Here is a 144,179-nt window from a genome sequence, read left to right on the forward strand (position 1 = left end):
AGCAGTAGATAAGGATACAACTCATTAGCAAATTATTTTACAGAACCTACAACCGAATTTACCGGAAATTAAGCCATTGTATCTTCCTCTCGAACATCGAGGACACATCGAATTTAAATATGAACATGTAAACTTTTATGCTTGGCTAATGCCTAAGTAATTCGCTAGACAGGCACCCCGATTCGAAGTTTACAAAGTCCTTCTGACAATCCAATTCACGACAATATCAGACAGGTGAAAATTAGTTTTGATGAGTCATGGAAACGTGAAGCAATTATAAAACAGTAAACAATTTCTGTTAAAATATTGGAAACTGAACATGTAGCCACCCTAATGAGAGCAGTCACTCTAATCTGTGCACTAATCCAGCCACCACATTTCCGAGAATTCTTCCGGTAAATTTCTTCTGAGTTTAGGTTCCTTGTCACAGTAACAAGGTGCCATAGCTTTACTAACCTACGTTACCTGGTTCTCAGTTTGCATTACTATACATGGCATAGGTAAACAATGATCCTGAAGCCAGGGAAATCAATTTGATCAATCCTTTCCAATCTAGGAACTCCCTGTGCAATAATTAGTTGTTGAGAAAGTTGTAGATGTAATAGAATGGATAAATTGGTTATATTTATATATTTATACTGTATACTAACTCTCGTTGAAAATAAGGAAATAATCAAACGTTGTACGCATGTACAAATACTGAACTCGTCAGTGCGTACATATATACCTTTTACAGAAAATCTTGGAGAAGAACGTTTAACACCTTAAATTTGCTCTTTTGTATCTTAGTGTCAGATCACTCCTAATACTTCTATGTTGTAGAAAACACACTCAAGTACTGTAAATATTCCTGGGAAGACAACCTCAAATAGTGTTGTCCATTCGACTTAGTATACTGTAGTGTAGTGGGATTTAGAGTACATTCAGACTTACCTCGCCTTCTCAGGCGAAACTGGCCTCCTTACCCATTTTTGCTCAAGTGGAAATGCGTTATTACGTTCTTGCAACGCTTGTGTTCTGAAAAAAAAAGGAATATTTCAAACAAAGTGATAACTAATGATTCAGAGAACTATATTTGGAACTCCATACTGTTAACCATAAATGTTGCAGATATTTTCAGCAATATCTACCATACCAGATTTCGATCACTTTGAGAATTCTAGCCAGCACTGTGTGACAAATATGCCATTAGCGAATACACAGCCATAAGATAGATACAAGGAAATGTATACTGTGCCCTAAAGGGATTAGGATTAGGTAAGCATGATCAAACTACAGGGTCACGCCGGGTTTGAATTAAGTTAATTGGATAACATCACAACCACAGAGAGAAAGTACTTGTTAGATTAATCATCCTCGAACAAATTTTATTCACAAAGGACAAATACAAAAACAGATTCTAAATCATACCACAATTCAGTGTGAAATAACTGCAGAATCTTAAATTCCAGCAGTAATGATCATATCACTTCTAATTGTACTGAATTATGTCGTACTGTTCCCTGATAAGAAACATACCTTCCATTTACTATGCTTTCCTAAGCTTGACATAGCCGGATAAACGTAGAAATAAATATAACACTGGAATGTCAGGTTTCTTATTATAATTTGTTCATTTGCATCACGATCCTGTAACAATCAATACGGAGAAGGAGTTATTGTATCATTCCTGACGTAAGTAACGTTAAGTATTTTTTTTATATATGGTCACATATTCTATCATTCTTGTGAGCTCAGTTTACAACAACAGAGCTTCTCATACCTTCAAAAATGTGAAAAATCTCTTTCAAATTTCCGATACTTAAAGATTTGCCTTCCATACACAATACTGTTATATGCGGCCATGTATAGAAAACATAAAATCGCCATTTTGTCACGAACACGTGCTCGCCATTCACACCTGTCATCCTTCTCGCCGATCAATGAAATGTAACCTTGACTCGGTGAGTGTAAAATATATGTACTGCTAAATGTTTTGTCACGCATTCATTCAACCTTTAATAATATCATAACCAATAGATGTGGTGTGGTTACTCACGGATTTTAAATTGAAACAGAGTTAATATATTCACGAAGATAGATAGATAGATAGATAGATAGATAGATAGATAGATAGATAGATAGATAGATAGATAGATAGATAGATAGATAGATAGATAGATAGATAAGAAATGGGTGAGCTCTGTGTTCGCAGAGCTCCACACGTAGGTCTATGAAGACCCTTTGTGCCCCTTAAACGGGTTTGCCTAGTCCAGCCCTAGTGCTCCTATAAAGGATACCAGTGTCCGGATATTGGCATTCCTGATGTCTTCCAGGCTCACAAAATGTGATCCAAGGTATCGATGTCTAGTGCTTGCAAGAGCCTCGCACTGACATAACACATGCGCGGAGGTCTCCTCCTCCTTACCGCATTTTCTACACATCGGATCCTGGGTGATTTTCATGGTGTGTAGGTGTCTATGTAAGGTATTGTGGCCTGTTAACAGTCCAACTATCATTCTCATTCTGGTCCTATTCAAATTCCTTAGGACCTTTTTATAACTTTGGCTAGGCCCTTTGATAAGTTCACGTGCCTGCCTTGCTATGGTTAACCTCTTCCAAATATCTAAGTGAGACTGGTTTGTCCACTGGGGTATTACCAGTCTCACGCTTCGGAGTGACACTCCCAGGAAGGGCTCTGGTGCTGTGAAAGAACCTTTTGAGCCTTGTTTCGCTAGTTTGTCAGCTTCTTCATTTCGACTGATACCTGTGTGCCCAGGGACCCATAATACGGTAACTAAGCTAAATTCACACAGCTGATCTAACATCCTTTGGCATTCCCATACCAGTTTTGATGTTGTTTTAACTGCACATAGTCCTTTTAGCGCTGCCTGGCTATCACTACAAATAGTGATGCGTCTTCTGTGTCCAGGCATAATCCATATATATGCAGCACAGGCTAGTATTGCGTATACTTCAGCCTGGAAAACAGTAGCATATTTACCCATAGGAAGGGAGAGCCTTGTCTTAGGCCCCCGGACCCGGGCGCCTGTCCCCTTCTCCGTCCGGGAGCCATCTGTGTGCCATGTACATTCCCCGGACTTAAGATGGGCCCTATATTCACGAAATAAAATATTCAATCGTCCGACTACGTGCTCACACTTAGTACTTGCCTAATTACTTACACATGCAATTGTTGATGGGCGCCAGCTACAAATAAATGCAATGTAATGTAAAGTAGAATGATAATCTTGAATATCTCTAGGGTGTGAGGTAATAAGCTTACGATGACAGCATAACATAGTTTCTTGGAAAACGACATTGAAGCTTGGTTTCCCAAATAATGTGAGGTTATCTGATCTACCATTGAAATAAAACAATTAACTGTATTTGATACTAAACAAAATAAATTCTCTATATTTATAAATTAAATGGCGAGGTTTGCTGCGGTAATTCGGATGATAATATAAAATATTCTGACATTACATCTGAAAGAACCTCTACGCATTAAATTTGAAATCCTCTTGACAGGACATTTAAAAGCTGTACAAGAAATTTATCCCTCACTATTTCACTTGACAGTACCTCCAACGCTTTGAGTGCTTTTGCGACGTATTCCTTTGAATTGGTATCAAACTTAATTGTGTGATGTATCCTTTCAGTTTCAAAATCGAGATAACATGGCTTGAAATTATATTCACACTTCCCAGTAAGCTTTACAATAATTCACTAATAAATGTTAGTCTTCATTACGACGACTCATTGTTCGGCTGTCACCGAACTGACACAAGACTTCGACCGAACACATACACGAAAACACACTCCTTTAATCCATTTGGTCACTGACGATTATGTATCCATATCACTGCTCTTTCTTCAACTGACTGACTGACCAACTGTGGCCTCACTCTCCATACGACTATCTCACTATTCACCATACGTCTCCTTCCAATTAACTCCAATTGACTATCTGCTATAGGAAACATCCCTTTATATAGACATTAGTTGTCACATGGTATTACAGCCACGTTTGGGATAAAGAGTACATGATGTCATTCCCACCCAACTCCCAAGCGTTACATAATGTGTTGAATCAGCCTGAGGAAAGGTAGAAACTCCCAAAATCATCTCATAGTCTAAATGCTTTCAATGAAAGCGTGATAACCCGACAATTACTGTAACAGTATTACACCATATTTTGTAATGTCTTAAAAGTTGAATAATATATATCCATATCTCATATAGGCAGCATCTCTCACTCTACAAAAGTTTAATGCTAACATACACATATACCAGGTGGCTCACGGACGCCGTGCTTTCTACTTATAAATGTCCCGCATGCATAAGTTATGTGTGGGGTGTCCACAAACTGATTTTAACAGGGAAACTACTGCCAGCGGGCAGGTTACGTCAGAATATGAAGAGATAAGAAACAGAGTCACACTCGCAGCACGTTACTCAGCGCTGCCGGTCGAATGCATCCCTTGCATTCGTAAACATCGATTCGACCGCATAGTTCTAAGCTGGTGTATGGTACAGCCGCACAATATTTGCTGTCTGCATATCGGCAATGGCTAATGTGATCAGCAGCGGTGAATACATAGACATTATTTGAAGCTGGACAACCTGGTCGGAATGCAACAGAAGTTCCAAACAGACGTACGCCTTCTACACACATATTTAGCCGAACAGTATTCGTTTTTGTTCCATGCAATCACCTCTTTCATCGAGTTGAATGTCTACACGTGTCTAAATTAATAAGTTGGCGTGTCTACAAACAGCAGCGGCGGTTAGGGGGTGGGGTGAGGAGGGACAGTCGCTCCCACCCGCACTTTGTAGAGTAAATATGATATTTATTCCATTTTAGCCATCTGGAACTAGAATTATTTTTAAAAGGCTATTTGTACAAGCCTTGTTGTCTTATATGCTAAATCTTTCCTTTATTGTATAGCGCTACGGCAAGTAGTGGAGACGTTGCATGTGCTGTGAGGAAGGGTAGTAGGAGTACAATTTTTTCCCGAGGCCACGGAGTTATAATTCATCCGCTTGCCGCTCGCATTCGTCAGTCTGGCAGTCTCTTTATTGTCTGTTAGTTTATTAGTGTGTATTCAAATACTAAATGATTATTAATTGCATAATCATGCCGTACATCTATGTAATTGTACAGGGCGATCTGGCCGTGCGGTTACGGGCGCAGGAGTTGTGAGCTTGCACTCGGGAGATAGTGGTTTCGAATCCCATTGTCGACACCACTGAAGATGGTTTTCCATGGTATCCCATTTCCATACCAGGCAAACGCTGAGGCTGTACCTTAATTAAGGCCACGGTTACTTACCGTACTTACTGTACCGTACTGAAGGAATGTATGTTTGAATGATATTTACCCACTTCTAGAGTGTGATGTATTTAAGGTTCATTTTTATTTACACACGCGCATAGGAAAATAAACTCAAGGAAAATTGTTCTGATGGACCGCGTATCAATACGTGGCTGGAAGGCGTGACCAGTCTTAAGGGAATAATGGATAGGAAGACCATTGTCACATTCGCCGTTTTTCCAGAACAGGGACGATATGATTTAGGCCTATACCAACACATTCACAAGTCTCTTCTAAGTAGCAAAGCTTTTTCTTTGATGCACTTGTAGGTGTCCTAACCTCATGTGCTACCAAGTGACTTGTAGAACTCCTACCTGGTTCATTGTTTTGTTTCTTTGCGAATTGATTGTCATAAAACTTACGTCTACCGGTACAAAATGCCTTCTTACCGGGCATTATTATAGACCAACAAACACACACAGGCTAAACGGATCTGAATAACGACGAGATGTTTACAAATAGAGAATTTCATGCACGCTACTGGCTTCTGTTTACAACCTAGTACGTTGCAGCTGGCAGGTCTAGGAGCAACCAATTCTTACCTAGGGCAACCAATCGGTAAAATACAACTTGCCGCTTAAAAATATATTTACTGGTGGAAAAGTTATGACGCTTTCAAATCTTTGACAATTATAGGGGCGTGCTTAGTCAGCACAACACTTATAAAAGCAAAATTTAGGACAAAATATGCTTGCTAACATATGCAAACTATATATCGATGGCTTACTTCTAAAACCTCGCATCTCCCAATGCACTTCCTCTCCATTTTCATCCTTAAGACTGGTCACGCCCTGCAGCCACATACGGATGTACAGTCCATCAGAACTATTTTCGTAGAGTACATTTTCCGATGGTAACGTTTAAAGGAAAATTAACCTTAAATACGTTAAACTGTAGGAGAGCTTACATTCGCCATGAAAACAACATCCCTAAAATACTGTATGGTAAGGTCCATTTTCCTGTACACGTTTGCACAGGAAAATGAACACTACGAAAAAGGTTCTGATGGATTGCATATAAATATGTGGCTGGGAGGCGTGACCATTGTTAAGGATTGTAACGGGTAGGAAGAACATTGTAACATACGAGGTTTTAGAAGTAAGCTGACGATATATATTCTGAAAGAGAGAACTCCAAAGAATAATAATAGACGGAAATTAAATATTCATTTTTGAAAATAATTTACATACACGTGCCGCGTAGTTACATAAATCAGGTTCAAATACAATATGAGCTGAACCAGCGCTTTTCCACGTGTCTCCGGTTACATCCGGTGTCGATGACTACGAGGTGAATATCTCTGTCGCCATGAAGGATGTGACCATCACGTCATAAGAAAACCTACCCTGACCCAACTATTCTTTCCTAACCTCACAGTCCTACCTAACAACGCAGACTACTTGGAGGAGCCCATCAGTCAGGTGAGTGACCAGTCCACCAAAAATTGCCAACCACTGGCCCAGTGAGCATTCGCCGATTTCCCCTCAGTAATGGGCTGTTTACTCGAAAGTGAACTGCGAGTGTTCCTTCCTTCTACACGGTAACTGTGAAGGCCCTTCAGGAACTCTGAAAAGTGGTGGCAAAAGGGGCTCTGGTTAAGACGCAGCAGGTCGTTATGCTACTTAGGTTCCAAAATGGGTAAAATATAAATATGTAAATAAATTCAATGTTAATTTTAATCTTATAACAGTTGTATATTATTATTAGAAGTAATTTCACATACTGTATATGAGTTGACTATGTTTGTAAGATATTATAAGTAGAATTTTGTAAACAATATAAATTTATTAAGGAAGATGTGTGTGTTTAATAGAACAAATTATTAGCGTAAATTGTATAATATTGTATTGTAGGAAAATTTTCTTCGTCTCTTGTTAATTTAAAATTTAGTGCTTGATAATAATGTATTTTAGTGTACCATTTGCCACCGAGGTAGACACCTCATTTGCAAATAAAGAGATTTTGATTTGATTTGATTTGATTTGATTTGATTTGATTTGATTTGATTTGATTTGATTTGATTTGATTTGATTTGATTTGATTTGATTTGATTTGATTTGATTTGATTTGATTTGATTTGATTTGATTTGATTTGATTTGATTTGATTTGATTTGATTTGATTTGATTTGATTTGATTTGATTTGATTTGATTTGATTTGATTTGATTTGATTTGATTTGATTTGATTTGATTTGATTTGATTTGATTTGATTTGGTTTGATTTGATTTGATTTGATTTGATTTGATTTGATTTGATTTGATTTGATTTGATTTGATTTGATTTGATTTGATTTGATTTGATTTGATTTGATTTGATTTGATTTGATTTGATTTGATTTGATTTGATTTGATTTGATTTGATTTGATTTGATTTGATTTGATTTGATTTGATTTGATTTGATTTGATTTGATTTGATTTTGTGGTTCATTGCGAGGTGAAGAGTGGGTGAAATGGGAAGTTGTAAGATGATATAGAGGGCGCCCCTAACGGTTACTAGTAGGGGACGCAGAGTGCAGGACCATCGGACTTAGACCACGATGGCGAATATCTGTTACAGACCACGCACACGTCGTAATATAACAGTCCTCACCTAACCTCAAAGGCATCCAGTCGTTCTATCTCGACGACAGACTGTCGACAATCTGCCGCTCCTGTGGCTTATAGTAGATACCTGGGGAATACAAAGCGCAGCGCCATCGACACAAGTACAAGGTGGCGGACATATGATATCTGACTTCTATCTCTGTCACTTTGACGTCTGTCACAGGCCAAGTGCATTTAAGCTCGCAGTTTAAATATTTGGTAGTTGTTAGGCCCGCGTGCAGAAGCCATCGAACTCTTGAGATCACCGCTAGACTGAAGATCGAGCGCGAGATTTCTTTAGAAGGAAAGCTTAGACGTTTCTAGAATATGATGGCGTTGTTGTTGTTGTTTTTTACCATTTGAAAACCAAGTTCACGTGTGTAATGGTAGTTTCAACGCGCATTTTGAATGTGCTTGAATGCTCAGACCACGCATTATAGAGAGAGGGAGAGACAGTTTGTGCAAGTGTTTTGACAAGTAGAAGCTTGTCATTGCACGTGCTTTTGATAGCTGTCTTCGAACTGAGACAACTATGTTTACGGGTGGGAAAAGATCGCGGGGTTTGGAGCATTCGACACACCGAGCTCTCGCTGTCTTGACATGCAGTGATCATGTGGACAGCCATGAAAGTGTCCTAGCCAAAGCTGACCTCATGTGTGAATCTCTTAGGCGGTTGGAACACAGTCATGGTATCCGATGACTGGAACACTCAATTTATGATCTAAACTGAACACTTGAGCTTATAGGTTTTGAACTCTAGAGATTTCTAGTAGGCTACAGTAGTTTTTTTATAACAGAGATCGCAGCCTTGGTTTTAGAACACGCAAGAATTAAACCCCGTATCTAACTGATGGAATCTGAGCTTTTTCTCTTTGACTCCCGACCAAGCTCGGCGTCTTTTAGTATCCTATCCTAATGGGTAGGTTGGGTAAGCTGTCACTGCACATAGTGTCAGAACTGAATCCAACATTAAGACAAAATTGAGAATCGAGTGTTGGAACTTGCCTTTTTGAAGGGACTTAAAATAATTTTTTGTGGTATTTACCTGCTATATTTACCACACTCTTGAGACATTTAGCTTGAACATAATCTTTTAACTTACCAGATAAGAAAATGAGAAATCGTAGAAAATTATTTAGAGGATAGCTAGTTGAATATTATTTTGTATGGTAATTGGTAGCCTGGTTTAGCGATTTTTGCCTTGATTAAGAACGATCGCTAGCATTTACCTGTTTTGGAAACGATGAACAATGGAAAACTATATTAAAGACTGCTGACAGGTAAATACATAAGACAAGAGGGATGTACAGCTTGGAAATTAATACATTTAGGAATGTTTGTGGAAGTAAGCAGTGATTGAAAGAACTCACCACGAAACTGAATTTAACGAAGAAGTCGGGTAAGGATAAAATGATGGGAAGCATAATTGCAAGTCATGTGAATGTTTGGCAAAAATATAACGGTACGTTAAGGCGGACACATGTTCCGGAAAATACATCCCGAGAATAATTAATTAACAACGGCAATGTGTACGTGAAATTTCACAGATGCTAGAGTGTGCCGAATCGCATTCCCGGCCGGTTCGGGGGTAGCACTCGAGTCTGATTAACTCGTCTGTCTCGGGGACTGGGTAGTTGTGTTTGCCCCAACACTCTCCTCCTTACACACACATAAGAGACCACACTATCAGCCACCACAGATATACGATGTAGTGATTACATTCCTCGATGTAGGAGACAGGATGGCATCCGGCCGTAAAACAGGGCTAAATACACCAGTGCGACATTGTTCGAACCCGTGAACCCAAAGGTGTGGGAAAAGCAGTATAAGAAGAAGAAGAAGGCAATATGTACCTAAGATGACAAAGTCATTTACAAAAATCGAGCGAGTTGGCTGTGCGGTTAGGGGCGCGCAGCTATGAGCTTGCATTCGGGAGATAGCGGGTTCGAAACCCCACTGTTGGCAGCTCTCAAGATAATTTTCGTGGTTTCGCAATTTTACACCAGGAAAATGCTGCGGCTGTGCATTAATTAAAGGCATGGTCGCTTCCTTCCAAGTCCTAGCCCCTTCCAATCCCATTGTCGCCGTAAGACTTAACTGTGTCGGCAAGACGTAAAGCACCTTGTAAATAATTACGAAAAGGTACGAGATTTGAAGACTAGAAAAGCAGCCGGAATTTATAAGATTTCTGGGTTTGGGTATTATGTGAATACTGCTTGCATCAGATGGGCTGAGTGGCACAGCCGGTTAAGGCTCTAGCTTTCTGAGCCCAAGGTGGCGGTTGAATCTTGGCGCAATCCGGTAATATATGAAGGTGCTCAAATATGTCAGCTTCGCACAGTGGTCCATTTTTGCAATCTAGTGCGACGAAGTTATTTCATACCGTAAAACACAAAAATGCTTCAAATACATCGTCCCTGTTCTGCCAAAAGGGCGAATGTTACAATGCTCTTCCTACCAATTATTTCCCTTAAGACTGGTCACGCCTGCCAGCCACATATTGATATGCGGTCCACCAGAATAAATTCCGTTGAGTTCATTTTCCTATGAGAAAATGTAAAGGAAAATGAACCTTACTGTACCATACTGAAGGAATGTATGTTTGCATGACATTTACCCACTCCTAGAGTGTGATGTATTTAAGGTGGACAGTTACGAATACTGAGAACCATTTATGAAAGATACACATAAACTCAGCAGTTTCTTTACAGTAATTCTCCACTGCAAGCACTTCATTGTCATAACCACAGGAAATAGTGCGTAATATGACAGGCAACCTCTTTAGTAACTCTTCCCGACACGGTCAGTCACCTCCGTGGAGAAATAACAAAATGTACCTGAGGGTAGCAAGCTCCGGCAGACAAAACCATATCAAATATATTCTATGGATTACGTACTTTTTGGTGGAAAAATAAAGTCTCACAGAAACACATAGGAAAATGTGTAGCAGCCTTGTATATACCACATATAGTTTAAAATCACGCACATTTTACTGCCCTGTCTCATATGAGTCTAATCACACTTAAATGGTATGTATTCAAAAATGTACATTTACATAAAGAGAAAGTATATAATTTCCGTTAAACAATACATTATAAGAAATCCAAATTCGAATCTTATTACACCGAATGAGAACCGCTCACTTCCACCACATTCAGTTGACCGATAAACACGTGTACTTACGGCTGTGGGAAAACACGAACTTTCGGCAGAAGTCCAACATCAACCCCGTAGTAGTTTATATATCTTACGCCATACGTTAGTTCTTTCTCATACATGTTCTATGTAGGAATATAATTAAATAATCGAATCAAATACAAATGCGATTCTGTAGGACTTTTAAAAGCTCATAAAATGAAGAATACGTAAATGTATGCAGTTCCTAAACATTTCATTGACTGATTTTTGTTATTTATTGTGTAAATGAATTATGGCGCGCAAAACAGCAAAACTGGACCACTGTGCCCCGTGTTAGTAGATTTACCGGCACGTAAAAGAACTTCCGATGGACTACATTACGATATTACGGCCTCTCTGTAAAAATTAAATTATGTTAGTTGGTCGAAGAACCAATAACATTATTATGGCCGTTTGCATTAAGGAACTATATTAAACGAATGGGGAGCCTCCGTGGCTCAGACGGCAGCGCGTTGGCCTCTCACCGCTGTATACCGTGGTTCAAATCCCGGTCCCTCCATGTGAGGTTTGTGCTGGACAAAACAGAGGTGAGACAGGTTTTCCTCCGGGTACTCCGGTTTTCCCTGTCATCTTTCATTCCAGCAACACTCTCCATTGTCATTTCATAGCATTTATTAGTCATTAATATCACCTTGGGAGTGGTGAATCCATTGTAATAATAGCCTATATCTGTTTCATTCATTCCATCCCTGACCCGGTCAATGACTGGAAAGCAGGTTGTAGGTTTCCATCTTCATTAAACGAATGGAGGGCTTCTATCTAGTCGCTTAAGGTCGCACTAACACAACGAAACTTTTCGGTGACTATTGACTAGAATTAGAAAGGCGTTAACTGAGGCAGAGCAACAGAATTTGCTGGTGTGAAAATTGCGAAACACGGAAAAACATTTTCGGGGCTACCGAAGGTGAGATTTGAACCCTCCACCTCAAAGCTAGATGATTGTAACCGCATGGTCAACTCGCCCGGTAGAAAGGGTTATAAACGCAAGGTTTCCTTATCTTGCCCTGTTTTATTTTTCACCCTTTTTAGTGCCGACTTACAAATCAGATTTCGTTCAAACCACTTCATAATCACTATCAGATGTAATAAGAATAATCTGTGAAATCTTCAACGAAATTGGTCGAGTAGTTATTGAGTTTATTAATTTCAATTATGCCAACATCCAATTTTACACATATAAGATGAGTAAAGAACTGGAATCACAAATCAGACTGTTTCTGATGATGTTCTTCTATATAGAGTCATAAATAAGTTAAGGGACTGTGAGCGACTGCAAAGAGACTTTGAAAAGTTTGTGAAATTGATAGCAGAAAATGGTATTTAAAAATTTAAAGGTGTTACAGACGTGAAAATTGGTGGTTTCCCATTTTCACACCAGGCAAATGCTGGGACTGTACCTTCATTAAGGCCACGGCCGCTTCCTTCCCACTCCCTTCTCACATTTCTGTCAGTACAGGGAATCGAACATTAGCCCCCGAGGACGGCAGCTAGTAATATTAACCTTTACGCTACGGAGGTAGACATATACCAAATTCATGTCTGTACTGTTTATACCCCAATGCTGTACGAATCTGATCTCATACATCCATTGATTTGAATGCATATGCTTCTGCAAATTATCCGGAGAAATGCATTTGTTTTCTGTGTGTTCCATTACATTCAACATCAAAATATTGCTCCATATGTTAGCACGAAATAAAATGAAATGCAATTTTGGAATTCAAATTTGCCTTCAGAACATTTTTGAGTACAATTTTATAACGATATTACTTATCTAAAGTACAGTATTGAAATCAATTTCAGAAACTTATCACAGTTGAAATTATAATTTCACATCCGAAATGAAGCTTCTACTTCATTCTTCTGCACCGGGATGATAGACTACCATTATTAATTGTGTCCGAACTGTTTCGTCTAGTATTTGATGATGATACAAACTTTCAGGAATGATTGACAAGTGCACATGTTCCAATTTGAGACAGGTAACACGATCTGGAAACGCCTCACTCTTGGAGTGAAAGCCATTTTCTTTCGGGATGTCTATGAACGCGGGGTTAATATACCTGAAGAATCTTTATGTGGCAATTCAATACCTTAGTTCACATGCACACGCTACGAATACATTTAAAACAGTTGTTCAAATTGGCATACTCCAGCTTCGATGCAGAGACGACAACGTCGGTTTAACTTTTGGTGTGTCTGGTCGAACAACACCTGCGTCATTTTAACGATGTTACAAGCAGAGAAGATCTTTCCCAGGAGCTCGTCTTCAGTCGGTGTCTCGTAGATACTCTTCACATGACCCTTTAAGAAGAAGTCACGAGCGGTGGGATCAGCCGAACGAGCTGCTCACGCAGGACCATCTCTTCTTGTATGGGGACGTCTGATCTACATGAGTTGGATTTAGAATGTTTATTTCCTACTGAAAATGATTAATTATCTGCTGGTAACTATGATACAAAGTACTGTAGCGTTATTTAAGTTCATTCATCAGGCATCGCGATTCCGGTTAATACGATCATCATCCATCCTCAGTCAGCAACCAAAGTTACATTGTAGACTCTACACCATTAACGAAACCATTAACCAGTTTTTTATATTTATACATGAAAATTTTCATCTACCACTTAATCATTACTCTCTACAGGTTGAAGTAACAACAGGGCTTCCGTAAGGCAGTTGACTCGATGGTCGTAAAGAGAGACACTATCCCAGATTTCATGACAAAATTATATAAGGGTTTGTGGCTGATATTTTCATTTCCATAAGCCTTGCATTTACTGAATTACAGTACTAAATTCAGTATAGCAAAATAATATATTTTGAGCTACTGATGTCCTAGATTCAACACTTCTAGTAAACATTTTATACATTTGATTTGCATATGGTTTCTCTGTTTGCCATTTCCTGTTGTGTAGAAAACGTATGGCTTTTATTTTTCAAACAACTCATTAAATAATGTATTGACATTAGTATTATTAGAACTAGCAACTAATAATATACACCATCCATCACGTACTTGATATTATTCAGTCTACAAATTTGTATATTTAGTAGGGATGTGTCCTCGATACTTTCGATACCTCAGTACTCACGATATTTACATGGAATCGTCATCGAACGATGTTTCAGAAAATTCTCTCGATACTTTTTTGATACGTCAGTGATAATTCTGCAATTTTTATTTTATATTAAAATCGCAAAATATTACTTCTGCAAGTAGAATATCTTAAATTGTTCTCAATGACTACGTAAACAGTAGAGATGAAGACGGATTCACGGTCAGAAAGACCCTTCCTTCAGTTTCTGCTTATTCATTGCAGACCCACATTCCTAATTACCTCACTGCAAGGCAAGCAAGAACCTGAGTATTAATAAAAGTTGTGTTGAATTTTCTAGGAAGTGTTTCTTTGTGATTTTACAACAATAGAGAAATTACCTTCGTTGCGTTGTGGAAAAAATGAAACATCTCCTAAAATAAATGTTTGACAGATCAACTTATAATTAGAGCTTTCTGGTGAAGGTACGTCAATTGATTTTATTATCCAATCAAAAAGCGATCTATTTTGGTATATTCTTAAGTCTCGTGTTTTAATGCCAGCTCTGTGATATGAGGGGGGGGGGGGGGCATCATATGCGAAGTTGTGACACTTGCACGGAGTGACACTTGCACGGAGATGGAATGTGTTGACACTTGCACGGAAAGACAAAAATTCCTGGAAATTACTAAGCATGACTATTTCAAACAGTGACACTTGCACGGAGGCCCAAGGAGGGTTGGAAAACCAGAAACAGGGGAGGGGAATGTCCACCCGGTAAGTGGAATTCATTGCTACAGTTGATACGTGTGTAACAAGTAGTGTTCTGTGTTGAACTGGTGATAATTTCTCTGCAGCTATGGAGTTCACTGAGACCGCCTTTATTGATTTACGACGGACATCAGTATTTTGTGGACTATACGAATAAATATTAAATGACTTATTGGCGGTGCGTATATTTCAAGAAAAGTATAAGTGAAGGAAGAATAACAACGAAAGATAATACAGTTTTAGGCGAGACAAGTCATGTTTGCATTCCGGACGACGCGGCGAATGAAGTTAAAAAAATTGTAGTAAATGCAAAAAAAAAAAAATGTGCAAGGGAAACAGACAGTATGATTTCAACAGTTTACACCGGAGACGTAGGTCAGCTCTTCAACACAGGCTATGACATGTGACATCGCTGCCATCACATAGAAGTGCCAAACAGTCATTACATCACATCCGACGGAAGAGAATGGGACCTACAAAAGACCCGGTCGATTCTGGAGGTGTAATAATACAGGAAAGACACAGCAATGAACGATGGTGGAAAATTCCTACTTGAAGACGACAACAGGAGGATTAAAGACAGGATATTAGTGTTTGCCAGCGAGAAAGGAAAATCTGCTTTATCAAGTTGCTCTTCCTTCTTTGTCGACGAGACCTTCAAAAGTTCAAGCAAGCAGTTTGGGCTGTTATTTAACATCCACGCCGATCTTGGAAGTTCTTGGGAAGAAACCAACACGATACCAGCTGTCTACGCGCTGTTACCAAACACGAAACGGGAAACGTTATGCTCGTTCCTTCGAAGCTGTTAAAAACAACGTACCAGGATGGGACCCTGTGACACCCTGTAAAACGATGTTTCCTCAAGCTGAGATATTTGATTGCAACTATCATTTTAATCAATGTCTATGGAGGACAATACTAGATTGTGGCCTTGTTACTGCGTACAGGGAAAATGAAGAAATTAGACTTCATATTAGAATGTGTTCAGCACTAGCGCACATTTCCCTAGAAATGATTGATGATGGTTGGCTATGTATTCAGGAGAGCTCGCCTGAAAATCAGAATCTACAGGTGTTTTACGATAATGTCATCGATCAATGGCTGGATAACGATCACATGCCAAGGAGTTTGTGGAAGGCGGCATCGGACCAATAACGTTTCTGAAGGCTGGAACCAAAGAATAAACAGTTTAATTTCGAGAGCGCACCCGAATGTATATTCGCTGATCAAGACTCTTCGAGATGACGCAGAGTACTACGGTCACCAATTTGACAGGATAGTTTTGAATATCGATGGGAAGAGAAGAAAGAAATGAGCAGTGAAGATCGTTGAGAGTAGTTCAAAGGTCTTAAAAATACTTGAAGTTGATGGCAAACTAAGATCATTCCTAGTTTGTGTTGTTTACGCTCAGAAACTGCAGTGAAACTACCCTGGAATATTACAGGATTTGTAAATCATGTAAATATATAAATATACTGAATCGTAATTAATAAAGAGAAAACGTGACAATGGAACATCACTGCATAACCATGCAAACATCTTGAATCAGCACTTAAAAAATAAAAAAACTTGACGAACTTGCATAAAGTAAAAAAAATATATCTATGGGGAACGCAAAGAAACTACCTCCTCGTGGTGTTCCCTGGCAACGGCGCTAAGTCGGCTAAATGTCTCTTACAATGTATAAAATTAACCAGAAAAACAAATCCCATGGCGCAACAGCCTGTGAAGGGCCTTGGTCTACCAAGTGACCCCTGCTCAGCCCGAAGGCCTGCAGATTACGAGGTGACGTGTGGTCATCACGACGAATCCTCACGGTAGTTATTCTTGGCTCTCTACACCAGCGCTGCTATCTCGCCATCAGATAGCTCCTCAATTCTAATCTAACCACCTCGAACCAGCCCACAGATTCAGGTAAAAATTCCTGACCTGCCCGGGAATCGAACCCGGGGCTTCCGGGTAAGAGGCAGGCACGCTACTCCTACACCATGGGGCCGGCATTTATAAAATTAACAGTTACTTATAAATTGCATCTAAATTCACTACCGTGATTACCAGAGATAGGATTTTTGATGACATCTAATCTTTTAATTGATTCTAAATAGACATGGCTAACTTGAATAGAAATCCTTATCATAGTTCCCATATTGTAGAAATGCTAATTACCGAGCAAGTGGCCGTGCGGTTAGGGTCGCGCAGCCGTGAGCTTGCATTCGGGAGATACTGGGTTCGAACCCCATTGTCGGCAGCCCTGAAGGTGGTTTTCCGTGTTTTCCCATTTTCACACCAGGCAAATGCTGGGGCTCTACCTTAATGAAGGCCACGGCCGCTACCTTCCCAATCTCCCACCCTTCCGTCACCGAAAACCTTCGATATGTTAGTGCGACGTTAAACAAATAGCAAAAAAATGCTAATTTAATAGGTTATCTTTGTCTTTTTTTGCCATTTTGTATTATTAGGTCATTTTATAAATATGTTAGTCATTATGCGGTCATTTTATGGAATTTATTGTCCGGCTCCATGGCTAAATGGTTAACGTGCTGGCCTCTGGTCACAGGGGTCCCGGGTTCGATTCCCGGCATGGTCGCGAAGTTTAACCATAATGGGTTCTGGGATCGTTCCGCTGGCACGGGGGCTGGGTGTACGACCCGCAGGTCGCCTACAAGAGTCAAATCAAAAAGACCTGCACCTGGCGAGCCGAAGAATTTTTTATACTTTTTGAGTCATTTTCTTACATGTTGAAGGCCATTATTTATGTGCATCGTCAAAGTACCTATCAAATCAGATTAGGTAACCAAAATTTATGTTAGTATGACCATCCTACTTCTGACTCATCTCATCAGGTAGAATGAAAGCTCCGTGCAAGTGTCACTCCGTGCAAGTGTCACCATCCTACTTCTGACTCATCAAGTAGAGTGAGAGGCTCCGTGCAAATGTTACTCCGTGCAAGTGTCACTCCGTGCAAGTGTTCCAACCCCTGTACGCCAACGAAATTAGCCATGCACATAACCCTTATCTTTCTACAACTGATATGGACTCACCTTCATAACGAGTACACGCCGTATTTTACTCTGTAACTGGGCCTCAAATACCTCGTCCAAAATATTTATTGAAAATCACATACTTTGTACGGACTTCAGCTCTATCCATCTTCAGTATCTGCTGTCAACTGACTACCTTCTTTCCCGCTGACGTTACACGATACTTTTTTTATTTGCTGCGCATGCTCCCGTAACATTTGGAACATTCCCGATGTATTTCCTCTCAATTATTTCCCCTCTATTCTAGCGTATAAAAACCAGGACTTTCTCCGTATTAATTGAGATGGACTTTAGCCTGTGTGGATGGTGGAACATTAAACGTCGTCTCCGTCATTAGGGCCCTGTGCACGTGAGTGCCTTTTCTGTGCCAGCACCGCAAACATCGAGATCAGGTACGAAAAACTTTTGAATTCTTTCCTGTAAAATTTTAGCTTAAGAAGGAACAACCTTCCTTTTTTGGAAATTCAAATCTGGAGCATGGCATTTATTAACCAAATATATACCTTCTTTCAATCTACGTATTGATTCTAGTCACGAACTTTAGTGTAATTCTCTCTCGAGCTGTGCGTGTTCCATATCTGTGCTTCGCGAGTCCTAACATGCCTAAACGTGAATAGTGCTTCGTATTCATGTTTATAATGGTGTGTATTAGAATGAGACTATCTTGGAACAGCTTCCTTGCATAATTGTGATTTCGGCCCGGTTGATGATCTTACTTAATATGAACTCATACTGTCACTGACTGGCAACTGATGCAGTTCCGACTTATGTTTGGACTTCACTTCGGAGGACTTTCTATTGTATCCTAAGCTTGTAATTATGTAATTTTTTGTATTTCTTGTTACTCTTAACTTCTCAATAGGTAGGCATATTTTCCTTTTTCCTGCTCTTTCCGTCCCTTTCCTGCTTCTTTCTTCCTTATCTACTTTCTTTCTTTCTTTCTTGTAGGTTTTATCCTATATCATGTTCCGTATTTTCAGGTTAAGGGTTGGGAAAGTACCATATTTGTATAGTTTCTTGGTATTTTGTGAAAATTTGAAAAGAATTTCATTTGTTTTAATACATTTGTCTACAAAATTTATTATCCTGTTCTCTTGTTTTTTAGTCTTCACCTATCACGTTCCCAACTTGACTTGGCCCTCTCTGTTGTTCTATGGCCATATGCACGATTTCCACTGCACTGGGCAAGAATGAAATCTATCGTGGTACTTCGAAATTACCATTATTTCTACGCCCTCTATTTATCCATCTGACATAACTGGATGGTGTGAATTCTAGCTCATCTTGAAATTTCTCGGTGGTATGAATCATGGGGATCTTGCCTTATTATTATTATTATTATTATTATTATTATTATTATTATTATTATTATTATTACCACTACACCCTCCCCCCGACCACTCAAAAACTGATTATTAATTCTTCAGTTGCTACCTCTACGTGACAGAAGACTGTGTGTTTCGTTTTGTGGTACCTTACCGTCTGTATTCTATTCCGTTCAATGTGAGTGAAGTGTGGAACTATTTTCAAATAAACCTCCTTGTCATGATCACGCTATTTGTCGCTTTTCTTAAAAAAGAGTTTTTCGCATGGTGGAAAATCTCACATCACTAGTAACTTAAAATACATGTCACATCAGTGCACAAAATTGCTTTTCCAGAACATCTTAACAAAAAATACTGCGGAAGTGGAAATTTAACTTCTGCAGAAGTAATAGTAGATGAACCTGTGTTTCTTCTTTCGCGGTCATCGACGACATCGACATCATCACCACCACAATCCTCTCAGCAGTCTCAACCCAAACTTCAATCATTTATTGACAAGAAATCTATATTTAAACAAAGTGATAGTCGGGCAAAGAAATTACCATAAAAATCGCTACAATGGTATGCAACAATAACCAACCATTCAGCATTGTTGAGGATGAAGGATTTAAGGAGTTGATTAAGTATCTTGAACCTAGATATGCTATGCCTTCTTGTAAGCAAATATCTAATCAAATAATTCCAGAACTTTTCGGATAAATGTAAAGAAGGGTAAGAAAAGAGCTCCAAAGCGGGAGCAGCGTAGCTGTTACGACGTATGTGGACGTCCACAGCCTGCAGCGATCAATTTTCACCGTTCATTTTCTGGACCTGGACTATAATCTTAAACATATAAGCATTGAAGGGATACCATTTGAAGAAATGAGCCACACTGGTGAAAATATAGCTTATTTCTTAAAGAAAACTTCAGAAACTTCAGAAATTGATAAATTAACGATCGTGATTCATGAAAACGTCGCAATGTAGTAAATGCTATGAAGTTAGGAAACATTACCCACATGTCGTGTTTAGCTCACATATTCCAACATGTTTTTAAGAATGACTTTTCACTTGTAAAATTATTGGAAGTCTCATTCCGTCATGCAGGAACTAGTTCGTATTTTCAAACACTCCTCAAAATCCACTAGGATTCTCAAAGCACCACAGAAGCATCTTTCCTTACTACAACACAGCTTGATTCAGGATGGACATACGCAATATAATTCAACCCTACATATACTAAGAAGACTTCGGCAGCAAAAGAGGGCCAATAGTTTTGGCGTCCTCTGATCTCTCCCTGCCAGTGAATCTTACAGTATAGCAGTGGTATCTTGTTAATATACTGAGTGACATATTAAATATTTTCGATCAAGCAACACTCGTTGTAAGTTCACCTTCAGTATCAGTGTCCGAAGTGATACCCATTGTGAATAGTGTTATTTGTGAATTGGAAAAGCCGTTACACAGTAGATCAGGAACTGCGACTCTTTGACAGTCATTGCTGGATGAAATGAACGTGAGGTATAAATCCATTGAAGAAAATTAAATATGTTCCATTAACACGCTGTTGGGTCCCTGCTTAACAGGACGAGTTTTCACAGCCCAGTGCTCTCAGTTGTGCTAAAGATCAACTGGTAGACCTTGATAACCAAAAGGAATGTTCTGCATCCAAAGATGATGAGGTAAAATTTATTTTTATTATTTTTATAAGATTTTCGGATACCTATGTAGGGATATTCGTGTAATACTGACATACTCGTAAAAATCGATCCGTTCACAAATATATCTTTATTGTATTTTACATATCACCTACTGAAAATCCCGAGAAATTGCCAGTAATGTGGTACCTTTAAAGTATTATTATGCAACCAAATAATCGTGTGTCAGATTCACTGTCAGTTAACAGTTCCCATCAAGAAAACACTGCATAGGCCTATCTCAAAGGCGATTTGTTACCTCCTCTTTCTAGAGCACTGGATTACTGGAAAACAAATTTAAAAATTTCATAACAAAAAAATAGCCGCTAAACATTTGTGAATCCCACGAGCAACCTGAAAGACTATGTGGCAGAGAAGGACTCATATGTGACAGAGAAAGAAGTAGACGTGACCACGAAAGAACGAGAATGAACAAAAACTTATAAAAGTGGACTGTTTCAAAACGCATTTTGTTTTTAATTGTCTAACGTGCAGTTGAAAAATAAGTACCTTGATAGTTTTAAATTTTATCTCATTAAATATGTGCACGGGATTAATTTCATTGTCATTACACAGTTCTCCCAACATTCAATTTTGTATTGGAAGTAGAAGTACCTAGGTAGAAATGACAGTTTCGAACATCGAAGTATCGTGTATGTTGGAAGATACCGCGTATCAGCATCGAGTGTCGAGTATCGAGAAAACTGGTATCGACCCATCCATAATATTTACACATCATTTTACTTCCAATACCAGTACAAGGAGGTAAAACGTGGCAGATGAACCCCGTAAGTTCAGGGACATTCAAATGAATTTGATATCTGATTGTAGAGGAATTTAGTTAGTTAGGCAAATAATAACTGAGTGTTTTAAAATCTATAAGTGTGATTTTAGTGTGGTACTTTATGACGATGGCAATGGAAATATTGACGAGCAGAGCTAATACATTATTATTTTTAATTATTCCTAAAATGTTACCGGTGTAAGACATAACAGTTACAATCCATCACCATTCTTCTCTACATACGTGATAGTGGTTATTTTTGCACACTGTTCTGTCCACTGATGTTGATAATCGAGAGGGGAGGTATCAGATAAATAAGTGAAATATTTTAATGTCCTCAAATCTTGAGAAATGCATGATTATGTGCAAATTGAAATATTTAGACGGTTGATTTATGCTCGAAGGTGTCACGCTCAATAGCAGAGACTCAAACTCTAGCTCTCTTGGTGGAATGCAAGTAACGATACCGTTGATGTATGATTATCACAGTATTGGTTTAAATTAGGCAGTGCTGACAATCAAACACTGAACGTCTCATTATGAAGATAATGATATTTTGCCAATAATTAAAATTTTGGCTTCCCAAACTAATCCTTGAATTTAAAGTTGAATATAAAATGCAAAAATTACATTTGGAAACTTACCCATTTCCTCCGAATGTTTCCACGTGACTAGACCAATGGAGACCCTCGGGAATTTCCGGGATTTTATGAGAAGGCCGTGATGGGCTGAAATTACAATTATGCAGTGAGCAATATTTGTCGGAGGACTGTGATTACTGCCAATATTACCTCTTTTTTGACAAGGTACACCTGGATAAGGTACAATTAAATGCCATGAAAGCAGAGAAGTTTTTCTGCATATACACGTACACTTTTTATAATTTTTAGTTTCTTCAGCCTGAGGAAAAACATTTTGAATAAATATATTTATAAACTGTCTGAAAAAGGAAACATATTTTAACATAAATATACCTGAAATTGAAACAAAGAACGTTCTTGCAAAATTATGTTACCAAATGTATTCATTTATAGGTACTTTATAAATTTGCTGAATTTATTCAAAATTAGTTTTGGCAGACTGAAGAACCTAACAGTTATAAATGAACTCAGTAGAAACTGAAGGGATAATTTTTCATATCGTCGGCTTACTTCTAAAACCTCCTATGCTACAATGATCTTCCTACCCATTACAATCCTTAACAATGGTCACGCCTCCCAGCCACATATTTACATGCATTCCATCAGAACCTTGTTCGTAGTGTTCATTTTCCTGTGCTTCCGTGTAGAGAAAAATGGACCTTACCATACCGTATTGTAGGGATGTTGTTTTCATGGCGAATTTGAACACTCCTACAGTTTAATATATTTAAGGTTCGTTTTCCTTTACACACCAGCATAGGAAAATGGACACAACAAAAACTGTTCTGATGGATTGTACATCCATACGTGGCTGGGAGGCGTGACCATTCTTAAGGAAGAAAATGGATAGGAAGTGCTTTGGGAGATACGAGGTTTTAGAAGTAAGCCATCTATATTATCATTAATTCATTTCGTTGGTTCCCCATATCGGCCAAAATATTATGGACACTTATGAATAGGGAACTTATTATTGATAGTTCCATCATCACTGTAGCTTCAGACAGCTAATCTGACGGTGATAAAATGCTGAAATATTTTCCTGTCCTCATTTTAGTTCAAAATAAATTGCAAACCACAGATGGGATATAGAGCTAAACTTAATTACAAATATAATATAATTTCGTGTGGCTATTACTAGCCGAGTGCAGCCCTTGTAAGGCAGACCCTCCGACAAGGGTGGGCGGCATCTGCCATGTGTAGGTAACTGCGTGTTATTGTGGTGGAGGGTAGTGTTGTGTGTGGTGTGTGAGTTGTAGGGATGTTGGGGACAGCACAAACACCCAGCCCCCGGGCCATTGGAATTAACCAATTAAGATTAAAATCCCCGACCCGGCCGGGAATCGAACCCGGGACCCTCTGAACCGAAGGCCAGTACGCTGACCATTCAGCCAACGAGTCGGACATTACAAACAATGTCACCAAATACAAAGTGGAACCATGGCATCAACTCAATCTTCAGAATGCACATCCCATATACATTCTTTGTTGTTGGCGAAAACTGTGAGTTTTTTTTTTTGTTAAACGTTGCTTCCAGCTCCCGAATGTCCGGCTTCATGGCTATATGGTTAGCGTGCTGGCCTTTGGTCCAGAGGGTCCCGAGTTCGATTCCCAGCCGGGTCGGGAATTTTAACCTTCATTGGTTAATTCCAATGGCTCGGGGGCTGTGTGTGTGTGTGTCGTCTTCAGCATTAGAATTCATTATAGGTATGGCCCCATTCTCATAGACGTGCAGGTCGCCTATGCGGCGTCAACTCCAAAGACCTGCACTCGGCCTCTTCGGAGGCCACACGCCATTTATTTTAGCTCCCAAATACTCACCCCATACCGATTGTAAATATTCTGAGTTAAACAACGAATAAACTTTGGTTACTGTACTAAATCTCGGCTATCTGTTGCAAGAATTGGCTTTTATACTACGCCCAAAATCTCAGGAGCAGTATAAATAAAAACTAGTTTTGTAAAAAAATAATAATAATGACGATAATAATAACATTGATAATAACACCATGTAGCATCGGTTACCGATAGCAATTCATTTCCTAGATACAATTCAAACGTAGCAGTTTCAATTTCCCAATATCCCTATTAGAGCACGCCAATTATGCCATTACTTTTCTTTGCTAGTTGCTTAACGTCGCACCGACACAGGTAGGTCTTATGGCGACGATGGGACAGGAAAGGCCTAGGAATAGGAAGGAAGCGGCAGTGGCCTTAATTAAGGTACAACCCCAGCATTTTCCTGGTGTGTAAATGGGAAACCACGGAAAACCATCTTCCGGGCTGCCGACAGTGGGGTTCGAACCCACTATCTCCCGGATGCGAGCTCACAGCTGCGCGCTCCTACTCGCAAGGCCAACTCGCCCGGTATTATGCCATTACTACGGTCAATATTTGAGCATCAGAACTAGGGGCTATGCGCAGGTGAATAAGAAATGCGATTTTACATTTTATCTTTCCCTAAACTGATTCCTTAACTGCCAAGTTGAACAACGTGGATTTGATGCTCTTCAAATTCTACAACATTTAACCTAGTTCAGAAGATAGGACATAGTTACAAGAAATCTGCTCAGTTACTCATACTCCACTATCTTCAGCAGTGCATATCGTCGCTGCCGGGACAAAACCTCCTATGTGAAATATTTTAGCTTAGAACTTTCGCCGGTAACGTTCTGTCATCTAAGGTGCAATATTGTGTGAATTTTGTCAAGGCATTCTCTCTCTTCATAATGTATATGCTGCGGGTCAGTATATCTCCAAAACTATTATCGCATAGGAGATTTTGTCCCGACAACGGCGATATGTGTAAACTGACTTCAAACGTGAACAGTTAGCGCATAGCTGTTATGAAAGTTGAATGTTACACAAACGCATTTTCCTTTTAAATATCTAATGTAAATTTTTAAAATAAGCACACTGACGGTTTTAAATGTTGTCTCATTAAATATGTGCACTTAATCAATTTCATTGGCATTACACAGTTCTCCGAACATTCTATTTTGTATTGAAACTAGAATTAGAAATGACTGTATCGAGTATCGAAATATCGGGTATAGTGGAATATATATTGTTTCGGTATCGAGTATCCAGAAAAACTGGAATCGATCCATCCCTAATATTCATACATCATTTTACTTTTAATACCAGTATTCGTTCAAATAAAATCAGGTTTCTGGAATCTAGCTCTTCAGCAAGTTGCTGTTATCGTTCTTAATGCTGTTGTCCATGCGTCGTCATCATTGTCGTCCTTAAAATAACTGGTGATAACATAGACCTTAACTATGTGTTTTTTGTGTTTCTGGAAATGTTCTGATAAATATCCATGGCTATGTTGCTAAAAGACTTTTGCAATTTTCTGCCCATCGGCTTTTAATAACATAGTGTTGCATAATTTGTCAGGAGTGAACGTGAGAATTTATGTGAAAATAAGAGAAGAACCTCCGTGTCTCAAGCGGCGGCTCAACGGCCTCTAACCAATGATTTTCCTGGTTCATATCCCGGTCACTAAAAGTCAGATTTGTGTTGGACTAAGCAGAGGCGGCCAGGTTTTCCTCCGGGCACTCCGACTTTCCCTGTCACATTTCATTTCAGCAACACTCTCCAATATAATTTCATGTTACCTGTCAGCCATTAATCATTGCCCCAAGGGACTACTATCACCGGACTGTACGTAACGAACATCGGTCAGACAGCATCTTTCTAGAATAACTATTGCCCTGTGAGTAGTCAATGTGCTCTACATCAAGATGCCTTCGATATGAAACGAAGTGAATGCTTCTAAAATATTCGTACGTGGTTTTGCATTCGTTACGGCGGATGTTCTCCTCGCTCTACTTCTATTAACTTGGAGTGTTGGCTAAGCAAGCTTCCGAACTTGAAGCGCTTTAAATTTTGTGTAAGATCCGTCGGACACGAATGGGAGGGGATTTCGGATGATTATAGTCTGGTTACGTAATTGGGTTAGAAGTTGTTAAGTTTTACGCTGAACTATGTCCATTTTATGCAGCGGGTCTGTACATTTCGAAAATATTTAGGAGCCACTTCCTAATCATGAAACAGCATTGCGTTTCTGTACAGCCTTACTATCATGAGATTGTTGTGTTTTAAATAGGGGTAATAAAGGCATTTTTCGTCTAGTGACAGGGACTTTAATTTCCGTTAAGGGTGACTGCGATTCTGGTTAATCGTCCAATCTGTAAAATGAACTTTGAACACATTGGTCACGCTTACAAGTCGCAGTGATCATGCGAAAGGATCACATAAGGCTCTAAAACTTGCTATTCCATCTTCTCTGCTCAATGCTTTTTAGTTAATTATTCGACACTGGATACTGTATTTTACGTCTAACCTTCTTCCATAAACCCTATTAATAGTGATAGCACCGCATCTAATTCCATTTTGTTCACCAAGTAGTTTCAAAGGAGTCCCTCGCTTGTTATATGTGAGTGGGACTCGGTTACACCCGTAGGTCAGACGCTTGTTTAAGTCATTCCCAGTGTGCTCCGTGAAAATTCTATGAAGCAGGATACTGCCATTACTTACACATGGTCCCAGTGAGGATCTCTTGTCTAACGTAATTGGGCAAAGGGCCATATTTTGAATCATGGCACAATGTGGATTCCCATTAAGAAAGAAGCAGGAATTGCATACAGTAACTAGACCTTTAAGAATCTTGTCAACTGGCATGAAACCATTCATTGCTAATGTGTTAGGATTGTTGTAAGAAAGATTGAATTATTGTCAGTTGTTCATTCCTGCTGGTTAAAGGGCTGTTTACGGGTTCTAGGACTATATAATCCATGTCATTTGATCAGAGTTGTGGTAGCACTCCCATGAGACATTTCAAATATAATCCTTTCACATTTCCAACAATTCGTTAAATGTTATTTCAAGCCATGGTACTCGTGGCAAGGATTTCATTTCGAGACAGGTAAGAATTGTTAAAATTTTAATTCGTGCAGATTGGAAGAAGCACGTTTAGTGGTGAAGACCACGAACAAGCCAAGGATATTGAATACCTCTTATTGGGTTGTATTTCTGTAACATTGTGGAGACGGACATCGAGGTCGATTTCATATTTAGATTTAATGAGGAAACATGAGTTATATTTTATCCCACGCACAGCCATTTAATAGGGAAATGTAATTGCTATTTGGTCATGGGGGGTGGTGAACTTAACGGTGTCGAGTGCATTGTTTGGATGTGATTGGAATAATGCACTGATGTTTTATTTTAAATTGTTTGTTTTGGGGGGTGTCCAGGAGAGGCTTCGTTTGTGTTCAGTTGAAAACAAGAGGGGAGTCCAAGTATAGTTCTCTACATTTAATTTATTAAATGTACTTGGGCGATTTTCATTTCATCAAATTCTTGTCCGAAGTGTTTGTGGTTGTTGACATTCGCCAGTCAATGCACAGACTGTTCGTTCATTGTGGTAGCGGGTCGTAACCGTAGATATAATTGATGCCAACTCTAGATTTTTAGTGGCCGGGCTGAGTGGCTCAGACGGTTGAGGTGCTGGTCTTCTGACCCCAACTTGGCAGGTTCGATCCTGGCTCAGTCCGGTGGTATTTGAAGGTGCTCAAATACGTCAGCCTCGTGTCGGTAGATTTACCGGCACGTAAAAGAACTCCCGCGGGACTAAATTCCGGCACCTCGGTGTCTCCGAAAATCGTAAAAGTAGTTAGTGGGACGTAAAGCAAATAACATTATTATTATTAGATTTTTAGTGAGGTGCATCCCAGAGCTTAACTCTCTTCGTTATGAAGCGACATGGACGTCGGTGCTGTGGATTAGTCCAAGTATTACCGGAGTAGTTGCACATAGTTTGGATGGATTCATGCGTTAGGGTTTTGATGTAGGATGAAAATAGTTTCATAAGAAATTCGGTTAGGGCTTACCCATCATAATATTTTATTTATAACGTATTCGTTTCGTTGTTTACATTTAAAAGTGGGAAGCAGTGACGTATCAAAGTCAGTACTTGTTAGTCATGCACATTAGTATTCCTTTACAGTAACTGAAAGAAAATTACGACGGCTTCGTACAATTATGACCAGTTCAACGAGAAATATTATTATTTATATATAAATATTCAAGAAAGGTCAGAGTCGTGTAACAGGTTAACTTAGAAGAAGATTGTCAGATTTCTAGGGTATCGAACTCTTCGATATAAGACAGTTTTGTTTAATTACTAGATAATAAATTCTAATAATTTAATTGTTTTATCGATTTTAAAAAGTTCGCATTTTGGAAAACCGAAGTAATTAACGTGAAGCTCATTCTGGAAGTTTTAGATACTTGCTTGTGGGGAAGTAACTTAGCAAAGAAACGTTGAGGAGGACTGTTAAATTTAAAGGAACTCCACAAAGTTCTATTCTTAATCATCCTAATGTATAAGAATGGTTTTCCAGTAAAGTAGCCCTTCATGTTGTTAATTGAACACCTCCTGAATTAATACAGCGCGTTAATAATTTTCTATGTGTTTAATACTTTAACTTCATTCATTTAAATTTCAGGAGCCATCCCAGGATTACTTAATTGTTGTCATGTTTTGGAAAACATTACATATCGTTCAGATTATTCAGTAATAACGTAATTTCAATTAACCTACCTCAGAATGTAATGCCTTGTATTTAGGAAACCCTGTGCACCTTACGATTTACCAGCAAGTAATTAAGATCCTGTAAGTGACCCTGCAGAAGATTTCTCATATTTATGCTATCATAATGTGGAAGGTAAAGCATGGTTCAACAATAAATACGTAGTCAAAGGTTTTCAGTATGCAATTATATATCTATACTAAAAAATTGTCTCAGTTACCATTCATAAGTACTCTCAATTACTTCAACCAAATGTGAACCAAATATGTTCCGTTCTCACTTCCGGTTCACTTCAATAAAGCCAACAGCCAGCGTTCCAGTACGGGAATAATATATCGATGGCTTACTTCTAAAACCTCGTATCTCCTAATGCACTTCATATCCATTTTCTTCCTTAAGACAGGTCACGCCTCCCAGGCACATATGAATGTACAGTCCATCAGAACAATTTTCGTTGGGTTCATTTTCCTATGGGAGCGTGTAAAGAACAATGAACCTTAAATACTTTAAACTGTAGGAGTGCATAAATTCGCCATGAAAACATCCCTAAAATACTGTGTTATAAGGTCCATTTTCCTGTACATGTTAGCGTAGGAAAATGTACACTACGAAAAATGTTCGGATGGATTGCATATAAATATGTGGCTGGGAGGCGTGACTAGTCTTAAGGAACATAATGGGTAGGAAGAACATTGTAACATACGAGGTTTTAGAAGTAAGCCTACGATATATCCTCATTCTTCTTCTGAATATTATATGTCTTCGGCTTCTTCTTAGTGTTATTATAAGGTCCATGGTGTGGTTTCCTCTTATCGTGTCCTAATTCGTGAATCATGGGCAACAGTTGCGAGACAAATGATCTAGGAATGACTATCAGGGTACCGCTTGCTGTGGAATGGGAGTGGGTATTACGAACATATTTTGAGTCGTGGCCCTCGTCGTGCTCAAGTGAAAACGACCGTACCACACACAGGAATATCCTAAACGTGTAGAGGAGAAATTAACATTTGGGTAACGTGTAAGTAAGTTAACATCATAATTAACAGAAAAACGGTGCTCAGAATATGTCAAACAGGCAATGTAACTAGGGAATTAATGGAGTCCATATTTCACTTGACATACCATGGAATCTTATAAATGAACTTGATGAACCAATGTGGAATTCGATGGGGTGATATTCGTATTAATGAGACTTATGACACGAATGTAATTAATGGACGATCTACCAAGTGGTCGTCTGTTACAAGAGCTCCGTATTATCTTAGTTATAAAATCGTTAATACTTATTCAAATGCAGATGATTTATGCGTGCATGATGCACTTAGTTAAATAAATATTCGTGTTTATAAGTAGTAACTTCAATTAGTGATATTTCATTGGATTTTACATTGCTGGAGGCAAATAAGATGGGCACGCTTCTGGCCAACCGATGAGAGACAAAGAAAAAATTAAAATATACTGCCATGGGGAACTCACCTTCTAATCATTACAGAATCAGATAATGATTCACCTACTCTGATTCTCTGAGTTCAGTTTTCCAGAATTCAAGCCAACTGTTCAGTGACTCAGTTGTCCCATTTTTGTCAGTAGTATTCCATGATCTACCCTATGAGATGCTTGAATAGGACAAATGTTAACAGTCCAGCAGGCAAATGCTGCGCCTGTAACTTAATTAAGGCCCCGGTCACTTCTCTCACTTTCCTCTCCCATCGTCACCGTAAGACCAATCTGCGTTGGTGCGACGCAAATCAGAGTGTACAAAAATAATTTCGCCAAAATGACTAATACAGTCAGAGAGAATGCTTTCCAACAGCTTACAAACAACACATCAATCTGACTGGCCTGTACTTATCGGTATTATGTCTTTCTTGGCTCTTTGTTTAACCTCTCAGTAACACAGGTAACGTTTTCAGCGTCACAAGGATGGGAAAGTGGTAGTATTGGGATGGTAGCGAGCAGCCGTGTCCTTAACTGAGGTAAAGCCACAGCATTCGTCTGGTGTAAAAATGGGGAACCGCGGAAAACCATCTTCAGTGCTGCCCCGTTATGTTTTTCACTCCTCCCTTTTCAAACAGGGACTATCTTAAAAACTCCGCATTCATTTGATATGCCTAGGACATGCAAATATTAAGCAAATAAGTACTTCATAATATGATCTCCACCCCTACCCATTGATTTGATGTATCCGCAGAAAACTTATCATTTCCAAATGAATTTCTAATTCCCTATTTTTGTCGAACTCCAAATATATTTCTTATTATAGGCAAATTTCAATACTTCATTAGCATTAGTCATTTTTGTTATATCCAACGATTTTTACATTCTGCTGAGTGAATACTTTTGCTGTCTCTATATCTTCACGTATACACTCCCTTTACACACGCCTTGTTCATGAATGATTCCTAAAATATCCCTTTTGGTACCTGTTCCTGCCTTTAAGTACATATACATACGCTTCCGTTTTTCCAAAAAAGTCATAGACCGTCTATTATGCTTGCCGTCATATACGTATAATTAGCTGATGTCCTAGTAAGTTCCTTCCATTCTTAGTTACTTCCACAAACTTTATTGTTCCTTTCCAACGTGCTTCTCCTCCTGAGTATCTTAGGTGATTAGAAGTGAGGTTGCAACATTCACCAAGAGTGATTTATCTCAGTTATAATTGCTGCGTTGCATGGGGTGAAATTATTTAATGAAGGGATATATACCACATATATCCAAGTTCGTTGAAAACATTTGAGAGAAACTCTATAAATATTTTGGGGAGATCGGTGCCAGCCGTAAATTAATATCGATGTCGATTATTTAGTTATTTATTTATACATTGATTGATTGATTGATTGATTGATTGATTGATTGATTGATTGATTGATTGATTGATTGATTGATTGATTGATTGATTGATTGATTGATTGATTGATTGATTGATTGATTGATTGATTGATTGATTGATTGATTTAAAACGTTCAGACCATTAAGACAATTCTGTAAGATTAGGAAACTTTGACAATAAGGGAAGACTTGCTGATAGAGAAGTGAGAGGTACAGTGTGGCGGTTAATGGGTATCTACAAGGATAAAGGGCGAGGAGATAAAAATGACGAGAATCTTGGTTTGTTTTGTGGTGAAACATTGTAAGGAGCACATCCGTTGAAAGAACTGTAGGAATACGGTTTCACTTGGAAAAAAATATCCACCCTGGTAGTGAATCTACTGTAAAGCTGAAGTATAAATTGCTGGAGAATATTATACTAGCGTCGAATTACTAAACACAGGGAACCACAACGAGATAGGCACCTAAATAATTTTGTATTATAAAATTGTATGGCCAAAGAAGTACAGTACGCGAGTCTTTTCAAAACATAACTACCAATCAATACAATTTCAACCACAAGTGTGTTTTCTTACCTTGTCCTTGTTGGCCAGCAAGTGCAATTGACCTATATTCTCAGAACGAAAACATTCACGCAGATTCTACCTAAACTTCTTTGGTTATCGCAACCGACGTTTGAGATCAGTAGCTTCTAGCAATTCAAAATTGGGAACTTCTACGTCTTCTACATTTTACAAGAACATGCCGGGTGTTAGAGGAGTCAAATCCATGGGATCTTGGGACACATCATTCAGTGGATGAGAATTGATGATTCGCTCTCAGTCACGCAAGATAGTTTGTATCTCATAATAATCTACGGAAGAATGGCCGAACACTCTTCACACTACGTTCTGGACAACAGCAACTAAGTGCTCCTACCAAACTCACTACCATGGTGCAGGTGCTGGAATGAACTTCCGTTGTGAAATCTATATATATAAAATAAGAGTTTTGTCTGTACATTGCTCAGAATTTGAAAAGAATGCTATTTTTGTATCGGTCATGTTCACAATAACAAGAAAATGCATTTTTTACATTTCCGTAATTTCTGTCTGTCTGTCTGTCTGTCTGTCTGTCTGTCTGTATGTATGTACACGCATCACGAGAAAACGGTTGAAGAGAATTTGATGAAAATCGGAATGTAAAGTCGGGTGATGAACCGCTACAATCTAGGCTATAACTTATTTTAATCACGCTGAGTGAAATGGTAGTTTAGGGGAAGCCTGAAATTTAATTCTCAAATATTTATGTTATTATTGGTCGTGTCTTAATGAAAATCGGTAGACAAACATGTGAAATAAGTCGCTACAATATAGGCTATACACGCTGAGAAACATGGTAGTTTAGGGGTAGGCCTAAAATTTAATTGTCAAATATTTATTGTATTAGTGGTCGTATCTTCACGAAAATTGGTGTGCGAAGTCGGGGAATAGGTCGCTATAATCTAGGCTATCAATAATGTTATTCACATTGAGTGAAATGGTAGTTTAGGGGAAGGCCTGAAATGTAATCTATATATATAAAATAAGAGTTTTGTCTGTACATTGCTCAGAATTTGAAAAGAATGCTATTTTTATATCGGTCATGTTCACAGTAACAAGAAAATGCATTTTTTACTTTTCCGTAATTTCTGTCTGTCTTTCTGTCTGTCTGTCTGTCTGTCTGTACACGCATCACGAGAAAACGGCTGATGAGAATTTAATGAAAATCGGAATGTACAGTCGCATGTTGAACCGCTACTATCTAGGCTATAAATTATTTTAATCGCGCTGAGCGAAATAGTAGCTTAGGGAAGGCCTGAAATTTAATTCTCAAATATTTATGTTATTAGTGGTCGTGTCTTAATGAAAATCGGTAGACAAAGATGGGAAATAAGTCGCCACAATATAGGCTATACACGCTGAGAATAATGGTAGTTTAGGGGAAGGCCTAAAATTTAATTGTCAAATATTTATTGTATTAGTGGTCTTATCTTCACGAAAATTAGTATGCAAAGTCGGGGAATAGGTCACTATAATCTAGGCTATCAATAATGTTATTCACACTGAGTGAAATGGTAGTTTAGGGGAAGGCCTGAAATATAATCTGTATACAGAGTGAAGCGAAATTCGCGCACTCGGGCGTCGCAGTGCGACTCCCTACATGCCAGCAATAAAAAATGTCTTTCACAAAAGTTCGTCCTGCGAGTATATCAGGCAGCGAAAGGACGTTGAATAGTGGCAATCTGGCAACACTGTAACCACATGTACGGTAAGTACCTCTGTCAGCATCATATGTCCCTGCTGAGCAGTTGGTGAATTGGATAGGGTTTTGGGTTGGCATGCAGGTGGTAGAGGGTTCGATCCTGGGTTAAGGCGCAATTTTTTGTTTACTAATTTCCATCGGACATTACATACTGTAATACAGTAAAACACCGTACCTTAGGTCTCATGTATCCTACATTTACAACATTTTGTAACGCTGAACACAACAAATACCTTGCTAGGCCTACTGGTAACGTAAGCCCTTACGAAATACAATGGACTTGAACGAGGCAAGAATAACAGTGGCTACTAATCTATGAGATCGTTGGAGGACGGTAGAAAGAAAACAGGTTTCGCATTTAGTATATGAATTTGTGCGAATAAATTCACGCCCACGACGTGGAAAGGACGTCTTTCAAAGCTGACCAAGGGAAACGATTGTTCGTCCATTTGTAGGATCGTAGTATGTAAGTGCAAAGGGTTTCTAGAGGACCCGCTGCAATGGCTGTTGACGATTAAGTTGCCAGATACCATACCACCTGGACTACATTTATGAAATTAAAAAAATACGCTTCAACCCAGGATCGACCCCTCGACCTCCTGAATGCTAACCCAGAACTGTAACCACTGCACCAACTGTACAGCACAAAGAATACGTGCTGACAGAGGTACTTACCCTACATGTGGTTACAGTGTTGCCAGATTGCCACTCTTCAACGCCCTTTTTCTGCCGGATATACTCGAAGGACGAACTTTTGTGAGAGACATTTTTTTATTGCTGGCATGTGAGCAGTCGCGCTGCGACGCCTGAGTGCGCGAATTTCGCTTCACCCTGTATATAAATTAAGAGTTTTGTCTGTACATTGCTTATAATTTGAAAATAATGATATTTCTGTATCGGTCATGTTCACAATAGCAAGAAAATGCATTTTTTACTTTTCCGTGATTTCTGTCTGTCTGTCTGTCTGTCTGTACACGCATCACGAGAAAACGGCTGAAGAGAATTTAATGAAAATCGGAATGTGAAGTCGGGTGATTAACCGCTACAATCTAGGCTATAAATTATTTTGATCACGCTGAGTGAAATGATAGTTCAGGGGAAGGCCTGAAATTTAATTCTCAAATATTTATGTTATTAGTGGTCGTGCCTTAATGAAAATCAGTAGACAAACATTGGAAATAAGTCGCTACAATATAGGCTATACACGCTGAGAAAAATGGTAGTTTAGGGGAAGGCCTAAAATTTAATTGTCAAACATTTATTGTATTCGTGGTCGTATCTTCTCAAAAATTGGTATGCAAAGTCTGGGAATAGGTCACTATAATCTAGGCTATCAATAATGTAATTCACACTGAGTGAAATGGTAGTTTAGGGGAAAGCCTGAAATGTAATCTACATATAAAATAAGTGTTTTGCCTGTACATTGCTCAGAATTTGAAATGAATGGTATTTCTGTATCTGTCATGTCTACAGTAACAAGGAAATGCATTTTTTTACTTTCCCGTAATTTCTGTCTGTCCATCTATATGTATGTGTGTACACGCATCAAGAGGAAACGGCTGAAGAGAATTTAATGAAAATCGTCATGTAATGTCGGGTGATGATCCACTACAATCTAGGCTATAAATTATTTTATTCACGCTGAGTGAAATGGTAGTTTAGGGGAAGGCCTGAAATGTAATTCTCAAATAAGTTATTTATGTCATTAGTAGTCGTATAGATAAATCTATATATATCAATCTCACAGCTGCGCGCCCCTAACCACACGGCCAACTCGCCTGGTCGTACCGACTGAAACAGCCTGCCTGTATATTGGCGGGAAGTAGTATGCCATTCCTCTGGTTCATACATTTTCTGATATATCTGGTTTGTAACACATTTTTTCATCATAGTATTCGAGCTATTCAATCCCTACTCGGAGGCACTGATTGGAATGAGTAGTGTGCATGTTTAACGGAATAATGACAGAGGAGTGTTCACGGCAATCTGCGACCTGGTTATTCCAGCTCTGGAACTTCGGACTCTTAGATCGGCACCGTAGTACTGTTCGTTGAAAGTGAGAAAGTTTGCGGTGTTTCATTTGATCGAGTATTTTATATGATAACATTGCTTTCAATCGCTACATTCCTACTGACGTTTTTGTAATGACCTATGTTGGATTAAGTTAGGAAAACCACCAAGTCAGTCTTTCTGAGAATCCCGTAGCGAAGCACGGGTACATCAGCTAGTCATCAATAAAGCTAGAGTACGTTGTCGCTGCAATTGTGGCAGCCAACAGCTCATGTCTTGGAATTGTTGTCTTTATGTTGGGCTTACTGAGCGTTGACACCGTAGTCTTAGCAGTCGCAAGTTGGACCCTGACATCCCTTTCGTGTTCCACACGTAGAAATTCTAATGCTGCGTAAGATGTTCGACAAACAGTTGAGAAGATACGCAAAGTTCTTGCGGCTCACTCAGTATAAACTGGTAACCTACGAGGGATCCTAATTTGTACGACATCTGGTACACACTACAACCAACATATCCTTGGAACTGCGGAGTGTCTTCCAGAAAAACGGTGTGATGTTTGGTCAAGTGCGGTCGTCTCCCTGCGAGACGGTCTCGGAATTCACATATCGTCGGCTTACTTCTAAAATCTCGTATGTTACAATGTTCTTCCAACCCATTGTATTCCTTAAGACTGGTCACGCCTCCCAGCCATATATTTATATGCAATCAACCAGAAACTTTTTCGTAGTGTTCATTTTCCTATGTTGACGTGTAAAGGAAAATGGACCTTACCACACCGTATCCTAGGGATGTTGTTTTCATGGCTAATTTAAGCACTCCTACAGTTTAATGTATTTAAGGTTCATTTTCCTTCACACATCACCATAGGAAAATTAACACAACGAAAATTGTTCTGATAGACTGCACATCCATATGAGGCTGAGAGGCGTGACCAGTCTTAAGGAAGAAAATGGATAGGAAGTTCTTTGGGAGATACGAGGTTTTAGAAGTAAGCCATCCATATAGTACTTCTGTTAGCCAACAGATGACACTAATTTCAAGCCATGCTGGATACCGATGCTTTATCTTTCGTAGCAAAAGCCTTTGGCAAACAGATAACAATATGCAGGCTATTATTTGACTGCAGAAGTGGAAGTACTTTCATGTTGACATGGAGGATGCCATGAGCAAAATGGCAGCCAACTATGTTGACGATCCAGAAAATGAGTGCTTGATTTTTTATGATTCGTTTGTTAGTACGGATGATGACAGTGATTATTGTGTGGGTTCGTATGAAAATGAAGATGGTGAAAGCAGTGGGAGTGATACCGGCGAACAGGATGTCCCGCAAGTTATGGAAATCCCCTCAATGCAAGTGATAGTAATCATGTTCCTACAGACAGGGTAAACATGCCTAATGTTAGCCATGAAGGGGTAAGTGTGAATTGGACTGATGTACAACCGGATGAAAGTGACTTTCCAGGTAAAAGAGTGTTACAAAGACTTTGATCATAATACAGGAAGAAAGAAACTGACATAAGGAAAAGGCAGAAAGCGCATTTGTCATGTGTGTGCAAAATCGGGAAATGTCATATTTTAAAAATAATTTTCTATTTTAGTAAATAACAGGAATAATTTAAAACTGGTTCTTGAAATATAAACACAAAACTGTGAACTTTTCATTTATGATGTCTCTGACACACATTTAACTTGGTAATATGCTTTTTCTATACCAGAATAATCAATATTTATTTTATAACTTTTTAATAATATATTTTTATCTTTATTTCAAACTAGTGACTCTGAATGATTCATCACTATCAAAATAACAGAGAACAGTCTTTCAGCTTTCGATTGATGTGTGATAAGTTATATTTCATGATTGCAGTCCGCTTACAGATATCAAATTCCTTTAGTGTGTGCATTATGCCAATTTACTGCAGCACTCGACAGGTAAACCTGCAGCAGTTCTAGGGTTGAACTCTGACAATATCTCAGTATCAAATTCTATATATAAGATAATACCCATTTTCCGAATGTTTTCGAAAAAAAAATTGGGTACCAACCTGACACTACATACAACACGCGTAAGATCAAAATTCCTATGAACTGCACTCAGCATGGGTTTCATAGTAACCCTATCCGTATATGAAGAAGAAAGACTTTCCTTATGTATCCGCAGTATGTCTAGACGGATCCCAGAGAAGCCCTAACATATTTACAGGTTGAACTTACCTCCCACACTCTTGGTTCCAATCGTCATTCATTCATAACTGCAGTAGCTAGTTTGGGTTGATGGGTCCCAAGGCCTGTTATGCATCGTTCAAGCTAGACGCACAGTTATCAACACAGAGATTGTGAGGAGCTCCTCGACTAACGAAATCGGCTATTACAACATTCCTTCTTTGCAGAGGGATAAGGTGGTCTCAATGTGAAGATTTAAACGGCTTTCTAACAGAAAAGGGCTGCAAAACACACGAAATACAGAGTGACAGTGACTGTAGATCTTTGTGACCCCTTCCTCCGTTATCCATAAAAATGGGAGGAAGTTGCAGTCACTTGTATATAAACTGATTTGGAGGAAGGTTTTTCTGATGTCCCCATCAACGGCTATTTCCTTGAGACGAAATCAAGTAAGAACAGCAAGTATATTTTCAATAACATTTGGACCCTTATCTAAACACTGATTGATGCTTGAGGTCTTCCCATTCCGAGCAGAGACATCGAAGTGTGGAAGTAGAAGTGTAATGCTATTAATCTTCATAACATATTGTGGGGAATGTAATGCCCAGGCAAATTCATATCTTGCTGAGGCACTTCCTCTATAACTCCTTACTACATAAATGCACTCGTCTAAAACTGTTGATAAGCACCAAACAGCCCCTCGGCTTTCAATTTTCTCACTCTGGAGTCCGTCCTTTTCAGATCTAGGTAGTAGTTTTCAGGCAGGGTTGGGTGACCTGCACTGCAGAGTAAATGTAATTTATAGCACCCTTCCTCTCTGATAGGGGCTGCCTGGCCGAGACGATAAATGCGTGCTCGGTTCGCCCGGAAGGGCGAGGGTTCGAATTCCCGTCAGAAAGTCGTAAAATTTAATAAACGAGATTTCCACTTCCGTAGGTGCACACGGCCGTGCGGTTCACTCAGCCTACACCAAAAATGAGTACCAGGTTAATTTCTGGGGGCAAAAGCGTAGAGCTAACCATTCTACCCCATCACGTGCCGAGGTTACTAATGGTGGAAGCCTTTACCTTCCACTCTTCCAAGGGCCTTCATGGCTTGTGCGTAGATGATTTCGCTTTTTCCTCTCTGATGGTCACTGTATCCATGAAATGGCTGAACTGAGGCTTGAAGTTCTATTTTTTTTTAATTTCAGCGAGGTCTGAGATTCCAAAGGTGTCTGGTGTCCGCAGATCTGGTAACACAGCGTCCTTAATGAATATCCTCGCCACAACCACGGCAAGGTTACCTTAGTTACTTTTAGAACCCTGTCCTGTTCGAATTCTTCCAATTAATGTCCACCCAAGTTTGATCTCAGTCGCCACCAGCCCACATGTGAGCATTCACCTACCTCCAGTCAGAATTTGACCAACAACATCAGCTCCAATTAGTATTTCTATTGGCCCTGCATATTTAAAATCTCTCAGACTGATATCTAGCTTCGCAAGGTCATCACTCCGTGGTCCTGGTTTGACAGGAGAAAATTTTCCACATATTCTACTCTGGTATAATGCTCTTGAAATGGCATCCATGCTTGTTTTCTATATCGGAGAGATGAACGCTGAAAAAAATCCGGGAAATCCTCCAAAAGAATGTGGATGTTGGATTATTTCTTCGGCATTTGGTTGCTATTCAATGTCTGCTACTGTGCTAGGAAGAACATATGAATGTTGAGAAGCAGTGTCAATCAATCCCCGAGCAGGACGATTATTGTTTTAACTTATTATATTGACTACAAGCGCCTGCACCTACACATTGCTATTGTTTGATTGACTTGCAAGAGCTTTATGAAATTGTGGTTTAGATCCTGTAGAACTGTTATGAATGTTCGTTTTTACCTCCTTAGAGCCATCAGTCACCTGAGGTAGTGTATCACTAACAATAACAATATGCGACTTGCCACAAACTATGCATTTTGGCCTATTTTTGCACATTTTATCACGATGTCCTTGTCGAAGACAACAAGAACAAGCCCTCTTGCTGTCAAGGACGTGATGCCTCTCGGCGAGAGAGATGCCTGAGCGTTAATACAACCCTGATCAACAGAAGATGCATCTAGATCCTGCCTTTGCAGTGTTAATTAACCAAGAATTTTGCATAATATATACAGGCTGTTTTAATTCCATTTTTCCCATGTAATTATTTGAGGGGATTGACAAACCAAACATAGAGAAAGCCAGAGTCATTTTCTGTTCTACTTCATCTTCTGCCCTTATGAACTGAATAAGATTCTCCAGAAAATCTGTCAATTACGATGCGAGTTTATTTGCTCTCTGCTACCTCTTTCTCATACTTTCAAAACATTATTTGGCAGACGCGACTATAATAAAGGCAAAAGTACGGGGCCATATTTTTCTGACGTAAAACCTAACGTGTAAGGATTTCTAAGTTGACTTTGTAATTAATCACACTTAATGATAAGGACATGTTTATGGTGGAGATTGCATTCTTCAAGATGGTTTTCAATAGTTCGCTAATGTAGAATTCAGTTAGCAAATTTTCGCTTCCAAATCGTTCTTTTAGGGCCTTTATTACCTCTGGATACATTTCAACTGCACCAGGGTAACTCTCAGCATGTTCCGTAGCAAGAGAGTTTAATAAAATGTGGCCTTGACAAGTTACTGAAATTATCACTGGCGGTCCATATTACGGTAGCTATTTTCCTACTCAAACTGTGATCAAAACGGTAACTAATTCCCCGTTGAATTTCTTAAGTTTCTGCTGAGGGAGTCTGTAAGTGCAACTTGAAGCATTTATAGGGATGAATTCCCAAACGATTGATTGGAATGAGTCGACCAAAACTCACCTTCAAATACTGTAAATTATTGACATTACGTTTCAACCTAAAATACGTGAGGACATATTTTGCCACGTCATCCATCTTCAAGTCAAGCTCTTTCTCGGGCAAGGTATTATCATGGAGCATATGGATGGCCTAGATCAATACCTCGTATTTCACAAAGTTCTTCCTATCCATTATTTCCTTTAAGACTGGTTACCCCTCCCAGCCACACACGGATATGCAGTCCACCAGAACAATGTTCGTTGTGTTCTTTTTTCCTATGCCGATGTGTGAAAGAAAATGAACCTTACCGTACCGTACTATAGGAAAGTATGTTTACGTGACGTATTTATTAACTCCTAGAGTATATGTTTTGTAAAGTTAATTTTCCTATGCTGAGGGATTTTTTAACTCTGTTGCTACGGAACAAGCTGAGAGTTACCCTGGTGCAGTTGAAATGTATCCAGAAGTAATAAACCCAACGAACCATGTTCTGATGGACTGCATCATACCCAAATGTGGCTGGAAGGCGTGACCAGTCTTAAGGGAAATAATGAATATGAAGAACTTTGTGAGATACGAGGTATTCATTCTAGGCCATCGATATAGTCGTATGTAATTGCGTCCTTAATTTCCAACATTTGGATGCGTATTGCATGCACATCCATATACGTACATATTTGCTCACATTCGTATTATCTCCACCATCCAATAAAACTTCGATCTCCCACTGGATTTTGCTGAACGCCCATCGGAAAATTCCACGAGGTTTTTTCTTCCAATAACTGAATTGACGTCTACAACACTCCAGTAATAACCTGCTTTCTGGGTTCAGAATAAAACTACCTTTGCTAATCAAATCCTGTCCGCAACGCCCTATGTTGAGAAATGAAAAAAATCACGATATACAAAAATTCAATATGACGGATAATTTTATTCATCAACAAAGCCTATCAATATGAAAACAATTTACGAACTATGGAACCATTAAAACATACAAAGAGAAAAAAGCGTGTCCAAATTACATACAGTTATAATAAACAACGTCTGGAACAAGCTTCGTTCCTGTCATCAGATTGATCAACTAAACTCACAATTAAGTAAGAAACCCGATAATGTTTAAACAGGACATTAAACAGTTCTTAGAGCTAGGCATAATGTTTAGTAGTAATAAAAATGGCGTTTGGCCCTCGGAGTGGTCCGGTAGATGTTTTTTTCTTAGTAGACGCCCTAAACGCGGCCTATATGTCTCTGCGGATGGGGCGCTACCTAAGATGATTTCTAGTAATGACGACGGCACATACACTCCCAGCTCCAGAGAGAGACGATTTAACCAGTTAAGGTTTAAATCCCTGATCTGGCCTGGGTAATCGAAGCTGGACCCCACTGGACCAAAGGCCAGAACGCTGATCATTTAGGCACGGAGTCGGATATGTTAGTACCAATAGGCAATTTTAAGAATTTTTTAAGTAAATGTACATACATACATACATACATACATACATACATACATACATACATACATACATACATACATACATACATACATACATACATACAATATCATTATAGACTGTTATGCCTTTCAGCGTTCAGTCTGCAAGCCTCTTTGAATTTACTAAACGTCGCCACAATCCTCGATTTGCAACTAGGGTGTGGCCTCATTTAGTTCTATACCCCTTATCTTTAAATCGTTAGAAACCGAGTCTAACCATCGTCGTTTTGGTCTCCCTCTACTTCTTTTACCCTCCATAGCAGAGTCCATTATTCTCCTAGGTAACCTATCTTCCTCCATTCGCCTCACATGACACCACCACCGAAGCCGATTTATGCGTACAGCTTCATCCATCGAGTTCATTCCTAAATTAGCCTTTATCTCCTCATTCCGAGTACCCTCCTGCCATTGTTCCCGCCTGTTTGTACCAGCAATCATTCTTGCTACTTTCACGTCTGTTACTTCTAGCTTATGAATAAGGTATAATGAGTCCACCCGGCTTTCGCTCCTGTAAAGCATAGTTGGTCTGAAAACAGACCGATGTAAAGATAGTTTCGTCTGGGAGCTGACTTCCTTCTTACAGAATACCGCTGATCGCAACTGCGAGCTCACTGCATTAGCATTACGGCACCTTGATTCAATCTCACTTATTATATTACCGTCCTGGGAGAACACACAACCTAAATACTTGAAAGTATCGACCTTTTCTAGCTTTGCATCATCAGTCTGACATTCAATTCTGTTGAATGTCTTACCTACTGACATCAATTTAGTCTTCGAGAGGCTAATTTTCATACCACACTCATTGCATCTATTTTTAAGTTCCAAGGTATTAGACTGCAGCCTTTCGGCACAGTCTGCCATTAACACCAAGTCGTTATCATAGGCCAAACTGCTTACTACATTTCCACCTAACTGAATCCCTCCCTGCCATTTTATACCTTTCAGCAGATGATCCATGTAAACTACGAATAGCAAAGGTGAAGGATTACAACATTGTCTAACCCCTGTAAGTACTCTGAACCGAAAAATCATTTTACCATCAACTCTCACTGAAGCCCAATTGTCAACATAAATGCTTTTGATTGATTTTAATAATCTACCTTTAATTCCATAGTCCCCCAGTATAGTGAACATCTTTTCCCTCGGTACCCTGTCATATGCTTTTTCTAGATCTTACGAAACATAACCACAACTGCCTATTCCTCTCGTAGCATTTTTCAATCACCCGGCGCATGCTGAAAATCTGATCCTGACAGCATCTCTGTGGTCTGAAACCACACTGAGTTTCATCCAACTTCTTTTCAACGACTGATCTCACCCTCCCTTCCAAGATGATGGTGAATACTTTGCCAGGTATTCTAATCAATGAGATACCTCGATAGTTGTTGCAATCCTTCCTGTTCCCTTCCTTATAGATTGGTGCAATTACTGCTTTTGCCCAATCTGAAGGTACCTTACCAACACTCCACGATCATTTTACTACTCTATGAAGCCATTTCATCCCTGCTTTCCCACTATACTTCACCATTTTAGGTCTAATTTCATCTATTCCTGCTGCCTGATTAAAAGGGCGTTTATTTACCATCCTTTCCACTCCCTCAAGCATAATTTCTCCAACATCATTTTCTTCCTCCCCATGAGCTTCGCTGTTTGCAACACCACCAGGATAATTTCCTTTTACATGGAGAAGATGTTCAAAATATTCCCTCCACCTCTCCACTGATTCCCTGGGATCTATTATGAGTTCACCTGAATTACTCAAAACACTGTTCATTTCCTTTTCCATCCCTTCCTAAGATTCTTTATTACTGTGCAGAAAGGTTTCCCTGCTGCTTGACCTAGCCTGTCCAGGTTATTACCAAAACCTTCCCACGACTTCCTTTTGGATTCAACAACAATTTTTTTCGCTCCGTTTCTTTCATCTGCGTACAAATCCCTGTCTGCTTCGGCCCTTGTTTGGAGCCATTTCTGATAAGCCTTGTTTTTACGTTTACAGGCTGTTCTCACTTCATCATTCCACCAGGATGTTTTCCATCTTTACACAGTTGTTCCTAGGCATATTCTTGCTGTTTCTACTACAGCATCACTGTGTGCCACCCATTCACTTTCTATATCCTGAACCTGATTACTGTCTACTGTTCGAAACTTCTCACTAATCATATCCATGTACTTCTGTGTAATTTCCTCGTCCTGGAGATTTTCAACACTTATTCGTTTGCAGACAGTTTTCACTTTCTCTACCCCAGGCCTAGAGACATTTGGTTTACTACAGATCAGGTAGTGGTCGGTAACATCGAAAAATCCGCGAAAAACTCGTACATTCCTAACAGATTTCCTGAATTCAAAGTCTGTTAAGATATAGTCTTTATTATGGATCTGGAACCCCTAGCCTCCCATGTGTAGCGGTGAATAGCCTTATGCTTGAAGAATGTATTCGTAACAGCTAAACCCATACTAGCACAGAAGTCCACCAAATGCTTCCCATTCCCATTAGCTTCCATATCTTCCCCACATTTACCAATCACCCCGTTCTATCCTTCAGTTCTATTCCCAACTCTCGCATTGAAATCGCCCATTAGCACTATTCTATACTTGCTGTTGACCCTGACCTTGATGTCACTCAATGCTTCGTAAAGCTTGTCAACTTCATCCTCATCTGCACCCTCACATGGTGAATACACGGACACAATTCTTGTCCTAATTCCTCCTACTGACAAATCTACCCACATCATTCGCTCATTTACGTGTCTAACAGAAACTATGTTGCGTGCAATGGTATTCCTGATAAAGAGCCTTACCCCAGACTCTGCCCTTCCCTTTCTAACACCCGTCAAGTACAATTTATAACCTCCTACCTGTTCCTGGTTATCTCCCCTTACCCGAATATCACTTACTGGTAGCACATCCAGATGCATCCTCTTTGCTGACTCAGCCAGTTCTACCTTCTTTCTTCCGTAAGCCCCATTAATATTGATAGTTCCCCATCGAATTCCATTTCGTTCGCCAAGTTGTTTCCAAGGAGTACCTCACCTGACAAATGGGAGTGATACTCCATTACGCCCATAGTTCCGAGGCTTGCTTAAAATGTTCCGAGCTCGGTAAATTCATGAAGCAGGATGCTACCCTACTTGCACATAGTCCAAGTGAGGATCTCTCCTCTAACGGGTTATGGACCACCGGTGAATTGTATAGTCCTGGCCGCCTGAGCACAAGGAGGGCCATGACTCAGAATATGTCCGAGATGCCCACTTCCATTCCATAGCAACTGGTATCCCGACTCTCAGGACCACTTACTAGGCCACTCAGCCGTTGCCCATGGTTCACGAACTAGGACGTGACTACTGTAACCCACAAACATGTACCATGTAGTACATGTAGCAAAACAATTTTGATTACTGTAAATGAACACCCTCCTCAGTTTCTGACGATCCAGGACAGAATAGCGCTTCCTATGCTTTTGTTGAATACCAGAATGCGATCACCGAACAACTTAATTTTTTAAGCATAAATGAAGAATGGTCTGCTAATTATGAAACTTTTGCCCTAATACGAAGGAAGGAATTATTTAACGTTTGTATATCATTCTTACGTAAATTATGAAATACATGAACTTCACATCGCTGCCGTAATTTAGTTCGACTGACTATGAAAGGTAACAACATTCCCACGCACCAACCCTTTATTGTACTGAAAGAAACAGGGCAATTCGAATAAGTGTTACAATCTTAGAGCTAGGAGATCTTCTTTTGCAGGACATTTCCGAGCCCCTAATTACCAAACGAGGTCTACTAAGTAGCAGGAACAAGCTTTATCCTCGTCCAGTATATAATGTATTCGATACACAGGTATACTTCAATACAGCAATCCACCACTCTCATACCTAGTTAGATCGGACCATGTTCAACACGGGGTTGGTACATTAATTTGTGTAATATAATGAACGGATATTAATACGAGTACTTGTACCAGACGAAGTACCGTTTCCGTTGGTTTGCAGTAGCTTTTAGTTTGAAGAATGCCTTTAAGAGAATCAATCTAAAGCCAAGTCTTGACATTAAATTGCTCGTCTCATTAATCATTTTAAATAATGTTATTGCAACTTGAAAATCATGAGTGATTATGTGTACAAAATAATTTCTGATACTTACACATATTCATCGATTGGCGTCATGTAGGGAGTCCCTCGTTGTTGCCCAGTCTGTTCAACTTTCTGGTCTGCTTCATCTGATGATACAGGCATAGACCATACGGGAATCGTAGGTGACACAGGCTGCATGGGTGACGTGGGCGGCGCAGGTGGCATCTGTGGGATATACGCCATTTGTGGCATGGCATACGGATAGTTGTTTTTTGTTGTAGGTGATATTGGTCGGAAAGGTGGCACCCTGGAAGAGAAAATATTATACCATGTGAATTTTAATATCCATATACACTGACTGACAGTGACAATGCAACACCAAGGAGGAGTGGTTCGAAAGGGATGAAAGTTGGGGAAAAAACAGAGACGGCACGGACGAATAATTGATGTTTATTTCAAACCGATATGCAGGTTACACAATGCGCACGGCATCGACTCAGTAGGATGTAAGACCACCGCGAGCGGCGATCCACGCAGAAACACGTCGAGGTACAGAGTCAATAAGAGTGCGGATGGTGTCCTGAGGGATGGTTCTCCATTCTCTGTCAACCATTTGCCACAGTTGGTCGTCCGTACGAGGCTGGGGCAGAGTTTGCAAACGGCGTCCAATGAGATCCCACACGTGTTCGATTTGTGAGAGATCCGGAGAGTACGCTGGCCACGGAAGCATCTGTACACCTCGTAGAGCCTGTTGGGAGATGCGAGCAGTGTGTGGGCGGGCATTATCCTGCTGAAACAGAGCATTGGGCAGCCCCTGAAGGTACGGGAGTGCCACCGGCCGCAGCACATGCTGCACGTAGCGGTGGGCATTTAACGTGCTTTGAATACGCACTAGAGGTGACGTGGAATCATACGCAATAGCGCCCCAAACCATGATGCCGCGTTGTCTAGCGGTAGGGCGCTCCACAGTTACTGCCGGATTTGACCTTTCTCCACGCCGACGCCACACTCGTCTGCGGTGACTCTCACTGACAGAACAGAAGCGTGACTCATCGGAGAACACGACATTCCGCCATTCCCTCATCCAAGTCGCTCTAGCCCGACACCATGCCAGGCGTGCACGTCTATGCTGTGGAGTCAATGGTAGTCTTCTGAGCGGACGCCGGGAGTGCAGGCCTCCTTCAACCAATCGACGGGAAATTGTTCTGGTCGATATTGGAACAGCCAGGGTGTCTTGCACATGCCGACGAATGGCGGTTGACGTGGCTTGCGGGGCTGCCACCGCTTGGCGGCGGATGCGCCGATCCTCGCGTGCTGACGTCACTCGGGCTGCGCCTGGACCCCTCGCACGTGCCACATGTCCCTGCGCCAACCATCTTCACCACAGGCGCTGCACCGTTGACACATCCCTATGGGTATCGGCTGCGATTTGACGAAGCGACCAACCTGCCCTTCTCAGCCCGATCACCATACCCTTCGTAAAGTCGTCTGTCTGCTGGAAATGCCTCCGTTGACGGCGGCCTGGCATTCTTAGCTATACACGTGTCCTGTGGCACACGACAACACGTTCTACAATGACTGTCGGCTGAGAAATCACGGTACGAAGTGGGCCATTCGTCAACGCCGTGTCCCATTTATCGTTCGCTACGTGCGCAGCACAGCGGCGCATTTCACATCATGAGCCTACCTCAGTGACGTCAGTCTACCCTGCAATTGGCATAAAGTTCTGACCACTCCTTCTTGGTGTTGCATTTGCTCTGTCAGTCAGTGTATTTACGCGCTGCTTCCTGTTATTCTTGATGGATGAGGTACTTTTGCACCCATCTCTTGGCACAGGCCAGAGCAAAGTGTAGCTTCTACCGAAGTCTAGTCTTATCCATGTCTGTGATAATATGGGAGTTGCTGAGTAATAACTTTCAGAGCACAGGCAGTGGGTCTGAGTGTTACGAAAGGTGTTGTTTGTAGAGTATGTCGTGCCAAAATAGCGCTGTCTGGCCCAGTGACGTAATCAATGGAAAGCAGCATCACTCCACATCTTGTCTAGTACGCCTCATCTTGATGCTGACATTGATTTTTGTGGCTTCCCCACAACTGCATATCCTTTGGTGGTGCTATTTGCGAAACAAAACAGATTCTGGGATGATGACCTAAGGAGTTATAGTAAGTACGAATTGGCGCAGGGGTTAATGCACATGCATTGCCTCTCAGGACACTAAATCGGAAAAGATGCACTAGGGATTGTTGGTAGAAGACTAATTTTAAAGAGCTCTGCATGGGCTAATTTCTTGGCTCGGCCCTCCTAATCGGCCCACCATGCAAAACTCAGCCTTTTGTGGGGTAATGTAATAACAATGGCACTTTCTCTCCGAGTGGAATGTGCTGATGTATTAGGCGACTAAAATGGGAACTTAAACACATTCTTGTTAGGAACGTGCGTTGATGACTATAGGACCTCTAGCAGTGTTTGACATTGTTTTATTTGTTTCATATTCTCTGAATGCGGAAACGATGGTTCAGCTGAGTGCTACATTTTAAGTCTTCTGGCTGGAGAACAATCAGTTTCCTAAACACAGCAGATCCTGCCTACCTTCGTAGAAATAATGTACTCGCGGACCAGGCACTTCTCTCGAGTATAGTGTGGGGTAGTGACGGGGAAGCTGGCCCACCTGAATATTCGCATGTCAATTGCTAATTTCGATAGTATTAGGAGATCTAACATGAAATAATTTATTCACTTGCTTTCATGAAGGTTAAGATGTGAGATACCAACCGGCACACGACTTCAGGAATCTGCTGGTGATGTACCTGATCATGTGATATAAGCACTATCCTTGAATACTGCTGCTAGTAATAAAAGCCTAGTGAGAAAGGAATATTACTTTGCATGCTATTGTACTTAACACGAACGAAATATTCGACCTGACTAGGCTTAGAATCTATGTATTATGAACTTGGAACACTACTCTGCTTCGTAGGATTACAGCATAGGTAGTATTATATTTTTAATGGTCCTGGAGCCCCCACCGCCTCACATGCCTGGGAGAGACCTGCTCCTCACGGAGCTGTGACGTCACAGAGCGGGTGATTTGAAACGTACTGTGCTGGTTACGTGTGCAAGCTAAACTACTCAGACTCGGATTTGACTCCAGGCTTAACCTTATAAGGGCTTTAACCCAACTTCGATACCCAAGCGTGCAAGCTTAACATAACAGACTCAAAGTTCGACACCCTGTCTAACACATAAAATGTTAAGCTTAATCCTACAGGGTCGGATTCGATCACAGCCTTAACCTAACTAACTTAGCGGCTAGGTACTATTCTTATGCACCAATGTCAAAGTACTTGTAACTTAGAACTTACTAGTTTTATCTGCGTTCCTTTTGGGAAAAGACAAAAGGGCCATCGGACAAGAGGGCCGCTATACACCATTCCTATGGACCTAACTCTAGAAAGCTACTTCATGTTCTCAGCTAGTAAATTAGGACCTGTTAGCTTTATCAGCCTACCTTTTGAAAACTGACACAAAGGCTAATATGCACGATGAGAGCTTTATTCTATTCTAATGGACCTAAGTCTAGAAAGCAACCTAAGAGGCTCGCAACCTGTAAATCGAATTTGGCAGGTGGCATAAGAGCTAATGCGTAAAACGCTAAGGGCAATAAAGTGCTAAATGGCACGAAATGACTAAAGGGTTAAAGGCACTAATGGGCTGAATGGGCTAAAGGGCTAAAATGGTTAAAGCTCCAAAGGAAAACAGAGGAATCAAGGGCAATAAAGGGCTAAAGTATACAAAAGAGTTAAAGGGATAGCGGGCACTAAAAGGCTAAAGGACTAAAGGGCAACAGTGAACTAAATGGATAAAGGACTCCATAGGGAACTAAATGGTTAAATGTCCTAATGTCACAAATGGATAAAGGGCTTTAAATATCTAAAGAGCTACAGGGCACTAGCGGCCAAAGCGCACACCAGGACTAAGGGCTGAAGGGCACTAAATGAATAAATGGGCTAACGGGCACTAGAAGACTAAATGAACAAGCGGGCAGTAAAGGGCTAAATGACAAATCGCAATAAAGGGCCGAAGGGCAATAAAGGGGTAAAGGGTACTAAAAGGCAAAAAAGAGGATGAATTGGGACAAATATTCGTTCATAGGAAGGGGAGTTAGGGATTGGAATAACATTCCAAGGGACATGTTCAATAAATTTCCAATTTCTTTGCAATCATTTAAGAAAAGGGTAGGAAAACAACAGATAGGGAATCTGCCACCTCGGCGACTGCCCTAAATTCAGATCAGTAGTGATTGATTGAAGGGCACAAAATGGAAAAAGACACTAAAATGCTAAAGGTCATCAAGTATTAAAGGACACCCAAAGGCTAAATCGGTTAAAGGGCACTAAATGGATCAAGGTTAAGGAACACGAAAAGACTGAAGTGTGAAAATGTACTAAAGAGTTAAAGGTTGCTAAAGGACAAAGTCTGGAATACTCAATTTCTGATTTCAAATCTAGAGACGTGTCTGAGCCTAAAGCATTATTCATATCACTTTGATATCAATAACGGCTAATAGGCTAAACGGGGAGTACGTCGATGTATCTTCGGCCTTACTGTAATTCTTTGGATTTTTGTTCTATGTTGGATTGTAATTAAGTAATCTAGATATATTCTATAGAAATGTGATTCTGTAGTGTTTCAAACCCTCTTAAGATAATTAACACATAAACGTATGCAGTTCCTAAGCATTTCATTGATTATTTTTTGTTATTTATTTTATAAACTTATTTTGTCGTATTTGATAGCAAAATTGGACCACTGTGCCCAGTGTTGGAGGATTTACCGGCACGTAAAAGAACTCCCGAGGGACTACACTTCGATATTACGGCGTCTCTGTAAACCATAAAATCAGTTAGTGGGTCGAAGGACCACTAACATTATTATTGCCGTTTGCATCAATGAACTATATTAAGCAAAGGGAGGGCTTCCTTCTAGTGGCTTAACGTCGCACTAACACAACGCAACTTTTAGGCGACGCAGCTGTCGGCTAGGATTTGCCTTAACTGAGGTAGAGCAACAGAATTTCCTGGCGTGAAAATTGTAAAACACGGAAAGTCACCTTCAGGGCTACCAACGGTGGGATTTGAACCCACCACCTCAAAGCTAGATGATCCTCTCCAAACGGCTAACCCGCTCGTTGGTGGGTTGCTGTTGTAGCCAAGGTGTACAAAAGAGAAGGTTATTTTTTGTTAGTTGCTTTACGTCGCACCGACACAGATAGGTCTTGCGGCGACGATGGGACAGGAAAGGCCTAGTAATAGGAAGGAAGCAGCCGTGGTCTTAGTTAAGGTACATCCCCAGCATTTGCCTGTTGTGAAAATGGTAAACCATGGAAAACCATCTTCAGGGCTGCCCACAGTGGGGGTCGAACCCACTATCCCCCGGATGCGAGCTCACAGCTGCCCGCTCCTAACCTCACGACAACTCGCCCGGTAGAAAGGGTTATAAACGCAAAGACGATAATGCAGGCCTGTCAGCTTGACATTGTTGCATGTAAGCTCTAGGAATGCATTCATTGTGATAATATGATACAAGTTAATAAAATGATTACGTGGTTTGATATATGTTCAGTATTAGGAATTGTTACATCAGTCAGGCTCAACTTATAGGATTCCTCTAGATTTTGGACTCAGGAGATCAATAATATTAGTCTACATCGCTAATGATGTATTCAAAATATTTCATAGGGTAATTCACGGGAGACTCCTGATGAAAATGAGAGCTATTGGACTAGGAGAAAAGCGATTGAATGGGTGGCTAAATTTACACAAGACATACGTCAGAGTTTTAGAGTCGGTGCGTGATTACCTGGTCCTGCATTGACGAAGTTGTGTGGTTCCGCAAAGCACCAATGGTAGACCTATTTGTTTTCTTATTTATATAATATGAGTAAAGAATTGGAACCACAAATCAGACTGTTGATGATGACGCTCTTCTCTATAGAGTAATAAATAAGTTACCGAGCTCGATAGCTGCAGTCGCGTAAGTGCGGCCAGTATCCAGTATTCGGGAGATAGTAGGTTCGAACCCCACTGTCGGCAGCCGTGAAGATGGTTTTCCGTGGTTTCCCATTTTCACACCAGGCAAATGCTGGGGCTGTACCTTCATTAAGGCCACGCCCGCTACCTTCCCACTCCTAGCCGGTGCGACGTAAAACAACTTGCAAAAAATAAATAATTTAAGGGATCGTGAGCGACTGCAAATGAACCTTGACAAGGTTGTGAAATTGATAGCAGAAAATGGTACGTTGAAGTGTCAGGTTATATATTTCACCAAGAGCAAAATTCCTGTCAGTTTCAGTTACAGTGTTCAATGGGTAGAAGTGTCTTTTGCGGATAACTGTAAGTACCTTGGCGTTAAAATCAGGAAATATCTTCATTCGAGTGATCACATTTACAGGACCCTACTCTAAATCAATCTTACAGATCTCTTCACATGGTTATTAGTTTACTAAGTGGCTGTAGGAGAATGTGAACCGGAATAAGATACTGGTAAGAACCAAATTAGAGAATGGTACCAGTGTATGGGACCCTCAATCAATCAATCAATCAATCAATCAATCAATCAATCAATCAATCAATCAATCAATCAATCAATCAATCAATCAATCAATCAATCAATCAATCAATCAATCAATCAATCAATCAATCAATCAATCAGTCAATCAATCAATCAATCAATCAATCAATCAATCAAGGCATAAATAAATAAATAAATCATCATTGATCTATGTGTAAGACTGTCGCCCTGTCAGTTGTTTACATAGTCTTAACAAAAAATCATTTCGAAAACATTGAGGGTATATCTAACATTTCCCCTGATAAAATAACTCCAGTCCCTAGTTCCTTCTTCATGGGGCGTGTTGGCCGTGCAGTTAGGAGCGCGCAGCTCTGAGTTTGGATCCGCGTGATAGTGGGTTCGAGTGGACAGCCTTGAAGATGGTTTTCCGTGGTTTCACAATTCCACACCAGGCAAATGCTGGGGCTGTACCATAATTAAGTTTAAGGCCGGTTCCTTCCAACTCTTAGGCCATTCCAAACTAATCGTAAGACCTTTCTGTGTCGGTGCGAAGTAAAGAAATTATAAAAATAAATAATTGGCCCTATTCGTCCCCTTGAATTCTAATTTTATCTTCTCTCTATGATCTCTTTCACATTTAAAGCTCCACTCAGATTTATTCTTCTGCTAATGCCACTCCAAACCGTAACTCCACTGACAGCTCGGAACATACCACATAGCCGAGCAGATCATCTCTTCACTCCCAAGTCTTCCCAGCCCAAAGTTTGCAACATTTTCGTAACCCTACCCTTTTGTCGGGAATCACGCAGGAAAAAAAGTGCTCCATTCCTTTATATCTTCTACAGTTAACGTATTGATTATTGCTGGTGTGAGTCCCATACACTGTAACCATACTGTAATTGGGGTCTTACCAGAGATTTATACGGTCTCTCCTTATTCCCATAGATTATGCTCAATTCACTTCACAGAAGCTAGTTATTGGCAATCTGACGGGAACAAAATTCTGAAAGATGATGCAGTGCCAACATATTTTGACTTTCTAGATCATCTAAGAATGGTATATGTAGGTCAAGTAATTTGTCTCAGATATTGTATTACTTTGTTTTATTTTTTATCTGTGATAAGGTTTTACTTATGGTAGATACAATAGGTCTATATATATATATTTTTTTTTCAGACTGAAAAGTTCCCCGTAGGATTTTAAAAAGGAAGTTAGATTTTGGAGGGACAAATCAACATAATAACACCATAGATCGCAGTCCACGTGGCAGTTCAGTCAGTCATCTGTGCTTAATATTCAAGCTTCATTATCTTCTTCCTTATGGGAATCGTAATGCTCGTGTAATTGCGAAGTTAGAACACAGCTTCAATTTTAATTCGTGCTCAGAAAATGTCCTTTCAGTTCGAGTTTCACAAAATCAGTAGGCCTAGGATGAGAATGACGGCCCCGTGGTGTAGGGGTAGCGTGCCTCCCTCTTACCCGGAGGCCCCGGGTTCGATTCCCGGCAAGGTCAGCGACTTTTACCTAGACCTGAGGGCTGGTTCGAGGTCTACTCAGCCTACGTGATTAGAATTGAGGAGCTATCTGACGGTGAGATAGCGGCCCCGGTCTAGAAAGCCAAGAATAACGGCCGAGAGGATTCGTCGTGATAACCACACGACACCTCGTAATCTGCAGGCCTTTGGGCTGAGCAGCGGTCGCTTGGTAGGCCAAGGCCCTTCAAGGGCTGTAGTGCCATGGGGTTTGATTTTTTAGGATGAGAATAGTATGAGAGGGAAAAGTGGTGTAAGGTAACTGTTGTTTCAGTGGTGTGTGATGGACTGAGCAGTAACATAGTAATAGGGAGCAGACTAAGCTAAATTTCCAAGCTGAGAAGGTAGATGCATCTTTCCAAGTAGCTGGAAGTGTTGTACAGATGATATTTGATGCTTGCCATATGGTCTAGTTGATGAGAAATCTGTTTAGCGGCATGGAAGTTTTAAAGGATCAAGATAATAGTGTAATTGAGTGGAGATATGTGGAGTTGCTGGAAGAGCTACAAAGTAAAGAATCCCTTACCTTTGCCAAGAAAGAAACTAAGCACCACATATTTTTCAAGAACTAAAAAATGAAGATTCTCTTGGCACTACAAGTATAAAGTGCTTCTGTTGGTAACGATTTGCTGTTTTTATGGAATGACTTGAAATTAAAAGAATTCCAGGGTGCATAGGCAACTGCAAAGTTCTGTATCTTCTTTGACAGTTTATACAGCATCATGAACTCAAAAAATTCACTTGCTAAAGGTCAGATGATTTTAAATTCTAAAAATAAGGAGTTAATTTTGCTAACCGTGAATATGCTGAGCTGTATTTACTGTGTCTGAAGGATAAGGAAAGAAGACCCTTGTATCAGTTGCCAAGAAAGACCACTTAATTGGGCTTTTTTCGTTGTGTAGGGAAAAAAGGATATTTATGTTGCATTTGTGGAATCATGCGAGCTGAGCTATTTAGCAACATAAATTCAGTCAGAATCATATTGAAACTTTCTTCTGCATGGTGAAGAGTAGACTTGATTTTAACAACCATCCTTCTGCTTAGAAATGCAAAGCAGCGTATAAGTGTCTGTCTGCTAATTGCCAATAATCTAAGCAGCAAAATTACTGGCAATTGTGTTGAAGAAAATGTGAAAACAAAGTTGTTTGTATGAGATGGAAAGGCGATGGCTACAAAGTTGTAGGTATGGGATGGAAAGAAGAAGGCTAACGTTATGAGCAGCAGTGAAGTCCAGTATCACCAGAGTTATGACCATCGAAGAAGATTTGATCAAATAGACCCACCACCACCATTTGATAGATATAGCCTCATCTTCCTTTCCTCCTCTGCTGTGTCTGAATATTCAGAAATTGTCATTGTATACATTGCTGGTTTCATAGTTAGGCAAACGAGTGACAGGGTTTATTGCAATAAGTGCAGGAAGGCACTTTATGGTAATGAGACTGTGATACATCTGGCCATTTTACTTGCGAAAAATAACGGGGTCTTCTAATACCATCAGAAGATATTAAAATATGTCGTCTTTTTGAGGTAGCAATGCGACAAGTGTGAAAGAAGCAGGGGGAAGACCTCCCAAAGAACCTGTTGCCCTCATCATAAAGAACATGGTATTCCAGCAGCTCAACGTACCTTCCTTATTTCCCCAGTTTCAAGATCACATCCTGGAAAATGAATTCCTAGATAATCATGTGTTGAGGATTATCACATTAACTGTGGAAATGAACATGAAAGTGAGATTCCACCATGCTGCTAAACATTACAGTGTGAGTCTACACAAGTAGATTGTCAGGCAGCATTTAATTGAATCCATTCACTTCATGAACCAGTAGGTAAGAATCCTTTTCTCTGCTAACTTGATTTGGTAATACCTTCTAATTATATTAGAACAATATCTCAGTAGATTTAATGTAGCCATTTTCCAAACCATATAGATATCATAGTCGAAGGTATACTCACCCTGATATAATATTTCATGCCCTGCAAATAATAAAAAAATGAAAATTTTCATTCAGATAGGAATTAGTATAGTTACTCGTGGTGAACACTGGACATTTCTCTTTTTCTTCCTTTTTACACATTTTTGCAGTCATGTACCTTTTCAACAATCTGTTCATAGTACTGAATAATACCTGCTGTGATTACTCATCCGAAAGTATAGTTCTGCTATGTAACTTTCGTAGAAAACATTCTATTTCACAGGTTTTCTTTTTACCAATATCTCAGATTCTTTCTTTTGACAAAATTGTTTGTGAATACTGTAAATATTGAAAGAATTGAGGGATTATTGATGTCCTCTAGTCTCCTAAGTTACAGGTAAAAGATTGTTTTTCTCCTCATGATCGGTAAACCATGCTGAAGTAGTAAACTGCTGTGATTTGAAAATGGCTTGGTATTTTCATGAGATCTTAAGTGCAGAGTCTAGGAATTCATTAGGCCTACATGTGTCTATTCCAAATATGCATACAAATCCGTTACAAACATGATCACTATAGTAGGCCTAATGTGAGCTACCGTACATGTTCGTTTTTGAAGATATTAATGTAATGAACTGGTATTCAATGTTTTTTTCTATTTTTGGAGAGTATTCTCTAAATTTAAGACATGTTTTTTTCTACGTACGTATATATTTACTATCATTAGTAGCGTATTTTGTAGTCTAGTCTTATCCAGTATTCTAAATCGTGTTTTATTACGTCTGTTACTTATATGCTAGCTATCCAAATGGTTTGTGGAGATTTGCTCAATAACAAAGCAAATGTGTTCAGTAAATGTTCAAAAGTATCATTTTCGTGTAATTACCGTCTTGATTCTTGTATATTTATTGCGTGTATTCACGTTAGTCATGCCGGCCCCGTGGTGTAGGGGTAGCGTGCCTGCTTCTTACCCGGAGGCCCCGGGTTCGATTCCCGGCCAGGTCAGGGATTTTTACCTGGGCCTGAGGGCTGGTTCGAGGTCCACTCAGCCTACGTGATTAGAATTGAGGAGCTATCTGACGGTGAGATGGCGGCCCCGGTCTAGAAAGCCAAGAATAACGGCCAAGAAGATTCATCGTGCTGACCATACGACACCTTGTAATCTGCAGGCCTTCGGGCTGAGCAGCGGTCGCATGGTAGGCCAAGACCCTTCAAGAGCTGTAGTGCCATGGGGTTTGGTTTCTATTCACGTTAGTCGGTGTAGTCTCTGCCATTTATTATTAATGAATTAGCCCCTGGATTTGGCTAAATTTCCCTGATGCTTGGAATGCAACATTTCAGTACGGATCTTCTGCTTTCTAAAGCGGCACATTTGGAACATTTTATTTCGGATGTATCTAATGAATATCTTTTCTTACCGTGTTATTCTGTATCACAGGAATAAAAATTACCTGCCGACAGGTGTTTTCATTCGTGCGTAATTGAAGTTAATGCATGAATTCCATACTACGATCTCCTCGGCGAGCTGTGGAATGCCCGCAACATGGCAATATGCGCATGGCGTATGGCCTCCGGAGAGGCCCGGTACAGGGTTTTTCTTAGTAGACGCCATAAACGCGGCCTGTATGTCTCTGCGGATGGGGCCCTACGTAAAATGATTTCTAATGATTACGACTGCACATACACTCCCAGCTCCAGAGCAAGACGATTTAACCGGCCTGGGTAATCGAAACTGGGCCCCTCTGGACCAAAGTTCAGAAGGCTGACCATTTAGGCACGGAGTTGGATATGTTAAGTACCAATAGGCAATTTTCAGAATTTTCTAAGTACATGTAGCAAAACAATTTTGATTGCTGTAAATGAACACCCTCCTCAGTTTCTGACCATCCAGAACAGAATAGTGGTTTCTATGCTTTTGTTGAATACCAGAATGCGATCACCGAACAACTCAATATTTGAAACATAAATGAAGAATGGTCTGCTAAATACGAAACTTTGCTCTGATGCGAAGGGAAGAAATTATTTAACGTTTGTGTACCATCCTTACGTAGATTACGAAAAAGATGAATTTCACGTTGCGGCCCTAATTTAGTTCGACTGACTACGAAAAGTAACAACATTCCCACGCACCAACCCTTCATTTTACTGAAAGAAACAAGGCACTTAGAATAAGTGTTACAATCTTAGAGCTAGGAAATCTTTTTAACAGGACACTTCCGAGTCCCCAAATTACCAAACGAGGTGTACTAATTAGCAGGAACGAGCTTTGTCCTGGTCCAGTATAGAATCTATTCGATACACAGGTAAACTTGAATACAACAATTCATCACTCTCGTACCTACATGTAGTTAGAAAGGAACATGTTCAACACGGGAATGGTACATTAATCTATCTAAATATAAAATACCATGTCCTGTCCTGACTGACTGACTGACTGACTGACTGACTGACTGACTGACTGACTGACTCACCATCGCCGAGCTAAAACTATTGGAGATAAATGAAATTTTGGGGTTACATGTATATAAGTGTGTAAGTGCTCACTAAGGAGGATTTTTGGATATTCCGGCACTGAGGGGGTGAAAAGGGGGGGGGGTGAATTTAAAAAATGAGGATATCTACATCTCAAAAAATTAAAGGGTTACAGACGTAAACATTGGTAATTAGAACCTCCTTTACAAATAAAAAAACACGTATTTCTTGTTTCCGGAAATTCCCATTAAGGGGGTAAAAAGGGGGAAAATCACCTTTTATAAGGAGACTTATATCTCAAAAACTGTAGATGTTACAGAGTTGAAAATTGGTATTTGGAATCTTCTTTGAAAACGAAGAAACCCATACTTTTTGTTTTTGGATATTCAGAAGAATAGGGGGTGAACCGGAGTGTTAAAGGGGTGAATTTTTAAAAAGATTATATCTACAAATTATCTCAGACACGTAACATATTACAGACTTGAAAACTGGTATTTGGAATCTCCTGTAATAGTAAAGAAACATGGGTGCTTTGTTTTCGGAAACTCAACTTAAGGGGAACTAAAAAGGGGGTGAAATTTTGAAATTAGCTTATCTACAGTATATCTCAAAAACGTAACATGTTGCGGACGTGAAAATTAGTATTTGTAATCTCCTTTAAAGAAAAGGAATCACGTATTCTTTTGTTTACGGAAAAACCCATAACGGGGTGGTGAGTGTGGGGTGAAAGAATTGAAATATTAGTTGAATTATTTGAAAGAATACATATATGTATAAAATCTAAAGATGTTATAAACGTGTACACTGGTATTTGGAATCTCTTTAAAAATAAGGAAAGAAACACGCATTTGGCGCGGGGGGGGGATCTACTTGGCAGGGGGGATGGAAACGGAGATGATTTCCTCTTACGAGGATACATATATCTCAACGACTGAATATGTTACAGTCGTGATAATTCGTATTTTGAAGCACTTTTAAAGAAGCGGCCACTGTTTATTTTTTGAAAATTCACTTAAGTGGGGAATGTGAAAGGAAATGAAAAAAGTTTAATTCTTGTTTTGGAGAAATTTATAGCTCAAAACTTAAGGATACATGGTTAGAAATTGGTATTTGTAATCTCCTTGAAAAATAAAGAAACACGCATAAAGAAACCAACTTAGCGGGCGGGGCTGGAGTGAAAAACGAGTTGAATTATTTTCATGAGGATACTTATATCTGAAAATCTCAAGATGTTACAAACATGAAAATTTGTATTTGGAATTTTCCTTCAAAATAAAGGAACATGTAATCATTTGTCTTTGGATAATCCTCTTAAGGGGTGGCGAATAAATTGAAAAATTAGTTGAATTCTTGGTATGAGGATACTTATATCTAAAAAAACTAAAGGTGTTAATGAAGTCAAAATTGGTATTTGGAATCTCCTTTAAAAATAAAGAAACACGCACTTTTGGAGAGTGGGGAGTCTACTTAACTGGTCGAAAGGAGTGGGAGGGGTGAAAATGGAGTTGAGTTACTTTTATGAGGATAATTATCTCTCAGAAAGTGGAGATGTTACAAACATGAACATTCATATTAGGAATCTTTTTAGAAATAAAGAAACACGCACTTGTTTATTTTGGGAAAATCGACGTAAGGGGTGTGGGGTCCAAAATAAGTAAATAAGGAGTTGAAATATGTTTATGAGTCTTCTTTATCCTAAAAAATAAAAGCTGTTATAGATATGAAAGTTTTACTTTGAATTTACTTTCAAAATAAAGGAACAAATATATTTTGTTTTCGGCAAGTCCACTTAAGGTGGGAGAGGGGTGGAATGAAGTGAAGAAGACGAAGGAGGTTGAATTACTTTTATGAGTATACCTTTATCTCAAAAACTGAAGGTGTTACAGACGTTCAGACATGAAAACTGGTGTTTGGAATCTCCTTTAAAGACAATGAAACACGTATTTTGTTGTCGGAAAATCCAGTTAACTGGCTGAAAGGAATTGTAAAAGCGGGTGAAATTTTTAAATGAGTACCGGTATATCTACATTATATTTCAAAAACTTAACCTGTTAGAGACAAGAAACATGGTATTTGGAAACTCCTTTAAAAATACAGGAATATTTACCTTTTTGTTTTCCTAGATGGCATTTAACGGGGGGTGAAAAGAAGTGAAAAGTAGTTGAAATTTTTATGAGGATACTTATATCTTAAAAACTGACGATGTTACAGACGTAAAAATTGGTATTTGGAGTCTCCTTTAAAAATAAAGGAACATGTACTTTTGTTTTCGGAAAATACACTGAGGTGGGGTTGGGGGAAGTACTGATAAAGGGATTGAGTTCTTTTTATGGGGATACATATGTATATCGTACAAACTGAAGATGTTACAAACGTGGGGATAGGTATTTGGAATCTCCTTTAAAAGTAAAGAAACAAGTATTTATTTTTTCTAAAGGAGAGAAGATTGTTTCACACATGTACAGTTCTACAATATGTCGCAGGATCGTCTTAGCTCCAAAACGTAATACCACAAACTTGGTTTACAAAGTTTTTCTGGGGTAAAAGAAACTCAATTTTTGGGTGAGTTTTTATACTTTAGGAATGGTCAGATAATGTAATAGTACAATGCCGAGGAACGATTTATTTGATAAAATTACGAAATCCACGCGAGCGAAGCCGCAGTTAATTCATAGTTTGTGAAGTATAATTAACGGACAAATACGAGTACTTCTACCAGATGAAGTACGGATTCAGTTGCCTTGCAGTAGGTTTTATTTTGAGACATGCCTTTAAGAAAATCAATCTAAAACCAATTTTTGACATTAAATTCTTTATCTCATTATTAATTTTAAACAATGTGATTGCAACTTGAATATCATGAGTGATATTGCATTTAAAAAATAATTTCTGATACTTACGCAGATGCAGCGATTGGTGTCACGTCGGGAGTCTTTTGTTGTTGCCCAGGCTGTTCAACATTCTCTTTTGTTACATCTGATGATGCAGGCATGGACCATACGGGAACTGTAGGTGACATAGGCTGCACCGGTGGCATGGGCGTCGCATTTGGTATTTGCGAGATATATGCCATTTGTGGCATGACATACGGGTAGTTGTTTGGTGTCATATGTGACCCTGGTGGTAGGTGTGCCATTGGCACCATTGGCGGCGCACCTAACACGGCAGAAGTACCTCTTGAAGATGCCACAGGTGACATTGGTTGGAAAGGTGGCATCCTGGAAGAGAAAATATCATACATTGTGAATTTTAATTTCCATATATTTACGCGCTGCCTGCTGTCATTTCTTGATGGATGCGGTACTTTGCACCCAATTCTTGGCACAGGCCAGAGCAAAGTGTAGCTTCCACCGAAGGCTAGTCTTATCCATGTCAGTGACAATATGGTAGTTGCTGAGTAATGACTGTCGAAGCACAACCAGTGCGTCTGAGTTATATGAAAGGTGTTGCTTGTAGAATATGTCGTGCAAAATTAGCACTGTCCGACCCAGTGATGTAATCAATAACAAGCTGCCTCACTCCACATCTTGTCTAGTACGCCTCACATTGATGCTGGCATTGATTTTTGTGGCTTTCTCACAACTGCATATCCTTTGGTGGTGTTATTTGAGGATCCAAACAGCCTCAGGGATGATGACCTAAGTAGTTATAGTAAGTATGGATTGGCGCAGGGGTTAATGCACATGCATTGCCTCTCATGAGACTAAATCGGAAAAGATTCACTAGGGACTTTTTTGTAGGAGACTAATTTTAAGGAGAAGGGGCATGGGCTAATTCGGCGGCTATATCCTCCTAATCGGCCCACCTTGCAAACCTCAGCTCTTAGTGGGGTAATATAATAACAATGGCACTTTCTTTCTCTCCGAATGTTAGCGTGGTGGAATTCTGATGTATTAGGCGACGAGAATGGGAACTTAGACACATTCTTCTTAGGAGAGTGGGTTGATGACTATAGGACCTCTAGCAGTATTTGTCATTGTTTTATTTTTTAACATTCTCTGAATAGTGAAACGATGGTTCAGCTGAGTGCTACATTTTAACTCTTCTGACTGGAGAACAATCAGTTTCCCTACACAGCAGATCTTGCCTACATTCGTAGAAACAGTGTACTCGCGGACCAGGCACTTTACTTGAGTATAGTGTGGGATGGGGATGGGTAAGCAGGCCCGCCTGAATTTTCGCATGTGAATTGCTAAGATCGGTAGTATTAGGAGATCTAACATTAAAGAGGATATTCGTTTGCTTCCCATGAAGGTTATGATGTGAGATACACACCGGCACACGACTTCAGGAATCTGCTGGTGATAAACCTGGTCATGCGATGTAACCAACATCCTTGAATACTGCTGCTAGTAATAAAAGCCTAGTGACGAAAGAGTATTACTTGGCACGAACGAAATATCCGACCCGACTAGGCTTAGAATCTATCTATTATGAACTTGGAACACTAATCTGATTAGTAGGATTACAGCATCCGTAGTATTATACTTTTAATGATTCTGCAGCCCCCTCCGACTCAAAGGCCTGGGAGAGGCCTGCTCCTCACGGAGCTGTGACGTCATAGCGTGGGTGATTTGAAACGTACGGTGGCTGTCTACGTGGGCGAGCTTAACTTTTCAGGCTCGGATTCGTCTCCAGGCTTAACCTCATAAGTGCTTTAACCTAAGTTCGGTACCGAATAGTGTAAGCTCAGCATAACAGATTCAAAATTCGCACCCGGGCTAACCACATACAAGTTCACGCTTAATCCTACAGGCTCGCATTCTACAACAGGCTTAACATAACTAAACAGTTAGCGCCTATGCACTATTCTTATCCACCTTACTTCTTGTAACTTAGAACTTACTAGTTTTATCTGCGTATCATTTTGGAAATGACAAAACGGTCAATAGGCAAGGTGGCTTCTATACACTATTCTTATGGGCCTAATTTAGAGAGCTACATCATGGGTCACAGCTAGTAACTTAGGACCTGTTAGCTTTATCAGCCTACCTTATAAGAACTGACACGAAGGCTATTGGGGAAGTTGAGTGCTTCAATCTATTCCTATGGTCCTAAGTCTAGAGATCAACCTCAAGGTCTCGCAACCATTAAATCGAATTTGGCAGGTGGCAAAAGAGCTAATGCGTAAAACGATAAAGGGAAATACGGGGCCAAATGGCACGAAGGGCTAAAGGGTTAACGGCATTTATGGGCTAAATGTGCTAAAGGGCTAAAATGGCTAAAGCGCTGAAGGACAAGAAAGGGATCAAGGGCAATAAAGGGCTCAACTGTACTAAGAGCTAAAGGGCTAGAGGGCACTAACAGGCTAAAGGGCTAAAGGGCCAAAGTGAACTAAATTGATAAAGTAATCCATAGGGAGCTAAATGGTTAAACGTCTAATTGTCACAAATGGCTAAAAAGAGCACTAAATATCCAAAGAGATAAAGGGCACTCAAGGACTGGGGGATGAAGGGCAGTAAATGGCTAAATTGTCAAAAGGGCACTAAAAGGCTAAAAGAGGAAATGGGCAGTAAAGGGCTAAATGACATAACGCAATAACGGGCTGAAGGACACTAAAGGGATAAAGGGTACTAAATGTCTAAAGGCATAAAATGGATAAATGACACTAAAGTGCTAAAGGGCATAGAGGGCACTAAAAGCCTAAGGAACACTAAAGGACTGAAGTGATGAAGTGTACTAAAGAACTAAAGTCTGGAATACTCAATTTCTGACTTGTAATCTCGAGACTTATCGTACCCTACAGCATTATTCATACCTCATTTTATCTATTAAGAGTAATGGGCTAAACGGGGAGTACGTAGACGTATTTTACCCATTACTGTAGTTTTCTGGAATTTTCTTCTATGTTGGGATACTATTAAATAATCTAGAAACATTCTATACAAATACGCTTCTGTAGTATTTTAAACGCTCGAAAGAAAAATAATAGATAAATGTATGCATTTCCTAAACATTTCATTGATTCATTTTTGTTATTTATCGTGTAAATGAATTTTGTCGCGCTAGATAGCAAAATTGGACCACTGTGCCCCGTGTTGGTCGATTTACCGGCACGCAAATGAACTCCCGAGGTACTATATTCCGATATTGCGGCGTCTCTGTAAAAATTAAAATCCGATATTGGGTCGAAGAGCCTATAACATTTTTATTTCCGTTTGCATTAAAGAACTATATTAAAGGAATGGAGGGCTTCCTTATAGTGGCTTAACTTCGCACTAACCCAACGTAGTTTTTCTGTTACGCAGCTATTGGCTAGGATTGGAAAGGCAATGGTCGTGCTCTGAACTGAGTTAGAGCAACAGAATTTGCTGGTGTGAAAATTGGAAAACACAGTGAACCATATTCAGGGCTAAAGACGGAGAGATTCGAGCCCATCACCTCAAAACAAGATGATCCAAACCAAACAGCCAATCCGCTCGGTGGAGGGTTGCTGTTGTAGCCAAGGTGTACAAAAAGAAGGGTTATAAACATAAAGAAGATAATACAGGTCTGTCAGCTTGACATACATTGAATGTCAGATCTAGAAATACACTCATTCTGATAATATGAGCCATGTTTATAAAATTACTACCTGGTTTGATATATGTTTCGGTTTAGGAATTGTTACATCGGTCAGGCTCAACTTATAGGATTCCTCAAGATTTTAGATTCAGGAGATCAATTGGACTACGTCGCTAATGACGTATTCAAAGTATTTGAATTGGTAGTTCTCGGGAGATTACTGATGAAAATGAGAGCTATTGGACTAGAAGAAAAGTGATTGAATGGGTGGCTGAATTTACAGAAGACGTGCCTCAGAGATTTAGAGTCGGTGAATGATTACCTGGTCCTGCATTGAATAAGTGGTGGGGTCCTCAAAGCAGCAATGTTAGTATTATTTGTTTTCTTATTTATATAATATGAGTATAGAACTGGAATCACAAATCAGACTGTTCATGATGACGCTCTTCTCTGTAGAGTAATAAGTTAAGGAACCGTGAGCGACTGCAAAGGGACCTTGACAAGGTTGTGAAATTGATAGCAGAAAATGGTACGTTGAAGGGTCAGGTTATACGTTTAACGAAGAGCAAAATTCCTGTCAGTTTCAATTACAGTGTTCAATGGGTAGAAGTGTCTTTTGCGGATCACTGTAAGTACCTTGACGTTAACATCAGAAAATATCTTCATTCGAGAGATCACATTCACACAACCCTACTCTATATAAAGCTAACAGATCTCTTCATATGGTTATTAGGGTATTAAGTGGCTGTAGTAAGAATGTGAACCAGGGTAAGATACTGGTAAGAAGCCAATTAGAGAATGGTTCCAGTGTATGGGTTCCTAATCAATCAATCAATCAATCAATCAATCAATCAATCAATCAATCAATCAATCAATCAATCAATCAATCAATCAATCAATCAATCAATCAATCAATCAATCAATCAATCAATCACTGAGTATTATTGTGGTGGAGGATAGTGTTATGTGTGGTGTCTGAATTGCTGGGAAGTAGGGGACAGCACAAACACCCCGACCCCGGGCCATTGGAATTAACCAATGAAGGTTAAAATCCCTGACCTGGCTGGGAATTGAAGCAGGAACCCTCTGAACCGAAGGCCAGTGCTATAGCCATTCCGACAACGAGTCGGACATGACCTTGATAATGTTGTGAGGTGGACAGTATGCAATGGTATGTTGATAAATGGGGTTAAGGGTCAGGTTGCGAGCTTCACAAATAGGAAAAAAGTCCTCTCAGTTTTAATTACTGCGTTGATGGGGTGAATGTTTCTTTTGGGGATCTAAGTACTAAGTGCCAATATAAGGGGAGTTCTTCATTGGGGTAATAACATAAATGGGATTGTAAATAAAGTGTATAGATCTCTGCCCATGGATATTTTGGTATTTAGGAATTGTAGTAAAGATGTAAAATACAGGGCATATAAGTTAAGTCTCTGGTAAGACCCCAAATGAAATATGGTTTCAGTAGATGTGACCCTCACCACAATACTTGATTTAAGAACTGGAAGAAACCAATGAAAAGTAGCTCATTTTGTTCAGGTGATTTCCGACAAAATAGTAGCGTTACAAAAATGTTGCAATGTTCAAGCTGGGAAGATTTGGGAGAAAGGAGACGAGCTGCTCGACTAATTGGTAGGTTCCGAGCTGTCAGTGGAGAGATGGCGTGGAATAATATTAGTAGACGAATAATTTTGAATGGTTTCCTGAAAGTAGAAATGATCACACTATGATGTTAAATTTGGAATTAAAGAGAACAAATTTGGGCAAATATCCGTTTATAGGAAGGGGATTTAGGAAGTGGAATAACTTACCAAGGAAGATGTTCAATAAATTTCCCATTTCTTTGCATTCATTTAAGAAAAGGCTAAGAAAACAACAGGTAGGGAATCTGCCTCCTGGGCGACTGGCCTAAACGTACAAGAGTACTGATTGATTGAATAAGTAATTTGTTCTAGGATGAAAGTCGTTGACAACTATATAAACTGTGCTCTATCGGATAGGTTTGTGATTTTCACTGTAAATGATGTTCTTACAACACCTCTGAGTATCTTCCTAGATATATACCTCAGATACATGCATACGTCATCGGTAACTGAGACTGCCAAACTTTGCATGGTTTCAAGCGTGATATGGGAAGATAAGCCGCCAGTCAATTTATCTGAAGTTGGGGAATCTTATGTTTAATAAAAATAACAACAATAATAAAACAATAATTGGTTCATGCTTGGGGTTACCGTAGTCACGTCCTAGATCGTGAACCATGGGCAACGACTGAGTGGTCCACTAAGTGGTCGTGAGAGGCGTGACACCAGTTGCTATGGTCAATCGGGCAATCGGTCATATTCTTACTCATGACACAACATGTGCTTTCGGCTAGTTTTATAAAGTCAATCGCTGGTCCCTAATGCGTTAGGCGAGAGATCCTCACGGGGACCATATGTAAGTAATGGCAGTATCCTGCTACACAGAATTTTCACGGAACACACTCAGAATGATTTAAGTAAGTGTTGGACTTGCGGGTGTAACGGAGTCCCGCTTTCATTTGACAATTGAGGGACACCTTGGAAACAACTTTTGCCACGAAATTGAATTCGATACGGTGCTATCAATATCAACCCTCCACTGGCGTTGTGAAAACTTTGGTACGTAAATGGCATTGTGGGGTCGGAAATGATACCATAGAATGGATGACCTCAAACACCCTATATTTAAGTTTCAAAAATAAAGGTATATTGCCTTATACCTTTTGTATTACGTACAATGTGAAATTAATATCTTTGCTAATTACAGGTTGTGAGATAATGCACAATTGTTTTACCGTCACTGATTTTAAAGGAAAATCACACTCCATGAATTAAACTTAAATGAAAACTAATTTCAAAATGTCATTGCTCCAAAGCAAATTCAAAAGTAAATTTAAATATTATAGTATACAAAACTCATAAAACGTTTGAATGTCACTGTCATTTACGTCATTTTCACAACCACTTGATGGTTGGAAATTTGACAATAATGTTCTGACTTTGATGTCTTAGTTGCCTATTGGATTCGGTAGCTGAGCACTCCTAACTGCTCCACCACAGAAAGATGACGGCTGGTTGTAGACGTCTAGGTGGTCCGTGAAACTTCACCCTTCGTCCTCCTCACCTTCTTCTTGTTCCAAATCCGTGTCGTGCTCGGAATTGTAATCTGGATCATTTTCCTCTGAGATATAATTGTCGCCACTTCCTTCGGCATCTTCCTCTAAAACACTGCGATCCTAGGATCACACACTGACATGCCAGGGTGAGACGTGGAAGCCATAGCAAGGCTTACACAGAGAAAAAGTACCAAACACGCACTTCTATTGAAATATGAACACTTACAAAATTTTAAGTCACAACAAACTTCGTAACACAGACGCCGTTGTGGGGTCGTAAACGGCACCACACCATATTTAAATCAAGTTCTTAAGAAAACCAATATTTACTAAACGCAACAAATCCAGATAGCAATTGACCTTGCACTAAGTAGCAGCTACAGTGAACGGCTATAGCCAGAACGTAATACGGAGGGAGCGCCAGGGTTGTACAAAGTCACTGGTATCTTCAAAGACCCCACAATGCCAGTCGAGGGTTAATAGGGCTTATGGAAGAAAGACAGTGGAACTGGCTGAGTCAGCAAAGAGGATGCATTCTGATGTGTTAGAAGCTAATGATATTCGGGTAAGGGGTGGTAACGAGGAAGATAATTTAAAGTGTACTTCATGGGGTGTAGTTTCTGTTAGGCACGTAAATGAGCGAATGATGTGGTAAATTTTGTTAGCTGGAGGAATTAGGACAAGAATTTTCTAGGTGTATTCAACATGTGAGTGTGCAGATGTGGTAGAAGTTCACAAGTTTTTGAAGCATAGAGTGGCATTGTAGTCAGGGTTAACAGCATTAGTAGGATAGTGCTAATAAGCGATTTCAATGCGAGGGTTGGAAATAGAACTGAAGGATACGAGCGGATGCTTGGTAAATATTGGGACGGTATAGACGCTAATAGCAATACGAGCCGATTGCTAAATTTCTGTGCTAGTATGGGATTAGAAGTTACCAGTATAATCTTCAATCATAAGGCTATTCACCACTAGACATGTTCGGATAGGGGTACTATATCCATGATATACTATATCTAAGCCAATATTGAAATCAGGAAATCTGTTAGTTATGGGCGAGTTTTGCTGGTATTTTTCGTTGTTACCCACCACTAACGCATTTTGTAGTGAACTAAGTATCTCTAGGCCTAGGATAGGGAAACTGAAATCTCTCTGTAGACGAATAAGGGTAGAAAATCTGCTTGACAAGGAAATTAGATAGAAGTACGTGGATGTAATGAAGCTGTGCTCATAAACAATGAACAGTAAGCAGATTCAAGATATAGGAAGAGAAAGGGTGGCATACAGGGATGCTGTAGTACGAACAACTCTGTGTAAAGGTGGGTAAAATCTATCATCCTAGTGGACTGATAAGGTGGGAGCAACATGTAAATGTAAAACGAGTGCGTATAAGAAATGGTTCCAACCAAATTCTGATGAATACAGGGAATTTTGCATAAATGAAGAAATTACAGCGAAACAAATAGTTGTGAATCCAAGCAGAAGTCACAGGATGATTTTTATAATAAGCCAGAAATGCTAGATCAAAAAGCTGCAACCTTTTTCGTCAGTAATAAATAATTTTAGGATGAGAAATTGGGAAAAGAAATGAATAGTGTTACGAACGAATCAGTTAAACTCACAATAGATGCCAGGGAATAACTGCACACATGAAAGGAACATTTAAAAAATCTTCTGACCCTAAAATGAAACAATCGTGATGAAATCGCGAACAATCCAGTTCGTAGGAAGGAGGCAATGATTTTCTTGAAATTGCGCTTGAGTTAGTGAAGGAGATGATAAATAAACTCCATTGTCATATAGCAGCAGGAATAGGCGAATTTAGACCATAGATCGTGAAATATAGTGGGAAGGCAGAGAAATTGTTTCATAGAATAATATTATAAGCATGGATTGTTAGCAAGGTTCTTTCTGACTGGATAAAAGCGGTATTGCAGCTATGTATAAGCAAGAGAACAGAAATAATTGGAACAACTATCGAGGTATCGCATTGATCATTATACCACGCGAGGTGTTCACTGGGATTCTGGAAGGGAGGGTGCAATAAGTCGCGGTGAGTAAGTAGGATGGAAGCCAGTGTGGTATCAGATCACAGAGGGACTGTCAGGTACAGATTTGAGGTATACCAGACAATTCCAAATGCTGCGAGAAGAATTGACAATTAAGCTTATCTCTGTGCATCTAGGGAAGGCTTATGGCAGAGTACCGAGGGAAAGAACTGTATACTCGACGAAATGGGTGACGAAGTGATTAAGAGTAGATTATTGAAATCAATCAAAGTCATTTATGTTGACAATTGGGCTGCAGTGTGAATTGATGGTAGAATGAGTTCTTTGTTTAATGTACTTGCAGGTGTTAGACAAAGGTGTAATCCTTCACCTTTGTTGTTCATAGTTTACATCGAGCACCTACTGAATGGTATTAAATGGCAGGGAGTGATTCAATTAGGTGAAAATATAGTAAGCAGTATGGCTTATCCTGACGACTTGGTATTTATTAAAAATTGTGTCGAAAACCTGCAGTTTTATACCTTCCAACTTGGAAATAGGTTCACGGAATATGGTTTCCAAATTAGCGTTTCCATGACTAAAATGACATCAGATATCTGATATTGATATCAAAAGAACTGATTGTCAGATTGGGAATCAAAGCCGGGACAGGTAGACAATTTCAAGTATTTAATATGTGTGTTATCCCGTGTGCGTAGTATAGCAAGTAAAATTGAACCAAGGTGCAGTAAAGCTAACGCAGTGAGCAAGCAGTTGCGATCAACAACATTCTGTAAGAAGGAAGTCGTCATTCGAACGAAGCTATGTTTTTATCTGTCTGTTTTAGATCGAATTTTTGGAATGAAAGCTGGGTGGAATCGGGATAACCTATTAATATGTTCGATGGAACAGACATGAAATTAGGGAGAATAATTGCTGGTACAAGGAAGTGGTAAGAATGGAGAAATGGTACTCGGAATGAGGAGATAATATGATAAGCTAGGAATGAACTGAATGGATGAAGCTGTATTCATAAACAGGTTTCAGTGGTAGAGCTATGTGAATCGAATGGAGGAGGATAATTTACCAAGGAGAATAGTTGATTCCGCTATGGAGGGTAAGAAATGTAGGGGGAGACAAAGTCGACGATGCTTAGACTCAGTTTGTAACTTTTTGGAGAAAAGAGATGGAAAACTAAACAAGGCTACAAAGCTATATTAAATCAGAGAATTTCGGAGGATTTCAGTAAATTCGCGCATGCTTGCATATTGAAAGCTGGACATCATAAGGGTCCATAATGATGTTGTACGTATTGAAACCATAACCATAACCATGACTGAACTAGAGCCCAAAACTTACCAAAATATATAACATCGAGTGAGCTGGAATATTAAGATTAGGAGCTCCATTTTGTTCATTATGGACTGGGCGATTTGTGGTTAACAGGTGGTATTTCAAATGTTCCAACGAGAAGTAGGACACTGTATAGCCACGCCACTTTATATAAGGCGGTAGAAGCTCGTTTTGTAGGCTAAGTCCAGTGTTGGGGTTTTAAACACTGGGCGGGTCACGGAGAAAATGACATAGTCGCAAAACGCGATACAGGTGAACTAAGAATTTAAGTCACTGTGGAAGTTAAAACATTTTGAGAAGTTAATGTGATAGTACGCATTTAGCTAAGAACAGTCTGAAAATAGTTACCTTAACGCCAATTTGATGCCAGTCAGGAACAAATAATTGGCGCACGTTACTTTCAATAGAAGGGACAGTGTAAAATTTACGAGCTCAGTAATTAAGGAGGTGATAGTCTCAATTGATGCCTGTAAATCACGGTGAACAGTCACGTTATAGATGGTCGTATTTAATGCCGCGATCTTGGAAACAGTCAAAGCGCGGGTTGTCTAGTACCGAAAATAATCTGTGTGTGTATCGCCATATTCCTGATAAACCCGAGTACGTTCTTCAAGAGACAAGAATTTATTGCACGTCAGGGTATATTATTTTTGTTTATGTCATTATTTTCAGGTGATAGAATCATGTAAAAACCCAAAATATATGTACGAAATCCCGAATGAGGTCTATGATAAATAACACTGTCTTGTTAATTGAAATAGAAGCAGCTGCCTATTTCTCGCGATGGAGGATACCGTACAGAGTGAAAGTTTAGGACTCTCTCTAATGTTGTAGATGTTGCTCACTTTGCTCTTTTAATCTTCTCTGTGACATAACTTTTTGCCAGTAATATAAATATGTGTGATAGGGTTTGTATTTCATGTGTGGTACTCCACCGTGGAAGAGAGTGTAATGAGATTATTAACCAGTAGTGGGACGATTACCTCGTAGTCGGAGGACTGTGTTATCCCGTAGTGTTTGTTTCGGACCTGATTTTTGCCCGTAAAGTTCTGTGAGAATTACTTAGAAATGTTTGAAGTCTATTGTTAGATTTTGGGGTTGTTTATTCATGTATGTGATTAAAATTATTGCTGTGTTTTGTTACCCATAATCTGTAGGTTCATCCCTTAGACTGTGATTTTGTAAATTATTCCATGTTTAGTGCTTCAGAGAGTGGCTTTATTCCCTCGCGCCGTACCATATGTTCCAACCGCGCATGCTCAGGCGTTGCGTGATGAGAGAGCTGTATTTTCTCCGATGATAAAATTAATGTTACATGGTGTGTTATTTTTAGAGGGATATTGTATTCCGAGAGTCAGCGAGATTATGTTTGAAAATATAATGCGTTGAAAACTACTAAGATTCTGGGCAAGGGAGCGTTAGTTCCAGGGTTCGGTTCTCGTATTATGTTGCTATTATGAAGGATATATTGGGAACGGGTGTATTTCGTCACAAGGTATTACATGGCTAGTAGAGTGGATTTTGTGGTCTGTGTCTCCCATGTCGTTCTTGGGTTGAGGAGATTTTGCAGCTCAGGCGGTTACGTCCCGAGCTTGGTGACGATATGTGGTGCCAGATTGAACCCTGATGTATTGAAGGTTACAGTAATTCCGGGATCATATTTGAAAGGGCCAGAAGAGTAGTTTTTGTGGCAAACGGTTTTGAAGTTCAATGTAGCCATGTGTACTGTTCTAGTATGAAGCTCTATGTCATTTGATCAGAGTCGTGATATAAACTCTGTGCGACATTTCAAATATTATCCCTTCACATATACAACAAATCATTTAAGGTTATTCCAAGCCATGGGTACTCGTGCCACGGATCTCACTTTGAGACATTTAAGAATTTTTAAAGGTTCAATTCGTGTAGATTGGAAGAAGCCAGTTTAGTGCTGAAGACCAAGGACAAACCAAGTAGATTGAATACCTCCTGTTGGGTTGTATTTCTGTAACAATTTGGAGCGGCACATCGAGGTCGACTTCGTATTTAGATTTAATGAGAGAACATGAGTTATATTTTATTCTACGCACATTCATTTAATAGGGAAATGTATTTGCTAGTTGGTCATGAGAGATTGTGTTTTTACTGGATCCGGCATACGTCTGTCGCGAAACCTTCCCCAATAAATTCGCGTAACGCGGCGTGTGCCTCACCGAACGATAGAAGCGTATCAAGGTACTCGTGGTTTTTACACGGGCATCATTCAAATACTACTACTGAGCAACTCGCGAACGACTATTACGGAAGTTAACTCGCCACTGGACAGCTTTACTCAGCCGGATGTGAGGGAGGCAACTCAAAATCACACCCCGGTCGACTGCTGCAAACTGGCACGTGACGCTTCTAGCGTTGTTACCGAAGTGCTTGCGTTGAATGTTCTCGCACATAGTGATTTCAGAAGCACGTTTTGTTTATAGAACCGCCCGCCGTATGCAGAAACGTTCGTTTTGTCACACTGCACAACACAGTGCAAACACAAAGCGAATACGGTACCCGGTTAGTCTGTTAAACATCTGTAAATACCCTCCAGTCACTATCTCACTCATAAAAATCTATGCTTCATTAAACTTATTCCGTAGTTCTGTAAAAAGATCCCACTCTTCCTCAACTACGTTACTGCCTAATCCTGTTTGCCTTACGTTGTTGTTAAAACCGTAGAAAAATGCCACCTTCTCCTAAACCTTCTCCCTACTTACGTACGTATTTGATCAAAATAAAACTTCGAGTTCCCTCTGGATTTTGCTGAACGACCTTCGGATAATCCAACGGGACATTTTCGCCACTACAATCAATATGATGGCTCAACTGAAGTCTAGAACACTCCAGCAATAAACTGCTTACTGTGTTCAGAATAAAACAACCTTCGCTAATCAAATCCTGTCAGCTGCCCCCAATGTTGGAATATGAAATAAACCACGATACACAAAAATTCAATTCTACAATATTTCCATATGACCGATTGTTTTATTCATCAACAGAGCGTATCAACATAAAATCAATGTACGAATCGTGGAGCCGGTAAAAGGTAAGAGGAGAAGAAAGCGTGTCCAAGTTACAAATAGTAGGCCCTAATAGTAAACAATGTCCGGAAGAAGCGTCCATCGTGACATCAGACTGATCACCTAAAATGAAATTAAGTAAGAAAAGTGATAACGTGTAAAGTGGATGTTAAATTGTTCTTAGACCTAGGTGAAATGTTTCGTAATAATAATGGCGTATGGCCTCCGGATGGCCCGGTATAGGTGTTTTCTTTGTAGACGCCCTAAATGCGGCCTTTGTATCTCTGAGAGTTGGGCTTTACCTAAGATAATTTATAATGATAAAGACGGCACATACACTCCCAGCTCCCGAGCCAGAAGAATAAACAAATTATGGTTAAAATACCCGACACGGCCTGGGAATCGAACCTTGGACCCTCTGGACCTATGTGGCCAGGACTCTGGCCAGTTAGGCCCTGAGCCGGATTTGCTAAGTACTAATAGTCAATATTAACAATTATTTAAGTTCATGTTGCAAAAGAATTTTGATTACAATAAACTAACCTACTCCTCAGTTTCTGACGACCCAGGATAGAATGGTACGTCGTATTGTATTCTACCTAGGTATATACAAGAATTCGGTCGCCGAACAACTTCAATTTTGAAATCAATATTACGAAACTTTCCATTTATACGGAGGGTAGAAATTATTTATGGTTTGCATGCCATTGTTACACAAATGAAAAATTGTGCGTTTCTCACATCGCTGCCCTAATATAGTGCACCTGACAACGAACAATAAGAACATTCCCAAGCACCAATCCTTTACGGTACTGAAGGAAACAAGGCAATTAAAATAAATAGTATTATTTGAGGGCTAGGAAATCTTCTTAACAGGACTTTTCCAAGTCCCCATATTACCAAACACGGTGTACTATGTAGGAGGAACGGTCGTTGTCCTAGCCCAGTCTAGAATGTATTCGATACACAGCAATCCACCACCACCATACCTAACTAGATCAGTCTATCTTCAACACGAGAATGGTGCTCTAATTTCTGAAATATAATCAACGGATAAATAGATTGTTTAATTACTTCTACTGTGTGGAGTACAGATTCCTGTTTTTAGTTTGATACATGTATATTTAATACAATCAATCTATGACTAGTTTTTGGCATTAAATTGTTCATCTCATTAATCATTTTATACAACGTGATTGCAACTTGAATATCATCAGTGATTTAGTAAGCAAAAAATAATCTCTGAAACTTACCCCCGCGCTTCAGGAGGCTTCATGTCCGGAATCCCTTGTTGTTGCCCAAGATGTAAAACATTTGGGTTTCTTACATCTGGTGATGCAGGCATAGACCATATGGGAACCGTAGACATCATAGGCCAAGCCGGTGGCATGGGCGGCGTATGTGGCACAAGTGGGATGTATACCATTTGTGGCATAACATAAGGGTGACTCATTGGCTTTATATTTTCTCCTGGTGGTAGAAGTGGGATTGCCACCACCGGCTGCACACCTAGCACGGGTGACGAACGTCTAGCAGAAGTCATAGGTGACTTTGGTCGGAAAGGTGGCATTCTGAAAGAGAAAACGGTATACCATGTGCATTTTAATTTCTTTATATAGTATATCCCGCGCTGCCTTTTGTCATTTCATGATATGCCATATCTCGATGGATAGAATACTTTTGCATCCATCTCTTGGCACAGACCAGAGAAAAGTGTAGCTTCCACCGAACTCCCAGTCTTACCCATGATTGTGACAATATGGAAACTGCTAGGGTGTGGGTGATGCTGAGTAATAGCAGTAGTAGCGCAACGAATGCGTCTGACTGTTATGAGAGGTGTTGCTTGTAGTATAAGTCGATCTACAATAGCAGTGGTGATAAAATCGTGGCAATCTACCTCACTCCAGGGGCCTATTCCACGAACGAACGTTGCAAATTTTCACTTTGCACTTTGCATTTTTCAGTTCAGATTTTGTTCCATCACTTTTCAGATTTAGCTTGCACAGTGAAAAGTGAACAGTGACAAGTTAGGAATCTTTTCACTTTTCAAGCCTGTTATGTTCCTCCATCGGTACAGAAATGCAAAGTGCAAAGAAATGAAGCGAAACGTTTTCATAAATCTTGGAAAGAAATGATTCCCTTTTCATCTGTTAATTAACAAGTATGTACACTAGTTTCTCGGCGTAGAATTTGGTTTAGTGGTATAAACACGTTACGATGAGAGCTTTTGTTAGCATCAAGTGAGGACAGTGGTGAATAATTCAACAAGAGCACGTACAAAGAGAGGATTCATTTTCGTAACCTTACTTGGACGGAATTTCGCGAGTGATTTCGTATTTCCTCAACACAGGCTGACTATATTCTTGAAATGATCGGTAATTTATTGAATCATGCAACAAAAATAAGTCAATCCCTTTCCGAAAAAGAACAAATTCTTACATGCTTACATTGGTTAGTAAATGGTGCCCAACTGCACGGTGTAGCAGCAAAGCATGAGACATCGAAACCAATTATTTGCAGAACTGTTACCAAAGTCATAGATGTTGTAGTAAATGTAATATTTCCTAACATAGTACGTTGGCCTGATAATCCACATAATGTAGCGACGGGATTTCTAATGAAGGGTGAATTTCCTTCTGCGTGTAGATCTGTTGGCGGTACCGGTACTCTCGTTAATATTGATCATCATTTGAGAAGTTATTGTTAAAGTTGCCGAAAAGGATGTCCCGTTTCACCTTGACAACTTCCAGCACAGCCAGCTTCTTGAAACAACCTTTCTTTCCCATGATAATAACTTTAAAACTAACAGTACATCAATTCTACCGTGAAGTTCGCCGCGAAAAGTAAAGGATTGAAGTCATACAGTTTGCCCATGGAACAAACTTGATCGGATTACTCATTCGCAAAGAAATTGAAAAGTACAACCTAGATAATGGTGGAATAGAAAGACTTTGTACTTTGCAAGAATTGAAAAGTGAAAAATGCAAATTTTAAAAGTTGCAAAGTTCGTTCGTGGAACAGTCCCAAGGTACTGTCTAGTACGCCTCATCTTGGTGCTGCCATTAGTTTTGGGGGATTCCCCAGAACTGCATATCATTTGGTGGTGCTATTTGAGGATCGAACCAGCCTCTGGTAATATTAGAACTCTGAGTTATAATAAGTGTGGTTTGGCGTAGGGGTTAATGCGCATGCATTGCCCCTTATGAGAATAAATCTGAAGAGTTGCAGTAGGGCTCCTAGGTAAGGTGGCTGCTAAACATAAGTTTGTATGAGACTAGCTTTAAGAAGCTGGACCATGGGCTAATGCGTGTTGGGCTAATTCGGCGGCTTCTTCCTCCTACCTCAGTGTTTGGTGGAATAATGTGATAACAGTGACATTTGCTTTATCTCAAGGTAGGAGAGTGTTGGAATACTGCCACAGCAGGCGTCTAGAATGGGAACATAGACAATTTCTTCTTGGTAGCGTGGATTGACGACTATAGGACATCTAGCAGAGTCTGGCATTATTTTACTTGTTTGACCTTCACTGAATAGCGAAACGATGGTTCAGCTGGGTGGTAGAATTTAACTCTTCTGACTCGAGAACAATATTTTACCGCAATATAAATCAGATTCCTAAACAAAGCAGATGCTGCCTACATTCTTAGGAAAAGCGTAATCAGTGACTACGCATTTCCCTCGAGCATAGTGATGGTGACCGGGAAGCCGGCCTGCTTGAATTTCCGCATGTCAATTGCTCATATCGATAGTACTGTATTAGGATATCGGAACATGTGAAAAAGATAATCACTTGCTTTATAATGTAATGGTTCAAATCCCGTTACAGCATTCATCTGTATTATTATTATTATTATTATTATTATAACTATTATTATTTCTGATTCATTTCTATAATCTGATTTCGCTATGTATTAATTAATTATCGCTCGCTTCATTGTAGTTAATTTATTGTGTATATATGTGTGTGTGCATATTAGCATTAAAACCATGCATAGTGAGAGTTTCTGCCAAATATCAGATTTGGATATGTTTTTTAAAAGGTTTTGACATTGCAACGTATGGTGTAATACAGTTACAGTACCCGGTAACTGTCGGGCTATTTCAACACAATATGTAACGTTTGTAGCTGGATGTGAGTAACATCACCTCTGCTTTTTGGATATGACGTGTGTATGACAACTTATGTCCATTGAAAGGGCTGTATCCTGTTGCGCCAGTTCAGTTGAGGAAGTCAGTTGGATAGTTCAGGTGGTTGGAAGAAGTTGAATGGAGAGACTTGCCATGAAGTCAATTGCAGTCAATTGGAAGGAGACGGATGGCGAACAGTGATACGGATACGTATTCGTCAGTGGCGAAATGGATTATGTGTTCGGAGTGTGTTTCGTGTATCTGTTCGCTCGAGTTATTGTGTCAGTTCGGTGACAGCAGGGTACTGAGTCATCGTAATGCAAACTAAGAGTTGTAGGTGAATTACTTGTAAATTTGATTGTGAAGTGTGAATATAATTTGAAGTCATGCTACATCTCGCTTGTGAAACTGAAAGGATACATCACCGAATTAGGTTTGAGATACCTACAGCTGATACCAACTCAAAAGAATACGTCGTAATGACACTCAAAGTGTTGAAGGCACTGTTGCGTGAACCAGCGAGGGGATACAATTTTTGTGCAACTTTTAAATGTCCGGTTGAGAGGATTTCAAATTTTATGCCATGAGTTTCCTTCAGTTACAATGTCAGAGTTTTATACTACCTTTTGAATTATCCCAGTAAATCTCACTCGTTAATGTCAACTTTTAAGGAATATATTTGTTTAGTGTCAAATACAATATTGTTTCATTTCAATATTAGATCATATAACTTCACTTTTTAATGGGGAAATCAAACTTCAACGTCCTTTTCCAAGAACATATACGTTATGCTGTCAAAGTAAGCTTATTACCTCACACCCTAGAGATATTCAAGGCTCTCATTCTATTACCGTTACATTGATTTGTAGCTGGCTCCCATCAACAATTGTATGCGAAGGTAATCAGTTAATTACTAAGTGTAAGTACATAGTCCGACGATTGAATAATTTTGTGTTACGGTTTTGCATTTCGGGGGCATGTCAAGAGTTTTGATAAGGGAAATCAATTTGAGATCGCGTACTATTACTAGTGAACCAAAGATGGACAGTCCCGCAATGAGGAGGCTATTGCTTCCACGAACATCCAGGGTGAGGTACAGAACAAGGAGCTTATGAACAGGATGGTAGGTTGTGGGGTAATTCAGGAAAGTGAAGAAGTTGAGAAACACACTGACACCCAAAAGGAAGTCGCGGGTGGTAAGAACCCAAATTTTGTTAATCTGTTCATGGCCAGAATGACCAAGCGCTCAGCGAAAATAGTAATAAACGAATGGAGGAAAAGGTTGATACTAGTAACGAAATACTAAGAAACAGTTGGAACATATGACTAGTAGCAGTAGCGAAAATAGTAATAAACGAATGGAAGAAATAATTTGTAGTAGTAACAGTCCGCTCATTAGTAAAATTGTTACTAAGATATTAGAGGCCACAGATCAAACATCTAAGTTAGAAAATAAGTCAAATAATTTGTGTGTTGAATTAGAGGTGAAATGAAGTTTTGTCGGAGCGATCTTCATACTCAAACCGAGCAAATCAATGAAATAACTAGAGAATACAGTAACAATATCGCACCGTTAAGTAGAAAGATTTCTAGTAATCGGAAAAACATTTATGAGGTGGTTGAGAAACGATTGGACAAGATTTACAGTACAGTTGGGCAGGATACGAGGGAACGGGTTAGTAGAATCGAACCATTTGAAAGCAAACTTGGGGGCCAGTGAACTACGGTACATACGGGAAACGCCATCACAGGTGGCGACAGAGAAAGAAGAAATATTACAGGAAGAAGTAAGAATAGTGAATGAAAACGCTGAGAGGGTAGCGGAAGAAGAAATTTTGAGTTGCCAGAGAGTGATACGGCAAGAATTTAGACGTCAGACGGCGGGAGAGGTGTTGGTATAGAGTGGTGTGTTCAGTAGGGACCAAGATTTACCTATGTTTTCTGGAAAACAGTTCAATCCTATGGAATTTGTAAGACTAGTTAAGAAAAGTTCGCAAGTAAGTTGAGGAATAATATTATTGAATGAGAAAACGTGATGGAGATCTTGTGGAATGTTATTATCGGTGAAAGTAAAAGATGGTTTAAAGTGTACAGGAATAATATGTCTAATTTCGGAGAATTTAAAGATAAGTTCATTGACATGTTTTGGGATGAATACGTACAGGGTCGCGGGAGAGAATGTATTACGTTTGGTATAAGCAGAGCAGTGGAGGGAGGAGGGGAAACATGTCAGACAAGTATGAGATAGGTAGTAATTAAGATCAGCAGAAGGCTAATAGTAATTTCAATGGTGATATGGGTCAGCAGAGTTACCAGTGACAGTCCGAAGATCGGAGGCGTATGCACATGTGTTATCAGAGAGTTATGATAGGCCGAATATGAATGTTATCAAGGAGTCGTTGTCGAGCCAGTGTATTTCAAACTCTCGGGATATCGGATAAAGTAGGTCACGTGGACAGGCCGAAGGTAGGAGTTGAACAGGTAAGTAGTATAAATAATTATGTAGTAAAAGTAGATTTAAGAGTACAGTGTGATGGTGACCTAAGTAATGTGAAGTGAGATATTTTAAGTAATGACGTAGTCATCTATATATATAAAATAACTTGTCCTGACTGACTGACTGACTGACTGACTGACTGATTCATCATCGCCGAGCCAAAACTACTGGACACAAAGAAATGAAATTTTGGGGATAAATTCATATTAAGATGTAGGTGCTCGCTAAGAGAGGATTTTTCGATATTCCTTCGCTAAGGGGGTGAAAAGGGGGGTGAAATTTTAAAATGAGTGTATCTATATCTCAAAACTTTAAAAGTTTACAGATGTAAAAATTGGTATTTAGAATCTTCATTAAAAATAAGGAAATACGTATTTTTTGTTTTCAGCAAATCCCAATAGGAGGGGTGAAAAAGGGTGAAAATGGGGAAAAAAGGGTTGAATGCCTTTATTCAGGATACCGGTACTTATATCTCAGAAACTGAAGATATTACAGACCTGAAAATTGGTACTTTTGAACTCTTTAAAAAATAAAGAAATACGTATTTTTTGTTTTTTTGAAAATCCAATTAATGGGAGGGTGAAAAGGGGGGTGAATTTTTAAAATGAGTGAATCTATATCTCCAAACTTTTAAAGTTTGCAGATGTAAAAATTGGTATTTAGGTTCTTCATTAAAAATAAAGAAACACGTATATTTTTGTTTTCAGAAAATCCAAATAGAAGGGGTGAAAAGGGGTGAAAAATGGGTTGAATGCCTTTAATGGCGATACTTATATCTCAGAAACTGAAAATATTACAGAACTGAAAATTGGTGTTTGGGATCTCCTTTAAAAATAAAGAAACACGTATTCTTTTGTTTTTGGAAAATCCAATTAATGGGGGGTGTGAAAACGGGGTTAATTTTGAAAATGAGTGTATCTATATCTCAAAACTTATAAAGTTTATAGATGTAAAAATTAGTATTTAGAATCTCCTTTAAAAATAAAGAAACACGTAATTTTTTGTTTTCGGAAAATCCCAATAGGAAGGGTGGAAAAGGGTGAAAATGGGTTGAATGCCTTTAATGAGGCTACTTATATTTCAGAACCTGAAGATATTACAGACCTAAAAATTGGTATTTGGGATCTACTTTAAAAATAAAGAAACATATATTTTTTGTTTTTGGAAAATCCAAATAATGGGGGTGAAAAGGGAGGTAAATTTTTAAAATGAGTGTGTCTACATCTTAAAACGTTAAAAGATTACAGATGTAAAAATTGGTATTTAGAATCTCCTTTAAAAATAAATAAACGTGTATTTCTTTTTTGTTTTCGGAAAATCCTAATAGGAGGGGAGAAAAGGTGTTGAATGCCTTTGATGAGGATACTTATATCTCAGAAACTGAAGATATTACAGACCTGAAAATAGGTATTTGGGATCTCCTTTAAAAATAAAGAAACATGTACTTTTTGTTTTTGGAAAATCCAAATAGTGGAGGGTTGAAAGGGGGGTGAATTTTTAAAATGTGTGTATCTATATCTCAAAATTTCAAAGTTTACAGATGTAAAAATTGGTACTTAGAATCTATTTTCAAAATAAAGAAACGTGTATTTTTTTGTTTTCGGAAAATCCCAATAGGAGGGGTGAAAAGGGGTGAAAAATAGTTTAATGCCTTTAATAAGGATCCTTATTTCTCAGAAAATGAAGATGTTACAGACCTGAAAATCGGTATTTGGGATCTCCTTTATAAATAAAGAAACATATATTTTTTGTTTTTAGAAAATCCAAATAGTGGGGGGGGGGGGTGAAGGGGGGTGTATTTTCAAAATGAGGGTATCTATATCTCAAAACTTCAAAAGTTTGCAGATGTAAAAATTGATATTTAGAATCTCCTTTAAAAATAAAAGAACACGTATTTCTTTGTTTTCGGAAAATCCCAACAGGAGGGGTGAAAAATGTGAATAAGTGGTTGAATGTCTTTTATGAGGATACTTATATCTCAGAAACTGAAGATATTACAGACCAGATAGTTAGTATATGGAATCTCCTTTAAAAATACAGAAACATTTATTTTTTGTTTTTGGAAATTCTAATTGATGGGGATTAAACGGGAGTGACAAATTATATCTATAGTATATTTCAGAAACGTAAAACGTTGCAGACGTAAAAATTGGTATTTGGAATCTCCTGTTAAAGTAAAGAAACAGGTATTCTCGGAAAATCCAATGAAGGTTGGGGGGGGGGGGTGAAAAATTGAAATATTTATTGAATTAATTGTATGAAGATACTCGCATCTAATAAAAACTAAAGTTGTTACAGACGTGAAAATTGGTACTTAGAACTTCTTTAAAAATAAAAGGACGCATTTTGGGGGGGGGGGGCGGAGAATCATTTTTGGGGGCGTGTGTGAAAAGGAGTTGAATTCGTTTCATGAGGACACATATCTCAAAAACTGAAGATAATCGGTATTTAGAAGATCCTTTACTATTAAAGAAACAAGTGTTTTTTTGCCGGAAAATTCACTTTAGGGGAGCGGGGAGTGTGAAAGTAAGTGAGAAAAGTGAATCATTTTTATGGGAAAAGTTATATCTCAAAACTGAAGGTAACACACGTGAACATTGGTATTTGAAATCTTCTTTAAACATAAAGGAACACGTTTTCATTTTTTTTTTGGGGGGGGGGAGGTAAATCAACTTAACCGCGGTGGGGTGAAGACGAAGGTGAGACCAATTGATTTTACTGTTCCTAATCTACTTATAAGGAGCCTCCGTGGCTCAGGCGGCAGCGCGCTGGCTTCCCGCCGCTGGGTTTCGTGGTTCAAATCCCGGTCACTCCATGTGAGATTTGTGCTGGACAAAGCGGTGGCGGGACAGGTTTTTGTCCGGGTACTCCGGTTTTCCCCGTCATCATTCATTCCAGCAACACTCTCCAATATCATTTCATTTCATTTTCATTCATTTAATAATTCCCCCCACGGGGTGCGACAGGCTTCGGCAGGGCTTATTCATTCCATTCCTGACCCGGTTGAATGACTGGAAACAGGCTGTGGATTTTCAATGTACTTATTCTGATCATAAACCGATGATTTTTAATCTCTCCTGGGTTCGTTTTCAAGAGCCATCTTTTCCTGTGTAGAACCTTCTTATACTACAGTAGATTCTTCTGGCTATAAACAAAATTTTAAACATATTTGAAATAAACGATAGATATATGATTGACCGTGCAATTGTTCACCTCTGTAATAAAGTTAATAATGCAAGGAAGTTGTCATTCGTATCGCCAGAAGTCCTGCGCACTTGCCTACGGGCGACAATGGTGCTGGTCATACCGTCATCAATGACAACGGCAGCAGATGAATTTACCGCCAAGTAGAGGTTCAGTACCGCCAAGGCACCCAAGACGACACCACGCCGGATCTCCTCAAGGATTTGATCCACATTAAAAATGCTTATAGGAAAAGATGGCAAAGATTTAGGGACCCAACTGACCGGGAGGAATACCTGGACCTATCCCGGGAAGTACGAAATCGATTGCTGGAGAAAAGATTGAAGATTGCAAGGAACGTTACCGTAATCTCTCAGAAAACGAGTCAGATCGCGAATATCGGCGGGTTATATATAAAACGATAAGCATTCAATTATAAATTTCAGTATAATACCGTAGCGAAGCACGGGTATCTTGCTAGTAGTTAATAAAGTAATTAATGGTAGTAGTAAGTTAGACGAAAGAAGTGATCGATGAAGAAATGTAAGTTAAGAAAGGAGCAAAATTGGTTGAATTCAGTTTGGGTGACAAGATGCTATTCAGGGTTCCATTTCCTTCATCAGCCGAGGCGGGAAATATGTCTGCATTCTTTCTTTTGTATCAGAAGCATTTCATGATTGTGAACCATAACGGGAAGGGTACATATTCCTTAAGAGATCAGAAAGGGAATATTGTCGGTTATTATAACATCAGAAAATTTTAAGAAGTACGTCACATGAGATTTGTTGTGATATTAATAAGAATATTGTATTTTGTAAGCAGCTGGCATAAAATAAACTGTAACTTCTGTGAATTAGCGTGTGAATCAAGTGCCGTATTGGTGCACTGATCTCCAGTACACGGAGAAGTAAGCGTTATATTGTTGAGAATTCTATGATAAGGAGGGAACGGGACAATTAAAATTTATGTATGATGACAATGTGCTGGAAAAGTTCCCATATAAGTGGTATTTTATAAAATGTATTAATGTGTTAAAAATGTAGTATACTCATTTAAAAATGTTTATAACTGTCAATGTCAGTATTACATATATTATGTTGTTCATAAATCAATCGATTTTTTTTCTTCGATTTATTTATGAGGGAGGCGAATGTAACGGTTCAAATCCAGCTACAAGCATTCATCTAAATTATTTTTTATTTATTTGTATTTTTATTAACGTTATTTTATTATTATTATTATTATTATTATTATTATTATTATTATTATTATTATTATTATTATTATTATTATTATTATTATTATTATTATTATTATTATTATTATTATTATTGTACCGGGCGGTACACCTCCACGCCGCTAATTCAAACTTTGCGCCAGTTGAAAATCCTCTGCTGGAGGAAGTCCGAAATTTATCTAATGTATTAATTTTCAAGTTACCCAGAAGATGTCACTACTTGGAAATTTTGAAGTTTCTGAACTGGGTCGTTTTCGACGTATTTTTGTTTTGCTTGTAGTAAGAAGTGTGAACTTCCTCTTCTAGAGGACACTACTGAAGAACTACTATAGTGCACCCTAGTGCAAGGTGAAAGAACTGTTTTTTTTTGGAGAAATTTTTAATTCAAAAGTTTGTTTCTTGTTAAATTTCTTTCTGGTATTGTTTAAGTTGGCTGTATACCCCTTTCTTTCCCCTTGTTTTGAATTTAGCCAATCCCGAATTTCTTTAATTAATTTATGACCAATAAGGTGTTTCTTCTTCAAATTGGATATGCTGCTTAACCCTAACCAATAAATGATTGTGGGCGGGTGTTTTCTTTCCTGAAACGCCTCGAACTTTCCGCGAGAGTATATAAACTGCTGATTTTAGGGTATCTGCGCCACTTCTGTACCATCTTTCAGTGTGTAAAGTACATAGCAGGGGGCGGGAAGCGCCTCTTTCTTCGGACAGCAGTTCAACAACCAGGTAATGGCCGTATAATAACTTCTTTTCTTGCTAGCTCAGCAGTTTAACTCTCGGGGCGGGTCCGAAGCTTTTCCACCATGTAAATTCCCTAAAATGTAAAGACTCTTAGTATCTATTCTCTTTTAGGCTACATATTGGGATAGAGAGTGCTTAACCCTCTCGAGCTCCCACTCATATTGTTTTGAGGTGAACTTACCTTTTCACAACCAATTCTTCTTTAACGTAATGTAAATTGTTTCCTTCTAAAGTCACCTCTTTAGTATGGGATTAGCCCTTGCATTTGTGGCCTAGAGCCAGATTAGGTTTTAAAACAAAATGTATTAGGAGTGCAGTTCGCCTCCTCTCACATTGGTATTTTAGAGGCCATGTAATTATCCTTTTCTCGCTTAATAGGCCTCAGTAGGTTGGGTATTTTACCCCTGTGTTTACGTCCTTAGAGGACAGCTTGAAGGTCGAGTTAGGTGTGGCCTTTTGATAGGCTTAAAACTTTGAGAGCGGATCGCTCTTTTGAAATTTGTTTCTGCGTGCCTCTAGGAGGTCTTACTGTGTAATTTGGAGCAAGTGCTCCTGGGCATGATTGGGGTTTTCTGCCCCTTTGTTAAACCTTATGTACATGCAAGCTTGGGCTAACTGCTCAAGAATTGTGAGTTCGGGGCTCGAAGCCCAAAGCCTGTAAATACTGTTGTTGCTCTTTTGTTGCCTTGCTACTCTGTACCTTCCATGCTTGTTATTTCTTGATTTTGAAAAGAGAATATAACCTTGTTAAATTTTACATTAACTTTAATTTCGTAGTTTGAGACCCGTTCACCCCCGCACCTTCTTTCACCTCTACCTACCACAAAAATACGGTAACAATTATTATTATTATTATTATTATTATTATTATTATTATTATTATTATTATTATTATTATTATTATTATTATTATTATTGTTGTTGTTACGATTGTTGTAACTATTATTATTGTTTGATTCAATTCTAGAATCTGATTTGGGTATGTATTAGTGAATTATCGCTTGCTTCATCTTAGATAAATTTTGTATATATATGGACACGTGCCGTACCAAATTCCGTTCACTGAGTACATGTAACATCCCAATATCACAACGAAGTGTATAACCAAGTCTCACAGATGGTCGTTCCCTCATCAGAGAAGGGTCACTCCGATGAGTCCTTTTACCTACTTCATAGGCGATGATGGCCTCGATGTTACGCCCCTTCAAACAGCTATCATCGTTCTTAGAGGGGATTGGTTCTTTCAGGAATCCAATCAGACTTGTGTCACGCCTACTTGAAATATGGGACAGAGTTTGGAGAACATGACCTAACTCTCCTAGTACTTCTATGGCCCCAAAGTAGCCCGAAATTGAGCTCAATTCAGAATTTGTGGGATCACGTCAATCGTTGTGGTAGCTCTATGGATTATCTTCCTTACAACATCCAGGTGCTGAGGATTACACTATAAGCATCATGGTTCTAGACACTTGGGATATTGAGCACTCCCAACCCGTTTAGCAGATGATCGTGCTGGTCAATACTTCTTAATCGAGATGGCCATAATAATATTAACTCCACTGTGTATTCGTCTAAAATTCAATTCATCTTTTAAAAGATATCATAGAACTATTTAAAATAATTTTGAAACATTCTGGAAGTCATTTCTTGTATGCACGAAGTCGGCATGTTACCGACAAAGAGTGGTCATAAACACAATGTGCAAAGTACCAGGCAGTACTTGTAACAGGATAGGACACACTATAGGGTTGAAAATGAAGTCTAGATCACTATACCTCCTTGTGAGAAATATTTAATATGATTTTACATTAAAAAAAACGTGCAATAAACACGTGGATGACACAGCGTATGTCTTTCAAACAACAGTGTCGAAGTGAAAGAGGCCATTCAAAACGCTGCACATACCACCACCCCACCACCAGTACCGTATAAAGGCACAGCGAACAAACTGATTTCACCAAACTCAGCACAACTCCGAAGCTAATTTAGTTAGGAAAAACAAATGATACAGCCGACCTTACGGCATTAATGTGGTGCTCGGAAGGATTGGATGCAGGAAGCTGGTTAATCCAATTGTTTGACCAAATTATTGAACGGCAAATACCAGCTGTCTGATAACGGGATAATACTATATGCATTGTTCATTTGAAGAGAAGGCTCGCCGAGTATGTTAACTAACATGAGATCCAACTTTTGAGCTATACAATGGCAATTTTCGACTGCATTATGGAAGAAGATATTCGTAATACGACCAAAATCGAAGCTGCATTTTTGAAACACTTCAGCATACTTCATTCGATCCACCCCGCACATCTTACCATCGAGAACTTTCTTGAGAAATGCAAAATGCTCTAACTGGCCTCTCTGGACCTAGAAAGAGCATCTGATTGTTTCCCATGTAATCAGCTTAGCTTCATAGATTTAGTAAATATTACACTAGATGTAGCAGCGGTGCGACCGTCAGCTAGTGAATCACTTTCGCCAGTAGAACATGAATTTTAAACAGTTTGGCAATAATTAGTCAAGAATTTTCTGTTGCTAAAGAAGTATTGTTTTCATGGTAGTGACTTTAAATGCTTCTTGGAAAGAGCCTATAGGTTATTCTTTATTGATGGAATATCAGCCGAAAAAATGTAATTTACTGGCCCAGCCACTTCAAATTCCTAATGAAATATAGCTCAGGATAATTTCTGTAACTTGTTATGGGACAGAAGAATATTTAAATGCAGTAAAGGTCTTAGGGGCATAATTTTAAGCAGATGATCCTAAGCCCTGGTTTCCAGACGCTTCAGGTGAGAGCAGGAAAAATATTTGTTTTACTTGATCCTTTCTATATGCTAAAATTAGTCAGAAATACTTTAGGAGATAATAAACAGCTTCTGGATCATGATGTTGCAGTTATAAACTGGAAGTATTTTTCCAAAGTTGCAAGTACTGCAGGAGAAGCTGTGACTGACTCTAGAAATTAAATGAAGAGCCAATAATTTGTTGTGGTATAAACCTAAAATGAAAGTCCTGCCCAGCTCCTAAGTACTTCTATTGGTGATGAATTAACTGTGTTAGAGTATCATCTCAAAGTTCCTGACTTTCAGCACTTTGGTCGATTAGCTAGGTTTTGTTATATTTTTTATAGAAAACTTGACACTTCCAATTTTATGAACACCCTTGCAAAAGGAAACAAAGCAGGTCTGGGAGCTAGCAGTGAATCATGCTAGAGACAACGCTTTAAACATGTTTGTAATTACATTTTAGGTATAACTGTCCCTGCTACAGGTAAAATAATTCTTGATACCAAGAGGAGGACAGGACTTGTTGGATTTATTTGTATTGCTGTAGTTTATAACCAGATGTTTGATGAGATGATAGCAATAAAGAATGTTGACAACCTTCCAACGTATACAATGTGTCAAGATCATGCTGAAATATTTTCTGCCTAGTTATTGAGTTCACTTCCAAGCAGCATACAGAAAACATCTCATAATCAACATTATAAACATTTCTGCAACTAGAAATTGTGTTCCACAGTATGTCACAACAATATTAGTAAGCCGGGTTGTTTACCATGATATTTCAGAGAGTGTAATACGTTGCAACACTCGCCTTGAAGAACAGAACCCCGAAAACGATCTTCATGAAATACCTGATTTTCCAGATACGTCATTGTCTGAGATATCAAATTAAATCACCGCATACGTATCTGGGTCTGTTAACGTGTGTGCTTCCTGACAGAGAGGTACCTTCGAAGTAAATTACTGAATTACCGTAAGTTACCTTATCTTGAAGACTGAAAGTAATGATTAAGGAAATGTTCCTTTTCCTTTCACTAAATGGTCCTGACTTTGGAACTGAATATCCAGAAAATGATGTAATTGGGTTGATTAAACTGATTGTGAAAGATTATACGAATAAACGCCTGTATCATGCTCTTTTCCTTTCTTGTAATGGCATGCATGATCCTAATGTTAGAAGTAGTGTAACAAAAACAATTTTGTTTCGTAACCAGTAAGATAGGTTGATACATTATTATCCTTCTTTCTAATAGGAAGGTAACTTTTATTTCTCAGTATACTGTATTTCTAACAGTACTGATTATATTGATTGGTATAATGTGACTGGTAGCTCATGTGATGAATATTCAGTTTTTACAAATCAAATATATAGATGCATTTTCTATATTTCTTTTCCTTTCTTGTAATGCCATGCATGTGCATGATAGTTTGCAGTTGTACATAGTTCTAAGTTTTTCACATTTTGTATGTGTTTATTTCAGTAACAGCTATTGGGTGCATTTTCTGCATATAAAGTATATTAATTTGCCTTCATACAAAAAGTTCAGAAGCCCTCAATTATACCATAATTATATTTTATGTATTAGACGTACAGCACCATTTGAACACCTGAGTCCCTTATGTCCATTAATATTATTATTACATTAAATTCATATAGGACTATATACAAACACAAACAATATTTATATCATTTTTCAGTTTTCTTCAATGGAACAATCTCCTACTCCAATTTTCCATTAAAGGAAGTCATTTTACAACTTAAAATCTTAAACAATCAATATTTCAATAAAAGATAAATAAAAAAACCCTATATAGCTAAATCACAAGCGATTGTCGTATTTTCACTTTTAATCGCGTTTAATATCCAACGATGACAATTGTTATTTGCTACTTTGCTCCAAAATCTCACTGAGGCTTTTAGGCCTAAACGTTGCTCATTCGCTTCGTACCAGACGGAATATTTTCGGCCGTTGGAAGGAATTAAGCCGGAAGTACTGGCCAATTAGGTACAAGGAAGCAAATTATACGTACCTACCATCTAAAAGTACGTTGTTTGAAGACTTAATGCGAATTAATTATTTTTTGTTTAAGTGTAAGTGAACACTGTCTTACCCTACCGTGCATTTCTGATTTATTTATGGGTTTGGGGCTTTCTTTGTACGGGAGAAAAGCATCAAAAGTATACTGTAGTTTCTCAGATTATTTGTACGTAAGAGTTTCAAACAATATATCAATTTCCATACAGTTTTAAAAGTCATCTCTTTAAATTGATGAGTACACCCAATCCACAGTCATCACTGTCCACAAAAGGTACGAAAACCATTCCATTCATTTTTTCCTTACTGACATTTCCTCAAGATTCAAACAGCAATATAATGGAGCAGACTCATTCTAGTTTTCAACTTTTTGTTTAATTCATTAAGGACATCAGCTGTAAACCTGGCGGCCCTTTCAAGCCTTACACCGGAGTCTTAGTGTAATAGAAGTAAGCAAACACAAACCAAGAGATTCCCTTAAAAACTCGTATGCCCTAGGTGAATATAAATATAAAGTCAAAGGAAATGATTACATTCTTTCATCATATTGAGCACGGGGGTGCTAGCTTTCCTTTCGCTGAAGGAATCAAGGATGCCTGGAAAATTGTCTGAAATTATATTATTTACCTGAGTCTTAAGTCCTTATTCCTTCAAGGCATCGAATAAACTCCTCCAGTGAATTTACTTTGATGTTTCATTGCTTCAACTTTTCGGGCTAGGAATAGCACCTATGTATTAACTTTCTTCTGATGGTGGAACGGGAAACATGTAGCAATAATCCAGTATTCCACGAGTATTCCAGAATAAGCAGCTTCTATAGTATGAGAAGGGATTGGTGTTTTGTGAACGTGCAGGTCCTGCCTTCTGCACATTGGGATAGAAAATAACGCAATACGTTATGACTATTTTTTTTTCCTTGCAGGAAAAGAAGTGATGACAGAAATTACCTCAATCTACAATTAATAATGTGTTGGAAACTGTATCTACCGAGGAACGTATATACCATTCAAACATATCACATTTTCAAGAGCAACAATATTTTACTAAAATGGACAAGAATGGTAAAATTGAATTGGCGAGTAAAGGAACATTAACCTTACCGTACCGGACTGTAGGAATGCATGTGTGTGTAATGTATTTTGTCACTCCTAGAGTATAATGCCCTTAAAATTAATGTTCCTTTACACTTTGGTATAGGAATATGAGCCCAAAGAAGACTATTCTAATGGACCGCATATTCGTATGTGGCTGTGAGGCGTGACCAGTCTTCAGGAAAGTAATGGATAGCAATAGCATTGTACGATGTTTCCTTCCGGCAGCGACGAGACGCTTTGTTGGCAACTTGTGTTGTCCGTTCATGATTAATATCCACCATTAGGACATCATCGTCCTATTCAGAGGGAACCCATGGATAGAAGTACAAAAAATACCATTCAATCTGACAGGAAAATATAAACAAATCAACGCAAATTCGGCGCGAGTAGGCCGAGCCACATAATACGTGTCACACAAAATAATACTTTATACATATGAAAATGAATTTCAAGTAAACAGACCTGTGAAATGATACTTCATTGCTCTTTGTGGACACCTCATTGTGCATAAGAGCCTGGAATTTTCCTTCACAGAAGGGTATACACTTCAATTTATTGGGAAAGTCCAGTAGTGACAATGCCAAACAATTCAGCTTTTGCCAAAGAGTGCGTTCGCTCAACTTCGCACAGGACTGCAGCGCCTGTGTTATTTCCAGTACATATTGTACTAACTGTATGGTTTGGCTAGCGTTTCGACGACACGGTGTTCCTGACAATGATCATGACCTCACGAACGGCCAAAGGTACTGAATGCCTTCGAAGCTCCAACTATCATCATCCGTGCGTCCGCGGTGTTGGCTGCTAACGGCAAGAGGAGACGGAACTGCAGGTATCCAAAGCTGAACAGAGCGTGAGCCTATGGGACGCATTTAAAGGCGTGTTTGCTCACGTATGACTGTGCTGCGGCTGTGACTTGACTGTGCCTTGTAGTGTATAAACAATCATTAAATTCGGATTGAACAGCAGTTGAGTGTTTTCACATGTAGGACTGTACCCCCACTGTGTTTGTACTGTGCTTTCACGGGTCCCCAAGCAGAACGATTATAGCCTATGCAGTCGTCGCCTAGTCTCAGCACTGTACCATATGATAAAATGAGAAACACCCTCCCTAGTGTCACCAAAGTGGACTTCATCTTCTTTCGGTGAGCATCGGAAGCAATCGGTGGGAGCTACATTGTTTGCCAGTTTGCAGTAGTAGCAGTGGCGTGCTTTTCTTGGTTCAATGTGGACAAACAAGTGATCATTTTATTCAGCAACATGAATGTCTTTATTATTTACTGCATAGAGGCTGCGACAGACAAAGTCTGAAAGGATATTGCAGTGCAACTTGGCATCACTAAGTTTTCAAAAATATTTATTATTTCGCAGTGAGGTATTGCTTAGGCCAATGTGAAGTGAATAATTTGTATTCCGTCAGGTTTCCAGCTGAAGAATGCAAAAATAAACTTACTTTGTTGCGACTCAAGTGAGCGTGACAATCCTGTGGTCAACTTAGACAACAGTCGTGGACCTGGAACACATTTCGTTACCTACGTAGGATGTCAGTCTAAGGTATGTCATTTCGATGGTTATGGAGGCTTACCCTCTTCATTTGAGCTCAAACGCTCCTTCGGAAGCTGTGAAATCATTGTTTACAATAAAACTACTCACAAAAAATTTGAATAAACGCATGTGAGTTCGATTATATCGAATGTTCCTAAATGAAACCAAGATTGTATACGAAGATCATCGGTGTGCACGCGATGTCCAACGTTGCAAGAACGTTCACTCTACACGAATAATGATCTAAAACAACTGCCTTCTTTAATTCATTGATCGGACTGAAGCATCGGTCTCATGATCTTGGATTATATCGATTGATAGCTACAATCTCTAAAGTGTGAGATGCAATAAACAAGCTCTATTACGATGAGCATGTGCTAATGCTACCATTCAGGACGATATTCATAAGTATATTTTAACGGCGTTGATTAAAAAGTTCAGTGATAACAGTTTTATTTATCGTAATTGAAGCTCCTCCCTTACAGTAATCAATGTCACACATAAATGTATTATTGAATCCTCTTTCCAGATTGATTTGAAATCACAAAATGATCCGACTGAACGGTTGATCAGATTTTCACCAAGAGAACTAACACTGAACGTACGTCATGAGTCTGATCATCCTATAACACTTTTCTATGACCGTCCTTTAAGCATCACTTATAGTATCATTACAGACTTATGCAGTAATCATAAACACCGCAAATACTGCACGTTTTTATCATTATGAAAAAATGTGGTTATATCATTCGTGAGAAACCGGTGGTAATGCTTTATCATTATGTGACTGTAACGTACATCAGTGATGTCACCCTTAATCTTACGAATAAACATAATCAGCTCATTAATTTAGATCGCAATACGTGCGTGGTCTACAAACTTCATCTTAAACCAGTATGAAAAGAATCGATAAAACACGGTGATCATTGTAGGAATACAGCACATGCTTGCGAGGAGTTATCGAGTTAACAGACGTACATAAGAAAATACTCCATGAATTAGGTAATACGCTACTACGGCAATATAGTAGAGATATTAGACATCATTAGAATGGGATGAATTCAAGGATGTCTAGTACGAATTGTGCATCAATATTAGCGTCAATTTACGTTTGGACCAAATATCAGTGATGAAATTCGCAACATTATCAACCCGAAAGAAGTATGACTAGTACCTTATGAATCTCTATATCGAAAGAGATGTATGTAGCCCGAGCACATCTCAACTAAACAATCATAGAGTAGCCTTTCCGTTTTCTCAGGCGTGTTGTGAAGAATATAGTGTAGAAGTAGATAAAACTAAGAATGTTGATATTACATATGCAATGAAACTCTATATTTCTTTTAGTGCTGAAGGAAGTAATAACTTACGGATGACGGGGTGATGTCCGAAAACTACTAATAACTGGATGGTTAATGAGGACGGTACCTGTAGATGTATATCATCATTAAAATACATTTCAAGCTTCGCTGAACACTCTGGACGTTTTATAATAAACGCAAAGCAAGAAATAAGTCTGAGAAGCAATAGAAGTGATTACAATGTACTTAAAGTAGCATGAACGCCTGTAGTCTCGAAAATAACGCCGAACGTACCTTGTGGAAGATTCCGCATATTAAATGTTCTTCTCAAGAAAAAAATTGAATGTTCAATATTGTAAAAATATACACATATACGTTTTAGAAATTGGGAGTTGCATGAGTATCCTATGTTACCGACTACAAACAAGCATATCCCTGGAGTAAAACATCACGATTCTCTGAAAAACCGTTTTCGTTATTTGTGGATTTTAAACGAATCGTAAGTTCAGCCATGAAAATATGCTCTCAGTTTGAACACTACAAATCAAGAACTTTTCGACTATACCCGAACGGAATTACTTACCCTACTAATAAATGGACATTAATTTCTACAAAACTGAATTTGTTATACTCTATGATATGCTTTAAAATTCTAGTCATCGTATTACCAGAAATAAGTTCACACGCAATTTTCATCTGATGAATTTATAAATAAAGCGCCTATTTTACTTATAGACTGCTCTTACATTGAAGAGTCAATAAAATAATCTCCTGTCGATATGCGTCTAGAATTTGAAACATCTGGAAATATTCCTTTAAACACTACCATGAACGTATTGTCTCATTTTCTATATGGCTCATATAACTTACTATCCACTATCGTATAACGTAAAAAGACTATATGTAAGGACATCTGAAGATTATTATTATTATTATTATTATTATTATTATTATTATTATTATTATTATTATTATTAATATTATTATTATTATTATTATCATTATTATTATTATTGTTTAAAGGGTACTAATGGGGTTTAAAGCTCATCGGCCCCTTAAGAGTGCCTCTACTTCATAACTGTGTCCTTGAACATCGTAGATTGTGGATTGGAAAGAAGGAAGGAAGGAAGGAAGGAAGGAAGGAAGGAAGGAAGGAAGGAAGGAAGGAACGAACGAACAAACGAACGAACGAACGAAGGACGCAGAGATGATTCAGTAAATTATTTTGTTAGCAGGCAAGTATGAGGAAACTGTATGCTCGAATTTTGCATCGAACCTTACGATGCACTAATGAGTAGGGCTACTACAGCTTATTACTCACTTAAATGCTTATACCGTATGCCACAGCATTTGTTTACAAATTTACCACCTGGGTTTCTCTCAACCTACGCAGCAGCCGAAATATATTTCGTTTTGAAAATGCTTACTTTCCACAGTAATATATCATTAGAAGCAGTCACATGCAGACGTTGTCAACGACATTAAATATACCTAGGTAAAGACGGCAAAAACAATAGATATGAATCAAACCATTGATTAAGGACTATAGACGGCTTATGCGTGAATTGAGCAATGTATTTTAAAGCAAGATTTTAAAGCTGTATCCGAGTTGTTTTAATATACAAGGAAAGCAGAAACCTATTGTGTCTATTTATTTGTTATAATAAGCCTATCCGTTTAACTGCCACTAATAATACGACAATCAGTTCCACTTTCATGAACGAAAAAATATGCAGTTACGTAAGTGAATACATTACTTGCGTGTTACAGGAAAGTATTATTCCATGTATACGTCCTGAAATATTATGTCGTAACTATATCAGGTATGAAAATCTCCTTCCAGAAAGGAAGTAACGAAGTAATGTTTAGTAGCGGTTCTGAACACAAAGTTTTGATCTCTGAGTGATGTAAAATCAATTGAAGGCTACTAGAAGACACTAGAGTATAAATCTACAAGATCAAAAGTTAAAATCTGAAACTGAGTGTTCCATTCACAGAAAAACGTAATCATAAATAAAGTTCATTTCGGACGGCTTTCGCAGCAGGCCACTTCATTGTCACGGTTACTCAGAGCGTTAAGAAACGCGTTCACAGACAAGTCACAACTTGTCACTCACTTCGAAAGACACATACGCTTTTCTTTAATAATACATATATGAGGAAGAGGAGCAGGAGTAGAATAGAAACCCTTCTAAGGAGTAGGACGTCTTATAATATGTAAACGTTACAAAGCCTATGACGTGGTGGGGCGGAGGTGGAGTTGAGGCAGAGGTGGAGGAGGGGATTAGGACCCTTTCCTGATGCAGAATTAACTGAAGCGTACAAGAAACTTACCCTTGAAGCTGAGAAAGTGCGAACAAATTAACTGTTCGAATCAGGGTTGAATTCGAGCTTGTAAGGTTGTGGTTAGCTAATGAGTCTGCGAGGTTAGCCAAGGTGTCTAACTCGAAGCTACAAGTTGTGATCCTCTAAGGTAGCTCTCCAGATATAAACCTATATGAGCCATGTACAGTACCCATCTTGTCTATTAGCCATGTATCAGTTAATAAAATTTATTCCTATAAAATCATTTTGTAGTGAGATACAAGTGTGAGTCCCTGAGGTATCTGTAAAAAGTTATCGCTATAACTGCTATATATAGCTGCCATATTGCCTTGCAGCCTTGCGTCAGTTCTCAAAAGTTCTAAAAGTGCGATAATAACAATAGGTCGTAAGTTGAAAGTTGAGAGACCCTGAGTTAGCTCTCTAGGTTTAGTCTCCTAATATCAATGCATATTAGCCATGTTGCGTAGTAGGAGAGTTAGGTTAAGCCTGGGATCGAGCCCAAGTTTTTAACGTTAATCTTGCACCTTTTATAGATAATCCGTGTATCGAAGTTGGGTACTGTTAGCGCTACTGTAAAGTTAAATCTGGAGTCGAATCCGAGCCTGTTAGTTTAAGTTTCCACACGTAGCCAGCCACCCAATTTTCAAACCGCTCACCTGGAGGCCTGAACCAAAATGGCACCGCACACTTGTAAAATCTCCGTGAAGTGACGTCAGACGCTCAACAACCAGTCAGCGCTTGTCCCAGTATCAACACACCCTTCCTACTCCAGTGGAATGACAACCATAAACAAAGCCAACGTTGTTTTGTGTCCACAACAATAGTCTCAAACGTTGACATTGCGCCGGGAGGGAACGCAAGCCATTTCTCAGAGTGAGAAAGAAGAGGCATACAATCGCTGCGGGATCAGAAACTCGTATCCCACCATGCTCCTTCTATCCTTTACTTTCCTTCGGTTGGCATCTGTTCCTTTAGCACTTTCACCCGTGTCTTCATCAGTGCACTCCGCGTATGCAGTGTCCACATAATCTAGAGTATACAACACTACGTATTCCACTCACTCATTTTTCTAAAACGCTAATATATAATATCGTCACTGCGGGAACAATACCTCGTATGTCGCAATGTTATTCCTATCGATTACTTCCCTAAGACATATCGGGCATGCCAGCCACATATGCATATGTTCCTATGTTCCTTGTGTACATTTTAGTGTGCGAGGGTATAAAGGGAAATTAACCTTAAATACACTATACTGTATGAATCCGTAAATACGTTACGCAAACATACATTCCTGCAGTACGGTAAAACTACTTTTCCTTTACAAACATCTATGGGATAAATGAACAAAACAAAACAAATTCTTAAGGACTACATATCCATGTGTGACTGGAAATCGTGACCAGTCTTAAGAAAAATAATGGATACGAAGAGCATTGTGGGATGCGAGGTATTGTTATCGCAGCGACGATATGACACATTAGCGGGTCTGCAAGATGAGTCAGTGGAATAGGTAGTGTCATTTACTCTAGACTATGTAGACCCTGCACACTGACATACTATTCATATACGCCACAGTCGTGCCTAACTTCGTACATTATTCCAGTCCCTAATTCATTTTAGTATGCGCGAATATTTGCCAGAATTTGTCTCCTAAGTTTCCAATTTACCTTCATACTAGCTGATGTACCCGTGCATCGCTACGGGATTCTCAGAGAGACAGACTTCGTGGTTTTCCTAACTGAAGTCAACATAGGTCATTACAAAATCATCAGTAGGAATGTAGCGGTTAAAAGTAATGTTATCACATAAAACACTCGATCAAATGAAAAACCACACATTTTGTCACTTTCAACGATCAGTGCTACGGTGCCGATCTAACAGTCCAAAGTTCCAGAGCTGGAAGGACCAGGCCGCAGACAGCCGTGAACACTCCTCTGCCATTATTCCGTTATATGCAAACTGATCATTCCAGTCAGTGCCTCAGGGTAGGGATTGAATAGCTCGAATGCTATGATGAACCAGTGTGTTCATACCAGTACCGGTAATATCAGAAAATTTATGAACCATAGAAATGGCATGCTAAAGAAGAAAGTTATCTAATTCCCCAACTACTTCCCGCCATTGTTCAGGCAGGCTGTCACACTCTGTACGACCGGGAGAGTTGGCCGTGCGGTTAGGGGCGCGCAGCTGTGAGCTTGCATCCCGTAGATAGTGGATTCGAACCACACTGTTGGCAGCCCTCAAAATGGTATTCCGTGTTTTCCCATTTTCACACCAGGCTGTACATTAATTAAGGCCAAGGCCACTTCCTTCAAACTCATAGCCCTTTCCTATTCCATCGTCACCATCGTTCGGTGCAACGCAAGGGAAATTAAAAAAAATCGATACGCAGCATTAACTCTACCTATCAGAGATGAGTGGCAACAGAAGACACAAAACACATCACAACAAACAATGGTCAATGTAACGTTATTGTTGGTCAATTTTATAAGCTTTCTGCATTGTAGGCCTTCACATTTAGTTTTCTTTCGACCCTGTGATATTAGGGGGTCTTATATAATTATTAATAGCGTAGACTGTAGTTCCTTATTCTCCGACTTTACATAACGATTTTCGTTAAATTCTGTTTACCCATTTTCTCATGACTCGGCAATGATATGGACTTAGTAACAAAAATCCAAACTCATGAATATCTCTGTGATAATAGCCGGTACCGTAACAATGTATAAGACATAAATGATCGTAAGTTTAATACTATATAACTTTAGTTATGTAGTATTTATCGATACAACCACTAATAACATAAATATTTGAGAATTAAATTTTAGGTCTTCCTCTACACTACCATTTTTCTCAGCGTGAATACAATTATTTACAGCCTAAATTATAGCGACTTATTCCCCGACTTCGCCTGCCGATCTTCATTAAGAAAACTAGTAACATGAATATCTGAGAATTAAAATCTAGCCCTTCCCTAAAATACCATTTCAATCTGCGTAAATAAAATTATTTATGGCCTAGATTATAGTGACTTACTCCCCGACTTTGCATACCGATTTGTATTAAGATATGAACACTAATAACATAAATATTTAAGAATTAAATTTTAGGCCTTTCCTAAAGTACCTTTTCGCTCAGCGTGAATAAAATTATTTATAGCCTACATTGTAGCGACTTATTCCCCGACTTTGCATACCAATTTTAATTAAGTTCTCTTTAGCCGTTTTCTAGTGATGCGTGAACATACATACATACATACATACATACATACATACATACATACATACATACATACATACATACATACATACAGACAGACAGACAGACAGACAGACATACAGACAGACAGACAGACAGACAGACAGACAGACAGACAGACAGACAGACAGACAGACAGACTGACTGACAGACAGACAGACAGACAGACAGACAGACAGACAGACAGACAGACAGACAGACAGACAGACAGACAGACATAAATTACGGAAAAGTAAAAATTGCATTTCCTTGTTACTATGGACATGACCGATACAAAAATCCCAATTCTGAGCAATGTACAGACAAAACTCTTATTTTATATATATATAGATGTATGAAACAAAGGAATGGCATGCTAAAGAAGAAAGTTTTCTCACTCCCCGGCTATTTCCCGCCAATATTCAGTTAGGCTACTTTACTCGGTACGCAGCAGTAATCCCATCTATCGGAGCTGAGAGGCAGCATAAGAGACAAAGAACATCACAACAAACAATGGTCAATGTAATGTTATTGTTGATCAATGTTATGCCCATTCGATATTGTAAGCCTTTACATTCAGTTTCCTTCCGACTCGGAAATACCACTCTTATCATAGTCGGTACATTAAAACTGAATAAAAAAGTAAATGATCGGAAATTGTATTCTCTATAAATTTTGTTATGTAGTAATTTTCGATAGGACCAATAACATAGGTATTTAAAAATTACATTTAAGGCGCCTTCTCCTAAACTACAGTTTCATTCAGGGTGAATAAAATTGTTTATAGCTTAGACTGTAGTTTCTTATTCCCCGACTCTATATACCGATTTTCATCAAATTCTGTTAACCCATTTTCTCGTAAATCGACGTTGATATGGACTTAGCAACAAAAATACAAATTCATGAACATCTGTGTTACCACAGCCGGTACAGTAAAAATGTATAAGTCATAAATGGTCGGATATTAAATTCTATATAACTTGATTATGTAGTATTTATCCTTACGACCACTAATAATATAAATATTTGAGAATTAAATTTAGGCCTTCCACTAAACTACCATTTCACTCAGGGTAAATTAAATGATTTATAGTCTAGATTGTAATGGCTCATTCTTCGACTTCGCATGCCAATTTCCAGTGAGATAGGGCCACTAATAATGTAAATATTTAAGAATTGAATTTTTAGGTCTTCCCCTAGACTACTATTTCGCTCAGCGTGAATAAAATTATTTATAGCCTACATTGTAGCGACTTTTTCCCCGACTTTGCATACAAATTTTCATTAAGTTCTCTTTAGCCGTTTTCTAGTAATGCGTGTACATACATACATACATACATACATACATACAGACAGACAGACAGACAGACAGACAGACAGACAGACAGACAGACAGACAGACAGACAGACAGACAGACAGACAGAAATTACGGAAAAGTAAAAAGTGCATTTCCTTCTTACTATGGATATTACCGATGCAGAAATACCATTCTTTTCAAATTCTGAGCAATGTACAGACAAATCTCTTATTTTATATATACAGATTATTACCTTCCCTACTTTTAACCCCCTATTCAATCTTATTTGTCTGTAAATAAGAAGTAAAGAAAAATAACTCGTAAGTCAAACCTAGTGTAAGTCTACCTATTCGTCAATGACATACGGTTCCACAAGTGACGATTCTCACTTGCGTATGTTGTCATTATTCCCTGCTTTTCCTCCCCCTCTAAAATTATTTTTCGTAACAGACATTGTACATCCTGGTAACTTATAAGAATTTCATATTTCTGTTCTTCATTAAGCTATAATCCAAATAATGCTATTGTTCGTGTTCTATCAATCTACGATAATTTAACTCTTTAAATGACTACGTTTACTCTGCACTTTTTTAAAATCTACCGGAACTGGCACTTGCAATATAGGAAATTTAATTTTCCTGTTAATATTTTCCTTTCTATTTGTATTCCGAAACGTTAATATTTGTAAAGTATTTCTCGACATATGTTTAGAATATACTAAAATCAAATTAAGTAATGATCAATGGTCAACTGCGTAGCCATGTTGGAACTCCGGATCCCAAGATATGTACGAGGCTAAGCAACATTTGCAGTTATCGCAAGTAGAATATGTATTCCACGTGATATCTGCTAGTGAAGAAAGGGAATGGAACTGGTTACCATAACGCAAGTAAACTGAAGCTTAAATTTCTTCATTACTGGTCCTTGGCCTTGCTGGGAACGATGACCAACACTCATTTACTATTATTAATTATTGTTATAATTCCCTAACATACTTAATAGCATGCGACTATCTTAATAAATATCACCTGAAGAACTTTAAAGTCGTGGGATTTATTGATTGAGCTAAGGATATACTTATGCAATTTGTCGAATTCTGCAACACACTTGGAATCAACAAAGATGTCATCAACACTATTGCACTATCCGAAATGAAAAGTAAAATTGGGATATTGGGACATCATCTACATTCATCCTTATGCTAACCCGCTAAACGTTAAGCGAATAAAAAATACTCTCTTTGATATATACATTTCAGGTTCTTTACGTATCATCAGAGTAGTGCTGTTAAATTCTAGATCTTTGTGATCAATTGTAATTTAAGTTAGGTTGATGGAATAGATTAATCAATATTGGTATACAAGTTTCACTAGAATTTTCTTCGTAGATTGATCTCAAGGCAAGATTTAAATCGAGTTTACACGTTATTCATAAGACTAGACTGTTACTCAAAATATTATCCAACATTTACTGAAAAACTACATATTTAACCGCCTAAACTTATAAGTCTCTAAGTAAATAGAATGGTTTCTTTCAGGTAAACACCTTATCAAAAAGTCAATCATTAAAATAAATCCTTAGCTTCTGAAGTTAATCAGTGGTTTTAGCAAAACTGGTCTTCCAACTGTAGTTAGTGTGTGACAATTAGGAAATAAGGAACTTACCCATGTCCTCCAGGAACAGGGAATGCTCCCATTGGAGGAATATCTCCATATTGTGGGACTCCTCCAGGCCAATTTTCATGTTGTGGTGACCGTATTCTTGAAGAATGAGGTACCCTCATCCTGAAAATTGGAAATATATTAGGCAAAGAGCTAAATTTGTGAGTAACTGGTATAAAAATAAATACACATACAGCAAGTGTTCATTTGAACTAAGTGACGAGACAGTATTTGTAGCGATGCAAATCTTTCTGAAATCTTGATATTAGTACCCTTGCCTTTAATATTTTTTCACACAAAATTATTAAGAATATGTAAATTACTTGATCCTCAAAGGAGATTTTCAAGATAATTGATATTTGGTTATATCAGTTTTTGATAGTACAGGACTTCTACCTGTGACCGCTATGATTAGCATACTTGCTTAATATTTGAGCTAAAATTGAAGGACAGTCACAGAAATTATAGAACTTGAAGATCTGAGCATTTTTGCTTAAAGATAATTTAATTATATTTCATAAATAATTTCTTTATTTGCTATTTGTTTTACGTCGCACCGACACAGATAGGTCTTGTGGCGACGATGGGGTAGGAAAGACCTAGGAATGGGAAGGAAGCGGCCGTGGCCTTAATTAAGGAACAGCCCCAGCATTTGCCTGGTATCAAAATGGGAAACCACGGAAAACCATCTTCAGGTCTGCCGACAGTGGAGTTCGAACCCACTATCTCCCGGAAGCAAGCTTACAGCTGCACGCTCCTAACCGCACGGCCAAATCACCCGGTAAATATATAAAATAAGTTAATTACTTTTATAAACTATGCACATTTCTCGTATAAAACCATAAACTGTCATCAAAATTATCGACATTTCGCTACTAGTGTAGCCATAGTTAATCATTGCAGTACAAATAAATTCCTACACAAGGGGTATAACCAAAAATTAGAGCGTCGATTCTGAGGTTCAGTTAAATTTTTAACGGTAAGTAATGTCCAATATTCAAAATCATTACGTGATAAAAATTGTGTCTCCGTCTGAGTCTCACGCCCGTGGGTACAATAAGGAAAATTTTAAAATATCCTTAAATGACAGTAGTAGCAAGCCATACAGCAGTATTGAAACTAATCAAGCAGGAATGGGGAAATGAAACTGGCTTTGTGCCATTAATCCGTTTCCATAAATTCTGCACAGAAGCATGCATTAATTGTTCATTACTAAGTGCCATTTGCAAAGTATTCAATACATCATTTTACATATCTGCCACAAACGTCATTCTATTAAACTTGAGGTTTAAATATGCTACGTTGTTTTATGCAGTCAAATTAAAATAAAGAATTAAGAATGGATATTCAAATAATAACACGGACTTTTCATAATATACAAAGGAAATGGGAAACCAAAAATATCAACATTAATGAAACGCATTTACTTGTTAGGTACTTATTCCGGAGATTATGAGACAATAAATTAAATGACATTACAGAAATCACGATATTGTTGATAGGGCCTGGAAGGGAATGAAATACACGGTATATGGTAATTCGTGGATGGAATCAAGACTGTTAATAAATCTCGCTAGAGGATTGAAACACCGCAGGTTGCCGAAAGTTGTCAACCAGGTGATAGAACATCGCGTATGTAGTGGCTTTGGGTGCTGGTGGTGGCGAATGTTTTTAAGGGGAAATAACAATTTAAAAACCATCATTTATGGCAATAACTCGAGGGAAAATGGAGGAGGACGGACACTTCAAATTATTAAGATATCAGTAAAAGATACGGAAGGGACACGACAGCCTTGAAACTAAATGTCATCCCAAGACTCGTAAATAATTGCCACTGAGTTAGGAAAATATTAAAAACTGACGAAGGAAGGTCGGATATTGCATTTATAAAAGATGAAAGTGAAGAGAATGGGACGAGTAAGAGAAAGATAATGCCAAGTTTATCACTGACCTATGGGTTCACCTCTTTTGGCAGGAAGGGGTTATAACGTTAATATTCACCATCCTGTACCCACAGGGGCATACGGTCGTAATAATTCCGGTAATGTGGTAACACCTTCGTATGCCTTTGTCCGAACATTAATCGAAGTACGAAAGTGCTTATGCTAACGTTGAACAGCACGGGGATTGCTCTCTGACATCGTGCGTAATCTGAAATTTGAAGATATCATTCTTCATAACAGGGGTTTCGATTGTAAAGTTAACATTATGCATGAACTCTGCGGGTTACCTTACAGTGAGGTGATTAATTCAGAAATGGTTCTAATTCAATAGGTGGCGGTGCAGGCCTGTTCCATTTCTCCCTTCCTTCGCTCCCTCAATTAACGCTCTCCTCCTGGTAAAACTCAGGTGGATAAACCGCAGTATTACTGTTGTTTGCATTTCTCTGTTTGGATTAGGCCTAGTTTTGCAGCTGAAACTTCTCTGTTTGAGTTAATGAATTAATTTTACCTGCAAGGGACTTTTTATGGTTTCTGTTACGATGAATGGTTTTCAGTAATATACTCGTAATGGCATGTTTTGAAATATTCGCCTCATTAGGTAGGTTTCGAACCTCATAAACATTACAGAGTACCTATCGTTGTTATATCTGCCATCGAAAAATGCAGACATTGACCGTGTGTATGGTACTAAACGACAAGGTAAAAAATATTCCCTAACAGATAAAGAGTTAAAGTTTAATGATCGAGAAGTTGTCAAGTTGCTGGTTCAACATTCAGAGTTGCGTTTCGTGTCTAGTGTTTACACAGCTTCTGACATAATGTTTAAAACGTACTACTTTGAAGGAGGTGAGTAGCTGAGGCTGCTGGTATTAGGCCGACGAATTATCAGAGCATGGTCTCGACATACTCTTCCGTAGCAACATCCCCTTTGACGGGACTTGTTACAGTAAACGATAAATTATCATACACTGAGTCCATGATAATGTCTACTTGCGTCAGCACACAAGAGAAAAATGACGTATCGTAACTGGCGAGTTCGCCATTTGAGCTTGCAACGTACGATTTTCTTAGACCTCTACCATGTATATAAATACAGTATGTATATTTACAATTTCACTTACGTCGCACAGACACTGCTAGGTCTTAAAGGGATGATGGGATATGAAATGGCTAGGAAATGAAAGGAAGCGGCCATGCCCTGAATTCAGTTACAGCCCCAACACTCATCTGATGTAAAAATGGGAATCCAAAGAAAACCACATTCAGGGCTGTCGGCAGTGGAGTTCGAACCCACTACCTTCCAAATGAACGCTGACAGCTGCGTGCCCCTATCCGAGTACTGTCTTTGTCTATGGCGAAATAACCATAATCACCGTCTTTCCAACAATAGGCGCAGAGTAGCGTTCGGATGATGTGTCTGAAGTAACATGGTAATAATACTACTATGACTAGCATAGTGTAAGATTTTTTGCTGTCAAGATAGACACCAAACATACGCCCATCGCAATAATTAAGGTCAAAAGTCAAGTTCAGCAGATGACAAAGAAATCGAAAGAAGAGATGAAGATGTAGAAGACTGAATACAATATGTAAAAGGCGACGAGAATCTAATTGAGATTGAAGACTGGAATGCAGTGGTAGGCCAAGAAAGAGAAGGTAGTAAGCAGGAAAATTTGGATTGGGACAAAGGAATGAGAGAGGAAGTCGGCTGGTTGAATTATTCACCGAAAATAAATTAGTGCTTGCTCATACATGGTTCGAACCCCTCATAGGACGACTGTATACGTGGACGAGTCCTGGATACACTTTAAGGTATCAAATTCTTATGATTAGGCAGAGATTCAGAATCCAAGTGCTGGATTCAAAACTTTCCCAGGAGCAGACATGGACTCTGACTACAACTTATTGGTCGTTAAATACCAACTGAAGTTGAAGAAATTGCAGAAAGGAAGGAATGCAAGTATGTGGGATCTAGGGAAGTTGATAGAAGAGGGTGTGAAGGAAATTTTCACGGGACGTGTTGCATAAGTACTAGATCAAAAGGCTGACGGAAACACAATAGAGGAAGAATGGACAGTCGTGAAGAATGAGGTCCCTAGGGCTGTTGATGAAATTATAGGAAGAAAGGAAAGATCAACTAAGTATCAATAGATGACATAGGAGATACTAGACCTGATTGATGAGCGACTGAAGTATGCAAAAAATGAAGAGGTCAAACAGGAATACAGGGGATTAAGGAATGAAGTGGATAGGAATTGCGAAGTAACCCAGGTGAAATGCAAGGATGTTGAAGGGTGTATGGTCATAGAAAAGGTAGATGATGCATATAGGAATAGCAAAGAAGCCTTTGGAGAAAGGAGAACTAAATGTATGAATATTAAGAGCTCGGTTGGAAAAACATTTGTGGGGAAAAAATACAAGGTAAGAAGATGGCGGCAACATATGCACTAGTTGTTTCAAAGTAAAGATATACATGATATGTTTCTGAAATAAGAAGAGACTGTTGATGCTGATGAAATGGAGGACCCAATTAGGAGGTCAGAATTTCACAGAGCATTGAGAGACCTTAATAGTAACAAGGCACCTGTAATTGTTGACATTCTCTCTGAATTACTGATAGCCTTAGAATAAACCAGCATGGCGAGGTTATTTCAACTAAGGTTAAGTTATGAGTAGGTTCCCACCTTCCAATACTTATCAATTTCTATATGATAGGCTTATTAATTACATAATATAAACCATATAATCTCTAGTACATGTTTCGTTCCGATTATGGAACATCTTCAGCTAAAATTTGATAAAATGGCAAGACAATTAAAATACATTGATGTTGTGATGATACAAAAGCTAAAAGATATGATAAAATGGCTCGAAGAGTAAAAACATATGATAATGATGATCTTCGAGCCATTTTATCATATCTTTTAGCTTTTGTATCATCACAACATCAATGTATTTTAATTGTCTTGCCATTTTATCAAATTTTAGCTGAAGATGTTCCATAATCGGAACGAAACATGTACTAGAGATTATATGGTTTATATTATGTAATTAATAAGCCTATCATATAGAAATTGATAAGTATTGGAAGGTGGGAACCTACTCATAACTTAACCTTAGTTGTGCTGAGCCAATACGGAATAAATATGAGATTTATAAGCTGAGGTTATTTCACTTAGTGTGTAAGATTCATGAAACAAGAGAAAATGCCATCCGATTTTCGGCAAAATGTTATTATAGCTATTCCCAAAGAAAGCCGGACCATTCATTTAGTATCTCACGTCTGCAAAATTGTAACAAGTATCATATACAGAAGGATGGAATGACAAGTTGAAACTGAATTGGGAGAAGATCAATTTGGCTTCAGAAAAATGTTGGCACACGTGAAGTAATACGGACTTTACGTCTGATCTTAGGGGATCGAATTAAGAATGGCAAGCCCACATAAATGGCGTTCGTAGGTCTTGAAAATATAATAAGTTTAAGATGCCTCGTAGTGGACATTTACAATTTACAATTACAATTGCCCCCCAATTTTGTAATCCATCCAATCCAAATATACCTGACTCGAAATCTAAATCCCGGTGAGGTATTTCTTCCAAACACACGCTGTGAATACCACCTGCAACTCACTCGCGGTTCAGGAGGCCTAGAATATAGGGCGGTTAGCAAAAGGAACATACGAATGGGACGTTCAGTCACAGGTCAGAATACCTGGAAGAGTTGTATACCAGAGATGAAACCTACTACCCATGTTCAAGCCAAAATTGCGCTGTTCAATTCATTTTACCCAACGCAAACTTACAGAATACAGTCAGGATCTGGATTTTAGACTCTGAACCCTATTACAACTAGGACAGGAGTCTAACATATACGTAACATTAATGCGGCACTTAATTGAAATAAAAAGGCTTATTAAAGATATTCAAAGAGGACATAGTCAAAAGAATTACCGCCATGATGTGAAAAAAAGAAACCCTCGAGATTTTGTAACACGCACATCCAAGACACTTGGTATCTATTTACATAAAGTAAGCAATGGCCCAATCAATCACTTTTCCATTCATCCAAAGCTTTCATTACAATATTCCATCAGGGATCACCTTTGCTCACAATACGAAAATCATATACTTTGACAAAACGGATGCAAGTATTCATTTCATGTCTAATACGTGCTATAATATCTTGTAGAAACCATCACATGCGCTTCCCACTCACAGACCATATTCAACACCGTGGATAACATCACCCACAGAAAATTAGATATTCCATGGAACAAAAAAATCATAACTGACGTGAAGTATGGGAAAAGGTCAAAACAAGGAGGCATGTGCCGAATGCACATAACAATAAAGTGATAATCCACCAAGCAAAATCGTTGCCATGGCTACCTTTTAATAAATAATATAAAGAACTGAGGTTAGCTTGTGCATAAATGTTAGAGAATTAAATGGCGAAATATGCTAGTAACGATAAATAAAGGGATAATTCATGACCTCCTAAAGGGTTCGAAAAACAATATACATCCCGTTTCTAAACCACACTCACACACATACAGAGACAAGTCGTAATTTCGCTGTTGCCGTTCAGCCAAAATATAAGATCAAGTTTTCGTGAGCCCAGTCCGAAAGAGAAAACTAAACGGAAGAACTACCACAAGAAGCCTATTCACCTAATACAAGATGCCCCGTAGACATTTGTACTCGATGCCAATACATATTCATACCACATTATAAGAATCTCATACGAAAATGAATTGCGCAGAGCAAATGACACATAAACAGTCAACGAGTGCTGGGATCGAGCAATATGTCGCAGTCTAATGCGTGGATAATACAACGGTCTCAAACCACACGCAAATAAACATACACACACACACACACACACACACACACACAGCACATAACTGGACTAATGCTGCCTATCATTCCCATAATTTATAAATCAATGAACACACACACACACAAAGCAAGTGAAAAAGATGAGCCAGGATGCGTGGTTGCCTGGTCAATAAACTAGTGACAAAACTGCTCCCGATGTGCAAAGTCTGTCCCTAGTAAGCCCTGCACACGCTGTAGGTGATAAGGGGAGTGACAATCGCGGGCCAATGCCCTTATATGTTAGGTCCCTTTAAACAACAACCCAAAACAAGCAGTACCTGTTGTCATGGAGAATGTTCATCACGGTCGTCTGACTTACCCTGTAGTGGCGGGCCAACTGCCTGGTAATGACACGGGCGGTAACCTTCCACAGTGGTAACCACATTTTCCCCCACGTCTGGTGTCCGAATAGAGTGCGTATGTCCTTCATAATTCCTTTCTTCCCTAAACGTTACTGTCTCAGACAAAGTGCGAAACACTGTTGCAAGATTGAAAACTGCGGTTGTTGTCGGCGGGGATGGGTGTCCCAATAAAAACGCGCTGCTCGCCGCCAGTTGCCATTCGCCTTGCCGTATGTAAACACCTTGTCGGAAAGCTATCGAGTTGAATACGAGCCATTGTGTACAAGGCTGTAACACATCCACTATCCGGTGAGTCATCACGAGAAGTAACTCGGACAAAACGGTACCAATAAAAATTGCAGGGGAGGGTGCTAGGGCATGACGTATGAGGAAGAGTACCACCCTCTAGGAGGAAACCACGCATAGTATAATGCTTTCCCGGAAATACGTTCATTAGACCATTTTGATTCTGTATCCTCCCTGCGATCAATCCCTTGAGTTTGTACACGGTGGAAGAAATCACCCTGCATATTTCAGGTTCTGTAAGTATCATCAGTGTAGTGCTGTTGAATTCTGTACCTTTGTGATCAATTGTAATTTCAGTTAGGTTAATGGAAGCGATATCACTCAATCAATATTAGTATATCAGTAACAAAACCAGTTTCATTGGAATTTTCTTCTTGTATTGTTCTCAATGCAACTCGTAAATTATCAACATCTATATCATAGATTACACGTTGTTCATAAGACCAAGCTGTTACTCCAAATATAATCCAACATTTAGTGGGAAAAAAAACATGATTACCCGCCCAAACTTATCAGCCTTTAAGCAACTAAAATAGAATGGTTTCTTTCCAGATAAACACCTTATCTAAAAGGCAATCATTAAAATGATTCTTGCGCTTCTGAAGTTAATCGGTGGTTTTAGCAAAACTGATCTTATAACTGTACATGACAGATTATTAGGTAATAAGGAACTTACCCAGGTCCTCCAGGAACAGGGAATTCACTCATTGGAGGAATGTCTGCATGCCTGTTTTCATTCTGTGGTAAGCGCATTGTCGAATGAGGTGCTTGAATCCTGAAAATTGGAAATATATTAAGCAATAAGCTAAACTTGTGAGTAACACATACCGCAAGTGTTCAATTGAACTAGGGGCTGTAGGATAAAAAATAGAGCACGACTAAGTAGTATTGTAGTGTTATAGTCGTATATTAATTACCTTACTGTTGTGTGATCTTTGAGTAGGTACTATCCCAGACAATATATCCCTCCGTTCACTAATTTTTTGCAAACAAGTTATTTTATTTTTAATTTCTTTTTTTCCCGTAAAGAATGGCTAAGGAGCGCGAGTGTACGAACTGTGGGTGTAGCGAGGCATTGAGGGGTATGAGGGAGGAGTTGGAAAGTTTGAGGGAGATAATTAGGATTCTCACAGAAGACAGGAAGGAAGATAGGGCTCCCTCAAAAATGTACAGGTTACAGTAGGTGTACAAGAGGGAGGGGAAGGAAAGGGGGGAGTTTCAGAAGACAGGTGGTCTAATGTTCTAAGTGGAAGGAGCGTGCAGTCTAAGGGCTCTATTCAGGATCAGAATTCAGGAGAGGTCTCTGTGCGAAATCGGTACGAGTCACTCCAGGTAGATCAACAGAGGGAAGATGAGGGACAGGCAACTGTTGGTGAGATGTGTGGAAGTAGGAGGAAGGGAAAAGGTAGGAAAGGGAAATGTAGAGTAGAGGATAGGAAAAGACAGGTGGAACAGGGTCATGGGAAGGAGAAAAGGGAGGAGGAAGTAGCTTCTGCAGTTATCAGGAAAGATAGGGCAGACCAGGATAGGAGGGGATCAAATGAGGTAGGTAGGGTTGAGGCTCTGGTCATGGGGGATTCCACCGTTAGACACGTGGAGAAAAGGTGTGGAGGAAAGGGAACCAGGGTCCAATGTTATCCAGGACTTAGGTTGAGGCAGATGTTGAGGAAAGTAGAAGATAGGGAAGAGGGGAAGGAGAAGGTGGTAGTGTTTCACGTTGGTACCAACAACGTACGGCAAGCTGATATAAGTACCAACATATTTGGAGATGTGTGGGATCTGGTAAATGCAGCACGGGTGAAGTTTGAGAAAGAGGAGATTGTTATTAGTGGAATACTGTGTAGGAGGGATACTGACTGGAGGGTAATTGGGGATTTAAAGGAGACTATGGAGTGGGTATGTGGGAAACCGGGAGTGAAATTTCTAGATCCTTATGGGTGGGTAGGAGATAGGGATCTGCGCTCGGATGGATTTCATTTAAACCGCAGTGGTACGTATAAGTTAGGAAATTTGTTTGGAAGGGTAATAGCGAGGTACATTCAGGGAAACGGGATGGCCTAGGGAGCGGTGATAAGGGATCAGGGAACTGGAAATCAAGTAGGGATGACATAAAATTGTTAGTCTTGAACTGTAGAAGTCTTGTAAAGAAAGGAATAGAATTAAGTAATTTAATAGATATATATTTACAAGATATTGTGGTAGGAGTTGAATCATGTCTGAGAAATGATGTAATGGATGCAGAAATTTTCTCACGGCACTGGAGTGTGTATCGTAGAGATAGGATAGAAATGGTGAGAGGGGGAGAGTTCATTCTCGTGAAAGAAGAATTTGTAAGCTACGAAAAAGTTAAAGATGAGTCACATGAAATTCTACTTGTAAGGCTCATTTCTAAAGACAATAGGCAACTTGATATATTTGGAGTGTACAGATCGGGAAAGGGTAGCACTGACGCGGATTCGGAATTATTTGATAGGTTAGTCGGCTATGTGGGAAACGACATGGAAAGAAATGTGATTGTAGCGGGAGATCTCAATTTGCCAGAAGTCAATTGGGAAGGAAATGGGAACGACAGGAAGCATGACCAACAAATGGCAAATAAGTTAATATGGGAAGGACAGCTGATTCAGAAAGTGATGGAACCAACCAGAGGGAAAAATATCCTGGATGTGGTGCTGATAAAACCAGATAAGCTCTATAGGGAAACTGAAGTAATAGATGGTATTAGTGAACATGAAGCTGTTTTTGTGGTAGTTAAAAATAAATGTGATAGAAAGGAAGGTCTTCAAAGTAGGACTATTAGGCAGTACCATATGGCTGATAAAGCAGGCAAGAGGGAGTTTCTAAAGAGTTACTCTCATCGGTGAAAAACGGTAAATAAAAATGTAAACAGACTCTGGGATGAGTTTAAAGAAATTGTTGAGGAATGCGAAAACAGGTTTGTACCTTTAATCGTGGTAAGGAATGGTAAAGACCCACCTTATTATAATAGAGAAATAAAGATACTAAGAAGGAGGTGCAGACTGGAAAGAAATAGAGTTAGGAATGGCTGTGGAAGTAAGGGGAAATTGAAGGAACTTACTAGAAAATTGAATATAGCAAAGAAGGCAGCAAAGGATAACATGATGGCACGCATAACTGGCAGACATACAAATGTCAGTGAAAAATGGAAGGTTATGTATAGGTATTTTAAGGAAGGAACAGGTTCCAAGAAGGACATTCCAGGAATAATTAATGAACAAGGGGAGTGTGTATGTGAGGATCTCCAAAAGGCAGAAGTATTCAGTCAGCAGTATGTAAAGATTGTTGGTTACAAGGATAATGTGGAGATAGAGGAGGAGACTGAGGCCAAAGCAGTAATACAATTTACATATGATAACAATGACATTTACAATAAGTTAAGAAAGTTGAAAACTAGAAAAGCGGCTGGAATTGATCAGATTTCTGGGGATATACTAAAGACAATGGGTTGGGATATAGTACCATATCTGAAGTAATTTGATTATTGTTTGGTCGGAGGAGCTATACCAGATGAATGGAGAGTTGCTATAGTAGCCCCTGTGTATAAAGGAAAGTGTGATAGACATAAAGCTGAAAATTACAGGCCAGTAAGTTTGACATGCATTGTATGTAAGCTTTGGGAAGGCATTCTTTCTGATTATCTTAGACATGTTTGTGAAATTAATAACTGGTTCGATAGAAGGCAATTCGGTTTTAGGAAAGGTTATTCCACTGAAGCTCAACTTGTAAGATTCCAGCAAGATATAGAAGATATCTTGGATTCTGGAGGTCAAATGGACTGTATCGCGATTGACCTGTCTAAAGCATTTGATAGGGTAAATCATGGGAGACTACTGGCAAAAATGAGTGCAATTGGACTAGACAAAAGAGTGACTGAATAGGTTGCTATATTTCTAGAAAACAGATCTCAGAGAATTAGAGTAGAAATAAAGGATACAGATTGTCTGACCCTGTAATAATTAAGAGGGGAATTTCTCAAAGTAGTATTATCGGACTTTTATGTTTTCTTATATATATAAATGATATTGTAAAGGAGTGGAATCGGAGGTAAGGCTTTTTGCGGATGATGTTATTCTCTATAGACTGATAAATGAGATACAAGATTGTGAGCAACTGCAACGTGACCTCGAAAATGTTGTGAGATGGACAGCATTCAATGGTATGTTGATAAACGGGGTTAAAAGTCAGGTTGTGAGTTTCACAAATAGGAAAAGTCCTCTCAGGTTTAATTACTGCGTTGATGGGGTGAAAGTTCCTTTTGGGGATCATTGTAAGTATCTACAGTAGGTGTTAATGTAAGGAAAGATCTTCATTGGGGTAATCACACAAGTGGGATTGTAAATAAAGGATACAGATCTCTGCACATGGTTATGAGGGTGTTTAGGGGTTGTGGTAAGTATGTAAAGGAGAGGGCATATAAGTCTCTGGTAAGACCCCAACTAGAGTATGGTTCCAGTGTATGGGACCCTCACCAGGATTACTTGATTCAAGAACTGGAAAAAATCCAAAGCAGTTCGATTTGTTCTGGGTGATTTCCGACAAAAGAATAGCGTTAAAAAATGTTGCAAAGTTTGGGCTGAGAATATTTGGGAGAAAGGAGACGAGCTGCTCGATTAAATGGTATGTTCCGAGCTGTCAGAGGAGAGGTGGCGTGGGAGGACATCAGTAGACGAATAAGTTTGAGTGGTGTCTTTAAAAGTAGGAAAGATCACAATATGAAGATAAAGTTGGAATTCAAGAGGACAAATTGGGGAAAATATTCGTTTATAGGAAGGGGAGTTAGGGATTGGAATAACTTACGAAGGGAGGTGTTCAATAATTTTCCAATTTCTTTGCGATCATTTAAGAAAAGGCTAGGAAAACAACAGATAGGAAATCTGTCACCTGGGCGACTGCCCTAAATGCAGATCAGTAGTGATTGATTGGCTCATAAATGAATGCCACTGAGTTCGGAAAATTAAAAAAAACCTGACGAAGAATGGTCGGATATTTAATGTATAAAATATGAAAATAGAGAGACAAGGACGAGTAAGAGAATGACAATGACAATGTTTTATCGTTGCCATTTGGTTTCACCTTTTATTCGTCTCTTATTGCAGAAAGGGGTTATAGTGTGTATATTCCACCATCCCGTACCCACAGGGGGATACGGTAGTAATATATCAGGTCCTATAGTGACACCTCCCTATAGCTTTGTTCGAAAATTATTCGAATTGCAAAAGCAGTTTTGTAAACGTTGTACAGCATTAGGGTTGGTCTCCGACCTCGTGCGTGTTCTGAAAGTTGAAGATATAATTCTTCGTAAAAGGCGTTTCGTCTGTACAGTTCACATTATGCACGAATCCTGCGGGTTATTTTTCAGCGGGTTTATTAACTAAGAAATGGCTCTCATGCATAAGGTGGTGGTGCAGCCCTGCCAACCTGACGGTAAAATGTTTCCCTCACAGCGTAACTCACGGGATGAAACTTCCCTCGCATAGTAATTAATCTTCCTGTCAAGGTGGTTCTAATGCCCCTGTCCCATTCTTCCCCATCCCTCACTCTCACCTTTACCCCTCTTCTCCTGGTAAACTTGCTGTGACTCTAAGGTGGGTGAAGCGCTTTTACTGCTGTTTGCCTTCCTTTGTTTGGATGAGGCCTAGTATTGATGCTTGAAGACTTCTCTGTTCGGGTTAATGTACTAAATTTACCGGTAAGTATCTTATGATGGTTTAATTTCGATTATGGTTTTCAGTATAATAATGGTACATTTTTAAACATTCGCCTAGTTATATTGGTTTTGAACCTCCTACAGTATGTTTCATGCGCATACGCCACAGATTCTTAACCCGTTTAGCAAGCGAAGTGAACGATTGGAATACGGGAAGGAAGAAAATTTCAGTAGATTCATTGGGAGTATTCAGACTGTAAATGAGTCCTACATAAATACTAATTTATGATAAGTATGATGGTGTAAATATACGCTTTGGGAGGGGAAATGATAATTTGCCACTGATTCTATGTAGGAGGCAGATGTGAATAATGGATTGGATAACAAGCGGTTAATATCATAAACGGAAGGAAGTGACGACAACGTTTACTTCAAAGAGGAGAGCATTAAGGACAAATATTTCCTTGATAGAAAAAATCCGCCATGCTCACCCTCGGTGGACGATAAAACTGGTTAAGATATTAAGCAGAAATTGGTTGACGCTATTACAAGTGTGAAAGCGAAATACTGTACAAGATTTTAACAGCTGGTCAAAGGGACGTTGAGGAAGGTTTAGAACGTATATTTAATGTAATTAAAAAGCTATTAAAATTCCTAGCAGCAGCGGTTTAAATATGTTATCGAAGCCCAGAAAACAAAACTCGCATTATATCAGGAGGCAACTGTTGTTGGCGAAGAGTCGGTAATAGGTGAGGAAGAAGAAGAAGAAGACCTGAAGGAGGAGGAGAAAGAGGAAGAAAGTTGAGATGCACGTGTAAATCGTTTTACACACCCTTCGTTAACCTCTTCCACTGCGGGAGGTCATACTACGGAGTAACTATCGTTGTTAGGTATATTATCGGCAAATACAGACCTTGACCGTGTGTATGGTATTAACACTAGGATTACCAAACATTCTTTCTACCTACTTTTACCGAAGCGGTCATTTTGACCGATAGTGGCAGGTATTCGTTTCTTGACGATATTGATGTCTGAAAAAGGTTTGAATTTAGTATAAAAACATCATAGACCATAATTTAATTATTATCATGCACGACTTGTAAACACTATTATGAATAAATAAATAAATAAATAAATAAATAAATAAATAAATAAATAAATAAATAAATAAATACACTAGTAAGACAGAATGTTCTTCTTACACACTTTACCTTACATTGTATACATATCTGCATAAATGTCACTTTCTGCTTTTCAAATTATTTGTCGCACTAAACACACACACACTTTGCTTGGTCACCTTTGAAGTGAACTTAACAACAGACCAGTTGTTTTAGAGATTGCACACCTTTCAATTATCTTGTTCCCTTTGCACACTTCTTCTCTGATTGATGAAAAACTCAGCAAGACGCAACACTACGTGTTCACTTAGGGTCTGATCGGTGGGTCGCGTTTCATCTTTTCCAAGATAGAAAAACCGTTTACAACATACTTGATGTCCACATCCACAGCCAACCAAAATTTCATACCAAACTTTTCTGGTTTATTGGATGGGCATCTAGCATTCGATGAAAAGAGCTGTTCATCCACGGTAATGTTCTCACTTGGTCTGAAGCAAATGGTAAAATTAGGTATAAATTTGTCCCGCACAACAGGTACAAGCGCTAATCCATCAATTTTCAGATGATCCCTGCTGGTAGATTTGTCATCGAATCGAAGAAACCTCATGATATCCAGGAAACGGTTTCGTGCCACAGTTTGGGAGAAAATTTCATGACCTCACTTCTGTGACCACAGATCGAGAACGTTCGTGTCAGCTCCATACGTTCCGTGTGCGTATAAAATACCAATGACAGCGTCCAATTCTTCCAAAGAAAGTGTCCGTTCAGGATTGTTCAGAACTTCGCGGGCTCCAACTTCAGTATATCATTCGATGTGGCGCTGCTTGGATTCGTCAATAAAAAGACGACAAGCTGTAGCGGCACAAGTTCTTTCAATGTGGCGTTTTGCATGTCCTGTGGGACCTCGGACTTCCCTCAGTATACTTTACTGTCCTCGACGGCCTGGCAGGCTTTGTAGATCAACAAGAGTCCGTACTGTTCCATCCAAAGCGACTTCTTCCTCGCTGACCGTCATATGCTGACCACGGCCATATGCTGACACACCACAGCGTATGCTCGGCCTTCTGTAGTTGATATCGTGCTCCTTGCTAGTAATTTCATTATCTTCCTTAGTGTTTCCTTCACCTGAAAAATGTAATACCAAACTTACTTACACTGTGCACAGAATTATGTAAATACAAAATGACTAACTTCAAATAGTCTTACCTTTGTCATCAGCTGCTTTGCTAGTGTGCGTGCATCGCCATTTGGCGGGTAGTTCCCTATCCTTTGAGGTCAAAGGCTGCTGTGTGATTTCATGTTCACGTGGAAATTCTGCAGGCTCGACGCAACTAGAATCACTACCCGAACTATTTCCGTCTGTCTAGTTATACAGGTCTTCTCAATTATCGAGGTCTAAATAAGTCCCAGCTTCATCGCTTGATTGTGATGGGGAAATTACATGATGCTTATGCTTCAGAATTTCGGCATCCATTTGCAGACTACGCGAGAACATGCTTCTTCGAGGGAATTACAATCGGGAAATCTAGTTTGAATGTTTGTAACGAGTGAACACGACAATTGACTGCTGTTTACGATTGCACACCATTCATTACTGAACAAATACTGACTATATTTTCCTGTCAGTGTATTTGTATCATGTTTGAAAAGAGCCATCGGCTGTCCCATCGCAGCACAACAATAAGTTCTATCCTATACTACGGTAATAAAGTACACTGTAACTGCTTGTTAGAGTGATATCCCGTTCTAAATGAATACAACAAAAGTCTGATGGGGTAGCTACTGCAATACCGGTCAAAATGACCGCTCGGTAAAAGTAGGTATATTACCTCATAGCGCTAATTAGAAAGGAGTTACGGGTTTTTTAAGCTATATGCCGAAAAGTACACCTAATATCAATAAAAGCCACCAAAGGGTTTGTATGTTCTAACCGTATAACGAGAGTGATAGAGAAAACAAAACTGAAAACGGTCATTTTGACCGCTGCGGTAAACCTAGTGTTAAACGACAAGGTAACAAATATTCTCGAAGAGATAAAGTGGTAAAGTTTAATGATCTTGACGTTGTCGAGCTGTTGGCTGAACTTTCAGAGTTGCCTTTTGTGTCTAGTGTTTTCACAGCTTCTGACATAATGTCTAAGGCGTACTGCTTCGTAGGAGCTGAGTAGCTGAGACTGCAGGCATTAGGTCGAAGAATTGCCAGAGCATGCTCTCACATACCGCTTCGTAACAACATCGACTTTGACGGGAGTTGTTACAGTAAACGGTTAGTTGTCATACACAGAATCCATGCTAATGTCTACTTGCGTCAGAAGACAGGAGAAAAAATGAGAAAGACGAGCTCACTGTTTCAGCTTGCAAGGTACGATTACGACTTCATAATACACTCCTTTTGATCAATGCTTACACATCTACTGTGTATGTAAATTATATATACGGTATATACTTTTATAAATTTCCTTACGTCGCACATACACTGATAGGTCTTATGGGAATGATGGGATACGAAATGGCCAGTAGTTGCAAGGAAGCGACCGTGCCCTGAATTCAGTCACAGCCCTAACACGCGTCTGATGTGAAAATGGAATCCACTGAAAACCATCTTCAGTGCTGTCGGCAGTAGAGTTTGAACCCACTACATTCCAAATGCACGCTCACAGTTGCGTGTCCATATTCGACCACTGTCTTTGTCTATGACTAAATAACAATACTCGCCATCTTTTCAGCAGTAGGCGCACAGTTCGTGAATCGTTCGAATGATAAGTCTGAAATAACATGGTATTAATACTACTATGACCAGCAGAGGGAAAGGTTTATTGTTGCCAAGATAGACAAGAAACCTTTTCCCCCCACAATTGTGCAGCCCAATATGCGTACTAGTTCAGCACATGATGAAGAAAATTAAAGAATAAAATAAGATATAGGAGATATAATACAATATGTAAAAGACGACGAGAAACTGAATGAGAGTGAGGACTGGAATGCAGTGGTAGGCCAAAGAATAGGAGGGAGTACGACAGGGGGAATTTGGATTGGAACAAGGGAATTAGAGAGGAACACGGCTGGTTGAATTATGAATATTGATCCGAATATAATTTATTACTCGCTCATACCTGGTTCAAACCCGTCAGGAGGACTCTATACGTGTACGAGGCCTGGATACACTGGAAGATATAAAATGTACTTCAATCATGATTAGGCAAAGATTGAGAAACTAAGTGGTGGAGTACAGAACATTCCCCGGAGCAGACATGGACTCAGGCTACCACTTGTTGATCATTAATTGCCACCTCATGTTGAAGAAATTGGAGAAAGGAAAGGATGCAAGGATGTGGGAACTGGACAAGTTGATAGAAAAAAGTATGAAGGACTGTTTCAAGGAACATTACGCACAAGGACTATATGAAAAGCCTGAAGGAAACACAATAGAGGATGAATGGACAGTCGTGAAGAATGAGGCTCTAGGGCTACGGAGGAAGTGATATGAAGAAAGGAATGATCAACTAATAATCAATGGATAACATAGGGGATACTAGACCTGATTGATCAGCGACGAAAGTATGCAAGATATGAATAGGGCAAACAGGAATACAGGCAATTAGAGAATGAAGTGAATAGGAATTGCAGGGCACCTAAGTGAGAATGGTAGAAGGAGAAATGCGTAAATGTTGAAGTTTGTATGGTCCTAGAAAAGTTAGATGCTGCATATATGATTAGCAAAGAAACCTTTGGAGAAAGAAAAACTATGCGCATGAATATTAAGAGTTTATTTGGAATAACAGTTGCCGGGAAAACGAAAAAGGTAAGAAGACAGCAGGAATATATCCAACAGTTGTTTCAAAGTAAAGATGTAGATGACATGGTTCTGGAAGTAGAAGAGGCTGTTGACGAAATGGGGGACCTAATTTTGCGGTCAGTATTTGACAGAGCTTTGAGAGACCTTATTAGCAACAAGGCACCTGTAATTGATGACATTCCCTGTGAATTACACATTGCCTTAAGATAAACCAACATAGCGAAGTTATTTAAGTTAGTGAGTAAGATGCATGTGACAGGAGAAATGCCATCCGATTTTCTGCAAAATGTTATTATACCTGTTCCCAAAATCCGGACTATATTTTACTATCTCACGCCGGCGAAGTTCTAACACGTATTATTTACAGAAGAATGGAAAAAAAACAAGTTGAAACTGAATTGTGAGAAGATAAATTTGGCTTCAGAAAAATTTTGGAACACGTGAATCAATCCGGACTTTACATCTGATCTTAGAGGATCGAATTAAGGAAGACAAGCCCACATGCATGGCGTTCGTAGATCTTGAAAATGTAATAAGAATAAGATTCTTCGTAGTGTACATTTAAAATTGCCCACCAATTTTGTACTTCACTCGAAATCTACCTCCCAGTGAGATATTTCTTCCAAACACACGCTCTGAAAAGCACGTGCAACACACTCGCGGTTCAGTAGGTCTAGAATATAACACGGATAAAAATGGATCATACGAATAGGACTTTCAATCAGAAGTCTGAAGAGCTGTATGCCACAAATGAAAAGTAGTACGCATGGTCAATTCAAAATGGCGCCCTTAGTTCCTTGGAACCGACCAAAAGTGTCCGGATACAATCAGAGCTGGATTTTAGCTTCTCTAACCTACTAAAACTAAGATATTAGTCTATTATTTAGTAACATAAAATCGGCAATAAATTGAAATAAGAATGTTTAATAAAGCTATGTAAGAGAAGGTAGTCAAAAGAATTACCGTCATGAAATTAAAAATAAAAGGAAAGCTACCAGATTTGCAACACTCACATCCAAAATACTTTGTATCTATTTGCATAAAATAAGTATTGCCCGAACCAAACACTGTTCCCTTCATCCAACAACATATGCTTCCATTACAATTTTTCACCATCGTTCCTCTTTGCTCACTGTAAGCATATCATAGAATTTGACCAAACGGATGCAAGTATTTCTTTCATGCCTAAAACAAGCTATACATTCAGGTCAAAACCTTCGCATGCCCTTACAACGTACAGCCCAAAATCAACCACGTGAATAACAATACCCAGTAGCATAGCCAGTATTTCAGTTGTGGGGGGGGGCATTCATCCAGAATTTTATTTTGATAGGTATCCAACTTCCAGAATTTAGATGGTGTAGAATACCTAAAAAGGAAATGAGTGTCCTGTGATCCAAGTAAGAGTGGTGGATTCGTGCGGATTCCGGAAGCTAATAGTAATCATAGTAATCTTTTTCTTCTTCTTCTCTTGCCCCATATCTGTGGGGTCGCGAGTGAGAATTGTGCCGCACATGTGGATTTGGCCCTGTTTAACTGCCGGATGCTCTTCCGACGCCAACCATACATGGATGGATGTAATCACTGTTGTGTGTTTCTTTGGGGGTCTGTGGTGTAGTATGTTGTCTGAATATGAAGAGGAAAGTGTGGGGAAAAGGACACAGTCCCCGAACCGTAAGAATTAATCAGACGCGATTGAAATCCCCGATCCGGCCGGGAATCGAACCCGGGACCCTCTGAACCGAAGTTCTCAACACTGATCATTCAGCCAATGAGTCGGACTCCGGAAGCTAATATTAATATACATTAGATATAAAATGCTTAATAAAAGTAGATTTGTTAATACTCCTGGGGTGTCCGGACTCGTTGGATGATAGCCCCCTACCCCCACCCCCGGTTGCCGCTGTTACTCCCATACCAACATTACTACAGCATTTCATATATTTCGAGCACAAGTGAAATGAATGGGAGGATAAACAGTTTGAGTAAAGATGAAATATTATTTTTTAGAATAAATACGGTAATATTATTATAATAATGGTCATGTGATGAGCAATAAAGAAGTGACATTTTATACAAGTAATGCGGCAAATAAATACACACAGACACACACACACACACACACACGTCGAGTACAGGTTATTCGCCCTTCTTGTCCATGGCTAGATGATGAAGCCAAGAGAATGATGGTCCCCCGCGACTCATTATTTCGACATTATAAACAAACCCTAGATGACACAGACTTCCAATCTTACCGCAGCTTAAGAAGTCGCAAAAGGCAGTTAATCAGAAATACAAAATGTATAAATTTCCGGAATTTAGCTAACAACTTAAATTCTAATCGTGCTTGGGACCAACTTAGAACTCTGGGAATAGGAAATCATCAACAGAGACGGACAACTCCTGACATTCCACTTGACGAACTGAACGATTACTTTAGTAGCATAAATATTCAACCTACCCCAATTAACTGCACCGACTCATCGCCCTACCCTCCAGCCAAGCCACCATTCACATTTCACAATGTCACAGAAAATCAGGCTAAAAAAGCTTTGTATTCCCTTAAATCAAAGGCTACAGGTGTAGATGATATTCCTATTACTTTTATACATTATGGGTGTTGTCCAGCCTATACTACTGACGCACATACTGAACTACTGTTTACTAAACGGAACTTTCCCTACTGTCTGGAAAATAGCCAATATTATACCGGTACCTAAGAGTTTAGACCTAAAATCACCCTCTGATTATCGTCCTATGTCTGTACTCCTTGTGCTTTCTAAAGCCTTTGAACGTTTAGTATACGGGCAAGTTCTGGAATAGCTAATTAAAAATGTTCTTTTGCACCCTCTGCAATCTGGATTTAAGAAGGGTCACAGTACCGCGACAGCAATTTTGAAGGTTACTGAAGTGATTAGAAACGCTATGGACAAACGACTGCTCACTATACTTAACTTGACCTCAGTAGCGCCTTTGACACTATAGTAATTCCGACTATGATAAAGAAAATGAAACTTCTAAATTTCGACCTGACTGCTCTTAAGGTTTTTCGTTATTTGAGTAACCGTCAACATCGTGTAACATTAAACGACATGGCCTCTAAATGGAAAATGGAACTTAGTGTTGCTCCACAGGGCAGTATTCCAGGGCCCCTAATTTTCTGTATTTATATCAATTACATACTATCTGTGATAGGAAATAACATACACCACCTCTATGCTGACGATCTTCAAATATATCGACACTGCAACACAACTCAATACACGTATATATGCACAACGAAACTCTCTTATACTAAACAGCACAAAATCTCACGCAATCATAATTGGATCACGAAAATTACTGAGCTACTCAAACAATGTCGCAATCCCGCCTATCCTACTGAATGGTAACATTATTCTCTAAAGTAAAACGGTTAAAATTATCTGCGTAATTATGAATGAAACAGTTGATTGGTCTGATTACCCGAAAGAAATACGTAAAAGGATTTTTTGGAGTGCTTCACCCCCTTAATCGGCAGAGGGATGTATTTCCATTTGAGCTACAGGCCACTCATTCAGACACTCATTCTCCCTATTCTTAATTATAGTGACGTTGTTTCAGTTGACATGACGAGAAGAAGAAATACTTAAACTTCAACGAGCACTGAATTCCTGCCTGCGATATTTATATATATATTTGTTTTTGCAATTTCCTTTACATCGCACCGACACAGATAGGCCTTATGGTGACGATGCGATTTATTTACAATATCGGGTACGATGTTCATATTACCCCATAATATCAGGCTGTCTCATGACTGATATCTGGTAAAAGTCGGCAGCTACACACTTTAACGATGGTGTTTAGAGTGGTAGCTGAAAGTCAGCCACTGTATATTTCTTCTAAATTCATCCTTTCATCATCATTTCACAACTTAAATACACGTTCCAGATTCATTCTTTCTATTCCTATGCACTGCACAAATAAAATTAATAGACAGTTTTTGGTGACTGTCTCCAGATTATGAAATTCCTCGCCAGATCAGGTCACAGAAACTAACTTTCTTTATCACGATTTAAGGTCACCTGCCCAGACTACGTGCTGAGGACAGCTGAATGAATAGTTGAAGTATGAATGTGTGCGTGCTTGAGGATTAGTCATTTTTAAGAGTTTTTAATATTAATTAGTTTTAATATTAACTTAGTAATTTATTTAAGTTTATTTTCAATTCTATTAATTTATGTAGTTTTAACTATTTTAAGTATCTCAGTATTTTATTTAAGATTCTGATTAGTATGTGGTTAAGTGTACGAGAGGTCCTGGGGCCCTAACTTCACCACTGTACAGAAGGCACTAATAAATAAATAAATAAATAAATAAATAAATAAATAAATAAATAAATAAATAAATAAATAAATAAATAAATAAGTAAATAAATAAATAAATAAATAAATAAATAAATAAATAAACAAATAAATAAATAAATAAATAAATAAATAAATAAATAAATATAGAATGTAAAGCGTATGGGTATAAGTATTTTGTTAGTTGGTAAAGAAAAATACACGTGACAACGTATGCTAGGTAGGGTTTACCTCGTACAATTAGTTTCCCTCGCGGTTAGGGCCGCACAGCTGTGAGCTTGCATCCGGGAAATAGTGGATTCGAACCCCCCTGTCGGCAGTCCTGAAAAAAGCTTCCCGTGGTTTCCTATTTTCACACCTTAATTAAGGCCATGCCCGCTTCCTTCCCACTCCTAGGAATTTGCTATTCCACCGTAGCTATAAGACCTATCTGTTTCGGTGCGACGTAAAGCAAATAGTTAATTAGTTTCAATCGCAAGCCTGGGATACAGAATAGAGTAGTATAAAGTTACAGTTTTGTGACGCTAATATTCGTATGTATAATTTTTACAACGTACCAGAAACCAACGACACGGAGCTGTTACCATTTTAGCACCGTTTTAAGGGCCACCGACCGAAGCCGGAATTTGCTTGCTTGTTGTTTTAAGGGGCCTAACATCGGAGGTCATCAGCCGAAGCCGGGATTTGAACCTTTGAACTCGGACTCAGTAGGACAGTAACTCAACCAACTGAGCCACATGAAAAGGAGGCGTTTGTAATTATTGTTATAAATAGATGCAGTTAGTATTTTTACAAAGGTTTTATGAGGAGCATTTATTACGGCGTACGTTTTCCAACTGTCCTAAGTCCACAAGGCCGGACAGAAGAACTAGCTGGAAGCTAGAGCCTTGCAGGTGTGTCACTTCTCTGTTCACTTTTCCAAACCAAACTCCATGGCCTAACAGCCCCGAAGGCCCATCGCCTACCAAGCGACCGCTGTTCGGCCCGGCGGCCTGCAGATTACGAGGTGTCGTGTGGTCAGCACAACGAATGCTCTCTGCCGTTATTCTTGGCTTTCTAGACCGGTGCCCATCTCACCGTCAGGTAGCTCCTCAATTATAAACACGTGGACTGAGTGCACCTCGAACCAGCCCTCAGATCCAGGTAAAAATCCTGACATGGCCAGGAATCGAACCCGGTACCTCCGGTAAGAGACAGGCACGCTACCCCTACACCGCAGCGTCGGTTGGTTAATTTTAGGTCTCCTTATTTTAGAATTTGACTTAATGCATCCTGCATTCGACTCTCGGCACTGACAGTGTTAAGAAAGGCATGGGGTGGGTAAGATACAGCCTTGTCTGTGGATGCAGTAGAGTTGGCCTTGAGCCCCCGTAATCGAAATATCTACGACCTGGAAGGTAGTCACCTTCATGGGGTATAGTACCAAAGTGGTTCCTTTCTTAAGAAACCAAATGAAGATTCTACTTCCTCACAAACGAAGCACGATATTATCAATTTTACGAACAGTTTCAATAATGAAGACGGTTTATGTTAAGAGTCAGAAGTTATGATTGTACACGGTTACAATAAAAACCATCAATATCTACTGAAGATCCGTCACCGCACTCGGTAGGACCGGCTTTCTTTTCATATCCACCGGGCGAGCTGGCAGTGCGATCAGGGGCGCATAGCTGTATGCTTGCATCCGGGAGGTAGTGGGTTCAAACCACACTGTCGGCAGCCCTAAAGGTGGTTTTCCGCGGTGTCCCATTTTCACACCAAGCAAATGCTCGGGCTGTACCTTAACTAATAATAATTAAGGTTATTTGTTTTACGTCCCACTAACTACTTTTTAAGTTCTTCGGAGACGCCGAGGTGCCGGAATTTAGTCCCGCAGGAGTTCTTTTATGTGCCAGTAAATCTACCGACACGGGGCTGTCGTATTTGAGCACCTTCAAATACCACCGGACTGAGCCAGGATCGAACCTGCCAAGTTGGGGTTAGAAGGGCAGCGCCTTAACCGTCTGAGCCACTCAGCCCGGCGGTGTACCTTAATTAAGGCCACGGCCGCTTCCTTCCCACCCTTAGCCCTTTCCCTTCCCATCGTCGCAAAAAGACCCACGGTGCGACGTAAAGCAAATCCTAAATCAAAAATCATTTCACAAACCCTTCCAAGGAAAAGTCGTATCCACGCTACTGGCCTGGACTTACAAGCCACCCAGTGAAATTATTTTGTGGGCACGCCACTGCATCCACTCACCACTTAAGGTACAAGGTAAGCCCGACTAACGGTTGGATACTCAAAATACACCACCATAAATGATGCGGCTATGGCTCAAATGTACTAAGGGAAGGAAAGGGACGGGATCTAGTTTTTTAAGTAGAATCCGAATCAATAGAACGTGACTTCCCATTGTGAGAATGTTTCATGCATCGACTGGGATTCAAGCCTGGGCAGTCCTGATGAAAAGATAGAACCATTGGAACTGAGTTATCACGCCCGCCAATGACAAAATATTTATCCGCACTTTTGATGGTCCCATTTGAGGTTCCGATCAGTCTCCGGACATTTCACAAAATATATAGACCTACCTATCGAACATAGGCACGCATTCCGAGATTGCCTTGCTACTGTTAGAATAAAAAAAACCTTTTCAAAACTTTCCTAGGATGCACATAGTTTTGGCGTCTCAGTGACAAAATGGTCCCTCTTCAAAAAATGTTACTTAAATGGCACGAAATGGGGAACTAACGTGCAGCTCAAAATTCTGTCACAGTCTTCCCAACGCTGCAACTTAAACACAGCACATTTCTCACCATGGTACAACCCGAGGATCCCTAGGATATTGTTGTTTCCTAGAACCGATGTGCAAAAGCTGGTACGATATTGTAAGCTTGCAACTGTTTCTGGCCGTGATTACCGTTATTTCGGTCATCACGTTCCGGCCCCCTACTGAGTAATCCCTAGCTAATTGTCCTTTTCCTCATCTCTTGATATTTGTCAACACACGGTTACATTCCCAATACCGAGGCCTCTACGGGGAAATATCCCCGCACATCACAATCCTAAGTGTTTACTTTTCATTCAAGCAGTGCAATTATGGAGAATTATGTATGGCCCTATTGAGCCTTGGTAGTTGATTCTTTGTCGCTACGTTAATTTAACATTTCGGCGTAAGTTTTTAAGTTGTTCGTACCGCACGTAAAACAACGCCTGATCCTAGCTCTAGTTTCTGGAAAAATTGGGGGGAGGTGCCCCTTGGGTCCCCCCCTTGGCTACGCCAGTGACAATACCCACAGAAAATTTGAAATCCCAAGGAACGAAAATCATCACAATTGTCGTGAAGTGTGGGACGAGGTAAAAACTAGGATTCATGTGCCGAATGCAACAGAAACATAGTGACAATAGACAATGAAAAAGCGTCGCAATGGCTTCCTCTTAAGAAATAATATAAAGAACTGAGGTTAGCTATGCAAAAATATTAGAGAATTAAATGGCGAAATATGCCAGTAACGAGAAATAAAGGAATCATTTAAGACACCCAAAGTTTTCGAAAAGCAATATACATCCCGTCTCTAAACCACATTCACACGCATATAGCGAACCAAAATCTGAAGTCATGACGACAAGTCGAAACCTCGCTTTTGCCGTTCAGTCAAAATAAAAAAATCAAATGCTGGTGAGCCCAGTCCGAAAGAGTAAACCAGTCGGAGGAACTAGCACAAGAAGCCTATTCTGCTAATAGAACATGCCACGTAGACATTTGTACTCGCTGCCAACACATATTCATACCATATAAGAAAGATCTCATGCGAACATGAATTGCGCACAACAAATGAATGGAAATCCATCAAAGAGTGCTGGGATCGAGTAATATGTTGCAGTCTCGTACGTTTATAACACAACGGTCCCCAACCACACACAAGAAAACAGTCTCACACACGCACACACACACAAACACAGGGTAAATAACTGGACCAATACTGCCTATCATTATCATACTTATTAAATAAATCAAAAGCACACACACATAAAGCAAGTGCAAATGAAGAGCCAGGCTGCGGTCAAGTAGAACGGTAATCAAATATATAAACAAAGAAAATTTCTAAGATAACCGTGGCAAAACTCGCAAGTTAAAGTATACAATTACCTCAAGACATTAAGGAAATAATACTCCCGAAATGAGCGAGAGTACCGAGATACATCTTTAAAACGGTTAAAATAACTTTTATACGAAGGAAAGGCAATTTCTGTCTCATTCTCCGGCAAATCGAGGCACAACTATCAAGAACGACTAAACAATGGGATGAAATATCAAATTGGAGCATAGGCGCTATCTGTCTGCGTTTGGTCTTGTTCTCCTTTAAAAGTCATTCATAGAATACGGAAATAGCCATTATCTTCCGACACAGCTGATTGGAAACAATGCGATATCAGAGCAAAGTGATATAGTCCTAGACGCTACAGTCGTGGCTCACTTGGTACATTATTCCAAGCCGTAGTTCTTCTTGCTCTACGCGAATATTTGCCCGGATGATTCCCCCTCAGTTAACAATTTACCTTCATTTTGTTATCTTTCCTACTTTTGAAACCCCCTTTCTGTGTTATTTGTCCGTTAATAATAAGAAGAAGATGTCTCCGAAGACCGTAAAAGTAGTTAGTGGGACGTAAAACAAATAACATTATTATTATTATTTTTATTATTATTATTATAAGAAGAGGATAAATAAAAACTGGTAAGTCAAACCTATTGTACGCCCACCTAATCGTCAATTACCTACGGGTCCACAATTGATGCGCCTCATTTACATATGTTTTCATTATTTCCCTGCCTTTCTTTCCCCTCTAACATTATTTCACGTAACAGACGTATATCCCTACCTTTCCTTCCCCTCAAATATTATTTCACGTAACAGACGTTGTACACCCTTTTAACTCGTAAGAATTTCCTATTTCTGTATTTCATTAAGCTATCATTCAAATAATGTTATTGTTCGTGTTCTATAAATCAACGAAAATTAAACTTTTGAATGACTACGTTTAATACTGCATTTGTTTAAAATCTAGGGAAACAGGCACTTGCAGTATGGGGAAAAATTAATTTTTCTGTTAACGTTTTGGTTACTATTTTTATTCCCAAACATTAAAATCTGCATTATATTATTCGCCATATTTTCAGAATATATTAAAATCACATTAAAAATGGTTAATGGTCAAGTGCGTGGCCATGTTGTAATTCCGGTTCCCAAAATATCTACGGGGTAGAGCAACATTGACTGTTGTCGCAAGTAGAATGCGGAGACCGCGTGATGTCTGCTAGTGAAAGACCGGAATAGAACTGGCCACCCTAACGTGATTAAACTAAAGCTTAAATTTCTTCATTACTGATCCTTGGCTTTGCTGGGAACAATGTCCAAGAATCAATCCTTATTATTAATATTCTTCATTATTATTATTATTATTATTATTATTATTATTATTATTAGTATTATTATTATTATTATTATTATTATTATTATTATTATTACTTCAATTATTATTATTATTATTATTATTATTATTATTATTATTATTATTATTATTATTATCATTAAAATTCTTTAATGTACGTAATAGCCTTCTATTTTCGTAAAAAATATCACATTCAGAACTTCAAAGTTGTGGGTTTTATGGACTGAGTCAACGACACTGTTAAGTCATTTGTCGATTTCTGCAACAGACTTGGAATCAACGAAGAAGACATCAACGGTATTGCCCTATCAGAAATGAAGTGATAAATCAGGGTATTGGGACATCATACACAGTCGCCCTTATGTTAATCCGCTAATCGTTCAGCAAAACGAAAATATTCGCTTTTATATATACAGGGTGATTTGTTCCCCCGTGTAAAAACTGTAGGGATTTCTCGATGAGAGGATATTGAACACATAATGTCTAATGAACGTATGTACGAAAATGCATGGTTTGCTTGATAGGCACCATTGAATAAATTAAACATCCCTTGTGTCAGAGATCGTGGTCTAATACGCGCTGTACCATGCAGCCACAGTTAAAGTGTGTGTTGGAAATGGTTTCCATATACCTCCACGCATGCGTGTACGTGCCGTAGCATGTTCTGTTCCACACATTCACATCGGCCAGGCAGCATACGAACAGTGTCAAAGGTATCATGAATACATTACACCAATGTCTCCTAATCAGGAAAGGGCTCTGCATACACGATACTTCTGAGATGGCACCGTAACCAAAAATCGTACGGCAATTTTAAATAATAATCTGGTGAACGAACAGGCCGTGCAAATGGACACCCCGTCCGATCCATTGACCAGGGAAGACCCTATGGAGATGCGTCCGGACGTTCTCGACGTTCACGGTGAAGTGGGTTTGAAGACCAACATGTAGCAGAAACATAAACCTGCGAATCAACAATGGTACGTCTACCAGCAGGGGAGGCAATGTCACCTGCAAGAAACGAGGATAGTTCCGGCCTGTTAAGCGACGTGGAAACGTCACTGGTCCCAAAACATATTCGCCAATTTTCCTTTCCCACACATTCTGGCAGAGCCGCTACAGATGATTCCTGTCAACAAACCATGGGGTTTCTGCATACAACCCCACATATGACTGTTATGAAAGTTGGAGACACCATTCCGAGTAAGGAAGGCCTCATCTGTGAATAGGATGGATGACACAAATCCCGGAACCATGGTTGCCTGCTGAAGAAACTAGTGACAAAACTGTTCCCGATGTGCAAAGTCCGTCGCTAGTAAGCCGTGAACACGCTGTTAGTTACAAGGGTAGTAACAATTTGGGCCAATGACCTTGTATGTTAGGCCCCTTTAATCAACAAGCAACAGCAAGCAGTACCAATTGTCATGCATAATATTCCATTCGGTCCTCTGCCTTATCCTGTAGAGGAGGGCCAACTGCCTGGTAGAACATGGCGGTTAACTTCCACAGTGTTAATCACATTTTCCTCCTCGTCTGGTGACCGAGTAGGGCAGGTATGTCCTTCATCACTCTTTGCTTCCTTAAACTATCCTGTCTCAAACAAACGGCGAAACACTGTTGCAATATTGAATCCAGTGGTTGTTGTCCGCTGGGATAGGTGTCCGGATTTAACCGTGCTGCCCACCGCAAGTTGCCATTTGCCTTGCCCTAAGTAAACACCATGTCGGCAAGCTCTCGAGTCGAATACGAGCCATTGCATATGAAGCTGTAAAATATCCACTACCCGGTGATTCAGCAAGGGAAATAACTCGGACCAAACAGTACATATTACAATTGCAGGAGAGGGTGCTAGGAAATGACGTATGAGGAACAGTACTACGCTCTAGGAGGAAACCACGCATAGTTTAATTGTGGCCGCATGGTACAGCTTTTATTGGCCTGCAGTCTCTGTAACATAGTTTGATTGAATACACGGTCCTAGGATTGACACCATGCATTTCCGGAAATACGTTCATTAGCCCATTCTTATTCCGTATCCACTCCGCGATCAATCCCTTGATTCTGTACCCGGTGGAAGAAATAATCCTGTATATTTCAGATTCTTTACGAATCATCAGTGTAGTACTGTTAAATTCGATATCTTTATGAAGAATTGTAATTTCAATTAGGTTTAAGTAAGCGATATTACTCAATCAATATTAGTATATCAGTAACATAACAAGTTACATTATAATTTTCTTCGTGTATTTTATCTCAATGCAACATTTAAATCGATATACACGTTATTCATAAGACCAAGATGTTACTCAAATTATAATCCAACATTTAGTCAAAAACAACATGATTATCCGCTCAAACTTATCAGCCTCTAAGTAACTAAAATATATCGGTGTCTTTCAGGGAAAAACACCTTATCTAAAAGTCAACCATTAAAACGAATTCTGAGCTTCTGAAATTAATCAGTGGTTTTAGCAAAACTAATATTCCAACTAAAGATAATGAGTGATAATTAGGGAATAAAGAACTTACCCAGGTCCTCCAGGAACAGGAAATGCCCCCATTAGAGGAATATCTCCACTTCGTGGGATTCCTGAAGGCAGATTTTCATGTCGTGGTAAGCGCATTGTCGAATGTGGTGCTTGCATGCTGAAAATAGGAAATATATTAAGCAATGAGCTAAATTTGTGAGTAGATGGTTTAAAAAAAATACTCGTACAGCAAGTGTTCAATTGAACTGAGTGAGTTGATGGTATCTGTAGCGATGCAAATCTTTCTGAAATCTTGATGTTAGTACTGCTAACTTTTATATTTCTATACACCGAATGATTACGAATATCGAAATAATTTGATCGTCAAAGGAAATTTTCAAGATTATAGATATTCGGTTCTAACAATTTTTTAAGGTACATGACTTCCTTCTGTGATAGCTGAGATAGCATACTAGCTCAACATTAGACTTTAATTGAAGGGCATTCTCAGAAATTATAGGATTTTAAGATCTGACCATTCTGCGTAACGATAAGTAAATTAAATTTAATAAATAAGTGAATTACATTTAATCAATGATGCTAATTTCTCGTATAAGACCGTAAATTGGTATGAACTTTATCACATTTACTACTAAAGTAGCCTAAAATCCTGTACAAGGCGAATATCCAAAAAATACAGCCTCAGTTCTGAGGATCAGTTTATTTTTAACCTGTAAATGATAAGCAATGTTCAAAATGTTTTGGTGTATAAGTTATACCTACGTACGAATCACATGCCCGTCGTTAGAATGAAGAAAATTTTAAAATAAACTTAAATGACAACAGTAGAAAACGATACTGCAATATTGAAACTTATCAAAGTGGAATGGAAAACTGAAAGTAGCCTCGTGCCATTAATCCGTTTCCATAAATACTGGACAGAAACATACATTAATAGTTTATTACCAAGGACAATTTTCAAAGTGTTCATTAGATAACTTTAAATATCGGTCACAAATTCATTTTATTAAACTTTACGTTTAATTATGATACGTTATTAATGGAGGCATATTAAAACTGAAATAAGGGATTAACAATGGAATGTTCACATAACATACATAAATTGGAAATCGAAAATATGAATAATTATTACACTCACTTTATTTTTAGGTACTTATCCTGGATATATTAAACAATAAAATCAATGACATAACAGAAACCGCAATGGTAAAATTAGCACCATATTTTTATTGTTAATAAGGCTTAGAACAGAATGTAATACACGGTAGAAGGTAATTCGTAGACCGGGCGAGTTGGCCGTGCGTGTAGAGGCCCGCGGCTGTGAGCTTGCATCCGGGAGATAGTAGGTTCGAATCCCACTATCGGCAGCCCTGAAAATGGTTTTGCGTGGTTTCCCATTTTCACACCAGGAAAATGCTGGGGCTGTACCTTAATTAAGGCCACGGCCGCTTCCTTCCAACTCCTAGGCCTTTCTTATCCCATCGTCGCCATAAGACCTATCTGTGTCGGTGCGACGTAAAGCCCCTAGCAAAAAAAGAAAAGTAATTCGTAGATGGAAGCAAGATTGTTAATAAACTTTCGGTAGAAGATTGAAATACCGCACAAGGTGGATAAGTGTCATCCAGGTGATAGAATAACGCGTCGATAGTTGCTTTGGGTGCTGGTGGTGGCTAATGAATTTAAGGGGAAGTAACATTCAATAACAATCATTATCAACATTAACTAGAAGTAAAATGGAGGAGGTCAGACACTTCGAAGTATTAAGGCATCAGTAAAAGATACGGAACGGCCACGAAGACCTTGAAAACAACTGCCATCCCAACACTCGTAAATAATTGCCACTGAGTTCGGAAAATATTAAAAAACTGACGAAGAATGTTCGGATATAGAATGTATAAAGTATGAAAGTGAAGATATTAATACTAGTAAGAATAAGACAATGCAATGTTTATCGTTGCCCTTTGGGTTCACCATTTAGTCGCCTCTTATGGCAGAAAGGGGTTATCGTGGTTATATTCCACCATCAGGTCCTATAGTGACACTTTACTCTATCTTTGTTCGAACATTATTTGAAATTCGAAAATAGTGATGGGAACGTTGTACAGCACGGGGATTTCTCTCCGACCTCGTGCGTGTTCTGAAATTTTAAAATATCATTAACTCATACATGTTTCTAATGCAAAGGGTGGCAGCGCAACTCTGCCAACCTGACGGTAACTCGTTTCTCTCACAGCCTAGCTCACGGGATGAAACTCCCCTCGCATAGAAATAAATCTCCCTGTCAAGGTTGTTCTAATGCCCCTGTCCCATTTTTTTCCACTCCCTAGCTCCCACACACTCCTCTCCTACCGGTAAACGTGCTATGGCCCTGTGGTGGATGAAGCGCAGTTTTACTGCTGGTTGCCTTTCTCTGCTTGGAGGAGGCCTAGTTTTGATGCTGGAAGGCTTCTCTGTTTGGGTTTAATGTAGCACATTTACCGGTAAAGTTCTTACGATCATTTAATTTCGACGATGGTTTTCAGTGTAATAACGGTACGATAATAATGGTACATTTTTAAAGATTCGCCTACTTACAACGGTCTTGAACCTCCTAGGGTAGGCTTCGTGCACTTAAACCACCGATTGTTAAGCGTTTTAGCAAGCTAAGCGAACGATTGGAATGAGGGAAGGAAGGAAATTTAAGACGATTCATAGGGAGTATTCAGAAGGTAAATGAGTCATACATGAAACAAAATTTATAAAAATACGATGGGATAAATATACGCGTTGGGAGGGGAAACGATAATTTGTCACTGAGTCTATGTAGGAGGCAGGTGTGAAGATTAGACGGGATAACAAACGTTTAATATATTTAACGGAAGTAAGTGACGACAACAATTACTTCAAAGAGAAGAGCATAAAGGTAGAATATTTTTTGATAGGAAAAATCCGCCATGCTCACCCTCGGTGGAGGATATACATGGGCAAGGTGTTAAGCTGAAACTAATTGACGCTATTACACGTCTGATAGCGAAACACTGTATACGAATTTAACATATGGTCTGAAGGCTGTTTAAGAAAGTTTAGAACTTTTATTTAATTTAATTAAGAATAAAACATTTCAACCCCTAGCAGCAGCGGTTTAAATATGTTATCGAAGTCCCGAAAACAAAACACGCAGCATATTAGGAGGCAACTGTTGGTGGCGAAGACTCGGTGATAGATGAGAAAGGGGAAGATTGCATGAAGAAAGTGGACAAAGGGGAAGAATTTTGGGATGCACGTGCAAGTCGTTTTACACACTCTTCTTTAACAGCCTCTTCTGCGGGAGGTCATATTACAGAGTAACTATCGTTGTTAGATTTATCATCGACAATTACAGACGTTGACCGTGTGCATGGTATTAATCTACAAGGTAAAATAATATTTTCTAAGGGATAAAGAGGTAAAGTTTAATGATCGTGACGTTGTCGAGTTGCTGGCTGAACATTCAGAGTTGCATTTCGTGTCTAGAGTTCCCAGAGATTCAGACACAATTTTTAACACGTACTACTTCGTAGGAGCTGAGTAGCTGAGGCTGCTTGCTTTAGGCCGATGAATTATCAGAGTATGCTCTAACATAATGTTCCTTAACAACATCGACTTTGACGGGAGTTGTTACAGTAAACGGTTGGTTGTCATACACAGAATCCAAGATAAAGTATACTCGCGTCAGCAGACAGGAGAAAAATTATGTGTCGTAACTGGCGAGCTCGCTATTTAAGCTTGCAATGTACGATCACGACATCACAATATACTCTTTTGATCTTTTCTTTAACCTCTACTATAAATATAAATTATATATGCACTATGAAATTTTTATAATTATTTTACGTCTTACAGACACTGATAGGTCTTATGGCGATGACGGGATATGAAATGGCTAGGAGGTGCAAGGAAGCGGCCGTGCCCTGAATTTAGTTACAGCCCCAACACTCGTATGGTGTGGAATGGGAATCCACAGAAAACCATCTTCAGGGCTGTCGGCAGTGAAGTTCGAACTGACTACCTTCCAAATACACGCTCACACCTGCGTGCACCTCTTCGATAACTTATTTATTTATTTATTTATTTATTTATTTATTTGGGTAACCAAAACAGCGAGAAACCGAACTGCAGAGTTCCGCAATGGTAAATACATTTGCAATAGAGTAGTACAATGCAAACCTTAAAAACATAAGTGTAAGAACAATGAAGGGAAATCATCTAACGATAAAAATAGAGAAAAATTGAAAAGTAACAAAATAACAAAATAACTGTAGAGACACAACAATTAACAACAAAACATAAAGGCAAAAGAAACAACGAGGAAAACTGAAGATTAAAAGTGAAACGAAGAGAAGAACTTATTGCTAGGCACAGTAAAACAAATACAGACGTAACACATAAGTAATGATATAGTACAGTAAAAAATAAATTAATTTATATTACATCATGTACAAATGAGGGAGCAGCAATGAGAAGAGAAAATAATAATATAAGAAAATGTACTAGGTTAAATTAACGAATAATCGATTAAAGGAGGCATACGAAGGAATAAAGTCCAAGTTCCTGTCAGAAGATAAAGAGTTAAGGAGGGTTGGTATGCGGGTAAATAAACTTCTTTGAACGAGAGAAAGGCGGGAATACGGAATATGAAGTGGCGGATTAGTCCTGGTTTTGCGAGTTGGAACATGTAAGGAAAGAAGGATGCACTTTCAGGAGAGCGAAGTATTTATTTATTTATTTATTTATTTATTTATTTATTTATTTATTTATTTATTTATTTATTTATTTATTTATTTATTTATTATTCGTGACTTACATTTGTGGAGAAGTTAGAGCTCACGGCCCTCTCTTACACTTAACCACTATAAACAATAAAATTTAATAATGTAAACATAAAAGTAAGACATAGAAATTCAAAAAGGACATAATACTACAGACAGATAATTCTAAGACTAAGTTAGGCCTACATATCAGTACGGCAATTAGTGTGACAATACTACTACTACTACTACTACTACTACTACTACTACTAATAATAATAATAATAATAATAATAATAATAATAATAATAATAAATTTAAAAAAACCATTCACACAACAAACACACAATCATTCACACAACTAAGTTTTATGTTCCCAGGAAAAACGTTCGGCAGGCAGATTTGAATTTACGAGAGGAAGTAAGGTGCCGAATGCCCATTGGGTGTGTATTCCAGAGTCTCGATGCAGTAACTAAAAAGGAATGATTGTAGGAATTCGTTCGACTTAGTGGAATTTCAAGTAGGGAACCAGAACGTGTACTAATTTCGTGGAATGAGGAAAGGAAACGAAAATTTAAGAGAGGTAAGTAGGAGTGTTCGTCGAGAGCACTTGGTAAACAAGTGTCATTAAGTGAAAATTCCTTCGTTCATTTATGCGTAGCCATCCCAATATTTTGAAATTTGTTGTGACATGAGCGTCATGTCGCAGCTGGAAGGCATATCGTATGCATGAGTTTTGTGCTCACTGAAGTTTTAAAGCTTGTTCAGCATTTAGATTTACTAGTACCGTATCACAGTAGTCTAGAATTTGGAATAGTGGTGCTTGGATTAATTTTAATTTAAGTTTTTGAGGAAAATAATTCTTGTGACGTTTCAGGGGATATAGAGCTGCATGAACCTTTCTACACACATTTGTTACATGTTCATTCCAGGTCAGATTCGCATTGATGGAAATTCCATGGTTAGTTACATTTTTAAGGTACGGTACAGCAATGTCATTGATTATGATTGGAGAAGGATTGATATTGTTTATTACATGTAATAATTTAGAGTTTCCTATGATAATACTTTATGTTTTACGAGGATTTAGGATTAAGTGGTTGTTTTAGCATAGTCTGTAAGCCTTTCGATATCCGAATTAATATGCTGAACTGTTTCATGTAAATTGTTTGTAGTGGTGTGTTTCTATATCTGCAGATCATCAGCATATAAGAGGTAGCTGCAATACTGAAGTGTGGAAGGTATGTCATTAATATGCAAGACGAACAGTAAGGGTCCTAGAACAGACCCTTGAGGGACACCGGATGATTTTACAGCCCATTGGGATCTTTAATTTTTTACCACAACGCACTGGCGACGATTTGTAAGGTATGACTTAAAAGATTTAGGGCTATCGGTCCGATATGCAGAGAACGTAGCTTGGATAGTAGTATGTCTATATTTACCGTGTCGAACGCACTACTAAAGTCAAGGAGTGCCAGTATCATCACCTACCATTTGTCCATTGCTAGTCTTATGTCATCTGTTACCCGAAGAATTGCAGTCGTAGTACTGTGTCCCTTTCTGAAGCCAGATTGCAATGGGTCAAAAAGAGAATATCTGGTTAAGAATTGTAGTAACTGCTCGTGTACAACTCGTTCAAGAACTTTCGATAAAGGGGGAAGAATCGAAATAGGCCGGAAATCAGATGGCGCATTTGCAGTGGTACCGGCGTGCTTTAATATTGGGGTTACTAGAGCATCCTTCCGTGCAGTTGGAAACGTCCCTGTGGGTGAGACAGTGGTATACAATGTGGGTAATAATTGGTAGGACCGCGCCAATAATGTTTTTTATAAAGCCCATTGGGATGTTATCTGCTCCTTTAGCTTGTGACTTAACTGAATTCAAAATACGCTTTACATCATTTACACTGACAGGATGAAAGAGAAATTATGTTCGTTGTCTGTAGGGTCACTGTTCCTTTTATTTAGATTGATATGATTTTGAGGTTGAGATTCCTTTATTGGGTTAGTTACGAAGTGAGAGTTAAGTGTATCGAGAGATATAGTTGGCACATGTGGCTCCTTGCATTTTCAAACTCCCATAACCCGAAGTTCGTTCCAGGTTTCACGTGCGTTTAAGTTCCTTGTTACATTTTTAATGTGATTAAATTTGCTATTGCGAATTAATTGCTTTGTTCTGTTACGTAAAAGACGTTACTGTTCAAAATCTAGTTCATTATTTGTTTCCTTGTATCGGTGAAATATTGCGTCACGGCGATCCATTGTTGCTTTTATAGCGCATGTTAACCAAGGTGCAGGCGACCGAGTGACTCTAGCTTGCCTAACTGGAGCATGCATGTCATATAGTCCTATGAGTAAGGAGTTAAATCTTGTCACTTTAATGTCTGTGTCATGCAACTGCTTTATATCCTCCCAAGGTAAACTGTACGCATCGTTTTGGAGTTGTTGTAGATCAATATTTTCCAGATCCCTGTAACTAATGTATTTAGCTTTTTATTTTGGTACACGTAGAGGGTAGCACAGGTAAATTAAGTCATGAGTTGAGATGCCAGGTACAGGAAATTGACCATACTTAAGAACTTTATGCTGGCTATTTGTAATCAGGGGGTCAATTCCAGTATGGCTTGTATATCTCAGTGTATGAAAATGATTAGTTGCGTACAGTGATAAAATCGTCATGTCGATGGAGGTAAATAGGTTGCTGATTCAGTCTGATTTGCCAGTCGGGGATAAGATATTTGAGTTCAAGTCAACAAGAACTTGTACATGCTCGTAGGTTGGTACTAGTTTCAAAAGGTCAGATTCAAGGTCATAGATGTTAGTAACATTCGGTGGTTTATAGACAGCTCCTATCAATGCTTTTTGCTGGTTAATTATGGTCTCAGCAAACATATATTCCGTATGTGGAGTAATGCCAGATGATGATTTGATAATAATTCTACATTTAATATCATCTCTACAATATACTGCTACATCACCACCTCGCCTGGCAGTGCGATCATGCCGATAGAGATTATATCCTCCTAGTTTTACAAGGGTAGAGCTAATTTTATCGGACAACCAGGTTTCAGTAATACACATAACATGCATGTTACAGGTTGATATTATCGAACGAACTTCATCTATGTGACTGAGGAGTGAGAGAGAATTTATATGGCAACACTGTAGACTTCGCGAGAACTGAGACAGAGATTGTTTCAATAGCAGTTCAGAAGACTGAGGGTTGGGGACAGTTGGTGAAGGTACACGAGAGTTATTTTCATCTTGGAATACAATCGGATCAATGACACTCAGTAATGCCTCATCTACCGTAACAGTAGTTTCAAGGACACCAGCTGCTGACGTATTTAAAGGGTAGGTGACAATTTTCTGGAACAAACACTGATAACACACACACACACTGACAGACACACGCAGATAATTACGGACACATAGCATATGTTTGGACATTTCAGTAGACAAATAATAATAATAAGAATAATAATAATAATAATAATAATAATAACAATAATAATAATAATAATAATAATAATAATAATAATAATAAGGATATTCATAAAATTACACTAATATACAGTTGAAGAGTTAGTCTAGAGTAGGGTTTTGCTAAGGTGCTGTACTCCCAGGCTTTATTTAAGTGCACCTGCCGGCGAGCATTTCAGGAATAAGTAGAAGAGAAAGAGTTTGTAGGTATGGGTGGAACTTTTGAAAGCTATACGACTATTTTACGAATTTGTTACAAATGAAGAAATCACTTAGGAAGAAACAGTTGAGGAACTAGAAAGTTATTTCACAATAGAATCTACAGACACAGGGTATTGTTCATTTATTTGAGAGAGTTCATTTCATCCATTGTTGTTATGTTGTGTCTGGTTTTCCCTCTTTTTACAACAATGAGTCCCTGTATGGTCCAGACATTTCTCACTCCAAATTTATCTACAGCCGTCTTTAATATTAGAGTGCGAGCCGCAGACAGGTCCTCCCTGATAGTGATTCCAGTACCTGCTAACTTGCGGTTGTTACGAAAGACTTCCTCCCTTTTCCTGTAGCTTACAAATTTCACTATTATAGGCCGTTTCACTCCCAGCCCCGGCCTGCCAACACGGTCAGACCTATCAATATCCTGCACAGCGATGTCAAGGCCAAGTTTGTCTTTAAACAACCTGACTGAAAGTTCGTCCGTATTCTCATTTGGTGATTCGGGAATTCCGAACACATGCACACTTCTACTACGCTGACATTGCTCAAGACCATCTGTACTCCTGTTGAGTTCCTCCTGCACTGTTTTCAGTTCAATTTCCCTATTTTTAATACCAATTTTAAGTTCATTGATAATCTCAGTGTTGAAGTCCAGGTTGGCCTTGAGTTGTTCAGCCACGGCCTTTGTGACACTTTCAGTTGTTGCCTCAACGATAGTTGAGAGAATGTCTTTCGACTGTAGAGCTTCCCTTACCTGCTGAACAATGCTGTCCGCTAGGGTGGCTTCACTAACGCTGCCGGTTGCAGGCCCCGCCTCAGTCCTGGTTCTCCGGCTGGCCTCATTCTTCTTGTCTCTTCCCATAGTTAAATGTTGTTCATATTTAAAAAAATCCACTGCACAGCACTGAGCGATGTCGTGGAATAAACAACACATACTTTTAGAGTTGAAATTTACTATTTTCGCAACGAATTACGCCTTTACTACACCTGCTAATGATCGAAAACTGGGAGCACACATACACAGCACTAACAAAGTTCCGCCATATTTGGAGCAGCGTTATATAGGAATCTAAGGTCGGCTACTTTCCTGCGACTAAACAATGGGCGAAGGTTTAACTTA

This window comes from Anabrus simplex, chromosome 2 (genome assembly GCF_040414725.1).
Source record: "Anabrus simplex isolate iqAnaSimp1 chromosome 2, ASM4041472v1, whole genome shotgun sequence".
Lineage (NCBI taxonomy): Eukaryota > Metazoa > Arthropoda > Insecta > Orthoptera > Tettigoniidae > Anabrus > Anabrus simplex.